General features: G+C 51.6%; 6 protein-coding genes and 2 long non-coding RNA genes across 9 annotated transcripts; 5 read left to right on the top strand and 3 right to left on the bottom strand.

Annotated features, from left to right (window-relative positions):
* The first annotated feature begins 12,232 nt into the window (after positions 1 to 12,232).
* LOC149992390 (left-right determination factor 2-like) lies at positions 12,233 to 16,126 on the top strand. The gene is made up of 4 exons (XM_090263254.1): positions 12,233 to 13,203; positions 13,601 to 13,847; positions 13,996 to 14,238; positions 14,985 to 16,126. Exons 1-4 carry the CDS (start codon positions 12,954 to 12,956, stop codon positions 15,346 to 15,348), a joined length of 1,104 nt encoding a protein of 367 aa, XP_090119380.1. The 5' UTR covers positions 12,233 to 12,953; the 3' UTR covers positions 15,349 to 16,126.
* Positions 16,127 to 16,296: 170 nt separating this feature from the next.
* Positions 16,297 to 20,197, top strand: PYCR2 (pyrroline-5-carboxylate reductase 2). Of its 2 annotated transcripts, XM_090263419.1 has the most exons (7): positions 16,299 to 16,559; positions 16,782 to 16,852; positions 17,837 to 18,016; positions 18,113 to 18,334; positions 18,550 to 18,642; positions 18,807 to 18,970; positions 19,518 to 20,197. In XM_090263419.1, exons 1-7 carry the CDS (start codon positions 16,493 to 16,495, stop codon positions 19,681 to 19,683), a joined length of 963 nt encoding a protein of 320 aa, XP_090119545.1. In that variant the 5' UTR covers positions 16,299 to 16,492; the 3' UTR covers positions 19,684 to 20,197. The 2 variants fall into 2 exon arrangements, with proteins under 2 accessions (XP_090119543.1, XP_090119545.1); XM_090263417.1 differs by having other exon boundaries at positions 16,297 to 16,559; positions 17,837 to 18,334.
* Positions 20,198 to 22,898: 2,701 nt separating this feature from the next.
* On the top strand, positions 22,899 to 33,624 carry LOC149992388 (uncharacterized). Its single transcript, XR_016508348.1, has 6 exons — positions 22,899 to 22,952; positions 23,912 to 24,041; positions 25,451 to 25,632; positions 26,475 to 26,570; positions 32,303 to 32,534; positions 33,084 to 33,624. It is a non-coding gene; the product is annotated as an uncharacterized LOC149992388 (long non-coding RNA).
* A 13-nt stretch (positions 33,625 to 33,637) lies between these two features.
* LOC149992386 (left-right determination factor 2-like) lies at positions 33,638 to 37,858 on the top strand. The gene is made up of 4 exons (XM_090263545.1): positions 33,638 to 34,673; positions 36,113 to 36,359; positions 36,504 to 36,746; positions 37,060 to 37,858. Exons 1-4 carry the CDS (start codon positions 34,424 to 34,426, stop codon positions 37,421 to 37,423), a joined length of 1,104 nt encoding a protein of 367 aa, XP_090119671.1. The 5' UTR covers positions 33,638 to 34,423; the 3' UTR covers positions 37,424 to 37,858.
* Positions 34,130 to 37,858, bottom strand: LOC149992387 (uncharacterized). Its single transcript, XR_016508346.1, has 2 exons — positions 37,677 to 37,858; positions 34,130 to 36,753 (listed from the first exon to the last, which is right to left on the bottom strand). It is a non-coding gene; the product is annotated as an uncharacterized LOC149992387 (long non-coding RNA).
* Positions 37,859 to 39,497: 1,639 nt separating this feature from the next.
* On the top strand, positions 39,498 to 65,060 carry TMEM63A (transmembrane protein 63A). Its single transcript, XM_090263543.1, has 24 exons — positions 39,498 to 39,896; positions 42,982 to 43,160; positions 44,677 to 44,876; positions 46,655 to 46,734; positions 47,694 to 47,760; positions 48,631 to 48,668; positions 51,267 to 51,409; positions 52,056 to 52,107; positions 52,457 to 52,565; positions 53,138 to 53,208; positions 53,512 to 53,592; positions 53,855 to 53,978; positions 54,072 to 54,205; positions 54,992 to 55,129; positions 55,606 to 55,759; positions 57,683 to 57,789; positions 57,897 to 57,983; positions 58,448 to 58,510; positions 60,480 to 60,642; positions 61,496 to 61,601; positions 61,850 to 62,017; positions 62,695 to 62,810; positions 63,145 to 63,207; positions 64,474 to 65,060. Exons 3-24 carry the CDS (start codon positions 44,679 to 44,681, stop codon positions 64,639 to 64,641), a joined length of 2,430 nt encoding a protein of 809 aa, XP_090119669.1. The 5' UTR covers positions 39,498 to 39,896; positions 42,982 to 43,160; positions 44,677 to 44,678; the 3' UTR covers positions 64,642 to 65,060.
* A 926-nt stretch (positions 65,061 to 65,986) lies between these two features.
* EPHX1 (epoxide hydrolase 1) lies at positions 65,987 to 96,407 on the bottom strand. The gene is made up of 9 exons (XM_090263544.1): positions 96,306 to 96,407; positions 76,739 to 76,926; positions 74,791 to 74,971; positions 71,665 to 71,892; positions 70,954 to 71,083; positions 70,252 to 70,460; positions 68,375 to 68,483; positions 66,895 to 67,020; positions 65,987 to 66,463 (listed from the first exon to the last, which is right to left on the bottom strand). The coding sequence occupies exons 2-9, from the start codon at positions 76,919 to 76,921 to the stop codon at positions 66,262 to 66,264; spliced, it is 1,368 nt and encodes a 455-aa protein (XP_090119670.1). The 5' UTR covers positions 76,922 to 76,926; positions 96,306 to 96,407; the 3' UTR covers positions 65,987 to 66,261.
* Positions 96,408 to 106,473: 10,066 nt separating this feature from the next.
* On the bottom strand, positions 106,474 to 111,813 carry SRP9 (signal recognition particle 9). Its single transcript, XM_090263271.1, has 3 exons — positions 111,606 to 111,813; positions 108,372 to 108,440; positions 106,474 to 106,811 (listed from the first exon to the last, which is right to left on the bottom strand). The coding sequence occupies exons 1-3, from the start codon at positions 111,675 to 111,677 to the stop codon at positions 106,692 to 106,694; spliced, it is 261 nt and encodes an 86-aa protein (XP_090119397.1). The 5' UTR covers positions 111,678 to 111,813; the 3' UTR covers positions 106,474 to 106,691.
* Positions 111,814 to 138,396: the final 26,583 nt, after the last annotated feature.

Raw genomic sequence — 138,396 nt, 5'->3', positions numbered from 1 at the left:
CGTCAGGTGGGATCGCGTCTACGTTTAGGGTTGTCAGGACCAAACCGGACGGCTTGTGTGAGGCACTTAGCATGGCGCTGTGCCGCTTGTCGTTGCTCAGCAAACGGAAGCTGTGGGAACACGAGAGAGGACCGCTGGCCAGCGGATGCAGTGTGAGCCACAGACGTGATCAGAAACTCTCTCATCGTCACACTGAACGCTCAAAGGAACAGGGGAAATCAATGCTCACAATACATTTTATTTAGCCCAATGTGACATGTCCAAAATATTTCAACCATGTCACCAATGTAAGAAAATTATTAAGAGGTAATTTACAGTTTGGGGGGATTGTTTTGTCCAAAGTCTTTGAAATCTAGTGTGAAGTACTATCACTTCTCCATTCAGACCAGCACGTTCAAGAGCTCAAGAGCCCCACGCGACTTGTGACTCTGCTGTGGGCCTTGTAGTTCTAGGACACACCTAAGGCCAGGCGGTGAGTGCAGCAGACAGTCCATCTCAATCCAAACCTGCCTGTCGGGAGCGGAGCTGAGGTGCAATCGGGCGGGGGCTCCTTGGGGCTCTCGGCATGCGCCTTGGGCAGTCAAAGCGAAACCCTTGTGAGCAGTCACGTGTCACACGCTTTAGGTGGACGGGTCTTCCCCTGCGGGGACACACGCATGCTGGTGTTGGCTCGGGCTGAGCCCAGTGGGAGAGCCGTAGTTTGTGACCCTGGTCTTGGGCTGGCTGGTGCAGGGCTGGGGGACCAGGCAAAGCGCTGGAAGTATCTGTCACGTCTGTGACTTGAGCTGTGAGGCATGATTTACGTTTGCGTGGGGTAATGATCAGGCTCGTTAAGGTGACAGCATCTTGAAATGAGAAAGTAGTGAGGAATTAGGAATGACAACATAGAGTGAAAATGGGCGTTCAGTACTGAGATGGACCCAGTGCCGGGACACGTCAGGGTGGCTTCCCATGAGAATGACAGTTTGTCTAGGAGGGCATGCCATGTCTGCCTGTAAAGCTCATTTTCAAGACAGCTCACGTGGCACCCCCTCCAGTGGGAAAGGAAACAGCGGGCTTGTGAGGGGCTTTATTCTGCAGACCTACAGTTCCCGAACTTGACGGACTGCATGTCTGTCTGTTCGGGGGTGTGCACCCCAGGTCATGTCATCACCTGTTTAGAGCTCTGTGTTTGGTTCCCATCTCCCTCTGAATAAAAGCCTGCAAGCCCAGCCACTCTCTGCCTCCCTCCACCTCAGCCACGATGGCGCCTCGGTGTTCCTGAGCAGACCGAACAGGCCCGGGGCCCTGTCCTAGGTCCCAGAGCTCTGTGCTGCCTGGCTGCACCCACCCGGGAACACCCTTGCTCCGGACAGTCACAGGAATGGCCGCCGCCTCACTGCTCCCTCTCATTTAAAATGGCAACTACCAGCCCCAGCTGGTGTGGCCAGCCTGTGAATCCAAGGGTTGCCGCTTCGATTCCCAGTCAGGGCACATGCCTGGGTTGCGGGCCAGGTCCCCGGCTGGGGGCACACAAGAGGCAACCACGCATTGATGTTTCTCTCCCTCTCTTTCTCCCTCCCTTCCCCTCTCTCTAAAAATATATAAATAAAATCTTTAAAAAATAAAAAATAAAATGGCAACTGCCCCTCCCCCATACACATACATCTGCAACTTGCTTTCCTGCCTATTCCCTTTCATACTGTTTATTTTATTTGCTTATTAAACGTGCTTCTCCGCACCTGGAGGATAATCTCCACCCAGGCAGAGATTTTTTCTTCTTTATTAGTGCCTGATACAAAAAATGTGCTCAAATATTTATTGAATGGAGGAACGGACTAGTGTACTAATATGACGTGTTTTATAGAACAAATAGAATTACAGGTATATTCACCATCAGTGGATCACACAGCATATCCCCTGGGATGCATAGACCTACTTAAAACCTGTGCTTGTAGACATGATGTGCCTTGGATGGTTGTAAGGGAAAATGGTTAGAACTGAGTATTTTACCAAAATAAAATCTGAGAGCCACTGAAGTGTGGGCTGGGATGGCAATTCTATAGAAAGGAATTCCTTTGCTCCCCACCTGCCAACCATCAAAAATGCTGCCAGTTTCTGGGAGGAAGAAAGACTCTGCCTGCGGCCAGTAGAGGGCGCTGGGCACTAACGAAGGTGCAGAAGCCAGGCTGGAGGGGCCCCTGCTCAGAGGTGGGAGGGGGTCACTGGGTCCCTAAGAGCTGAGTGACGCCCCCCCCACCTCCACCCCCCCCCCCCCCCCCCGCACGCACAGGGTAAGTGTCAGATAGTCGGTTAGGTGCAGCAGGTCTGAATTTGACCGGGTTCTGTGTTTTAATTCTTGCATCCTTATATTTCACCCCAGCTCTTGTCTACCAGACATGAGTAAATCATTCGTAGGCTTGCTGAATATCCCGTAAAACTAATACTTCTCAACTAACGACTCTTTTCTAATCATTGGCTGTTGTTTTTTGCTGGAGGGATTGGCGTGTCCTTGAGACAGGGGTCTGATGCTGGGTCCGTCCTGCAGCCTGACGCCTGGGCTTGGAGGCCTGCAGGGGCCTCACGTGTGGGTATTTCAATCTTGTTGCTGAAAAAATGATTGACGCCATTTTTAATACAAAAGTATTAAAGACAATTCTGAAAATTCAAAGGTATTAAGTACCAAGCTAGCCCACCTTTTGTTGGGATGCTTTCTAGTTACTCCATTTTGTATCCTGTTTTTGTCGCTTGTTATTAGGTCACAAACATGTTGACCTCTTCTTTGGCTTCCGGCTTCCGTTGTGTGTGTATGCCACATTCTGTGTATCTGTTAGGATTACCTTTTAAAATGCAAATCAGATCGTGTCTCTTTTTTGCTTATCACTCCTCAGAGCCCTTCCGTGGCCTAGGGCCCCTCCTCCGGCCCCTGCCCCTCCCCCTCTGTGCTTCACCTACAGGCACTGCTCCCTGGTCCGGAACACGCCCAGTCCTTCCTCAGCCCCCCACTCTGCTGCTCCCTCTGCCTGGAACGTCTTCCCCACTCCCTTTCAAGCTGCTCCGTTCTCACGCAGACTGCTGCCTCCTCCCTGGGGTCTCCCCATCCCTCTCTCTTTCATTGTCCTGTTTACTTCCTTCCGGTTATCTAGTTCCTTGATGGCTTGTTTATGGTCTGTCTCTTCTCACTGAAACAGGGTCTTCACAAGATACAGACCCTGGCTGTCTGGGTCCCTGCCATGAGGGGCTCAGTTACGACGTGTTGATGAGTGGGTGCTGTCAGGCTGTCTGGGGCTGTGGCCTGGCTCCTCACTTCCTCACTTGTCCTAAGGGCTCATGTAGAACAATACTCGTTTTAGAAGGTGGCACCTGGCCTCAGAAGGGCCTGACCTAGATCGTTAGGAATCTGGGTTCTCCCTTTCTTTCTGGTGTCCGCAGCCTCCTGACCGTTTACCTGGGCTGACGCGTCCCCCTTACACCCAGTTGCAGAAGGTGATGCTAACGGCATCCATCCCCCCTCACTTCCCAGCTGTTTTGTAAAATGTAGGGAGACAGAGACTCTTAAGGATGTTGGACCAAAATAAAGAGCTTTAGAAAGAAATACATCAAATCTTTTAACCACAGGAAAAAAGAAGCCAAGGGACAGGTAAATAAGTCATTTGAAAAAAAGGTCCAGAGAAATAGTAAAATTACACTCCTCTGCATTTAAAAAGTTTGTAATGGTGGAAAATGTATTTGGTAAATACAAAGAGTAATTTATTTCCAAATTACACATATCTATAGAAACACATACAAATACGTAGTTAGATGAAGAGACCCTAAAAAGAAGAGCTCTTACTTAATTTTGAGTGCAGGCAACAATCTAAGTGACATACTGGCATATTTTTTATGTTTTGCAAACATCTCCGCCTACCCTCGTCTTGCCTTTTCACTAGCGGTGTCTTAGAATAAACCTGTTACTATCACATGCATATAGAACAGTGACTATATCATGATGTACAATGTAGATTTTTTTGCAAATGAATTATGTAACCAGATCAAGGACAAGAACTCGGCCAGCCCCCCACGGGCTTGACTAGCACATGATACGGCCTAGGCACAGGCACTGGGGGGCCATGCAGAGAGAGAGGGGTCTCTGCTGTGCGCAGAAGCCCGCACCCCCGCTTGGGTCTCAGCCACTTTCTGATTCACCCCCTTATTTCTTTTTTTTAAAGTATATGTTATTGACTGTGCTATTACAGTTGTCCCAATATTTCCCCCTTTGCACCCCTCTGCCTGGTACCACCTTCCTTCCAACAATCACCACCCCCCGCCCCTTAGTTCATGTCCGTGGGTCGTGCGTGTAAGTTCTTTGGCTTCTCTATTTCCTATGCTATCCTTAACTTCCCCCTGTCTATTTTGTACCTACCAATTATGCTTCTAAATCCTTGCACCATTTCCCCATTTCTCCTCCTTCCCCCTCCCAGCTGATAACCTTCCAAAGATCTCCGTACCTATGACTCCATTCCTGTTCTGGTTGTTTGCTTCAGGTTTTTTTGTTTGTTTGTTTTTAGATTCAGTTGTTGATAGTTGTGAATTTGTTGCCTTTTTTTTGTCGTTGTTGCCTTTTTAATGTTCATGGTTTTAGTCTTTTTCTTAAGTAAGTCCCTTTGACATTTCATATAATAATGGCTTGGTGATGATGAACTCCTTTAGCTTTACCTTGTCTGGGAAGCACTGTATCTGCCCCTCCATTCCCAGTGATAGCTTTGCTGGATAGAGTTGTCTTGGTTGTAGGTCCTTGCTTTTCATCACCTTGAATACTTCTTGCCTACAAAGTGTCTTTTGAGAAGTCAGCTGATAGTCTTATAGGCACCCCTTTGTAGGTAACTCTCAGCTTTTCTCTTGCTGCTTTTAAGATTCTCTATCTTTAACCTTTGGCATTTTAATTATGATGTGTCTTGGTGTGGCCCTCCTTGGGTCCAACTCATTTGGGACTCTCTGTGCTTCCTGGACTTGTATGTCTATTTCCTTTGCCAAATTAGGGAAGTTTTCTTTCATTATTTTTTCAGATAACTCTTTAATTTCTTGCTCTTCCTCTTCTCCCTCTGGCACCGCTATGGTTTGGATGTTGGCATGTTTAAAGTTGTCCCGGAGGTTGCTAAGCCTCTCCTCATTTTTTAAAATTCTTGTTTCCTCATTCTGTTCTGGTTGAAAGGCTGAACAAGAAAATCATGATCCAAATATGAAGCAAATTAAAATGCCATATATTGGGAATAATCGATAGACTATATGAGAAAAGTGAATCTGTTTGTGTGTGGTACCAGAAACACTTTTCTTTGAGTTTATTTTGGATCCACAATTAAAACGAAGAGTCATCTTAGCATCCTTTTTGGCTCTCCCATAACCCATAAACAAGGGACGAGGCAGAATGTTAAGCTTTGACAACACAAAGGGCGGGGCGTAGGTGACAGAGAGTGGGAGACAGCGGGGAGAGCAGGGGGGGACCGCGGCAGCTCCATGGCCTTGCTGCGTGGGATGGGTACTAATTTCCCAAATGAGCACTGTCTATAGCTCGAGGAGCAAGCAATAGAGGTTTTAGTATGTTGTTTAATTTGCAAAAGTGACACAAAGAGCTAAAATTACCCATGTATTTATTAAAAATATGAGAGGAGGATGAAAGAAAAGTGACCTCAGCGTACAGCGTATGTTTGGGAGGTAAACCATCAGACGTGGTAGCTGAAGAGCCGAGAAGGATGGCAGGGGAGACCATCGCTTTTCTTTAGAAACTCCTCTTTGCTATGTGATTGTGTAAATAGATATGTCTTCTTTAAAGATTTTTTTTAAACTAAATTGATTGGGGTGACATTGGTTAATAAGATCAGATGTGTCTTTGAACACACAGGCTCTTTAGAAAACTCATCAGCTCCCACCAGGAACCTCTCAGAGAGCCTCCAGACCAAGAGGCTGGCCAAATGCTCCAGGGACACGTGGCCTTGCATTGCAGAGGAAGCAGAGTGTTTGCAGGAGGTGTAGGGGCTGCTTGGTGGCTGGAGTGTCGAGTTCCCTAATGAACTTGCAGGGAGGGGGGTAAATGAAACCGGGCTGTGGCTTGTCACCAGTGGTGGATGGCAAAAGCTCGTTTCCTTTCCTTTCTGGGGTAGCCGCTGCGCTGACCTATTGATAAAATGCTCACGTTTCTGTGAAGAGGACCCATCCCAGCAGGAGAGGGCTAATCCTTCTGATTTTCAAATGACTCCATGCTCATTATTGTGTATTTTGTTGACGAAGCCCGCCTTTCCAATTACCTCCCAGAATGTGCAAATCCTTCTTCCCAGCTTTAGCAGCTGGGCTCTGGAGATTAGAGAATAGGATAAAGACCCTCACTATCCGCCCCACACCCCTCCACTGAGGCTCTGTCCTGGACTGGGTGGAACTCTTGCTCCACACTGATGTGCTCTGTACCTTCAGCCTAGAAAACATGATACGACGTGGGCCTTGAAGAATTTTCCATCTAGAATAGGGTGACCCCAAAGGGAGGCTGAGGAGGTGATGCGAGGTGAGGAGTGCTGGGGGTCAGACTCCTGGCTGTCTCCCTGGGGTCAAGTGAAAACAGAAGAACCTGTTACCATATACCAGCGATTCCAACTGGTGCGTTGCAAGAATTTTAAAAACATGCAATATCTGACTGCTTAGTCAGGGGCACGGACCTCTTTTTCCCTTAGATTGTGAAATAAACAAATGCCAACAGCTAACACAATAATAGCCGCTTAGTGTCAATGAACCAAGATTATACCTTTTGTTTTTGTCAGATCGGTAAAAAGTATATTTTTAATGTGCCACAGAATTTTAGTAATCAGCTTAAGTGTGTTGTGAGATGAAAAAGGTGAAAATCGCTGCCTGTATTGATGTGATGATCATGTGGCTGGTCTTGGGTAGCTTCAGACTGTCCTGAAGTGCATACAAGATACAGCGTAGCTCTGGGGAAGCTGACCAGGGGTTAGGTAGCCGCGTAGGAGACACTTGTCACGGTCTGGCCATCTGCCAACTGCACATGGTTTTCAGCTTTAAAGTTGTATGCGTTTACTACTAGTTTTCTGAATGAATACTGGCCTTCACGTGGACTGTGATCTCATGTAACTTAATCCAAATTTCACAATTTTTAGCAAAAAGTGGCTCATTCATCCATCCCCCCCCCCCCAGCAAAGGTTGTGTGCGCACCATGTTAGGCATGACTACAGAATGAAACTAGAGGGTGTTCTGTTCATCCCTTGCTGAGCTGGAGCTCTGTTGGAAGATGGCACACACGCCCGTCTGTCCAGAAGGCCACAGGGAGTGGTATCCAGCTGTTAGCCCAGGGGACCATGAGCATCCAGAGCTCATAGTGATGCACTGGGCAGGGACAGATGGGGGTGGCCAGAATATTAGGGAAGGATTTTCATGAAGAAAGTGAAATTTATCGGAGACCTACCAGATGAGAACACGTCAAAGGTAAAGAAGAGTTGAAGGGCATTTAGGCCTAGGAGGAAGAAGGAGCCAATCTAGGGGCTGTTCCATGAGAGGCCAGGCTGCCAGGTGGAGGGGGCTGTGATGAATGAAGCGGGGGGTGGGGGTGAGGTGGGGGTCAGGCTGGGCCTGAGAAGAGCTTCCAGCCAGAGCCCTGGCTCTGTGTCACCTTGGAAGGGACAGGTTAGGGGCCACTCAGGCAGAGGCACTATTCAGAGTAAGCACCTTGGTCTCCTGCCTTCTATGTCAGGGTTCTTGAAAGTGAAAATATTCAGAAGTGTTGTCGCTCTCAGGAAAGACAAAATGGGTTTTTGCAGGAGAGGGTGGTAGAGAAGAAATAGAAATTTAGAGGAAAATTTTGTCCACTTAAGAGGGTTAGATAGTTAACTTAATTTGCATATAATCTGATTATATTCAGAGTATTCAGAGAGAGAAAAAGCCTTTCTGTTCACCTGTTCTTACTCTCAAATTTTCAGGGAAAGCCCAGAAAAGACCTCAGGAAAAATGTCTTTTCCATTTTTTTTTCCCCTGGTCATTTTCTTTCCTCCCCTCACAGCCACCCAGGAAGCTGAGGAAGCATGCGGCCTGGCCTGGCTCTTGCACCCCCTACCCTTCCTCATGCTCCTTCCCAAACCTGATGTGGGGAGAAGCTTCAACATCCAGATTCCTCTCAGTTCCTCCAGCAAAGCCCACTCAGGAGGCCTGGGCTGGGGGCCAGGATTCCTCAGTGGTTCCAGGAAGAAATCACCACCTCCAGGGACAGATCCAGACCTGGTGGCAGGTGGAAGGTGGAAAAGCTGTCCGGGGCTGGGGGGCGGGGTGAGGAATGGGGGCCTACCCCCCAAGCTCAGAGGCAGCTGGCAATGTGGCTCCGTGATGGCCAAACTGTGTGGAATGACCCCAGGTCAAGGGGCACCACTGCAGAACCACGGCATCCTGTCCAGAGGGGACAGAGCCGGACGGGAAGGCTGGGTGACCTCAGTCCTGGGCGTGCACGGAGGCGCGATGTATTTACATTCTCCTACAGCATGCGTACGGTTACACTTAAAACATCCGTACCATAATATCTCTGAGAAAAAGTCTGTAGGAAATTTAAAAATCCGTAACACTATAGGTCTGTAAACAGCATGGGCAGAGAAGGCCTCGGGAGAGAGAGGCTTTAGGCAGAGTCTTCCCTCCCCCACGTCAGAAGAGGCTGCTGGGCAGTTTTCCTGCTTTGCAAGCACCGCCTCACCCCGCAGCTGACCCACCAGACTCTCCACCCAGACCCACACTCACAGCCAGGCCCGGTTCCTCCACCGCAGGACAAAGGGCAGCCGCCCTCCTCCTGACCGCCCAGTCCCTTGTAAAAGGCTTCCCAATCCACAGTCCTGGTCTTCTTTCGGCCATTAGCTAATTGCCCAATTATTTTATTTCCCCTGAGCAGAACGTCAGGCTGGCTGGAATCCACATTCAGGACCAGGGACTTGTGCCCAGGAAGCCACAGGAGTCTGGAGACCCATCCTCTGTCTGCCTGCTTCTCATGCCTCCCAGCCCAGCCCCCACCGTGGAGTGACTGGGTCCCCCTCTCATGGGGGCTGATGGCTGCCTCCCACCAGCTTCAGTGGGTCAGGCAAGACTGCACTGGAAATAGCTCAAGGGTGTGCAAGAAACTTGGGACTGGGGATCAGAAGACATGACTTTATGCAGGCTTCCATCAACTGTGTAAGCTTGGGGACATCACCTCTCAGACCCTGGGTTTTCTTAGCTCTAAAAACTGGGGGCAGGACAATGGCCTGGAGAGGCCATTTCAGCTCTGATTCTATAAAGAATCAATCACTTGTACAGCAAGTCCTCAGAAACTGCGACCTTAAGGGAAATGACGTATAAGGAAACCAACGTTACAAAAGGCCAATTGATAGAAATGTTAAATTCCTAAGGTGTATTTCTGGTCACGAAAACACCACCACACTTAATAATAGAGCCAGAATACTTCTAATAGTAATCATTGGAATAACTGAGCTATACATATATTTAAGAAAGGTGAATAAAAACAGGTAAGATTATCGTTTTCCAAATCACTGATTCTAATTCAATGTCTCAGGAGGCCTGAGCTTCTCCTAGCAGTTCAGGACGCCAGGTGGGGCCCACCCTTCACAGGGCCCCTCGCACTCACACCCAAGTCGCTCAGACTGGGACAAGGCAGACATGCGGGTTCACCTCCCAAGCACATCCTTGGGAGGTGGGAGGGACCCAGAGTCCCTGGGGAAAACCCATGCAGACATGGGGAGACTGTGCAAACTCCATGCAGGTAGTGGCCCTGCCCAGGGAGTGACTTTTTTCTTTTCCTCATCAACGTTATAACAAAATGACCTTGAACCAAAATCACGTCATTCAGGGGCTTGTAGAATCATTTCCCTTTGATTCTCCAAAGTAATGGGGAGAAGGAGGAGGATATGCCACCTTGCTGGGCAAACCTCACCCTCCCCACCCCCCCTTAAGGGAGGTCCCCAAGATAGATAAGGGTTCTCAGTTCCCCAGCAGTGGACCACTTGCCCAGGCTCCCAGTGGCCCCTTGGAGCTCCTGAATCCCATCCCGGCTGGCAGGACTGGTCTTTGGTCAGCAATGCTGGTGTTGACTAGGCTGCCAGTCCCCACTGAGGACCCAGCCCTAGAGTGGTCTCTGTGCTGGGAGACCAGCTCAGGAGCACCTGAGAGACATCTGGGGGTGAGGGTGGCAGAGACTCCCGCAGAGGAGGGACCTTCTACTTGACTTTGTGCTCTGGAACACGAAGCTTCCATTTAACTGGTCAGTTACCCCAGGTGCAGAAGGGGCTCCTGACCACTGGGGGCTCCCATGGGTCCTCAGCCCAGAGGCAGCTGCTTGGTGGGAGGGTATGTGTTGGTCAGGGAGCAGCAGCACCAGGGGCCTGGCCTCTCTCACCCTTGTGACAGCAGGTCCCTGCTGGAACCAGTATGGGGTCTCCAAGGCTGCGAGCCCCAGGGAGCTCGCAGGGGTCTAGATGTTGGGGGTTAAGGGGCCCATGATGTGCAAGGGCGGCCTGGGTGTTATATCCTTGGCACCACCCTGACCGGTGATAAGCCACAGGGCTTCCTCTCACCCACTGCCCAGGGGGAGTGGACTTTGCATATTTATGGAACACCAACCCAGAGCAGAGCTTCAAGGGACAAGGGCCACAGGTCCCGGCTTCCCTGTAAATGTGATACTTCTGCACCTTTTGGCCTGACTTGAGGCCCAAATGTTTGCATCAAGTTCTTTCCCTGCTAATCATCACTTGCAAAGAAGAGCAACACAACTCTTTTGAAGAAGGCTACACTTGTCACAGAGAGATCAGGAGGGCCTGTTTGGGCCCAACACAGAGGTGGCATCTTATATTTCCGGAATGTTCAAACTCCTTGAGATATGAGCCCCAAGATGGGATTTGATTCCTCCTTGTGAATTACACGGATTCCGTGGGAACAGGGGAGGGAGAGGAAAGGAAAGGGGGGCACGGAAGTGGCAGAGGTCCTGATTCTGTCATCCCTTGAGATCCCCCTCTTGGGTTCAACTGTCAACATTTCTGTATTTCCTCTTACCTTGTCCTGTGTTCACCTTTGACAGAATCCTGAACTTGGGCACTTCCCAGCTGTATGACCTCGGGCAGTCAGGTAAGGTTTTATGCCTCAGTTTCTTCATCTGTGAAATGGAACAATAACGGCAACTTGTGAGGATAGAGTCCAAGCATGTAAAACGCTCAGAACGGTGCACAGCACGTAAGCACTGGTGCCCATTGTGACTATTACCAGTGTGATTATCATTCCGCTCCTTCCACACACTCTAAGCCCCCCACCCTGTTACTGAAACCCCTCTAAGTACATACACATGTGCATACGTGGCAGTTTGTGCTCAATGTCCCTGGCTCTCGTCTGGGGGAAATCCCACCCTTGAACACCAGAAGGTTCTCTCTTCCTCAGCCTGGGCCGTGGCAGGATACAGTGGCAGGAAGGTGGCACCAGTTACCTGCCAGGGACACAGCTCCCTACCCACTGGGCCCCGTGGCCCTCATGCACAGTCCTTGTCCTCCTTCACCATCACTGCTCACCTCCCACGTGACAGAACACAGGTTCTGGGAAGGATTTCCTCCTGCACATCCTTCAGTCTTCTGGGCCAGGAGGGGCCTCTGGGGACAGATGACCTCCCCAGCCCTCCACCTGCTGAGTGAGGCAGGCAGGTCCCTTTCACCGCGTACTGTTCTGACTTTGCTTCCGGAGGAGGATGGGCGGGTGCCGACACCTGCCTCCTAGGGCTGCTGTGAATCCATGTCCAGAGCTTAGAGCAGCGCCTGGCACACAGTGCTCTGTTGGGTGTTGCCACACCTAGAGAAGACAGTGACTGTGCAGATAATAATGACCTTTATATGGGCTTACTATTCACCAGGCACCATTAATTCATTTAATCTTCATACTAGTCCTATAGCAGACCCCATGACCACCACCCCCTCCTCCAGATGAGCAAACTAAAGCACTGAGTAGTTAAGGAACTTGCTGGCATGTCCAACAGCCAGCAAGCAGCATATCTGAACCCAGCCTGTCTACGATGTGTGTTTGAGGGGGCACAGAGGGCTCCCGCCCACCTCAGTGTGCACAGCACCCGTGGCTTTGGACAGGACAGCACTCTGGGCAGCCCTGGCCTCTGCCTTCCGGGTTCCCATCCCTGGAGCCCTGTCTGGCTATGACGTGGGCTTGGACTGGGTGCTGGTGGTGGGAGCCCGCAGCTGAGCTCACCACGCGGCGCACTCCCCAGAAGGATGCTGGGCCTGAGGGGTCTCTCAGTCTGTGGCAGTCTGAACGCAAAGACACTGCGGAAATCTCTTTCCCTTCCAAAAAGCCGAGCTGCCAGACTTCTGTCCCAGCAGCATCTAGCTTCCTTCTGTCACAAGGGAGGACAAGGTCCCCTGAGGGACTGTGGAGAGGGGGGCGGTTTGCAGGGACTGGAGTGAGAAGACTCAAGGGGCTTCTGTGAAACTGCATGGCCCAGCCCAGGACAGGCAGGAACGCAGACTACTTTCCCTGCTTCCTTCTCAGTGAACAAACCCAGACTGGCCTCCAGGAAAGGGACTTGGACAGCTGGCTCTGACTCTGGCTCATGCGACTCTCTTATTCACAGAACGGGCTTGCTTTTTCATAGACTACGACTGGGATAGGTCCAGGGAAATTCAATAGGCACTAAAATTATTACTGAGCTGCCAGACAGCAGCAGCCAGAGGCTTAAGCCTGTGTGGCATCCAGACAGCCTTTGTGCCCTTTCTAGACAGCCCCCTCCCCAGGCCTTGGGGACCTGTCAGGCCGCTGAGCTCCCGGGAGGGTGAGGGGTGTGACCTGCCCCCCCTCACCATCCAGGCCCAGCCCAGGGCTGGCTATAAAGCTGGCCCAGCCTGGCTCTCAGCACACCCAGCTGGGACCCTCCTGGACCCTCAGGGGACACATCCACTCTGCTCCTCCTCCTGAGTAGCACCATGAGGTCCCTGTGGCTCTGCTGGGCACTCTGGGCGCTGCCCCTGACCAGCCTGGGGGCGGACATGACCGAGGAGCAGATCCTGGGCAGCCTGCTGCAGCAGCTGCACCTCAGCGAGGTGCCCGTCCTGGACAAGAGTGACGTGGAGGCGCTGGTCACCCCTGCCCACGTGAGGGCCCAGTACGTGGCCCTGTTGAAGCGCAGCCATGGGGCCCCCACCCGGGGGAAGAGGTTCAGCCAGAACTTCCGAGGTGAGGCCACCTCCTGCTGCACCCTGGTCCCTTGGGGGAGGGGGACTAAGACTGGATGTGCCCATCTGGGAAGGCTGTCTGAGGCCTCTCTCTGGGACTGGGGCTCACCTCCTAGGTGCCCAGAGACAGACCCAAGTGCCCAAGGTGAGGATTCTGATCTTCAGCATCTCAGCTGACCCTGTTAGCTCAGGACCCAAGGGCTGCCCTTCCTGCCTGTGGTGGCTGTTATAAACGCTATGGGTCCTAGGGGGGTTTCTAGGTAACCAGGCTTGGTTGGCTCAGGGGGACACAACACGGGCTGTTCTCTCTCCACCTGGCCACCGCCTCAGTGGCCCTGCCACCCTCAGAGGGTCTCCTGGTGCCTGCAGAGGCCCCTTGACCCTGCTGTCGTCCTCAGAGGTGGCCGGCAGGTTCCTGATGTCCGAGGCCTCCACGCGCCTGCTGGTGTTCAGCATGGAGCGGCGGCTGCCCCCCAACAGCGAGCTGGTGCAGGCGGTGCTGCGCCTCTTCCAGGAGCCGGTGCCCGAGGCCGCGCTCCGCAGGCCTGAGCTGCTCTCCTCGCGCAGAGACCGGGCCCAGGTCACCGTGCAGTGGCTGCAGGTCCGGGGTGACGGCTCCAACCGCACGTTCCTCATCGACTCCAGGTGGGCTAGGGTGGGTGTGGGGGGAGGGCAGAGGAAGGGGGGCGGGGAGGGGGCGGGTCCATGCCCGGGATGGGGATAGGCGGGGTTGGATTCCCCCAATCTGCAGCCCTCAGCGCGGGCCTCTGTCTCCGCCTGGTGTCGTACGTAGGCTGGTGTCCATCCACGACAGCGGCTGGAAAGCCTTCGACGTGACCGAGGCCGTGAACTTCTGGCAGCAGCTGAGCCGGCCCCGGGAGCCGCTGCTGCTGCAGGTGTCAGTGCAGAGGGAGCACCTGGGCCCGCTGGCCTCCAGCGCCCACAAGCTGGTCCGCTTCGCCTCCCAGGGGCGATCGGGCACCCGGCAGGGCGAGCCCCAGCTGGAGCTGCACACCCTGGACCTCAGCGAGTTCGGGTAGGTCCCAGCGGGCAGGAGTGGACTAGATGGTCCAGGCGCTCGACCCCAGGACTGGCTGGGTGGGTGGGTGCAGACGGCTCAGGATGCAACCCATTCCCTACTACATGTCCGTTTCTAATGGTAGAAATTTGTATTATTCAAGCATTTTATTGAAAAATACCTTCAGATATTTTCAATGGGTTTTTGTGTTATCACTGACACATACATTTTTCTAATCATCTATTTTCATACTACCCTTTTCGATAATTAATTCTTTGAAAAATATTAGCATGAGCTGTAACTAAGTTGAACAGCTTTCTTCTGGCATCGGTGAATTCTCTCTTCACGGGACAAGTAACAGGCCTTTGGAATCCTACAGCCTGGGTTCCACGCAGATCTGCCTTCTACAGGCTGCAGGCCTCTGGTCATGTCTCTTCACACCTTTGGGTCTCAGTGTGTTCGTGTGTAACAGGGATAATGCTGGATCGTCACCAAGGCTCATGTCAGGGTAAATGCAGGTGCCATCTAAGATAACATGTGAAGTGCCTGCTTCAGTGCCTGGCATGTTAGGAGACCTTTAGTGAACAGCTGCTGATTGATGGTTTGGATGTTTATTCATTCACCATTTATGACACATATCCAGCTTTTTTAACATCAGACAGCTCCGTCCCAGATGCCTCCCCCCCCCCCCCAGGTCTGCCCTGGGTCCCCTGACCTCAGCTCTCCTAGCTGACCTCTGACTCCACATCTCCTTGCCCCCGCAGAGCTCAGGGCAATTGTGACTCCGAGGCACCAGTGACCGAGGACACCCGCTGCTGCCGCCAGGAGGTGTACATTGACCTGCAGGGGATGCAGTGGGCTGAGCACTGGGTCCTGGAGCCCCCGGGCTTCCTGACCTATGAGTGTGTGGGCATCTGCCAGCAGCCCTCGGAAGCCCTGACCTTCCAGTGGCCCTTCCTGGGACCTAGACAGTGCACTGCCTCAGAGACGACCTCGCTGCCCATGATTGTCAGCATGAAGGAAGGCGGCAGGCCCCGGCCCCAGGTGGTCAGCCTGCCCAACATGAGGGTGCAGAAGTGCAGCTGCGCCTCGGATGGGGCACCCGTGCCAAGGAAGCTGGAGCCGTAGGCGCCGGGCATACCAGTGAGGCCTCTGACTAAGCACGTGCACCAAAGCAGGTCTTAGTGTAGGTTTTAGTTTTCTGTTTAGCAAGGTACCCCTGCCCCAATTAGGGCCTGTATTTTACCTTTCTGAGTGTTTCTCCATTTCTTGTCCTTCTGTCCATCACCCTAAGCACTTACATGAGTGACTAATACCCCTAACCCTTGGGGTTGCTGAGCAGGAAATCCTGGCCTAGTTGTCAGCTGGTGCAGCTGAGCATGGACAGCTTGTCAGCTGGGAGCTTCTGTTCTCTTGCAATTTCTCAGCTGAGGAGGGGACGACACACCCTGTAGTAAGGACTGGGGAAATCAAACTCATTTACTCTATTACATAGTGAATTAAAACAAAACCCTAAAATCCCTGTTTCCTCTAGATAGGGAGGAGGCCCAGAAATGAGGCCGTGTCTCCCAAATGTTGATTCATTTTGAACCCTCAGGGGGTGCTCTGAGGGCGGATGGGGGGCTTCAGGCCAGGGACAGTGGACAGGGAATCGGGACAGCTGGTTTCTGAATCTAACAAACAAGGCCACAAGCTGCGACCTCAAGCAAATATAGAAGCCTTTGAGCCACACCCCTTGTTGCCCTGGGGATCAGACAGCCCTAACCTCACCTATGCAGTTACTTCTCCCTGTTTTAGAGAACCGATCACCAGTTAGTATCACATGTAGTTACTTTTTTATTATTACTTAGCAAAAAGAAACAATTGAATGTAGATCATCTGCTGGAATAAAAGTGGTCTCATTCTGTGTCTCTGTATTTAATTTCTAGTATTTAATAACGCCTGTATTTAATTACTTTTTATATAGGAGGCGGGCACACAGCCCCGACCCGGCCTCGGATTGGCCCGCTCCGAGCTCCCCGCCGCAGATTGGCTGCCTGGGCGGGGCGGGGCGGGGTCACGTGGGACGCTGGGGCGTGGTCTGCGGTCTGCGAGTGAGTGCGGAGGGGAAGGGGGAATCCGGGCCGGAAGCTGCAGGAAGCACCCGGATCCTGCTTCCGTGGCGCGCACGCAGCGCGCTGGGTCTTTCCACGTTCCGCCTTTCCCGTACGGTACCTCCGGGGCGCGACGACTGGATTTCTGCGGCCGCTGGGTGGACGCCGAGCCCAGGACCATGAGCGTGGGCTTCATTGGCGCGGGCCAGCTGGCCTCTGCCCTGGCGCGGGGCTTCACGGCCGCAGGTGAGCGCGTGGTGGCGGGAGCCAATGCGCAGATGGCCTCTTAGGCAGCAAGGGCGTCTTATGTTGGTGTAAGGGATCGGGGCGCGGGGGTGGCTGGGGGGGGGTGGGGGGGCAGGGAGGTCGGCACTCTTAGACCCTGGCGGGTTTTGATTCCACTTTCCTAGGGAAAGCAAGGGACGGGGTGGGTCACGATCCCCAGTTGAAAAGCTCTGTCTGCTGTAGGCATCCTGTCGGCTCACAAGATAATAGCCAGTTCCCCGGAAATGGACCTGCCCACCGTGTCCGCGCTTAGGGTAGGTGGGGCAGAGGGGTGTGGGGAAGAGGGTGGGGGTCCAGGAGGAAGGCTTGGGCCCCTGGGCTGGTCATCAGCCGGCTGACCCACCCCACCATCAGGAGCGTCAGGATCCCCCACCTTCCTTGGGACAGCTCAGTGCGGTGAGAGCACCCAGACAGACAGGGGTTCAAATCCAGGCACTGGGTGGTTAGAGTAATGGCGGTATTTATGTAGGGGAAGCACCTGGTGCACAGCAGGTACCCAGTAAATACTCCTTTGTTTTCATGGACTGTGTGTCCTTCAGGTGCTCTGAGCCTCAGTTTCCTCATTTATTAAATGCAGTCCAGAATAGCCTCTTTTGCTGTTATTCTGAGGCATGAATGAGTGTGTAGGGAAAGGGCCTGGCAGGTTAGTTGTTCCTCTCTCTATAAAAGAATCTCCGAAGTCTTCACCTGAACCCGGGCAGTGTGGCAGAGGACAAGTGTCTGTACCTAGCATGGCTGCTGTTCCCAGCACCGGAGGGCCCTGCTTCTCGGTTTGGAGTCCTACAGGGATGGGTGTCCTCCAGCCTGTCCCTGGGCCACATGGAGACCATATGGTGTGAAGAACAAGCGTCCGTGGCTGGGATAGGGCCTGGCCCAGCTCTGCTTCCGACCGTTGGGTGCTAGCATTTCACCTTCCGCTTTGTCACTTTGCAGCCAGGCAGACTTCTTACCAGGCAGAGGGGTGCCTTGGGTGCTAGAGGACGGGTGGGGACGTGGGACAGCCGTTTCTGGTTGCCATGGAGAAGCTTGTGCATGCTTTGCACTGGTGCTCACTTGCCCAGTAGCAACACTGGGAAACTTTGTGCTGGTGGCGGTGGGGGCAGACCCTGAGGGGACAAGGCAGGGAATTCCAGGCCGCAGCTGGCAGAGCAGGCTTGGCAGGGGTTCAGCTGCTCTGTGGGAGGCTCTGCGCAGCTGAGGCTTCCCCGCCCTGTGAGCTGGGCCGTTTCCTCCTGCAGAAGTTGGGGGTGAACCTGACCCGGAACAACAAGGAGGTGGTGAGGCACAGCGACGTCCTGTTCCTGGCTGTGAAGCCGCACATTATCCCCTTCATCCTGGACGAGATCGGGGCTGATGTCCAGGCCAGGCACATCGTGGTCTCCTGCGCAGCTGGCGTCACCATCAGCTCTGTGGAGAAGGTGCCGGTCTCAGCCCTGGTGCCCCTGTGTGTGGGGAGGGTGCGTGCTAGGGCGAACTGCGCCCTGGCAACTCACTTGCCCCCCTCCTTGCTCCAGAAGCTGCTGGCGTTCCAGCCGGCCCCCAAGGTGATCCGCTGCATGACCAACACGCCTGTGGTGGTGCGTGAGGGGGCCACGGTGTATGCCACAGGCACCCACGCCCTGGTGGAGGATGGGCAGCTCCTGGAGCAGCTCATGAGCAGTGTGGGCTTCTGCACCGAGGTGGAGGAGGACCTGATCGATGCCGTCACCGGGCTCAGCGGCAGCGGACCTGCCTACGTGAGGCCCTCGTATACTTCCTCAGCCTTCTGGCGACCCAGGGGAACAATATGGGATGGCAGGCAGGCTGGGCTGGGGGTGTCGCCCACCTCTTAAGTGCAGTTGGCTGGTGGAGGAACCTCATTCTTGGCACTAGCTCTAGTCATCAGAAATAGCAGACCCGCAGGATGCACTTGAGTGTCTGCTTCCCCAAGACCCACTGGGTGTCTCCGCAGGCATTCCTGGCCCTGGACGCGCTGGCTGATGGTGGGGTGAAGATGGGCCTGCCGCGGCGCCTGGCAGTCCGGTTGGGGGCCCAGGCCTTGCTGGTCAGTATCTTCTCTCTGCGTGTCTGGACCAGGGTATGGGCTGGGGGTCTGCGGGCCAATGCGCTGGGGACAGGCCTTAGTTAGAAAGCTGGGATGAAGATCAGGGGGGCCTTTCCCAAGATGTACTTACCGTATGTTTCTCTTATGTTCCCCTTTTGCTCTAGGGGGCTGCCAAGATGCTGCTGGACTCCGAGCAGCATCCAGGCCAGCTCAAGGACCATGTCTGCTCCCCTGGGGGGGCCACCATCCATGCCCTGCACTTCCTAGAGAGTGGGGGCTTCCGCTCCCTGCTCATCAATGCAGTCGAGGCCTCCTGCATCCGGACACGGTGGGTCTCTCTCCTCCGCCCCCAGTCCCCAATTCCCAGCTGACCCCTGCTCCGGGCTGGGCACTGTCTTGCCGAACCAACTGTCGTTGGTCCCATTAACAGTGTCGGCCTCTCTGCTCTGTTTATAATCACGACTTATTAGCTGATGGTTTGCAGGCTTTATTTCATTTAATTCTCACCACAGCACTGATAGTTTGGGTGAGTTTTGATTTCTAGGTGAGGATATTGAGACTCAGTTTCCCCAAGGTCAATAAGTGACGGAGGCAAGATTCAACTTGAAGTCCATGACTTTAAACCCTGTGACTTTCCACGCGCCTTCTCTCCCCGTGTGATCACAGATACCACATGGCGCTCTATATCTATGTAGTAACCCAAACTTAAAGAGCGCTCCTTAGGAGGCGGGGGGAGTGTTTGGTTTGGCCTGCTAATTTGGGGTGGTATCAAGTCAACAAGGGTTGGGGGTTATGTGGGCAGGAAAGCCTTGAGAAGCTCCGGCTCCAGGGTTTATTGTTTTCCTCCTTAAACCTGTCTTGGGTCCTGTCTCCAGAGAGCTGCAGTCCATGGCTGACCAAGAAAAGGTCTCCCCAGCTGCCCTCAAGAAGACCCTCCTGGACAGAGTGAAGCTGGAGTCCCCCACAGTGTCCACACTGACCCCCTGCAGCTCAGGGAAGCTCCTCACAAGAAATCCGGCCTTGGGAGGCAAGAAGGACTGAGGCAGCCCTGCCCTCCCAGCCGCCTGTCTGTGACTAGAGTCCTCACCTGCGGGGGCCGCGGAGGGCGAGGGCTGGCTCAGGTAGTCTCCAGATCTGTGTTATAAAGCCCCCTTAAATCTCCCGAGGCCACACAGTCCTCATTGCCCTTCCCGTCCCGTGTCAGAAGGTGCTTGGAAGGGGGGTGATGCTAGCAGCCAGATGGGACCCTGCCCACCTCCCATGGCAGAGCCCCAGCTCAGGTAGGAGGCCTGGGGAGGACCTTCAACTGTGGTTCCCCGACTGGAGCCCAAAGCAGGGTGCATTTGGTGCCACGTCAAGGACGTGAGAGGTACAAAGTGTGAAAGAAAGGGCATTTCCCTTTGCATCGAGAGCGAGCAACTTGTAATTGTCACAATCCGAAATACACGAAACGCGACTGCTGTACGTATACACTCATTGCACGGATACACCAGTGGGAAGGACTTAGTGAGTTTTGCCAAGTTTAGCTGCTTTAATAAAGTTTTATTTTTTATTACCCTGCTTTTCTGCTCTTCTTATGCGTAATCATAAGTTGTCATTCTAGAGAACTCGAGGCCCCGAGCAGGTGCGCCTGCTCCTATAGGGGAACCCTGTCTAAGGACACGAAGTAGGGGTGAGAGGATTAAGGGGCCAGGCCCTGAGAGCAGAAGTGACTGCTCCAGCCCGGCCCCCAGGGTCAGGGTCAGGAGACTGTGCTCTGGATGGGCCGGAGCTTGTGGCGGGGAAGAGCCAAGCAGCCTGCTGAGCCCTGGCTCCTCTCACTGGCCTCTGAGGGAGGAGCTGCTCCCTTGCTCACTTTATAGAAGATGCCAAGGCCTGGAGGGGAGGGGTAAGCGACAGCCCAGTTGTACTGCGGTCAGTGGCGAGTCTGTCTGTTCTTAGCTGCCATCGGCTGCCTCTCAGGAGCCCGAAGCCGGGTGCGCCAGCCCCACAGGCCGAGCCTGCGGTTTTCCCCACCAGGCCGGGGTGCCTGGCGCTTGTCCCAGGGGCTGGCCACCCGTGCCACTGCATCATCAGCTTTGAGTTCAGATCCTAGTTTCTTCCACTTCCAGAGAGGCCACCTTGGAGAGGTTACTGAATGTCTCCGACCTCAGGTTTCACCCCCTGTGAATATGGAGGCCATGCTTCACGAAAAGTTTCTGGTGGATGTGAAATGAGATCACGTGGAATTGCTCAACAGGACATCTAGAACATGGTAGGCCCCTTGTCCTTCACCCTCCCCCTGAGGAAGGAGCGGAACCTTCCCACCCCCCGCCAAGGTCCAGCCGCCCAGGCTCCCGGTCCTGAGAGCCCGCAGGGAAGGCTCCTTCCCATGGGGCCAAAGTGGCAATAGTATTAAAAGCTATAATTTAAAGCCCCTATTATATGGTGGGCCCTTGGCAAGTCCCTTATATAAAATATGGCCTTAGGAACTAGATTTGATGTAAGACTAAGGTAAAGCTCAAAGAGGTTAAATAAGTTTCCCAAAAAGATTCGAATGGCCGTTTCACCAAAGAAGATACACGAATGGCCAGTGAGCACATGAAAAGATGTCCGACATCATCAGTTTTTAGGGAAATGCAACCCAAAACCAAACAAGAGAGCATTTCACACCCACTCTTTTTAGTTGAAAAAAAAAAAAGATGATAAATGTTGGTGAGAATGGGGAGAAATTAGAACCCTCGCGTTGTGGGTGGGGATGTCAGAGGGTGCAGCCACTTTGGGAAACAGTCTGGCAATTCCTCAGAGGGTTAAGTTTAGTGCCATGTGACCCAGAAATGTCACTCCTAGGTATTTACCCAGGAGAAATAAACACATGTCCACACAAATCTTGCCCAGGAGTGTCCGGGGCAGCATTATTCACAAGAGTCAGGAAGTAGAAACAACCCATGAACTAGTGAACATACAAACAAAGCGTGTCCTACTGCTACAGTGGGATATCATTCAGCAGTAAAAAGGAAGGAAGTGCAGATACATGCTCCACGGTGACCCTCAGAAACGTTTAATGAAGGAAAGCCAGTCACCAAAAGCCGCAGAGTATATGATTCCATTTGTATGGAATATGCAGACAACCTTCAGGGACAGGTCATGAGTGCCTTGGGCTGGCCTGGGAAGGGGAAGGGCACGAGCTTTCTGTTTGGAGGGAAGGATATGATTTAAAATAAGATTGTGGTGATGCATTTTAATTTTTTTAAAAATTGATTTTAGAGAGAGAAACGTCGATTTGTTGTTCCAGTCATTTATGCACTCATTGGCTGATTGTTGTATGTGCTCTGACCGGGGATCAAACCCACAGCCCTGGCGTATCGGGACGATGTTCTAACCAACTGAGCCACCTGGCCAGGACAAGGCTGTGGTGATGGTTACACAACTCTTAACTGGACAGTCATTGAACTAGACACTTACAGTGGGTGAATTTTATGGTATGTAAATGACACTTCATAAAACTTAAAAAATGGAATAAGTCGCTCAGGTTTTCATGAGGAAGGGGTATCAGGATTTAAATCCATGTCTGATGCCAAATCCTGTCCTCTCTTCCCTAGGCCTGCTGGTGAGCTGTCCTGGGTGACAGGAGATGGTCCCCTCACCCTGTCTCCTCTGCCGTCTTATAATGCCGCCCCCTTTCCAGGCCTAAAACCACCAACGTACATTTCCTGAGATCGTACTCACCACCAAGCCTTGGCTTATGCTTGGGGCATGGGCCTGGCTCAGGTGAGCCCTGACCCGCCAAGGACTTACTGTCTTCGCCTCTGGGCTTCGACTAGGTAAGGTCAGGGCTAGACTTGGTGAAGGTGGTTGTCCTCCAGGGAGATGGAGAAAGGGTCCCCCTTGGAAAACAGGGCATCTTTCCCTCGGACCTTGGGCCTGCCCCCCAGCACTCCCCTTTCTCACTGGGCTGGCTGGCCCTGGGGCCGGAGCTGCAGGTAGTCCGAACCAGAGGCTGACGACTCCCTGCGGTGGGTGGTCCAGGCCCCCAGTGCGTCAGGCTGTGGACGGGGGTCTGGAGCTGTGCTTCTGTCTCAGCAGGTGGCTGAGCCACAGGAAAGCACCTGAATGGCCCGCTGTGAGCTTTTAGGGGTAAGAGCTGGCGTTCAAGGGTAGCGCAGCATTTCCAGTAAGCGTGTGTTGAACATCCCCTCTGTGCCAAGCGTCCCGCAAGGCCTTGGTGTGCCCTGATCAGCAGCTCTCTGTCCTTGTTCTGGGATGCACAGGGGCAGAGGACAGATGTGGACACAGGAGAGGCAGAGGGAAAGGCGGCTCGGAGGAGAGGGGTAAGAGAGGAAGCCCACCCACCCCTGACGCCTCTGCAGGCCCCTCCCCCTTCGGACCCCTGGGGCATCTGGGCCTAGAGGGAGCCTCAATCCCCATTTCATAACTGGCTTCTCTCAGGACCCCAAACCTCTGTCCTGATCGTGAACAATAGCTACTTTGGGGAAGCAGGAGTGTGACTGACTTCTCACTTGATTTTTTTCTTTCTTTTACTTTAAATTGCTGATTGCCATAAACAGGCACAATTTCCATAGTTAAAATATTAAAAATGTCACCACTGCTCCCCACTGGCTGTGTGGAACACAAACACACCATGCTTAGTAGGTGATCATTACTAAGCAACGCTCAGAGGGACACTGGAGAGCCTGACTCCACAGCCTGGTGGCCCCTTGGCAGGTGACAGTGTGACCCTGACACAGCCCCTCCTCTTTCTGCAATCCACACACTGCAGGGTTTCCTCTTTTCTTGGACAGGAAGCCCCCCCCCCCCATGTTCCTTGTCAAGCAGCTTCTCATGTGTAACTTAAAACGTGGAAACTTCCTCAGTAAACAAACACATATTTTCTTTCCAAGTGCTGGGCATCGTATTTTGTGTGCAAGGTACATAATCTCACTTCATCTTTAATTGAATAATTATAATGCACTTATTACTTCTGTGTTTTACTGATGGAAACACCGAGGCTTGGGCAAGTTAGGAGCACAGCCAGTGGGGGGAAGGGTCTGGGGACCTAAAACCGAGAACCCTCTTCTGGCACAGACTGTCCTGCCGCAGGCGGGCATTCAGATGAGGCTGGATGAGGAGCTGGAGATGTGGCAGGTGTCTGGGAAGGAGACCCAGAACCCGGCAGTGGGGCAGGACTGGCCTCCTCATCCCCTTCAGGGGGTGGGGACTTGTTTTGAGAGTTCCAAGTCACTGGGAATCCCACTCAAGAGAAGTTGACATTTATTTTTTTGTTTTACAGAGGCCAACAAAGCTGTCACTTCTCCCTGCCTTTTTTAATTAAGTGGAAGAACAAGAAATGTATTGTTTGGACTTCCTTTTCCAACAGCATTGCCCGCACCTGCTGGTCAGGCCCCCTTTGTCCTAAACAGGTGTGTCTGTACCTGCTGAAGCCCCTGCCTCCCATGATCTTGCCTTCCCCTCCTCACCCCTCTACCCCACTCCTGCCCCCACTCCTGGCCCTTCACTGGCCCTTAGCATCCTGGAACTTGTTCTGTTGCTTATTTTCTCATGAACACAATACCTTGCTCTTTAGTAGTGCTTTTGAACTGACAAGATGCTGTCACTGGTCACATCTAACAGGATTCTCACAGTGATCCTGGAAGGCAGGTGGGGGCGGGGGCCCGTGAACCCAGGGAACTTACCTAAGGCAACTTAGGGGAGCTGGAACCAGGATCCCAGCCTTCGGATTCCAAGTCCTCTTTCCGATTTTCCTCCCACTCGTCTCACAGATGAGCTCTCCAGGACAGCAGGTGGCTCCAAAAAATGTCCTTTACACAGTCGACCCCTAAGAAAAGCTAGTCCTGGAAGCCCAGCTCTGTCCCGGCCCCGCGGTCCAGCTGCGGAGGAAAGGCCCCCGCAGCCACTAGATGGCGCCAGACGCTAAGCAGTGAGCGCCCGGGCCTGCTGTGGCCGGGGACAAGAAACCCTGTCCTGCTTGCTGCCCCGCCTGCCAGCTGTGCCACGTGACTTCGTGTAGTCACAAAACAAGGCAGTTTAGTGTTTGTTAGAGAGGAGAGCGCTTGAATCTTCTTTCTTGGAATAGCCCTTGCCCCTGCGTCCCTTGGCCAGAGCGGTCAATCCCAGGTGGGAGGGGCAGGACAGTAGTCATCCAGGCTGCCCGCACACCTTGTCCCCTCCCCTGGGCGTCCAGGGCTGAGAAAGACGAGCCTTATCGACTTCCGACTTCCGGATGTGTTCAGGGTCTCTTAGGTCATGGGAATCAATACACACCAGCCTTGCTCAAGAGGCCTTGAGGGTCAGATCATTTACTAGTCATTTGACCGCCAGCTAGTTACTTACCCTCCAGGAACTTATCTGCAGTGTGAGGACAATAGCAGTCTCCACCTGGAAGGGTCGAGGAGAGGATGCAGTGAGATTAAGGGCTGGGCTGGTGTCTGGCAGGAGGCGAGCTCAGAAAACTGAGGCTGCTGTTGATTCGATGGTGATCCTTAAGGAACTGGAGGCTCAGAGGAGTTAACTAGGAGGACAGGCTCCAGCGTCAGGGCCTGGTGGGGCAGAGCTCTGGTCTGGGTGGGCACATGGCTCCTGTTTCCTGGGCATCATTGGCCCCACACCTGGGGCCCAGACTTGGTTCTCAAACCGATTGATCGCCTGTCTTCTTAAGTTAAGAGAAATGGAGAGGAAGCTAGCATTTATTGAGTTCCATTTCCGATCTTATTACCTTCAACTCTCCAAAATGCTCCCTCTGTCTGGACCCCAGACCTACCCTTCCCTGTGTGCCCCCCAACTGTTTTTGCTCACCCCATTTCCTCCCTAGGAGATGCCTTCTTGTCTCACCTCCCACCTGAATCTCAGAATCAGAGCTTCCGACCCTCAGCCAGCTTGGGAACCTCTGCCTGGCACTAAGCTGTGAGCTGGACAAATGCTTATTAAATTGAATGGAGCTGATCGTGGCCGGCAGCCAACATTCCCGGGTATCCAGGGAGATAGACCAGAAAGGTGAAAAGCCAAGAATACCTGCATGATTGCCAATCGATATGTATTTGTTTAGATCTTATTATGGGCACCTGAAATGCAGTTTATTCATGCGTTGGGACCCTCCATAGTGTGGTGTCAATATCCTAAGATATTCAGCGCCAGTTCTGGGAAATGGGGTCCCAGGTAAAAAGAAGCCCTAGTGGGTTGTGGGGGTCAGAGAGGCAGGGAAGTCAGAGAAGCTGCCCTTCCTATAACCTTGTACTTGTTCAGCCATGTGAGGATTAAATGAAATGAAGTGTGAGGAGCACCTGGCTCGGTCTGACTCACATGCATTCATTCATCCGCTCGTTCCGCAAACATGGAGCACCCCTGTGTGCCAGATGCGGGGGCCTCGAATAAAACCAGACCTGGTTCTCTTCCTCCCCTAACGCGGTTCCCGATCTTGTGGGGAGATTGATGTGAAAGCAGTTGCTGCAGTTACTACCAGCTGATAAGGGCTCTGGTGAGGCCGTCCTCCAGGGAGCGGGGAGGGGGTGTTCAGGAAGACTCGGTGAGGGAGGTGATGGTGAAGATAGGTCTTGAGTGTTCAGGTGAGTTTTCAAGATAGAAAGAAGTGGTCAAGGGGCAGGGTGGGCTCCGGAGTGACCCCCCGACCATGGTGGTGGGTCCTGATGCCCAGTGTTGGTAACGTCTTTCACCTGGCGAGAGTGAGGGGGAGCGTATGCTGGGGGGCAGGGGAGGAGAATGGGTAGCAGACAGGAAGGCCAGGTGAGGCTGGACCACGGAGGCACAGGACTGGGCCCATTGGAAAGCAGGTGCAGTCTTGGGAGGGTTTTTAAAATATATATGTTTATTGATTTTAGAGAGAGAGGAAGAGAGAGAAACACCGATGTGAGAGAGAAACACGGATTGGTTGCCTCCTTTACGTGCCCTGACCAGGGATTCAACTTGCAACCTAGGTATGTGCCCTGAATCTTGTTTGTAGCCATCTGGGTGCGAGAGGAGAGAGGCCAGCTGAGAAGGGTAATCCAAAAGGCTTAGGGACCCCCTCCCCCTAACACATCCCTTATATCGTATTTGATTGTGTAAAAACCAATTTGTTTACATTGATAAGCTGACGATAAGCTGAAGCTCCTCTGCCCACCAGCTCCCCACTTATGCGCTCAGCAGACGGCAGGTGCTCTGCTTAGGAAGTGCTTCTGGGGATTGCTGGGCTAATGAAGCAAACAGACCCCTGAGAGGGGGCCGGTGAGGGGAAGCAGGTGTGGAGGCCAGGCCAAGGTCCCGGCATGGTGACTCCACGAATGGGCCTGGGGTGTCCCAGAAGGGGACCAGCTCTGTGAGGAATCATAAAAGCAGCAGCTGCCACGTGCTGAGTGCTAAGGAGCAGTTGGACCCAGGGCTGGGCCCTCTGCACGCCCTCCCAGATCCGCGCGAACAACGCTGTCCAGTGCATGTTTCTAGCTCCACTTTTACAAACGAGGAAACTGAGGCTCAGGGCCCTGCCCAGGGCTGTGTGGAGCAACGGCAGTGGCCAGAGCCTAGGCTCAGCCCATTCCTCCAGCTGGAGTTCCACTTGGGGTGGAGTGAGGGTGAGGTGGAGACCCCCGAGGAGCAGGTGGGGGCCACCCGGGGCCATGACGGAGCTGAGCAGTAAGCTGGGTGGGCACGCGTGGGAAGAGCAGCTCCGGCCACTGAAGCAACAACTGTTTATTTTCTCACACTTCTGGCGGCCGGAGGCCTGAGATCAAGATCCAGGCATTGGCAGGGTCGCTTTCTCCCCAGGCCTCTCTCCTTGGCTTGCAGAGGGCCACCTTCTCACTGTGTCCCCACAGTCTTCCCTGTGTCTGCGGCCTGTTCTTCTCTTCTTACGAGGACACCAGTCATCCTGTGTTAGAGCCTCTCCATGAAGACCTATTTCCCCCTTAATGACCTCTGCAAAGTCCCTGTCTCCAGATGCAGCCACATTCTGGGGGAGTGGGGGTTAGGGCTTCAACACGTGAGTTTGGGAGCTCACTGTTCAGCCCATAACAAGCAGAGTCTGAGGATGTTGAGGATTTAAGAGCCCAGGGGAAGGGCCGGAGTCCACTAACAAGGGAGGCAGGGCTGGGAGCGCAGCGGGGAGCTCCGGGCAGACCCGCTTCAGAGGAAGGCCTGCGTGGCCGGCCAGGGGAGCTCTGGCCATTGTCAGCTGGGGCTGTGGTGTCTTCATCAGAGAGAGTGAGGCCACTCCCCAGAGCTCGAGGTCGGGGGCTCCTGCTGCAGGACCTCTTCCTGGCAGAGGTGACTGGTGGAAATCCAGGCCATGGGGAAGCAGTCTCCAGGTGTGTCCTCCCCCATTGGGGCGTAGGGTCTGCTTGAGGCTACATCCACAGGTGGCACAAAGGTGGCCCTGGGCACCGCTGACCACATGACCCCGAGCCCCAGCCCACAAGCGGGCACCACTGTGAACTCTTCTCCGCCTGCCCATCCCTGAAGGGGGCAGTTTTGTTACTTTCTTCCCCATGCCGTCCGCCTCTGGAATCTATAGCTGCTCCCTCCAGAGACAAAGGGACCCTGGCCTTTCAGATGGGAAAAGGCCAGGTCCTGTTACTGGACACATTCCTGGGGTGGTGGTAGACCGGGGGACCCATAGGAGGACCTGGCCTTCCCATCAAACCCCCACAACCATTTCCCGGGCACCACAGTGAGCCTGCTCTGTGGTCACGGTGCTGAGCCAGAGCCCTAGGTCCTCAGTGCTTCCCTGGCCGGCTCATGGTCAGGGAAGGAATCACACATACACTCGTACACCCATATGCACACTTGCTCATGTTCATGCACACTTGCATGCCCATGTACAAGTACACCCTCACGTGCACCCCAGACGAGGTTTTTGTTTCATTCAGCTGCTGCTGACACAGACCCAATACATCCCAGGATCTTCTTAAAGAGAACACCAACAGTAAACATGGTCACTCAGGCCAAATCCCTCATTGCCCAGAGAGGGTGCTGGGCTACCTGAGGTCACACAGCGCACTGGCCTGGGCCGTGTCCACTCCCCCTTGCAGGCTCCCTGAGCCTATGCTTCAGCTGTGAAGATCAGCCCCCCAGCTTCCCTTTGTCAACACAGACCCCCAAACAGGCCCTGGAGCAGCTCCCTCCTCCAGGCACAGCAGCCTGGTGCTTTGATTCAAGGTGGGACCTCCAACCTGCCCCCACCCCATCAGCTTCCAGGGGCCCCGGGCAGGGAAATGAGATGCTGGTCCCACTGCAGCCTTGGGGACCAGCTCCCTTTCTCACTTGACTTGTTATTCCACTTTTAATTACAGAGACAAGGCAGGAGAGACTCCCAGGCTGAGCCAGAAATAGCTTTTTAATTTGGTTTTTGTTCAGAAGGAAAGCCTCAGGGGCCCACTGCCTGGAACTTGAGGGGCATGAGGGGCTCAGTGGGCCTGGAACTAGAGGTGTGGGGGATCCTGTGACCTAGACACTTGATCCCAGCCTGGCTGGGATATCAGTAAGTAGGGCTACTTATTGCAGGCCTTGTTTTTCCCACCTGTGAAATGGTCTGGACCAAAACTTCCTGCCAGATCCTTCCTAGCACTAAAAATCGGTAAATCCTGACCAGCTCTTCACGGACACATGTGCAGCTTTGGGGGTTCCCTGCCTTCCCTTCCGTTTCCAGGCTCCCATCTTTTATTGTCATGATAAAGGTCTTCCCCTTACCTCCTGCCCAGGATCCTAGCACCAGCCTGCCGCTCTCTGGAAGGGTGGGGAGTCTCCTCCTGCTTCTCCGACAGTTTCTTTTCTGTCCTATCTGGTTTCCTGCTGCTTTTGCACCCATAAACCCCAGGTACTAGTCATTTCCCAGTTTGTCCTTGGCCCCTGGCTCAGCCCTTGTCCCTCCATACTTGTGCCTGGCCATCTGTCCTCTGCTGCTGCCAAGGGCCCTGCACCTGACCTCCAGCAGGTTCCTGATGTGGCCCCTGGATTTTTCAGGGCTCCTCAGACTGACCTGTCCCCTCTCTTCTCACCTGCACACCCACTACCTGCCGGTCCTCATTCCTTCCCTGCCTCAATGGTGCCACCACCTGCCTGGGTTCTGCCGTGGGGTCCAGGGGGTGCAGGGGGGTGAGGAAGCTCTCCCTGCAATAGCTCGATCCTTTCTGTGTGCATGCTGCAGCTTTCCTGCTCCTAAAGGGAGGGGACACTTGAAGTTGCAGCCATAATAGGGACGCCCACATGTCCAGGATCTGCAGGCAGCCTCTGGGAGTTGAGGGCAGCCAGGAGCCAGGGCCCTGCTACCTTGTGGTCCTACAACCAAGGACATGAATTCTGAAGGAGCTCAGGTGTGGCTCCTTCCCCAGTCCAACCTCCAGATGGGACCCCAGCCCTGGGTGCCACCTTGCCTATAGCCTGTGAGACCCGTGCAGAGAACCTAGTTAAGCTGTGCCTGGATCCTGACACATAGGATCTGTGATCTAATAAATGTGTGTGTGTTTTAGAGGATGGGAACAGATACTCATTTTGGGAATCGTAAGACCTCTGTCCCTCAGCCCAGTGTGCAGAAGTGTCTTCATTATGAGCTGGTGACTAAGCCAGGTCAAATGCAGGGCTCCAGACTCCTACCCCAGGGTTCTCTTAGGGCTGACTCTGCCTGCCCTGCCCTGTCTCCAGCCTCCCATCAGGGCCTGCCAGGTGCTCTCTGGGACTGGTTTCAGCGGGGACCTGCTGTACCAGGGCTGAGAAAGGCCAGGCACCCCCTGGTAGTGCCCCCCTCACCAGGGGAGGCCCCCATGTGGGATGGGAATCAACAGTGACCCCCTTGGTGTAGAGAGGCCTGCCTAGGCCAGCCATTTACTGAGACGGGAACAGGTGGGCAGGCGGCTGGATCTCTGGTTCTGGTGCCCAGTGGAGTGGTCAGACTGGGGTCATCCGTGAAATGCCACATGAAGCCGTGAGGCAGTTAGTTCTCTTAGGAGGAACAAGGAGCGGGTCCTTCCTGTGACCTCAGGCTGTTTGCACACCATTAATGCAGGAGATGGATTTAAGGAAGGGCGTCTGAGCAGGCAGACAGGGGGCAAATCCCCCAGACCTATTGTCCCTCTGCAATCACAGGCCCTTTCCTGAATGTGGATTCCTCCCTCCCCGGTGAAGGTTTGCTGGGCAAATAAACTAAGTGGGCAATCAGCCAGAAGAAGGCGAATGTGGATTGGGACTTTTACAGTGGCCTGACCAGCCAGGCAGGAGGGCGGGCAGCCCCCTCCCTTTGTCATGTGGAGCAAGGAGCTGGCCTTCCTGGCTGTGGATCTGGGGGACAGTCTGGCCTTCTGCGGGGTTGGATTGGGCCTGAACATCAGTGGTAGAGAAGTCATCCGGAAGCCAGATCTGCCGTCCTAGAGGGGGGCAACAGAATGAGGAGGAGGTGAAGGTCACTGCCCCTGACCGAGGGCCTAACCTAGGGCCTGGAGTTGAAGACATTGTGGGGAGATGAATTATAGGGGCTGCAACGGGGGGATGGAGATCTGACCCTATCGGCAAGGATTTGACCCTAACCAGAGTCCAGGCTGCCTGGAGAGGGCCATGAAGAATCGTGAGGTCACCCAGCTTCTGAAGAGGGCCAGGAAGGAGGCCTTTGCATCCAGATAGGAGTGATGTTGATTGGATGTTTACTCGGGGCTGGAACTGGCACTCTTTCAACCCTCACCCTGAGCTCTTGAGCTCGCTGTTAACACCCGGCCTCGCAAGATAAGGCACCTGCAGGTGATGCACTTGTCCAAGGTCACTGGCCAGGGTCGGCCTGCTCAGTGCTCTCATTATCGACCCACGACCTTGGGCAAGGGGCTGAACCGCCCTGAGCCTCCTTCATCCAATGTCAACATTGGCTTCCTCTGAGCGGGAGGGAAGGGTGACGGTGAACGATGAGGTGAGGAAGGCAAAGGCAGGCAGGGGGAGCAAGAGCGCGGTGGGACTCCCTGAGGCAGGGCAGTGCGGGCGCCCATGGGGTCTGAGCACAGCTCTGCAGGGTGCCCCCCTTTCCCCGGGTCCCCACAGTGCTCTTCGGCTTCCTTTTGTATCAGCAGCCTCTTTGCCTCCTCCGGTATGTCTTGGACACATAGAAGAGGGAAAGTCATCAGTAACTATTTGCTCAATTAATTGACGAGAAAGCGAGACAGGAAGTGCAGCTTGTGGAGAGTTGGAGAGAGACTGGTTTCCGTGTGTATGGGTAGGTGTCCGGGGTTACAGGCTTTGTGCATTTCCACGTTTATAAATGTTGCCAGACTGACCTCCACTTACACCTGCAACAAACGAAAGCGCAGCCTCGCCTGCACGATGTCATTAAAGACCAAACTTTAAATTAAAACGATAATTTTGAAAACAGAGTGTAGATCACGTTGCTAGATTAGTAAGGTCTGCAGGGGGGGGAAATACTTCCGCATTTCTTTGTAAAACGCAGACGGCTTCTGGGGAGGAAAACCAGGCAGTGAGGTTTTTCAAGTATTTACACCCTTTTGTACCTTTTGACTTTTGTATTAATTATACAAATAACTAAGAAACATTGTTCGCTTCAGTTTTTAAAAGTTAAACGTTGTAAAAGCTGCTAACAATGCAAAAGACTCCTATTAATTGAGCACCTGCGGTGTCAGAGGCCTCCAGCGTCCATTAATCCTGACAATTCCTTGAAAAAAGTAACATTTCCCACATTTCCTAGGAGGAACCTCACATTGCAGATGGTTGAAAAGTCGCCTGGGGCCACGCAGCTGGAGTGACGCGGCCAGGACGGGGCCCAGGACTCCCTCCTGCCAGGAAGGCACTGGATGAACTGAGACAGGGATCTCTGTCCCGCATCCTCGTTGACTCCAGGGGACCACAGACAAGTGCCGGCCTGTGGAAGTAGGACCAGGCACCTCCTAGAGGTGTGTCTGGAGACTCCAAGGAGCCAGGTGGGACCCCAGGTTTGGGGTCAGGGGGCTGATGGGTGCAGGGTTGGGGCAGCCCAGGGCTCCTCGGGCTGGGCCTCGGGAGCACCCACGGGAGTGTTCGTCCCTGGCTGTGAAGTGGGCATGTCACCCTAGAGAGCCCCACATGCTGGCCTCTAACCCGGACTGAACCTGCCCCTGGCCCCCAGCCTTCATCAACCTCATAGTTTCCTTCGGTTCTGAACCCAGGCTCTGACCCTATTTGTCCCCCAGCCTTGGAGGCTGCAGGATGACCTCTGACCCCGTTTCCGCAGGGTCCTCACCTGGCAGCCAGACTCTGGCTGGGGTCAAATCCTGGTCTGTTAGGAGCAGGAGGGTGAAAGTGGACCCATGGCTCACCCCCCACCTGCCCTCCTGCCTCAGCCCCCCACCACTTAACTCTCCAGGGCCGTGTGGGCACCAGGCTGGCCGGCCCACTGCCCTCCATGGTCCCCTTAGCTCTGGGTTCAGGTCCAGGTCCAAATAGGCCCTCAGTTAGGGGCCCCATTACTTTGCCTCCCTTTTCTCCCTCAGGATGGTTGATCTGACTCCGGCCCGGTTTACTACCTCCAGCCAACCAGGCCTGGTGGAGGTGGGCCAGACACAGGTGGGGGTGGGAGCCGGGAAGCCGGCTGCTTCTTCTGCATGACAAAGCGCGGGGGCTGCCCGCCCGCCGGACCACTAATCAGCCTATTGTGAAGGGTCTCCCAATCCACATTTGCTTTTTCTTGGGCCTCCCGCTAGGGTTGCCAGATTTAGCAAATAAAAATGTAGGACTCCCAAGGGAGATTAGAATTTCAAGATAAACAAGGAAAAACTTATTCATAGGAGGATTTCCCAAATGGTGTCCTGTGTTTTATTTGTCAGCCCTCCCCCTGGCTGACTGTCCAATTGTTTTATTTCCCCAGGAAAACTCTTCAACAGGCCTCAAATCCACATTCAGGCTGGGGAGGCCTCAGGGAGGTGGGGGATGTACACTTGGTCCCCACCCAGACCTCAGCGCCTGGGCCGAGTGCACTTGGCCAGCTTCAGGGGTCAGGCAGGACTCTGGCTGGGAAGAGCTTGAGGGTGTGGATGGACTTTGGGCTGGGAATCAGAAGACCTTGACTTTGTGCAGGCGTCCCTCATTAGCTGTGTGGTCTTGGGGATATTGTTGCCTCTCTGAGCCTTGGTTTTCTTGGGGTGGGCTGGATGATCCTTTCAGCTCTAATCTCTAGATCCATGATCGGCTGGGAAGAGGGCGAGGATCGGGCTCTTTACTGGACAAAACTCCATTGGCACTAAATGTTCCCAGGCTCCTTTAGGTGCCCTCCTTCCTATGCACCCCCCACCCCACAACACACACGATGGGAAACACCGGGTTTCCTAACCAGGGGCAGCCCCCAGGAGCCCTCTGAATACCAGGTCCAGATGCTTGTCCTGCTGGCCAGTGGGTTGGTTGGTTGGTCCTTAGCGCTGGTATTGAGAGGGCAGTTTAAATTGCAACAGGAAGCTGGACTCAAGGGCCACACACCAGAGTGCAGTCCACTTGCTCACTGAGGGACAGGGGATGTAGGAAAGAATGAGGTCCCTACCTCTCCTCCAGGAAAGAAGCTTTTTAATTTGACTCATCAGGCACCCAAGCCAAGGGACAGACAGCCTTTGTGCCCTTTCTAGACAGCCCCTCCTCAGGGGTCAGGGACCTGTCAGGCCACTGAGCTCCCAGGAGGGTGAGGGGTGTGACCTCCCCCCAACCCCCCACCTTTCACCACCCAGGCCCAGCCCAGGGCTGGCTATAAAGCTGGCCTAGCCTGGCTCTCAGCACACCCAGCTGGGACCCTCCTGGACCCTCCTCAGGGGACACATCCACTCTGCTCCTCCTCCTGAGTAGCATCATGAGGTCTCTGTGGCTCTGCTGGGCGCTCTGGGTGCTGCCCCTGACCAGCCTGGGGGTGGCCATGACCGAGGAGCAGATCCTGGGCAGCCTGCTGCAGCAGCTGCACCTCAGCGAGGTGCCCGTCCTGGACAAGAGCGACGTGGAGGCGCTGGTCACCCCTGCCCACGTGAGGGCCCAGTACGTGGCCCTGCTGAAGCGCAGCCATGGGGTCCGATCCCGGGGGAAGAGGTTCAGCCAGAACTTCCGAGGTGAGGCCGCCTCTTGCTTCACCCTGGTCTACCTGGGCGGTGGAGGGTAGGGGGCAAGACTGGATGTGTATTATCTGGGGGCCCAGGGCCCACAGTGCAGTGAGCAGGGACTATGAACTGTGAGGATGGCTGGTCTCCCCTTAGGCCAGGAGGAGCTGTGCCAGGTTGGACCCGTTGGCAAAGCCAAGGCAAGAACAGATATCCAAGGCCCTAACTGGGCATTTCAGTTGGTTAGAGTGTTGCCCTGATACACCAAGGTTGTGGGTTTAATCCCCGGTCAGGGCACATGCAAGAATCAGCTAATGAATGTATAAATAAGCGGAGCAACAAACTGATGTCTCTCTTTCAAAAGAAAGAAAGAGAAAAAGAAAGAAAAGAAAGAAAGAAAGAAAGGACGATAAGAAAAGGAGGAAAGATAGATATCCATGGGGTAGCAAAGTGGAAGGAGGGGAGAATAGAGAAGAGAAGATAGGTTGGCAAGGAACCTCCACAGAGAGGGTTGCCTTAGAGAGAAAGGAGCTCTGGCTTCAGTTCTCAGCTTCGACCTTTGCTGTTTAACCTCAGATGTGTCACCAAACCTCTCTGATCCTGTTCACTTCTTTGTAAGTGAGGTTAAATTAGCTCTGACAACTTCCTAGGTTGTGGGCATTACCTGGGATGTAAGGGGTGGTTTTATAATTTTAAAGATTGTTGTTTGAGAACAGTCTGTCAGGGATGTTCCAGGTCTTGATCCTACTGCAGCCTGTCACCTCCCTGGGGCTGGGACTCACCTCCTCCGTGCCCAGAGCCAGACCCACAAGCATCCCACTCCCCGGCCGGGCTGGGTGCTTGAGGCGATGAGGAGGCCGGTCAAAAATACCTAGGCTCATGCTACCAACCTGGAGTCTCAGGTGTCGGTACCTCTGACCAGGGTGGTGTACATGTCCCTGCCATTTACCTCTGGGCTCAGGAGCCCCGAAAAATGGTTTATTTATAGGCCACAAAGGGACATTTCACCAGAGGGGAAATGAGAGTAAACTCGGGGCTCTCTCTGCCCTTTAGGAAAAGCCAGGTTCAGCAGTGACCCCAGACTCCTGTTGGCTGGGGTCTGTCTCTGTCGCCCACTCTCCACTCCCATCCTAATGTTGCCGCCTCTGCCTAAAGAAGGCCACATGTCCCCTGCACACTCCACCCAGGGGCCCAAAGCTGCTCCCACGCACTGAGGGTGGGGGCCGATAGTAAACAAGCTCCAAGCGCAAATGACTGCTCTAGGAGACGGGCCTGTCTGGAAGTTTTTCGATTTGGGGGTGCTCTCTTTCTCTCCCGGCCTGCAAGTTCCCCGGCCCCAGATTCTCCTTGTGGATTGCTGGGGAAATCCTGTCCCCAGGCTCTGGGCCCTGTCACCCTCAGAGGGTCCCCTGGTGCCTGCAGAGACCCCCTGACCCTGCTGTCGTCCTCAGAGGTGGCCGGCAGGTTCCTGGTGTCCGAGGCCTCCACGCGCCTGCTGGTGTTCAGCATGGAGCGGCGGCTGCCCCCCAACAGCGAGCTGGTGCAGGCGGTGCTGCGCCTCTTTCAGGAGCCGGTGCCCGAGGCCGCGCTCCGCAGGCCTGAGCTGCTCTCCTCGCGCAGAGACCGGGCCCAGGTCACCGTGCAGTGGCTGCAGGTCCGGGGTGACGGCTCCAACCGCACGTTCCTCATCGACTCCAGGTGGGCTAGGGTGGGTGTGGGGGGAGGGCAGAGGAAGGGGGGCGGGGAGGGGGCGGGTCCATGCCCGGGATGGGGATAGGCGGGGTTGGATTCCCCGAATCTGCAGCCCTCAGCGCGGGCCTCTGTCTCCGCCTGGTGTCGCAGGCTGGTGTCCATCCACGACAGCGGCTGGAAAGCCTTCGACGTGACCGAGGCCGTGAACTTCTGGCAGCAGCTGAGCCGGCCCCGGGAGCCGCTGCTGCTGCAGGTGTCAGTGCAGAGGGAGCACCTGGGCCCGCTGGCCTCCAGCGCCCACAAGCTGGTCCGCTTCGCCTCCCAGGGGCGATCGGGCACCCGGCAGGGCGAGCCCCAGCTGGAGCTGCACACCCTGGACCTCAGCGAGTTCGGGTAGGTGCTGTGGGGCGAAGGGTGGACCTAATTAGGGAATTACACTTCAATTGAAATGGACATCTATTCTCAGGGTGCTATGGGAATGAATGAGAATATAAAAGTTCTCCTTTGACTCTTAGGAGTAATACCACATTATTGTTTATATTCTGGTTATTTCCGGTTATCTATGCTTATCACACATATCCAGCTTTTTTAACATCATGAAGATGGATAAGATATCTCCCTCCCAGATGCTCCCCAGGTCTGCCCTGGGTCCCCGACCTCAGCTCTCCCAGCTGACCTCTGACTCCGCCTCTCCTTGCCCCCACAGAGCTCAGGGCAATTGTGACCCCGAGGCGCCGGTGACCGAGGACACCCGCTGCTGCCGCCAGGAGGTGTACATTGACCTGCAGGGGATGCAGTGGGCTGAGCATTGGGTCCTGGAGCCCCCGGGCTTCCTGACCTATGAGTGTGTGGGCACCTGCCAGCAGCCCCCGGAGGCCCTGACCTTCCAGTGGCCCTTCCTGGGACCTAGACAGTGCATCGCCTCAGAGACGACCTCGCTGCCCATGATTGTCAGCATGAAGGAAGGCGGCAGGCTCTGGCCCCAGGTGGTCAGCCTGCCCAACATGAGGGTGCAGAAGTGCAGCTGCGCCTCGGATGGGGCACCCGTGCCAAGGAAGCTGGAGCCGTAGGCGCTGGGCCTAGCCACCGTGGGACTTGGCTTCTGTGAGCGTCAGAAGTGTTCTCAGTACCAGGAGAGATGGGGCTTGCTGGTGGGCAAATGCTCTGTGTTCTCTACTGAGCTCCAAATTTGCTTCCTCCCACTGGTCAGCTCACCTCCTAATATTTGCTTCCCAGGAACAAGACTCCCTGGTCACGGGGCAGCCCCTGCCCAGTCTTCTCCGTCCTTCATACTTTTCACTGCACTAGCTCCTAAGCACTTACCTGTGTAGATCTGGTCGTTGAAGAGCAGAAACTCCAAGTTGTCATTGTCTCCCTGTCCTATCACAACATCTGGGCTGAGCTCTGTGGCGTGGGTTAAGGACCCAGCCGCCTCTCTGGGCTTCAAACCTGGGCGTAAACATCGGTCGTGCGTTCCCATCTCAGATATTAAGGGCATTTTGCGAGAAACAAATAAAACACATTTATTCTGTATTTCTGTAGTTTACCCAGAAGCCTTCCAATTGTGAGGAAACAAAGTTGAGTTAGGTCAACCTGGTTAGAAAACCAAGGAAAGAGGAATAAAAAGACACGGTCAAGGTTTCAGCGAAGTAAAATGGGAAGCTAAGATGGAAATGTATTCTGATTCTCGTGTGCCTGTCCTCTTAGAAGTGAAGCAGAAAGCTTTTTGTCACTGTTGTTGACCTTTTTACTTTTCTGGGCACAGTGAGTGAGCTTTATTTTAATTCTACGTGCTATAAAGTAAGAAAATCTGATCAAAATAATCAGTACTACAATAATGTGAGGCAGACAAAGGGAGCAAGTGTAGAAACTATTAGATATAGCATTTTCGAATGCCAAGGTTACAAGGGCCTTTAAGCTGTGACTTTGATGTAGGATGCCAGCCTGGGGCATGAGGTCTTGGATTCCCTGCTAGTCTGCACAGCTCTAATTAGCCGTAAGTTCTATACCCTCTAAAGCTCCATTTCCTTCTCTATCAGGTAAGAGAATCCCTGACTCCCATACGTTTACTGGAGCTTTAAGAAAATAATGTTTTTACACGCACTCCACACCTGCATGATACATAACAGGGGTGAAAGTAATCTGAACCCACATTCTGATCCATTTGGGACTTCTATTGATTTTGAAATAAACTTTGCCCACTAAAAATCAGATTTAGAAATCCCTTCCCTCTCCAAAACCAAAGATCCTAATTTTTTCTCTTTGTCAGGGGCTTCATCCCTGGGGGAGGGGGGGCTGTGTGTGTGGCGGGGAGAGGTAGGGGGTGCACAGGCAGGAAGAGAGGGGACAGGTCAGTCTGAGGAGCCCTGGAAAATCCAGGGGCCACATCAGGAACCTGCTGGAGGTCAGGTGCAGGGCCCTTGGCAGCAACAGAGGACAGATGGCCAGGCACAAGTATGGAGGGACAAGGGCTGAGCCAGGGGCCAAGGACAAACTGGGAAATGACTAGTACCTGGGGTTTGTGGGTGCAAAAGCAGCAGGAAGCCAGATAGGACAGAAAAGAAACTGTCGGAGAAGCAGGAGACTCCCCACCCTTCCAGAGAGCGTCAGGCTGGTGCTAGGATCCTGGGCAGGAGGTAAGGGGAAGACCTTTATCATGACAAAAGATGAGAGCCTGAAACTAGAAAGGAGGGCAGAGAACCCCCAAAGCTGCACATGTGTCAGTGAAGAGCTGGCCAGGGTTCACCGATTTGCTAGGAAGGACCTGGGAGTCAGCTTTGGTGCAACCCCTAGGTGTTGCAGATGCGGAAACCAAGCTTGCGAAGGAGGACACTTTGCACACCAGGCAGGCTGGCGGGGCTCTTTGGCTTCCTCTCTGAGCCGGGTCTTGCGCTCCTGCCCAGTGCACATCCCGGCGCCCTCCGCCCACCTTCAGTCCAGTTCGGAGGAAGCACCCTGGTGCCCACCCGGGGAGGCAGGCCGCGCTCAGCGATTCCGTGCGGCTTCGGTTTGGGGCCACACGGAGGACTCTCACTCGGGCGGGCAGGGAAGCAGCGGCACCTGCTGCGCGCCGACTGCCGGAAGCCAGGTGGTGAGCCCAGCTGAGCTCTGCATCCTCCCACTTCCCGGGGCGGCCTAGCAGCCATCCAGGAAATAGAGCAAAACAGGGTCGACCACGAACGTTTGCGGATGCTCTCCCCGCACGCGCGTGGCCCAGGGTTCCCCGAGGTGCGCGGAATATGGGGACGTGCCGTGGGGCTCCTGAGGGGAATTAGCTCTCCTCGGCCCCTGGAAGGAGCTGGCGGGGCCAAGGGACGAGGCCCGCGAGGGCGCACGGCCCCGGAGGCGCGGGTGGTGGCCTCAGGTCCGACGCCAGCGCGGGCGGCTGCTGCAAATTGGGCAAACGGTGGCCGCCGCTCTGCGCATGTGCAGGAGGCGCCAGGGTTTCGCTTTGCAACTTTCAAGTTCTCGGGACGCCGCTCCGCCCGACCAGGTGGAACCAGACAACTTCCTCCGGCCGCGCCACTTGCTCCACCTCCGCAGGTAAAGTGGGGAGGGGTCGTTGGGCAGGGGCAATGTCACCCTTTGCCTTTCCCGGGCGCGCAGAACTTGGGCTCTGCGCCGGGGGGCCACGTCAAGGGTCAGGTTTCGGGGAGCAGACCTCCGGCCCCCGCAGTCCCCACTCCCTAGCAGGGTGGGCGGGTGGGTGAGAGCACAGGGCCAGTCCCCGGGCCGCGCAGCCCCGGTGCCCCCATTGTCCGCCCTCCCCCGCCTCCATGCTGCTCCGGACTTTCTCTCCGAGGCTCCAGCTTTTCGCCTTTTACGCCGATCCCTGTCTCAGCCCCTCCCCTGTCTTTGGGGATTTGCCAGCTGGAAGCCGACTTCCCAGTCCCGGTCCGCGCCGCCTTGGGCTCTTCCTTCTGGAACTCTACGCGAGGCAGGCCTTGGGAAAGGGCCAGGCGTCTGAGTGCCCTGCCGCGGGGGAGGTTGAAACCACATTGCGTCTGCCCCTCGGTGACCGCTTCCTACCCTGGTGGAGTCCCGAAGAGGAAGACTGGGAGTTGGGGGGCGGGGAGGGCGAGGAGAACTCTGTTAAGAAACCGAAGCCCCGGAGGTTCCAGGGCCCGATAAAGGCGGGCGGGCTACCCGAGACCCTGGGTGGCCTCCACAGTTCAGCCCCAGGCCGTGCCCTCAAGGCTAGGGGTCCGCATTGAGCCTGACCCGCTCACCTCGGAACTTCCTTCCACCCTGAACCTAGTTGCGTGGCTGTGTCCCAGCCCCAGCAGGGTTAGGGTCTGAAGTCAAGCCAGTGGGTTGTGCTCGCCAGACCCCCGGGGGGGGGGGTTGTGGGAGGCTTCCCTGGGGTTGTAGACACCCACCTGGGCTGAGGAAAGACTCCAGGTCACCCCTTACTGCTTATCCCTTCTCCCTCCGCAAGTCCCACTTGTCTTTCTCTCTTCTCCCCTCCTCGGACACCTGTTGGAGTCCTGAAGTCCGCTTCTGCCCTGAGGTCCATGTGAACACGTGAACGGAAGCAGGGGCTGTCTTTCCCCCTCAGGCATCCTCCCGTTTGTTTAGTGTTGGGACAAAGGTCTCTTGACTGTTCACTGGAATCTAAGAGGGAAAACATCAGATGGGGTCCTGCCATTTTCCCATTAGCTGGAGGGTGACTTAAAAGCAAATGGGACAACTGTAATAGAACAAGAAAAAAAAAAAACATAGCAGACAGGTCTTGAGTGTTTACAGGGATGGGCCCTGGGCTGAGTCCTTTATGGGTCCCCTCTCAGGTGTGTGCTTCCCAGCGGCCCTGTAAGAGAAACATTATTGACCCCCCTTTATGGAGAGGGAAGCCACTTGTCTAAGCAACATGGTGCCAGGACCCTCACTCCACAGCCTGTTCAGGTAAATGCCGGGCACACTGCCTCTCATCACGCCAGACGCTGTGCCATTTATTTGCCACTCCAGGGCTGACGTGTGTGGAGGTGAACAGGTGTCCAGGTTCCTGGGTCCTGTTTGGTGGCGCTTGAAGAAGTTTCTGTTTGCTTTGCAAGCTTCTTCTGCATCAAGAAGATTAGAGTTAGCTCCTGTGGCAGAAGGGCTAGGGCTGCTTGCAGTCCTGGGATCGTTGTAACAAAATCAGAAGATTTGGTGATGTTAAAAATACCTTGAATTTGTACAGAGCCTTCTTGTGAGAGCCAACAATGCTCACACACTTCCTGCCGTGTTCTGCTGGCAGTTCTGGAGGAAATAGAGATCTTCGAGTGTGCTACGGGGCCAGCCCTCGCCGCCAGCTCAGCTGGGCAGTGGGTTAGCATTGGTGGTTGACTTCTTGGGCAAGTTTGAGACTGGCTGTTGGGCTCAGCTGTCTGTCCCACTGGCCACAGTCAGATTCTGCAGTGCACGTGGGCTGAACTTGGAGTTGGGGGACTGAACCACCTGCTGCTCACCTGGCTCGGCAGGAATTCTTGGCTCTCCTACAGCTCAGGGGCTTGGCTAGGAATGAAACGATGAATATAGACCTCGCTGGAAGGCGTGGGTAAGTGCTAGGTATTTGCACATGCCTAACAAACAAATATCGGATGACTGGAGGTTGTGAAGGTAGTGGCCGGGCTGGGCTCCTGTGGCCACAGGGTCTACTTGCTGGTCTGGCCCCTGCCCAAAACCATCAGTTTTTCACCTGGTGAGCCAGCGCCCCTATCAGCTGAGCCCCTCCCTCCTCCATCGGGCAGAGCGGCCCTCTCAGCAGTGCCTGTTCCGGAGGATTAGAGACCATGGTGTTTCGGCAGAATCTCAACTTTGCAGATGTAACAGGCAGGGACAGGTGACAGCTGGGCTGAAAGGTGTGAGAGAGACCGTGGGCCTCCCGAGGTGGGCTCTCACCTGGGCCCCTCACCTGGAGTGCGCAGATGGGGACAGGCTCCATCCCAGGCTTGTGGTATTTGCTGGCTGAATTCTTTTTATCGAGCTCTCTGAAACTCGCCAAGGGGAAACTTGGCAAGAGGAAAGGGACTTAGAGGCATGATTGGGGCGAGAGGAGGAAGAGGAACTGCAGCGCGTTCCTCCGGGGGGCCTCCGCTTGCCTGTACTTCGGCATGAAGCAGCCTGAGTGAGGCTGTCCCGCCCCCTCTTTCCAGGGACAATGTTCCCTCTGTGAGCATTTTATGAGGATGTGTTTTTCTTACTATTTCATGTTTCAAGCCTCCCTTGTTTATTCTGCCCTGTCCCTGGCAGCAGCCACTCTTGCCATATGAGGTCCTCAACTCAGAGTCCCACCACCTCCAGTGCTCGGATGGGGGGGGGGGGGCAGGAACCACTGCCCTGGACCCTGCCCGGCCTAGAGCCACAGAAGAAGAGGGGAGAGACCGGAGCCCCAGGGGTGCTGGGCGAGGAGGGAGGGGCGGGGTGGCGCAGAGCAGCTTGGGCTTGGAACCAGTCCTGGGAGTTGGGGGAGAGACCAGGGCAGGAGGGTGGCAATCGGGAGGCCGCAAAGGGTCCATGTGAGCATTTAAGGAGTTCAGAGGCATCGGGGCAGGTGTGAGGTGGGGGAGTGGGCAGAGGGTCTCAAGTCAGATCTCCTCAAGGAGAAGAGGCAGCTTCCGCATGACGCGGGCTGTCTGTGCTCCCTCAGGGACATCTGTAAACACTGTGCTCCACGACCCTGTGGCCAGGAAAGCCCTGCAGGAAATGAGTGGCAGGCCCGAGGCAGCCTGGGAGGTGGCTGGGGCTGCCGCTGCTCTGCCCAGAGCCAGCCCCATCTGAGGACCTCTCCAAGGACTCGTCCACGGTCCTGACGTCCCCTGGTGTCTGGTAAGTGTGAGGACGGGAGGAGGGGGCGGGCACTGGCCTCCCAGCACCCAGCTAGGTTGTTCCATTGGGATGGTGCCACTGGGTGGGGCTTAAAGGAGAGGAGTCACCAACTCCATGGCTCTGGCACCACGCCCTCCAGCTCCTATGGGAGTGAGAAAGTGACTCGGTCTTCTGGGGAATCCTCGCATGACTTGGACCTGTCACCCTCCCTGTACACCTTGCCTGCACTTCTGCGTGTGGTAGCTTGTCCCCAGTCCAGCAGTGCCAAGGGTCGGAACTGGGACTCACCCCCCACCCAGCACACAACTCTCCCAGCACTACCCAGAGTCCCAGCTTCTGTCAGGGTTCCCTGTACCTTTTCTTCTGGTCCCTGTACAGGTAGAAAAACCAACCCTACCTGGCAGAAATCCCCCGGGGATCTGGTTGAAGCAGATTTGGGGCGGCGGAGCTGGAGGAAAGGGTGCTGAGCATTTCTCGGGCTCTTGGGCCACAGGCAGCATGAAAAGGAGCCAGAACTTGGGCACTAACTCTGGGGCCTTCAGTGTCAGGAGGCAAACACTGGAGCTTTTCATTAGCTTCACCCGGGGTACCAGGAACCGGGAAGGCGAGGTCGGCAGCCAGCCTGGAGCAATATTTGCTTTGGATGTTTCAGGCTTTCCATTTAGACCAAAGGGGCTCGGGACTGCAGGGGTCAGGGGCCGGAGCTGGGGGAGCTCAGTGGGGTACTCAGGGGTCCCTGTGAAGGCCCTGAGTCTCTACCCCTGTCTCCTGCTTGGAATACCTCCTTCTCTGTCTTCTCTGGTCCCATGTCTTCTCTCTGGCTGCCCCTTGCGAGGCCTTTAACCTGTCACGGAACTCACATGTCTGTCCACCAGCTGGAGAGGGAGCGTGGAGAGGTGAAATGGATCTCGTATCTGTGAGTCAGGAGTCTGGGACTGAGCCTCGATTCTGCCAGGAACAGCTCCTTAATTTTGGGGCAGGGTGTCCAGCCTCTGAACCTCAGCTTCCAAGTGTATCAAATGGGCCTGCCTGTGACATTGGGAACAGTGGGGGCAGGGGCTTGTTTGTCCGTGGCTCCCATGGATCAGCAGATGTGCATACTTAGATGTCCCTTCTTATCTGTCCGCCTCGCTAGCTCTCCCAGTGGCCCCCATGGGGATGACCTTGCTGGCCGTAGTCCTGGAGGCTGGAGGCCCTTGGGCACCTCCTAAGCATGCAGACACAGCAGCTCCTGTCCTTCCCTTTTTTCCTGTCCCCCCCACTCTGGGAGACTGCCAGCTGTGTCTTGCATGAGCCATTGCCCCATCCGCCTGACCCTTGGGACTGTCCCATAATGGAGCTATTTTCTGTAGACTCTGCCAGGCACACGGGGCCTGGTGTCTGTCTCTCCCCGACCCCTTGCCGCTGGCAGCTCCCTGTGCCCCTGGAGGAAACACCCAGCTGTGGCTCTGCCAGCGCTGGCGGGGGAAACTTCGGCAGCTTGAGCTCTGACCACCTGCCTGGTCCTGTTCTGCAGGGATGACAGGCACGATGATGGACTCCCCGTTCCTGGAGCTGTGGCAGTCCAGGGCGGTGTCCATCCGGGACCGACTGGGCATTGGGGACCAGCCCAATGACTCCTACTGCTACAACTCAGCCAAAAACAGCACCGTGCTCCAGGGCGTCACCTTCGGCGGCATCCCCACTGTTCTGCTCATAGACGTCAGCTGCTTCCTGGTAAGACCCTTGTGAATCACGGCCCTCACCCCCCCCCCCCACGCCCCGGAGTTATTTGTTTATTTAAGCCCCCACCGGGGCCTTCTGGGAAACTAGGTGAGGAGCCAGACGTACCTGGGTTCATGTCCCAACTCTGCTACTTACGGCTCTGGGACCTTGGATATATTACATAGTTTGGGCCTCAGGTTTCTGCTTTGTAAAATGGAGCTAATAATTCTTCCTTCAGAGAGTTTAGAGAAGACTAAATAGGGCAAGGTGTGGAAAGAACACGGGTCACGGTTCCTTTGATTATTACCGTCGTTACTGAGTTATCAGTCTGTTATCGTTCCCAAAGATCCCCCCAATGTGAACGACGCCGTTTTTCTTCCCTATACTACTCAGCAGTGGCTAGATGAAACTTCCTGGGGCTACGAGGGGCCCCTTCCTTTCACAAATGCCAAAAGGATGGTTGGTCCCTCTCCATGCCTTCCCCTAACACCCCATATGAGTAAATGTGGTTTTCTGGGGGCAGAGGGGGTGGACACCCTGGGATGACTCTGGGCCAGAGGTTAGGTGGGGGTTGAGGGAGGGGGAGTTAGGGTCGCATGAGCGTCCCAGGTCCCAAGGGAAAGAGGCAGATATCAAACAGGTGTGCTGGCACACAGAGTCCAACAGAGGGGCATGGGGGAGTTCTCCTGCCCTTCCTTTCCAGTTCAGTCCCCAGGATTCAGGTCTAAACGTGTGCATCCGAGTTTGGCTCCCCCGTTTGGTCCTTTATGAGCTGATGTGGGCACCCGTGTGCTACGCATGCTGTCACGGAAAAGGGCTCCTTAGAGCCGAAGCACCCATGTCTTGGAGCTAAAACCCGTTTGTCATAGAGACCGGTCTTGGTTGAGAGGGAAGAGCAGGCAGCAGTGTGGTGGCGGATTTGAGGGAGCTGGGTTCATGGAGGAGGGAGGCCCTGGAGCTATAACGCAACTTCTTCAGAGAGGGGAGAGTTGGGGCCAAGGTGAGAAGTCTGTGGGGGGGGAGCCCTAGGTGGGCTGGGTGGGGTACGCCTGGACAGGGTAGGATGAGCAGAGAGAGTTGCTCTCTAGGAGAGTGTGCTGGTGGGGGTGGATTTTTATTGCAGGAAGGTATGGGGGGGAGGGTCACAGAAGAGCCAGAGGTAGTAGGGGGCTGGAAAACCTGGACTCATGGGTCATGTTCGCAGCACATGGCTGAGAAAGCAGCCGTCGGGACAGAGCGGGCCGGCGCTGACCAAGCCGCCTTGTTATCCTCCACCGTGGCTCCCCTGCCTTTGAAAATACATCACCAACTTCCAGCTCTGCCTGCGTGCTCTGCTACTTTGGTTCTGTAACAAAAAGTGAAATTCTACATAATGTGCAGAAGTAAAGTAAGCTGCTCCCCAGGGCTGCTATGAGGCCAGACCTTCCTGCTCAGGGGCGGCTGAAGACTGATCAGGGCCGAGGAAGGTCAAGGCTGCTGATATTGCCTTGATAACAAAGGGCAGGGCCCATGTGCTTGACCAGGAGAGTGCCAGGCAAGCTCAGTGCCAGCGCCGACAGCCTTTGTGACTTGGGGACAAGTGACAGACCTTGGGAAGGGACTGAGCAAAGCATCAGGCCTTTGAGCTGTATGGCTTTGGGCAGCTCAGTGCCTTCTCTGGGCGTAGATAATCTCCAAGGCCCTTCTAGCCCCACGGAGTCTAGGCAGGTGGGCTTACCCCCGGAGACAGCGGTCTCGTCTCATTAGAAGCCATTCAGTATGCTTTCACTTGGTTTCTTTTCTACTTTTAGTTTTTAATATTGGTGTTTTCCTTCATAAGAAGAAGATTCTGGGATTATGGGCGCATTGCCCTGGTGTCAGAAGCAGGCAGGTAAAAAAAGCATTGACTCAAACGTGAGTTAAGTGTGTGTGTGTGTGTGTGTATGTGTGTGTGAGAGAGAGAGAGAGAGAGAGAGAGAGAGAGAGAGAGAGAGACTGGGGTGGGCCGGGGGCTTGTAAAGCTCACCAGACAGGAACCACACACGATGCTGGTGCTATATCATGCTCACTGGGTACATCTGCCAGGCCTGGACCAGACACTGTGTCTGTCTGCTCTGCAGACCCATGAGGACAGCCATGTGACCTTCACTGTGCCAACAAGAAAACCAAGGCCCACACGCTCAGCTCTCTATTGGGGCTTTGGCCTGGCCATGGCCGGGAACCTTGCTGGCTTCAGTCTGAGGAGGAAATCTTGTTCCTTTAGATAATTAGGGCTTTCATTATCAACTAAGGAGGATGGTGCCAGTGTTATCTGCTATATTGGGAAATAGCTTGTAAGCGCAACATTTAGAAGTCAGTTTAGGTAAATCAGTCATAGTGCTGAGGGTCAAGGCTGACCTGACCCCATGTTATAATCACATATAACAAAGTTTTATGTCTTACATACCTAGGAGATGGTCATTGTCCTTTGTCTGTACTTTTCACAGGGTGAGTTACATTTTTGTCCCAGCCATTGAGGGCTAGTAGCTTTGGTCCTGAGTTCTATGAGGCAGCAAGATACTGGACATAGTCCTTAGATTTTTTTAAAAAATCTTATTTATTTGTTTGTTTATTTATTTGTAGAGAGAGGGGAAAAGAGAAAGAGAGGGAGAGAAATGTCACTGTGTGGTTGCCTCACACTCGCGCCCCCAGCTGGGGACCTGATGTGCAACCTAGTCAGGTGCCCTGACTGGGAATCGAACCAGTGACACTTGGCTCGCAGGCCGACGCTCAATCCACTGAGCCACAGCAGCCAGGGGCCAGATATTTTTAAAAAGAATGATCTGAATTTTTTTCCTTTTGTGTTTCTAGTGAATCCAGCTTCCGGAGATTGTCATCGTCTTCCTCTCAAGGGCAGCAAGACTTTGAGAGCGAGCTGGTGGGTATCTAAGGGACAGCTGTGGTTGTGGCCGGTGGGGGAGGGGGCGGAGCGGGGGCCCGGCGGTAATGAGTCAGTGGGAGATAGCACTGGTGTTCCTGTTCGGGTGCTAACTTCGTGTCCTGGATCTTGAGTGGCAGGTGTGGGTGAGAGCTCTTCTCTGCATTCACAAAGCCACCTGGACTTGTAAATGCCACAGGGGAGATGGCAGCTGGATGACCCGGGATCGTGAGACTTGACTGACCCTCAGCCAGGGGGCTTTGGAATCCCCATGTGTGACAATTAATTATTGACTTGTCTGCTAGTTAGTGAGCCAGATGTGGGCAGGGACCATGTCTTACCCAGCACTGGCCCTATCACCTGACACCCAGTAGTAGGTACTTAGTAATTGTTAGGTGAATGATGAGCAAATATTTGTCTTCAAATAAAGACACACAAGGCTGGGTAATAGTTCAGCGTTAGGGAGTTCGCTGGACAGTAAGACCTACAGACACCCTCCTCCCTCTAAATCCCACTCCAGGGCTCTCTTGTCCCAGGCCTCATTCACTCCTGTTGAAACAAACAGAAACTCACACCACTTTCTCCAGAGCTTCCCCGAGTTTTCATCAACTATTGATTTATGTTTCATGATTTGACCCTGGAGTCTGTGTAACTCCACAGATTGTCAAATTTGAGAGGTTTCGCGAGCATTCCAGATATGGAGGGCATACTGGGAAGGACTGGGAGCATGTAGACTCTGTCATGTTTGGGGCAAAAGCACTGTTTTTATATAAGAGGAAGTTCGATGGCTGTTAGTGTCAAAGAAGATGATTATATCTGCTCCCAAGACAGGCATGCTTGGAAGCTAATCTCTGGTCTCTTTGTTTGCAGGGTTGCTGCCCCTGGCTGACTGCAATCTTTCGTCTGAAGTGAGTACAGCATGGAACTGCGTGTGCATGTGTGTATGCACGTATGTGCATGTGCATGTGTGTGCTCGAGTGATCAGTCCGGAGGAAAGAGCCAGGATTCGCGATCTTGAGATAGGATCTCTTAGGTACTTTTTTAGTTCAGGTTCAAAGCAGTATGGGGCAGCTGAGAAAAAAGGTGGTCCAGGCAACCTCTGCACAAGCTAATTAAATAAAACTCATGCTTTGCTTTAGGCAGGAATTATGCCTACTTTATATTTAACATGGGTATCTTTGAATGGAAGCTCCTCTAGACAATTTTCTGTGTGTTTGAACTAGTGAGAAGTGCAGAACTAACGATCGCTCGATATATTCAGCTCATTGCGCTATAAGTTCTCACTTGTTTCAAAACTTGGGGCCTGTGGAGAGAAATCCTAAAAGAGGTACTTGGTGATGTGAGCTGATTAGCCACCTCCAACCAAGGTGGTGGAAGGAGCCGAGATGCGAGTCTGGGCTCTGCCACCTGTTGCCTTGTGCCATCACGTCCAAGGGGCCCTCATTGTTAGATGCACATTACTTAACATAGCACTAAGAATGAGAAGCGCTGCCCATTAGCCGCAATCAGCTGTGCTCATTAAATTATGAAATCGACCCCTGGGAACTGATGAGGTGTGGTAGTTTCAGGACACTGGGCAAGTCCCTTTCTCTGGGCCTCCGTCTCCCCAACTATAAAGAGGTGCAGAGGATGACACCTGCTCTGCCTAATTCAAATGAATGAATACATGCTGTCTAAGTGGTTGACTTTGGGGGCCTTTTTTCCCAGGAGAACTGACAGGAGTCAGTGTTTCTATAGAAGCCAGTGAACGCTGGTCTGGAGCAGGAAGAAGCAGGAGAAGGCATTTCAGGGAGGCAGGGAGGGGACAGAGGTGGGAGAGATGGAGGTGCCCACCACAAAATCAGGTCCTTGGGACACATTTCCTCCTGCTTCTGGAAGTAACACATGCATTGTGCAAAAAGTCCAGCACACACAGAAGAGAATCACAGGAAGACATTTTAAGTCACCCATAACTCTACCTTGGGTCAGCCATGCTCCACAGCCGCTGCTGGTCGGGGCTCAGGACACTGTCCCCTCTCTGGGCTGTGGACCCCACTCTCGGCCCCCATAGGGCAAAAGCAGAAACTTTGACTCATCATTTCCATGGTAACTAGCAAAGGCTCAGCAAATGTGCACTGACGTCACTCCCCTCTCCATGCCCACTCTCTTCATCGTTCTGCGTCCCCAGCCGTCCTCTCCACGGACACTCACTCCTCATTGAGTGGGACTGTCACATGGGCGCAGCTATCTATTCTGCTTTGTCATTTTAACACTATATCAGATGTGTTTTTCTCTTCCATTCTAGCCCCAGAAAGGACTACCCTTTGGCTTTTCTAAAGTTGCAATTAAATTTTAACAGCTGCTCACAGCCAATATCACAAGGGACATTTAAAGAGGCCTCCCAGTTTCCTTCCGAATTGCCTTTCCCCAACAAGACAGGGCAGCCAGAAGAGTCTCAGGAAAAGCCGTATTGAACATGGCTCATTTGTTGGTTTTACTCTTCACCAATATTTGTTTAGTGAGCATGGGTTGTGGCAAAGTATGTGCATTTCGGCAGTTTATTTAGAAGGGAAAAGAGTTCATTGCAAAGCTTTATCCTCCAGGTAAATAGTAAAAAGGAGTCACCTCAGCAAGCAGACTTCTGAGTGTGCACCCAGCACCCAGTGCCCGATCCTCAGGGTCTCTTGCTGCCCCTGCTGAGTCACTGGGTCGCTAGCAGGTAGTCCCTTCCCTGCTTTGGGGGAGTCCAGTGACCCGATCCTGGAGGGGGCTGAGCTGGATTCCGCTGCCAAGCCCACGCTGCTTTCCGTTCTGCCTTTTTATGCCGCCCTGAGCCCTTCCCAGGACAGCGCTTTCCCGGCCATCTGGAAGCAGGACCCTCAGGATACCTCCCTATCAGGAGACACCCCTTGTCCCATGGAAGTCTGGCTGTCAGAACCAGAATTTTCTGCGTCCCCAAGTGACCCAGAACTGCCAAATATAGCAGCGAGGGCAGAGCAAGTCACCTGCTATCTCTGGGGCCCGGCGGGGGCACCGGGAGGAGCAGGGGCAGCAGGGTGAACTGAGCCTCCAATGCCTTTGCCTCTCTCTCCCAGCCGGGCTGGTGGGGGGACGGGGAAGGACCGGGCTGTGAGCTTCAGAAGGGGGTTCCCAGCAGCCCCCCGCCAGGGGCTTTGTTCATAGAAACAGAAAGGGGAGTGGGATCCTTGTGTTTACACCTCTCACCCCCGCACAGACGTGAGCATCAATGTTTCTAGAGACACAGACGTAGTGGGAGTAAGCTCCTCTGCCCAGGAGCAGCGTGTGGGGCGAAGAGCTCGGGCTCTGCAGTTCCCATCACGGCTCCTCCGTTACAAACTATGCGATTACAAAAGCTACGCAATTTTTCCATACCTCTGTGTACTCATCTGTCAAAAACCGGAGATAAAATTAGGTCATGAGGGTTCGCGGAGGCAGTTCATGCAAGGCCGCGAGGGCCCGGCCTGTGACTCCTCCTCATTGAGGTTCCGTGTGTGTGTCTTCACCAGCGATGACCAGATCCTGGAGTGGTGTGGGGAGGACGCCATCCACTATCTGTCCTTCCAGAGACACATCATCTTCCTGCTGGTGGTGGTCAGCTTCTTGTCTCTGTGCATCATCCTGCCTGTCAACCTCTCTGGCGACTTGCTCGGTAAATTATCCTTGTGGTCCTTGTTGCCGGCAGAGCAGCAGGCCAGGGAAGGGGCACACTCACTCTCAGATGTGACAGGGTCTCAGGGTGACCTTCTGGACTTTTCCACCTGATTAAAAATCCAGAGAAGAATCCACCCCACACCTGGGGCCCCTAATATCAATTTGTGGCTCTAAGGAGAAGGAACCCCCCTCCCAGATTTATAGAATCAGGGGCTTCCAAGAGTGTTTTATGTTTTCCTGCCTCCACCCAAACCAGGTGGCCAGAGTAAAAACCAGAGGCAAGAATTATTGCTTCTAAGCACCTGCAGGAATCTAGCTTCCAAAATGCCAGCATGATTCCACTTCTTACACCCAGTGGTTACCAGCCTTGGTTTTGGGAACAGCTTAGGATCTTTCCAGATTTCTCAAGAATGCCGCAAAAATCTCAAAGCAAGACGGATTCAGATTTTGACTTTACCCTCATGATGGGTTGAGAAGTTGTCAGGGAGCATTTTGGGGTAAAGCAGAGGCCTTGGTCGGGGCGTCACTGTCCTCTGACCAGTCCGGCCGGCCGTCTGTGCCCCTCCTGGTCAGGGGAGGCTGGTCATGCCCCTCCCCCATTCCCCACGGAGACCCTGGGACTAAGTATCTGTGCTTCTCTGCAGACAAAGACCCTTACAGTTTTGGGAGGACAACGATAGCAAATCTACCGACTGAGTGAGTAGGGGTAGGAGCGGGTAAGGGTGCTGGTGGGCGGGGCCAAGGAGAGGCGGGTGCTGGAGCCCAGGGTGGGCCAGCAGCAGCCCGCAGGGGGCGGGCTAATGTCTGAAAGCACCTTGGCAGCCAGTGTGTGGCTGAGGGTTCTAGGGAACGAGGAGGGCCCAGGTACCGGTGTGCATTTGTCAGGACAGGGCTCCCTCTAAGGGAGCACTGGCCACGCAGCCTCTTGGGATGAAGCCATTTGCCTTCAGCTCAGTGCAGTAACGGTAGCCAAGTCCCGGCCCTTGCACCCCTGCTCCCTGCCTGGGAGCCCACCCTGATGGCAGGTGGTATCTCCCCCCACCAGCAACAACCTGCTCTGGCTGCACACCATCTTCGCTGTCATTTACCTCTTCCTCACCGTGGGCTTCATGCGGCACCACACCCAGTCCATCAAGTACACAGAGGAGAACCTGGTGAGTGAGGCTGGGGGTGGGGGCAGAGAGGAATGGCATCCCCCGCCCCAGGTGCATGACAGCAGTGAGCTTCACGAGGGTCCCCTGTGTAACCTGGCTTGTGCATTCGCACTCAAACTTAAAAAAAATATATTTATGATAGATTATTTTAGGATTTAGATAGTTTTTTGTTCTGCCAACTAGCCCTTAGATTTGTGGGATATGGGCTGGTAGTTACTGGTTCTAAGTGGCTTCCAAGGTGTTCAGATTGAGAGCAGCCCCTCTCTCTTTGCAACCCACAGCTTGCTGGGTGGAGGAGGCGGGCTCTGTCTCCTGGTTCCAGGCCTGGGTCCTCCTCTGATCTGCTGTGTGACCCTGTTTGAGTCACTTCCCCTCTCTGAGTACTTTCTCAGTCGCTAGTCATGCAAAGGAGGCTCACAGAACTGCTTTGGAAATGTTCTTTGTGCAGCTGGGGAGAAGGCGCCGTCTAGATATGCTCCGGGGCTCTGCGCGAGGCCACGGGAGGGGAGCACCTGGACGCCTGAGACCGGTGTGTCCTGGTGACTTTGTTCTCTGGTGTGTTTCTCCGGCAGGTGAGGCGGACTCTGTTCATCACAGGACTCCCCAGATATACCACGAAGGAGGAAGTGGAGGGCCACTTCCGGTGAGCAGGGCCGGGACTAGAAGGGGAGCGAGCCCCTCCAGGTGCGACCACACAGGCCCATGGGGCAGGTGCCTTGGGAGAGTGCCTTACATCGTCCATGTGGGCACCTGGGTGAGATCTGAGGTCCTGCCCCACAAGCATCCAATGGCTGCTTTGCGCTGGTTCTGCCGGTGCCGAAAGAGAAAGAGGAAGGGTCTGCTGACGCAGGAACGAGCAGTGATTGCCCGGCTGCCCTTGGAGGTGTGGGGGTCTCACCCGCCTGGGGGTTCTCTTTCCTAACGCCGTCTTTTGCCCTGGGCACAGGGGCGCGTACCCCACGTGCGAGGTGTTGGAGGTCCAACTGTGCTACAACGTGGCCAAGCTGATGTACCTGTGCAAGGAGAGGTGAGGGCGGGCGGCGGTGGGCGGGCCGCAACTTTCTGACCCTTCTGCCCAGAGATGCCCACCCTGCTTCCCTGACCGCCTCGGGCCCCCCAGCTGGGAAGTGGGGGGGCGGGCGGGGGCTCTGCCCTTTTCTTGTTCAGAAAGCTGAACTCCCAGTCCCGGCAGTGACTGCGGGTTGGAATGGAGGATGTGGGGTTCGTGCCACAGGATTGTGAGTCTGAAGTTTGTCCCCTGTCCCCCCCTCCCCACCTGCCCAATGCAGAAAAAAGACAGAGAAGAGCCTGACCTATTACACAAACCAGCAGGTGAAGACAGGCCAGCGGACCCTCATCAACCCCAAGCCCTGCGGCCAGTTCTGCTGCTGCGAAGTGCGAGGCTGTGAGCGGGTGAGGGCCCCCACCCGGGCCAGCATGCGGGCGCCGGGGTCCCCCTGCCACCTGCCCCAGGCCGCCTCATCACAGGGATGTGCCCTCTGGTAGGAGGACGCCATCTCTTACTACACGAACATGAAGGACAGGCTGGTGGACAGGATCGCAGAGGAGGAGAGCAGGGTCCAGGACCAGCCCCTGGGGATGGCCTTCGTCACCTTCCAGGAGAAGTCCATGGCCACCTAGTGAGTGCCCCAGGCCCTTCCGTGGCAGACCCCTGTGCACTCCGGGGCACTCACTGCTGTGGGGAGCCCCAGGGGGTGGGGTCAGGAGAGGGACGTGGAAAGGAGGTGGCCAAGCAAAAGCTCTCTCCTTGTCTTCCCATCCTTGGGCATCGTGGACTCTGGGAAGGGTCTCCTGGGTGTGCCCTGCAGACTTGAAGGGAGGCTGGGCCAGGAGGAGGCCAGCGGAAAGAAGAAGAATGTTCTGAGACAGCAGCACAGAAGCTGCTGGGTGCTCTGTGGGGGACAAGGGGGGGAGAGTAGGACCCATGGGGCTGGCGAGGATTGAGGTGGGAGTTCTCAGAGGGAGATTTTGGATCAGAGTGGGAACACGCCTTATTGAACACTGGTGACAACTAGGGGGCCTGGGGAGTGAGTGAGAGAATTGGAGGGTGAAGCCGCTGGCAGCGGGACCCCAGCGGGTGGGCAGTGTGCGGGGCAGCGCAAGCAGCCTGGGAGCCAGAGCCAGGCAGATGGGGTGCAGAACCTGACTCGGGGAGCCTCAGTTTCCTTATCTGTAAAATAGGAACAATAATTCTTGGCTCGTAGGGTTAAAATCCTCCACCTAGTGTGCCAAGCATGTTGTTTCTATCATAGCCTTGATTATAGTAATAATAATAATAATAAAGCAAAGGTCCTGCACCATGAGGCTTCCAGGCTTTCTCGGTCCCGTGTGCTGTGCACGTACATGGCATCGGGGTCGGGGTGGGGGTTGGTATGAGCCCTGGCCCTTTCTGCTTTTCCCGGCAGCATCCTGAAAGACTTCAATGTCTGCAAGTGTCAGGGCCTTAGGTGCAAAGGTGAGCCCCAGCCATCCTCCTACAGCAGAGAGCTCTGCATCTCCAAGTGGACAGTCACCTTTGCCTCGTACCCCGAGGACATCTGCTGGTGAGCCCTCAGGCCTGGAAGGGTCTTGTTTCAATGCTCGGTACCCCATGGGTCTCATGACTAGGCTAATATGTCAGACAGTGCAGCCTTAGATCAGGTGTTACCTGCCTTGTTAGCCTGGGGGACACATGAAAAGAGTAAAAAAAAGAAATAATAATTGAAAATAATTTTAAATAGTATTACCTCTCCCTATAGATCTAAAATATTATCAGTTCAACAGTTAGCAGTGAATAACTTGTTTTCCCTCTGAGCTCATAGGGCCCCGAGATTTGACCTTCCGTTAGCTGAAGGTCAGTGCAGAGAACTTACCTGTACTCACCTAGGCTGAAATGAGCCCTCAGCCAGAGCCTTCAGGAGAGTCGCTTGCCTTGTCTCAGTGGGACCTCTAACCCTAGTCAGCCATGGGCACTCCTGGTCTGGCGGGTGGCCAGATCCTGGGAGGTTAGGACCCAGAACCCGTGTCCCCTCCTCTGCAGGAAGAACCTCTCTATCCAGGGCCTCCGCTGGTGGGTCCAGTGTCTGGGCATCAACTTTACTCTCTTCGTGGTGCTTTTTTTTCTGACCACACCCTCCATCATCATCTCCACCATGGACAAGTTCAATGTCACCAAACCCATCCATGCACTGAATGTGAGTGACCGTTCTGCAAGGCCCATCCCAGGAGGCCTGGTGCACTAGGGCATCATGGGTGGGGGAGGGATGGGGACCCAGGGATGTGGGGGGCAATGGAGCAGGATGTCACATTGTTCAGCTCATGTCTGTGCTATTTTCCAAATAAATAAATAAATAAATAAATAAATTTCATTGAGGTGTAACTGACATATAATCCATGTTTTTGTTTTTAAGCCCTAAGCAGACATGGCCACATTTAGTACAATGTCTTCTAGTGATTTAGACATTATACGTATAGAAATACACACACACACACAAACACATACATTCATTGTATATAAAGCATATAATAAATATATAATTACATTTCATATATTCATATATATATGTAATACATATATAATTATATATGTGGAATTAATCTAAATGCTCATCAGTGGGTGTCATTTGAGTTGAATGAAGTATATTTGGTCTGATAGCATGTCACGCATCCATTAAAAAAATTTTGTAGACTTTGTGGTAGACATTGGGGGCTTATGATAAAAGCGGAAGGTAAACCGTCTCTGAGAAATGGTTACAGCCAGTGAGGCGGGCGTACGCTGGGTGCTCCGGGGAGTGGGCGGGAAAGAATGGAAGAGCTTCTTGGATTGGGGTGGCAGACCCATGAATTAATTGTTTCTTTTACATTTCAGTTTTTGATAATTGTGTTATAATGTCATTGATTCTAGATAGGTAGCGAATGGTTTTTAATCGATGAGATAAAAGCTAAACACTCCCTAAATTTGCATCTACTTTAAAAGATGTTGGCTTTGCTGAAATATCAGCCGAAATATTTTTTTTTTCTATGATTCCGCTTGGCATTTGGTTAAGCACCGTCTGGGAAAGTACCCTGGGCTGGAGGCCTGAGGCCCTGGTCCTCTGTCTGCCGTTTCCTAGCGGATGCATTCTGAGCCTTGGTTTTTCCTCTAAAAACGAGTCGAAACATTTGCCATATTATACTCATGGGTCTGTTGTGATGGTGATTCAGTGATATAATGTATGGTTGAAGCTCTCTCATCTGACTCAATTTATAATAAAAAATACATAGTGTACACTAAGCAGTTTGGTCTAGATTGAAAGCATATAAGCGTTCATTTCTTTGCCAGTCTCTTGAGGTATGGTCAAGGCCTGTCTTTTTGAGGATGGATCTACTGATTGGAGTTCCCCTTTATCAATTTTACATAAACTGTGTCCTTAGTTCATTGTTGGTGATTCCAATTTTGGTTTCTTAGGGGAAAACAAGAATTTAAAGATACTTGCAAAGCCATTCTAGGTATAGAAGAACCCTCCTCGATTTCATTTCCCCCAGTCTTTTACAGTTAACTTATTCTCATCTAATTCAACAGCATTTTAAAGAAATTGGCCTTTATCAAGTCTTTCCAAAGTATCTGACTTAGTTTTCAAATAATTTTTCCCTCTATTTTTACGCACACTTAATCAGGGAAAGTAGTAAGTTTATCAGATCATGTCATGAGAATAACAAGTACAGGGTTGGGAAAAAACAGGAAGCAGTCCTGGTAAGTTCCAACTGGGCCTTTGGGAGCTGAGTGGGCAGGCCAATGGGGGAGGGAACCTGGCCTTCAGTGTTCCTTCTTCCCTTGGCATTATCATTGGTTTTCTACAGGGAACAGAAAAGGTTATGTATCTGGTGAGTAGGACAAGGGGACTTCAATTATATGTGAAATTGTTGCCTTCACTCTAGAGAGCTGTCGTACAAACGAAAGGTGCTGTTATTGTCTGTTCAGCCAATGATATGGAGCACCTACCCTGAACCAGGCACAGCGTTGGTTCTGGGGGGTCAAGAGGACCAAACCCCAACTCTAGGAGTTCACTGAGCCGCCACGTCAGTAGGTCATGGTCTCAAAGCCCCCAACACTCTCTCCTGTGGACCTTGTTTTCCAGGACCCGATCATCAGCCAGTTCTTCCCCACCCTTCTCCTGTGGTCCTTCTCGGCCCTGCTCCCGACCCTGGTCTACTACTCCACGCTCCTCGAGTCTCACTGGACCAAGTGAGTGCTGGGAGCGCTGACCCCCGTGCCCTAGGGCAACGGGCACACAGCTTACTGGGGACGCATGGGACACGGGCCCGTGAGTGCTCACCTCTGACTTCCTGCAGGTCAGGGGAAAACCGGATCATGATGACCAAGGTCTACATATTCTTGATCTTCATGGTGCTGATTCTGCCCTCCCTCGGCCTCACCAGGTACATGTCGCCACGTCCTGCTCTAGATTCAAAAGCAGGGTCACCTCTGGAGAGCACTGTCCCCAGGAGGATAGAAACGGTTTTTCAGTGAATGCAGATCCCTGACAGCATTTAAGCCTGTCGTACCCTCTTGGACTGGAGTGCAGTTGTGCTGGTCCATGGATTCTCTTGGAGATACGATCTCTTTCTTTAAAAATAAGCTATTTTTTAAAAAGCTCAAGAGCAAAATTTATCATGACCTTCCCCTTAGGGGGAGGACCTGATCTTGGCTTTGTTTATCCCCAGGAAGGAAGTTTCTGTTTAAGTAGGCCCCGGTGTGTTACACTGTAGTGAGCGACATTTTAAAGGGTAAATGTAGATCTTGAGAGTCGGCCTGTTTTTAGAGCTGAAAAAAAGAGAAAATGTGTGTAGTGATCACATGGACTGTTGGAAGTCAATTTTTACGAGCTTCGCTTGTCTTTCAGTCTAGATTTTTTCTTCCGGTGGCTCTTTGACAAAACTTCCTCGGAGGCCTCCATCCGGTTGGAGTAAGTATCAGCCACGTTGAGTTTTGGAGCCATGGACCCGGGTAATGTCCTGCAGGGGCTTGAGCTGCGTTGTGGGAAGGCAGTCCATGCGTCAGAGCAGACATCTTCCTCCCTGAGACCACAGGGCCTGGGTCTTCCTCACCTCTCCTGCCAGGTTCCTGGCTGGGCTGGAGCCAGGCAGAGCCTTCAGGCACACTGTGGAAACTGGCCCAATTTTGTGCTACACATGCAAAAATGTGGTTCATCTCTTAGGCCAAGGCTCTCAATTAGTCTCAGTCTCATTCAAAACTTATTTACTGAGAACAGAGCCACTGGGGAGAAGGAACTGCTGGTTCTCAGCGGTGCCGGGAAGCAGGAGTGGAGAATAATTAACATCGCAACCAGAAGCGTGGCCTGGACTGCAGAGTCTTTCTGCCAGAGGAATGGAGTTAAACTTATTTCTGATATGTGCTCTTGTTAGTATTCTTAGCTTGTACCATGCCCACTTAACAGTAATACTATTTAAGAAGGCACTATGCTAAATTCTTTGTTCTTTTTCTCATTTCACCTTTACAGTGACTTATGAGGTAAACAGCATCATCTGCATTTTACAGATGAGGAGGCTGAGGCCCAGAGAGGTTGAATCACTTGCCCTAGGTGACCCAGCTAGTGAAGAGACAGCTGGAATGCAATCTCTGCCCCCACTGCACTAAAGTTTAGCCCCTGAAATAGGCTCTCAGACTCATGAGAGATTTTCCCAAAGAGCTGTTTATAGGGAAGGCTGGCTGTGATTCTTTGGAAGGACAGGGTGACTTGTTTTTCATGGGTTCTTGCTGGGTGCAGTGGTGACTCAGGAGCTGGCAGCCTCAGACAGACACACTTACAGCCAACCATCTCTTGTCTAGGTTGACAGTGACTTCCAGGTTGCCAGGTGCGATGGTCACCTCTCAGGCCTCGTCTTAGGTGACCTGTCAGCACCATCTGAGACATTGCCCGTGCCGTCTCCTTGAAACGCTGTCTTCGCTGGCTTCTGCTCTCCCCTCTCCGGTTCTCCCACCTCACCCTCCTGGGTGGGTTCTTGTGCATCTCCCCGAGCTCTAAATATCTCTGTCCGAGGGCCCAGCCCTCGGTCCACACTCCTTCTCTGGGTGACCTGAGCTGGACCCATGACTCTCATGCCACCCGACTACTGAATTAGAGTACCTGGATGATGTGCACTTTTATAACCAGGTCTGCACCCCCGGACTTTGTATTCACTGCCTGCCTCAGCCTCGCTTGGGTTCTGCTGGGCCCCTCCGACTCTGCCAGACCCCTGACTTTTAACCCCAAATATGCCGACCCCACAATTTTCCCCACCCATGATTCTGTTTCTCTGGTTGCTCTGGCCAAAAACCTTTGAGTTCTGCTTGTCTCCCCTCTTTCCGTCTCATGGCACACCCTGACATCAGTAAATCTTGACAATCTAGGTAGGTCTAGAATGCTACCATTTTCATCACCTCCACGCCACTGCCATTGTGCCACACAGGTGGCAGGAGGGACCCTGCCCACAGTCAGACGCTCTTCTGCGCCAGGCTAGCCCTCCATGCCCTTTGGCCTCGTGCCTTCCCACTGCCCCTGCTTCTTGTCCCATGGCCATTATCCCGAGAGCCATTGTGTGTTCTTTCCTCCACGGCTCCCAGATGACCTCAGTCTTTACCTTTCTGCACAGAATCACCGTATCAGAAAGGCGTCTCGGGCTGCTGTGCGTGACACAGTCAGCACTGCCCGTCCTGCTTCCTTTTCCTCACACCTGGTGCTCATGTTTGCTGTGTCCCCGCAGCTGGGTGTAAACTCCACGAGAAGAGGGTCAGGGGCTCAGTTTCTCTCGCAGTGTGTGCTGCACACGCACGTGCGGAACGGAGGGCCGCGTGCAAAGCTTCGGGGGGCCTAGCAGTAGGCCTAGCAGGAGACTCTTCGGGGTCTCAGCTCACACCCCTTCCCCGGTTCCCAGGTGCGTCTTCCTGCCTGACCAGGGCGCCTTCTTTGTGAACTATGTCATTGCCTCGGCCTTCATCGGCAATGGCATGGAGCTGCTGCGGCTGCCTGGGCTCATCCTCTACACCTTCCGCATGATCATGGCCAAGACCGCCGCTGACCGCAGGAACGTCAAGCAGGTGGGGGTTGGTGGGACGGCACAACGCTGACTCCCCTCTGAGCTTCCCCACCTGGGCCCTTCCCAGCCGCCCTGCTTGTGCCAGGCACTTTGTGAAGTGCTCACCGTGGGGGTGGGGCCCCCTCTGGGGGGGAGGGGGAGCGGAGGATTGAGAACCCTGCATGGAGGAGTGTGGACAGTGGATTTTTGCATTTTAACCAGTCTGATCTCACAAACACATACACACACACACCATCAACACGTTCCTCATTTGGGGGCATCCTTTGCGTAAACCCTTAAGGTTATAACAGATGTCAAAGGCATTTGGGGCTGGTGGCATTTGTTCCCTAGGTCGGGGGCCGTGGTTTCTCTCATTCTCCTTTGCTGAGTGGGTACCGTGAGAGGAAAGTCAGAGACGTGCTGCATTCTTTCATTTGATCGTCAGAATGCCCCACGAGACGGGCACTCCCGGTTCCTTACTTGGCAGACGCTCAGGCTAAGCCGCAGGGAGGTTAATTAAGTGTGTAGCCCAGGACACGTGCCAGAACAGGCAGCGCTGGTGTTGGGTCTAATGCCAGAGTCTGTAGGGGGTCACTGTCTTCTGGGGGCTCATGGTCCTGCTGGGTAGACATGATTCAGACAAAGGAAACTCTAAGAAAACATGAATCGCTGCGCCTTGGGAGGTCTGGATGAGCTGAGTGAAGCTGGAGGAGGCTTGTGGAGGGAGAGGAAGGACTGCAAGAGGCCAGGCGAGCTGCGAGTTTCCCGTTTCCAAAGTCCTTCTCACGCGGCTTTCCTCTTGCGACATGGAACCATCAGAAGGGGTTTGGGGCAGAACAGGCCTGCAAGCATCTCGCCCTCTTCTCCTCCCCCAGAACCAGGCCTTTGAGTACGAGTTCGGAGCCATGTATGCGTGGATGCTGTGTGTCTTCACCGTCATCATGGCCTACAGCATCACCTGCCCCATCATTGTGCCGTTCGGTGAGTGGCCCTGGGGCCGGTCCGGGGTAGGTGGGTGGCGGATTCCACCAGACACCCAAGAGAGCCATCATGGGCCATTATGGGGCTCTGCAAACAGGGGACCTCTGGGAGCCACAAGAGCCACACGCTGTCAAAGAGCCATAGGTGACACCCAGTTCATGCGGTCAAACAGCAGCTGCCGCCCCAGTTCCACGCACAAAGAGCCACCCCAGTGGGAGGGCACAGAGCTCACAGCCCCATCTCTGCAGGCCTCATCTACATCCTGCTCAAGCACATGGTGGACCGGCACAACCTCTACTTTGCCTACCTCCCGGCCAAGCTGGAGAAGAGGATCCATTTTGCAGCTGTGAACCAGGCCCTGGCTGCTCCCATCCTGTGCCTCTTCTGGCTCTACTTCTTCTCCTTCCTGCGCCTGGGTGAGGGGCCCTTCTGACCCAAGCAAGGGTAGGCAGGCAGCCCTCGGCCTCACATTCCCATGTCCATACCAGCCAGTCAAATCCCTCACTGCTTGAACAGCATCCTCTCAGTGTCCAATCAGAATGTGGCATCCTGGGGAGGGCTGGTTGGGTGCAGTCTTGACAACCTAAGCTAGCCCAAGCTCAAGTGTAACTGGTGAAAGCCAGGTGGCCTGGACTGCCTGAGAGAGAAGACGGTCACTTTATCAGCTTTGGGGGGGCATTGAACCTGAGCAGCTGGGGAAGCTGGTCTGGAGGACTCTTTGGCAGTGGTGGGGGGTTCCAGGTCCTCACACCTCACTGTGGGGACATGCAGGAGGGAAATCTGATGCTCTTGGGAAAAAGGAAAGGCAGGAGAGGTGTGTGACGGCCCTGGGGCAGCCTTCACCCTACCTAACCCAGAATGTGGGAGACCCAACAAGGAAGCTGGCAAGTGGCCATTGGTATCCCAGTGGCTGCAATTGGAGCAGAGATGATGCCCGCTGTTCGGTGGTCCCTGTGCTCCTGGCTGTGAAGGGGTGTGTGTGTGTGTATTATCTCTTATTGCCTGCCCGAGGGAGCAGTTACCCACCAGCGTGAGGGTGAGCGGCAGCCCCTGTCCCCCTCTTTCTCAAAGGCTGGCAACCCTTTGTCCCCAGGTCTGACGGCCCCTGCCACCCTGTTTACCTTCCTGGTCATGCTGCTCACCATCCTGGTCTGCCTGGCCTACACCTGCTTTGGGTGCTTCAAGCACCTCAGCCCTCTGAACTACAAGGTAAAGGGCCCCTCTCCCATCACCACCCAGCTGGGGTGTGGGAGGAGATGTGGGTTTTCTCTCCACCCCTCCTCCACCCAGCCACAGATCAACAGCCTTCTCCAGGTTTTATTTGTCCACGGGAAAGGCGTGGGTAGCCGGGTGTAATGTGTGGCTTCCCTCCCCACCCCCTCCCCCCTCCCTGCACCGCCCCCATCCCCTCTTGGGCTGCCACTGGGAGCTCGGTGCCAGCTGGTGCTATTATTCTGGGCGTTAATAGTCTGCTTGTTTAGAGGGTGTTAGTTCAGGAACATCAGTTTTGTTTATCATTGGAAGTTTCTGCTGTTTTCTGCAGACAGAAGACTGGGCAAGTGACAACGGAAGTGAGGCCCAGGCCCAGGTGCCCCCACCGTACACAGTAAGTTACGGTTCTGCCCCAGCCCCGAGCATGGGCAGCCGTCCCAGCCAGGTGGGCCCTGCCACCATGCTGTGGTCTTCTCTTGTTAAGATGGAAGTCCCTTGGTTGGTCACACGTCAGGCAGGTTGCTGAATCAGTGTCACCCTCAGTCCCTCTGGGTGCTTTAATTTGCATGTGCGAAGCCACAGCCCTCCCTGAGAAGAGAATCAGTTTTGCCAGCATGTAGCCCATCCCCCTCGGTTTCAGTTCCCCGCTCACCTTGCTGCCCTGCATATTTAATACCTGGTGAGCTTGCGCCTTTTGTGAGGCAATACCCCCAGGCCCCGTGGTTCGGTGACTCTTGTTGCAAGCGTCTCAGCAGTGAGGTCCTCCGCAGTGTCAAAACCAACTCCCTTTTGAATTTAACAAATGAACGTGGCACCTGCTTCAGAGCAGGCGCTGTTAGAAAGACACCAGGTCTCCTTTCCTTCCTGGCTTTCCCTGCTTGTGGCCTTCAGCGTCCTGCTCCTAGGGTGGGGCTGAGAAAGGAAAAGAGAGCCACAGCACCCCAAGACCGAGACCACCAGCCACCTGGCAGGGCGGGGGCTGGGTAGTGACCCTTTCATTAGCAGTGTTCCTTCCAGTGGCTACCTCCCAGGTGTCAGGTCCCCTTATCAGTGTCTGTCTTTGGACCAGCCCCAGAGAGGGTGCTCAGGAAGACTCATTACCCAGGGGCACACCCGTGGCTGTGCTTGCCAGACAAGGGAAGAAGCAGGGCAGGTGGGTGATGGAAATCCCTTATTCTCAGCCTGGGTCTGGGGAGGGGCCGAGCAGGGCTGAGCCGCTGGGGTCAGCAGCTGGAGCCTGGCGCTGGAAAGAGAAACAACCTCCACTCATTGGCTCAGCTTCCCAGCAGCCCCACTGACAGCGTCCCAAGCCTGTCTTGCGTAGATAGACTTGTTTCCTATAGAAAATGAGGACTTCTCCGAGGATCTAGTGCCACGAAAAGCTGTCTCTTCTGAGAAACGGGTGTCTGTGCGTCTTTCTCTATGGGCGTGAGAACGGGATAATTGATGGCGTTTTCTGTTTTGCTCTGGCTGCTAGGAAGTTCTGCAGTTGGCATATTTTGGTTCCTGACGTCCTTAGCTGAGGTTATTTCTTTGTGTGTCCTTCCTGAGCATTGTGTGCCTCCTGGAAGGAGGGGGACAGTGGAGGAGGAGCAGGGTAAACGGGGTACAGCCTCTCATGCCCACCCCGCCGAGCACTAACACTCTCATTTGCTGGCAGCCCTACATGCCCCGGATTCTGAGCAGCGTGGCCTCAGAGAGAACCGCCCTGTCCCCACAGCAGCAGCAGACCTACGGAGCCGTCCGCAACATCAGTGGGACCGTCCCTGGGCAGTGCCTGGCCCAGAGCCCTGCGGACAGTGTGGCGGCTGCCTACCAGGAGGCCTGAGGGCCGGCACGCTGCCGGGCTGGGCCACGCTCAGGGAGCCCAGAGGTGAGAAGACACAGGTGCAGAAGTAGCTTGACATTGACCCCAACCAAGTTCAGGACTTCTGTCCACCTTTTTAAAGCGCCGCTGCTCTGAAAAGATGGAACCAACCAGGAAGAGACTCTGACCCTTGGTTTGGGGCAGAACTGCCATCGGGTGGTGCTTTCTGGTCACAGCAGTGGTGAGGGGACCCGGTGCAGCTCCCGACCCTTGGGCTCTGCTCGTTCCCCATCCCTCTTCTGCGGTGTCCTACTCTGTAGCTGAATGATGTCCCTGTGATTTTTACCATGATCACGTGTTGGAATGGTGCCCCTCCAGGCCCAGGGGCTGTGGCAACTCTCTCAGGTGGAAGACCTCCCCGCTGAGCACGCAGACACCCCCCCCCCCAACTGATAACCAAAGAGCTGCGGCAGGCCCAGGTCTGAGATGGGGTCCAGAAGACGGTCAGGGTCATTCCGGCCCCTTCCCTACCCCGGTGTATTGAGCCATACACCCCAGAAGTGGGCTGTGGGGAGCAGGATGGAAATGGCCAGTGCAGGCTCTGCCGGGCACACACACCTCCGCACACCGCTGTGGTTCCCTGTTTTTGTATCATGTTGCCAGTGACACTGTGGTTGGTTGGGCCAGGGTCACCCTGCAGCAGTCAGGGACAGTGCTAATGACTAATAAAGTGCCCTTCCGCCAGACTGGTGGGATCCAATCCTTCCTGCCTCTTCAGGGCCCGTGTGTGGGGCTCCGTCTCCAGCCCTTGGCTCCATCTGTCTGCTCACTCCAAAGTGGGGTGATGGGGGAGAGAATGCCCAGGGCCTCTGTGGAGCTGAGGGAGGACTGTGGCAGGGGAGAGGAGGAGGGGGTGCCTGGGCTGGGTGCAGGGCTGTGTACCGCCCTTGAGCTGTGACCCCTGTTGGGTGGACGGGCAGTCCCTTGTCTTCTCTCCTGGTGTGATCCCGGGGCTGAGACAACTGACCAGAGACACTGCCTTCCTACTGCTTCCCGGAGCACCAGGGTCGCAGGTGGGCTTGGGTGGTAGGGCAGAGCTGGGAGGCTGCCTCAGTCCCCAGAGGTGGGCGAGGTGGGATGGGATCTGAGGCGTCACTTAGAACCCTGGGTTCTGCTCTCTGCTGCCCTGGGCACCAGAAGGGGATAGGTGGGTGTCCTGGTGCTCCCAGCGGGCCTGCCCTGCCCTCTCCTGCCAGGATGGAATGGGATTCTCTCCCCATCCCAGGCTGCAGACCTGCCAGCTCTGCTGAAAGGGGAACCCCAATTGGGGTCAGGGCACAGGCATGTCACTTGGTTCCAGCCACTCTTAGAAGTAAAATCATTTATCATCAAAGCCATATTGCTTAACGTATGTGGGGGTGTGCGCATGGAGGTGGTGAGCGTGGGGGTCCCGGGATAGGTGGGGGACAGAAGCAAACCCATTCCTCACATAAGGGGCTCTTTGCCAAGAGATGATGGAGGTCACCTCCCTGCCAGCCCTACTCCTGAGGGTAGCTGGCGCTGGGAGACCGGGGACTTCCAGGAACGAGGGCGGGTGTCAGTGAGGAGCCGCCGCAAAGGGCAGGGGCTTCCCCTGACGCATCACTGCTGCTCCACCAGCCCCACAAACTTGCGAATGTCATGGGCGAGCAGCTCCGGCTCCTCAAAGGCAGCAAAGTGGCCCCCACGGGCCATGTAGGAGTAGGAGATGAGTTTCGGGTACTTGAACTTCATCCACTTTTCTGGGACGTGCAATAACTCACAAGGGAAGGCAGCAAAGCCTGTGGGCACATGGACCTTCATCCTGGAAGGGACAGAGATACCGCTGAGGGGGTAGGCTGTGGCCTGGCAGCCTGTCCCCCACAGCGGGGTGTCCTGGGGACTGGGGGGAGGGTCAGCCTCACTCCTCACCTCGGTTCCCCTTTCCCTTTGCTGTCCCGAGGGTCTTCATGTGAGTTTAGGAAAGGGGGACGGGGAAGTCCCAGGACCCTCAGTGCCACACCAGGCCAGCATCCTGGCCCCGGGGAGCCCCGGGGTTCCTTCCAGGAGCTACTTCTAAAGGCAGAGGGATTTCTCCGGACACCCCTGACCTTCAGCTTGTGCTCTCGTCCTGCACACCTGTGCACCCCGCAGGTCAGGCTGTGCTTTTTGGCCATAGAATGTCCTCCCTGAGCTCAAGACCAGCCCTCTCCTGGCTCCCTGCCTTGGGGGGCCCCTCCACAGAGACAGACTCACTGATGGTGCTTGTGAGCCAAAAAGTTGTTTCCCATGTTCTCCTTGTAGAAGCGCTGGGAGGAGGTGATGGTGCCCGTTGTCCAGTAGATCATGACGGTGGTCAGCAGGTCATCCAGGGAGAACTTCCTGCGGAAGCAGAAGGCCACTCCCAGCGCCAGGTGCAGTTGTACGATGACCAAGAGCCACCATTTTAGGCTGTGAGCATTTGCCAGGCCCCGTGCCCCTGGGGCTTCCTTCCCCAGACCTCACTGTGAGGGCAAGGGTGTTGTCCCCATGCCACAGGCAGGGCAGGCTGGGCCCAGCGTCACCATCTACCATGATGACAGGTAATGAAGGCAGAGTGCCGGCCATGTAGGTTCTCACTGTCATCCTGGGTGGAGTCAGCCCCCCTTCCCCCATCACCTGCAGAGGTTCTACCCAGCTGGGGAGGAGCAGGCGAGGTCAGCCAAGCCCAGGGGCCTTGAGCTGGTCACTGCAGGGATCCAGAGGCCTGTGAGCAGGATTCTGTACCCCTCTGCTCAGAGGCAGTGTCCTGTGTCCTCAGGACAGACTGTCCCTGGACCGTCCCAGAGGGGACAGCCCCTGCCAGGTCCTGCGCAGATGGTGGTCTCCCGGCACCTTCCGAGCCCCTGGACCTGCCCCAGTCTGGCCCCAGGAGCAGCAATTCCTGGGGTGGTTTTATTCACCATCCCCCAGCTTGCTCACGTGCCTCCTGCCAAACTTGGGTCATCCCGGGAGGGAGCCATGGGGCCCTGCAGAGATCCTCCACTCAGCATGAGACACCCATTTTTTCTCCAGCCTGGGGCTGCTGAGCTGGCAGACACTGCCCAGGCCGCAGGGCCACACACTCAAAGCGGCAGCTGTCACTTGGCGCTCGCTGTTGGCACACGTGGTCTGTGGACTCTGGAAAGCCCCTCATTCTCCCGGTGCTGGGGTCCCTCACCCCACTCTATGTCCAGAGACCCCCAGGGCCGTTCATGGCCTCCCCTCTGTCCACTGGTGCCCACTGGCTGTACCTCCTGGGCCCCCACTTTTCCCCACTACTCTCCCCCACCCCATTGTCCACCCCACCAGCTTGCACCCTTCACCCTGGAATAACTGCCCACTGTACCCACATCCTCTAGTTTCCATGACACTCACCCCTTCCGTGTCCTTTCCTGTGGCCTTCTGCCACCTGGCCCCACCTGACAGCCCATGGACCTGAGGGGACTCCAGCCCTGCTGATGGGTCTGTTATAAATCCGTGCTCTCGGACTTCAGCTGCCACCTCCTCGGAGGGTCCCAGCCCTCTGTGCCCACCCACAGCCTCCTGCCTTCCCTGCCTTTGTCTTTGAGGAGATCCAAGTCCACGGAGCGGCTACTCGCCGAGGCCCTCTCGGCTGGATTCCAACTTGGGGGCTTGGCGCCCCCACCCAGTGAGGATGGAGAGGAGGGTGATGGGTGAGGAAGCTGCTGGGGGCGAGAGGTGCACAGGGCCTCACCTCAGCAGGCCGCCGTCCTCCAGGTCTCGGAACTCCGAATTGGTCCACGTGGAAAACTTCTCTAGCAGGTAGGCAGCTAGTCCCACGGGAGAGTCATTCAGGGCACAGCCTGGTGTGGAAAGAAGCCAGAGTGACTCAGGCCCAGGACCAGGGTGCGGGCCATGAGAACTGGGGTGGTGCAAGCCCCACAGGGCGGTGCGACAGCCAGGGTGCCCGTGGTGGGCACAGCTCGGCCCTGATGTGGGCGTGCTCCTGCACCTCACTTCTTTCACCCTTGCCTCGGGATCTTTGTGTCTGATAAAGGGGTTGTGCCTCCCCAGGGCCTCCTGGGGATCCACACACTGTGGGCAGCTTCCATCAAACAGAAGGGTCCACAACTCTGGGTTTTGTGAGATCCAGAGGAGAAATAGATACGAATGCTGCTTTTTCAACGGTGGGGCTTTGGGTTTTTTTATGCTATGATTAGTGGAAAAATGAGAAACAACCTAAAAGTCCAAAATTAGGGATCAGTTACAAATAGATATTGATCCACCCACAAGCTAAAATATTGGGCAGGCATTAAAAATGCCTGGGACACAGCATGGGTGAGTTTCCCAAACATAATATCAAACAGAAGAAGCCAGACTCAAAAGAGGTACCTACTCTGGAATTCCGCTACCTATCTGTCCCAAGTCAGGAGGCTTGGGAAAAGCCACGTCTGGCAGAGGACGGGGCTTCTGGGCGGGTAGGTCATGTTCTGTTTCTGGTTATACGGACAGGTTCCCCTTGTGAAAATTCATCAACCAACATGTCAGCAAGTTTGTTTGAAGTCTGGGGACAAGGAAGGCAGGGCAGGATGGGAGGTGACAGGTGACGGTTATTTCTGTTTTGTGCTTTTCCCATCAATTCTTTGAAAGTGAGCGTGGATTACTTTTATACTCAGAGGGAAAACACTGGTTTGACGAAGCGCTGTTTTTATCATGAGTTGCCTAAAGTGTGCGGAGCAGGGGCCTGGCCTGAAAACTGTGAAAGGCTTTGAAATGGGCAAAACTATTCCTGGGTGCTTTCTGAGTGGGATTCAGGGAGTTCTCTAGTGGACCCACCCAGGCTAATGTGACTCTCTTCCTCTCTTCCTCTCTTCCCTTGACTCAGAGCTGTTTTATAGCTCTGGAAACTGTAGAAAACAGATAGTTATGCGAGTGATTCTTGTTCGTAGAGAAGCAAATGGAGATTTAATTGATTGTTGCAGTGGATTTGACGATTTGCATCTATTAGCCCATTAATTTTAGTGTTCCTAATTGCCTTCAAACTATTCTATTTTACATTCTACTGGTTTCTTTATTAATTAATGAGTTAAGGAAACCCTTTGACATGTGTTGATTTTACATTTGTATGGTTTTGTTTTGTATTTTACATGTTTTTTTAAAAAAATATCTTTTAACGGGGCCCTGGTGGTAGAAGGAGTTGCTGGGCTCTCCCTTGCTGTCATGGGGAGTCCCCCCAGGCCCTGGGGCACCCCATTCTCTGCCCCCACAATCCAAGAGGGACCAAACCCATCCCCCCCAACCCCCCCCCCCCGCTTCCTCCTCCCCCTCCCTCTCTCCATTCCTCAGGTGTGGAAGGATCAGGGGTCAAAGCCGCTAGGAATGTCAAATCTGCCAAATGGAATTGTTTGGGAGTTTGATGAGCATGCATTGACTCAGTTCTATGGAAAAATGCATTTAAGGGTCCAAAGAGCTCTGAGGTCCTTGAAAGAGGGGGCGACCCTGTGAGCAGTGTCCCTGGGGGTCGGTGAGGCCTCCCCTGGTTTGGAGACTTCTTGAATGGAAAGGGTGTAACCGCCTCCCTTGCGCCTGGTGGAGACGGCCACTGAGCTGGGCCCGGGCCCGGTCACTCACCCACGGTGTCCGGCTTGGTGCTCTGGATATGCATGTAACCGCTCTCCCTCAGTATGCTGTATAAAATCTTCTCCTTCAAGGGGTACATCAGCTCTATATCCCTCTCAGTGTAGCCAAAAAGCTTCCGGAAACGTGGTCCCAGGAAAAGGGTCAGGGTGTAGAAATTTCTTGAAATGAAGGCCATGTTCAAGTGCAGGCCTTTCACGTGGCTGAGGGCAGAGAGGGGCCAGGTGAGGCTGGGCTGGTCGGTGTCGAGGGAAGTGGGGAGGGAAGAAACGCAGGAGGAAAAGGCCACCAGGGCCAGCCCCTTCGGCATCTGCCCCTCTTGCGTGGCCATGTGAGGTGAAGGGGCAGGGCAGGTTGGTGAAAAAACACAAAGTTTCTAGAAAGTTCTAATCAAGTCGCTCCCAGGGTTTGGTCCATCAGAAAGGTTTATTCCCTGACCTTCCCCTCCTCTAACTGTCATTCTGCGTGACACCAAATGGAGGGGGATCCATGTCAAAGTGCCCCAGGCAGAGCTGAATGCCAGTGAGCAGTCCTGCCTCTCCCTTGGGCTCAAAGCATCCTAGCCGGAGGAGGCTCCAAGGCTCAGACACTGTCCAGGCAGGGCCCTGCATGAGTAACCCTGCCACGCTGCACAGATGTCCTCCTTGTGGATGCTGTGCACACACCTGCACGCACACACCTGGAAGGGACCCTCACCTGGGCACCAGCTGGGCCATGTTGGTGCAGATCAGGGACCCCCAGTCCCCACCTTGAATATAGAATTCCTGGAAGCCCAGCCGCAGCATCAGCTTATAGAAGATCCTGGCAGTGGCCACTGAGTTGAGGCCTGGTTGTCAGAGGGGAAAAGAGAACAGGGTCAGGTAAGGCCACTCCTTGGGTCCTCCATGTCCTATGAAAATTTTCACGCCCCCTTGTCCCAGGCTAGGCAAGAGCAGCTCAGGAGGAAAGAAGGAATCCTGGGGCCCAAAGGTGGGGTGCCCAATGCCTGCCTTGGTGGACAGGGAGTGAGCTTCTGCGGGCCCACATGCTGTGTGGGGCTTGGTCAGCTTGCTGGCCTAGAACAGTCCTGGGCCCAGGTGTGGACCTCCTTCCTAGTGGGGAGTTCCTCAGGACATTATAGTCCAGGTCCCTGAGTCAGCACTGAACAGTCGTGACCTTGACTGTGGGAGTCAGGGCCCCGCCCAGTCCCTGGCCCACCACAGCCCTCAGATTCTGAGAGGATGCCGGGCCCTCAGCGTGGTGACACGCCCTCCTGGCTTCGCTGCCCTCCTTCCCCCACCTCCACAGGCTCTGAAGGAAGCTGTCCCAGATGAGTCCCTGCCTCATTCTCCCAGGAGAGCCCGGAGGGCAAACCTGGCACCCCCAGGTGAGGCGGGGGCGGGTCCCGGCCTCCAGCAGCCTCCCTACCCTTCTTGGAGGCTGCCTCTGAGAAGCCGTAGCCAGGAATGGAAGGGCAGATGACTTCAAACACGTGCTCCTCGCTCAGGCCATGAGTCTTGGGGTCAGTCAGGAGCGGGATGATTTTATAAAACTCATAGAAGGAGCCGGGCCAGCCGTGCACCATCAGCAGGGGCTTTGCGGTGCGGCCGGGGGGCAGCTGCGGGGGCTTCACGTGGATGAAGTGGATGTCCAGCCCTGGGGAGACAGAACATAGTCAGGGTGGGGGAGAGGGGGACAGCGCCCTGCAGCCGGGAAAGCGGCAGTCATGGCCCTCAGGGTCCCCAGTGAGGCTCTGCACCCTCCGGAGCGCAGACAGTGGGGGCCGCCACCTCGTCCGCGCCGCCAACACTGGCCGAGCGCTTACTCCGCACTCCAGCTGCGTGGGTGCCCTTGCCCAGCCTTCACGGCCATCCTGCCAGGGAGGCGCTTTCCTACGGCCCATTCACGTGAGAGCTTGAGCTCTGGGAGGCCAAGGCCACAGCCGTGCGTGCACCATGGTGCTCCTAGGCGCAGAACGGTTCCTGGCACACAGCAGGGCTCAGGAAACACCTGCTTAATAATTTAAAAATAGCAGGGGGTGGGGGGAAGGGAAAGACCCATATATATAGCAACAGAGAATTAAATAGATTATAGTTTAACAGTATCCTGGAATATAATACAATTTGTAAACAGTCATATATATATGCACATATTTATATTGTGTGTATATGAATTTTAAAGGATAAATTACAAAAAATGTAAAAAAAATAATTTCTCTCTGAGCAGGAGAATTTCAAGTGCTTTCATTTTCTTTTTTGTGTTACGTGCACTTTCTACTTTTTCTACCATGGACATATATTAAACACATAACTTTTCTGTAAGTGGAGAAAATATGTTCAAGGTAGAGTGCTGGACATGTGCAGCAGCATCCTGGCCGGGCAGGTGAGCGGGTCCCAGGCTCCTCTGGAGACTCTTGGTGAGCAGCACTGTCCCGGGCCCGGGGCCCGGGTAGCAGCTGGGACGTCATGGCAGACAAGAGCAGGGCAGCTGTCCCACCTGGAACCCTCCACCACGAGGGCCGCAGTTGACAGCCCAGCCTAGCTAATTCTGGTCTGTTGTTGATTCATTATAGCAATAATACATATTTATGGCAGGAAACAGAAACCAGACAAATCAAAACGTGAAAAAAATCACATGTAATTCTACTATCTGAAGAGAACATTGCGTTGCCTGTCAAAACTTTTTAAAAAATAAATTTAACATTTTGGAACAATTTTAGATTTCTAGAAAAATATAAAGATAGCACAGGAACTTCCCATATACCTCTACCCGGTTTTCCTACTATTTGTTACAATGAATGAACCAGAACTGATATGTGAATAACTAAAGTCCATACTTAAGTTTTTATTTTTAAAATTTGATGGGGTAAAGAACATGTAACATAAGACCGACCCTCTGCACACATTTTTAAGTGTGTAATATTGTTATCTATAGTTTCAGTGTACAGCGGGTCTCTGGAACTACGCATTTTGCATAACTGACTCTTTATATCTATTAACTAGCAAGTCCTCATTTCCCCTCTCCCAGCCTGACACTTTGAGATTCCTCCTATCAATGGGATCATGCAGTATTTTTCCTTCTATGGCTGGTTTAATATCTTCAAGGTTCATCTACGTTGTCATGCGGCGGCGGCTTCCTTCTTTCTAAGGCTGAGCAATATCGGCATATACATGCAATGGACTCTCATTCAGATTCCTCAGTCTTTCCCTAATGGCCTTTTTTCTGTTCCAGGACACATTACATTCACTTGTCATGTCTCCTTAGGCTCCTCTTGGCTGTGACAGTTCAGACTTTTCAAAAATGCTTAGAGAATACAGCTTCCTTTTAACAAAAATAGAATCTTACATACATTCTATTTTGGAACCTTATTTTTTTCACTTAACAATATATCCTGGGCATCCTTCTCTGTTGCTAAATTTACTCCCATTCTACAGTTTATTTTAGTAGATAATCTTACCTCCTTTTGAGCATGCCGCATGATATGCAATGATTTTTATTCACGTTCTATCACATGATTAGGGCATAAAATTAGAAAAAACTCAAAACCCATCTATACATACATGGTTGCGTGTACATGGACTGTCCCTGGGGAGGAAGCTGGGGGCAGGGGGAAGGGCTGAGAGGGAGACTCCTTTTCACTGTGTATCCTTCTGTACTCTTTGAATTTTAAATATATGAATTTTTAAAATGAAGAAGAAGTGCTAAAAGCCCATGCCTCATCATTCGCCCTTGGAAGAAGAAATGTTCTCTTGGCTTCTCTATAGATCTGTGGTGCCCACAGGATGCTCTATGCCTGGCTGCTGGGTTAGGAGCCAAGGCGGGCTCAGAGGCAGTGCTGGGCCTGGTTGGGGGTGAGGGGAGTCTGGGGAGTGAGGTCATGGCCTAGGGCCCAGCTGGGATGGGTGGGAAGTCTGGAGAGATGGGACCTAGCCCTGAACCTCCACCTCCCTGGGACTCTCTCCATCCCTCTGAGGGGACGGGGCGGGCACCCCTGGAGGCCACTGCAGAGACTGATGTGCGGTGGGAGTCCCAGGACCGGGGCTGGAGCCAGAAGCCCACTGCAGACCAGGCAGGATGAATGATGAGGCCAGTGAGGACGGTGACAGAATATTGGGGTGGGATCAGAGGTTGAACCTTGAGCAGCCCAGAGCACAGGGGTCAGGGCGGGGGCTGGGAGGACCTCAAAAAGGTCCAAACATGAGAGAGGAGGACAGCAGCATTCAGAGGGTGAGGAGGGAGGCCTTGTGGACCAACCCCAGGCTGGGGAGCCAGGAAGAGAGCTGTGTTGAAGGCTGGCTGGGCCCGGGAATGGGAGGCAGCCAGCTTAGCACTGTGGGGCTGGGCAGACAGCATGAGAACCTGGGCTCCAACTGTTGCATTTTCTGGGATTTCTCATTCTTTTGGCATTCTGGTGAGGTTTTACCTTCTAAATACATCTCAATGACCAATAACTGGAGTCTGGGTCTTCCCAGCTTTGTCTGAGTCACGTCTAGTGTCTAAAAAAGCTGTTCCTATGACATCCGTCCCCCTCCAGCTGGTGTTTTGGAAACATACCTTCAATCTTAGTCTTGAAGTGAGGGTATCTGTTGAGAACCTCCACCTGCTTCTTCCAGTCAAATTCGTTCTGCCAGTGGGACAGGATTTTCTTCAGATAATTGGAGTTGAAACCGTAGTGGAAGCGGCTGTCCTCCAGTGGTGGGCTTAAACGAGCCTTCTTGATCCTTTGGTGTAAATCCTGGAGCAAAATGCAGGACCCCAAGGAGAGAGGGGTGGGAGGGGCAGAGCACAGAGAGTCTGAGCAAACCCTGCAGCCACCAGACACAGCGCCCCAGCAGAGGCGGAGCTGGAGGAGGCCGTTGGTCTGCAGGCTTAGCTCTGGGCTGTCAGGTTCATCCCAGAAGAAACCTGTTGTTTTCCACAACAGTGGCTGTTTGGAAAGCATGTGTTCTTTACTTTTGACTTCTGGTTTACTTCTCATGTTTCCGTTTTAAATGTATGAACAATACACATCTTTAATTTATCCACGCTTCTATGTACAGGAGATGACAAACCTTTTTGGAAAAGGGCCAGAGAGCCAGTATTTTATTTAGGTTTTTTGAGCTGAAGCTGCTGGGCTCTGTCCCTGGGGTTTGGAAGCTGCCGCAGGACAGACAGCATGTGGTGATGGCTGTGTTCCAGCCAAGCTTCACTCATGGACACTGACTCTGAATGTCATAGAATTTGCACATGTCATGAATACCCTTCTTCTTTTGATTTTTTTCCAACCATTTAAAACTATTCTTAGCATGGGACCTATATAAAAACAGGTGGCAGGATGGATTTGTCCCATGAGGTGTGTTTTGCCAACTCTGATATACAGCATTGGATAATGGTTATAACTCACTCAGGATAAAAATTACAGACCAGACTGAGGCACAAGTCTAAGGGGCATCCATCGGACCAAGAGACCAGCCCTAGCTGGAGAAAGTTGAAGTCAGCTCATGGATCCTTCCCAGAGTGCCTTCCCCAAGCATGTCAGTCACCCCCCAAACATATGTTGGAAATCAGGCTCTGAGTCTAAGAACTCACTAAAGTATTGTCAGGGCTCAGCCTCTGTCCTGAATAGCGAATCCTTAGTAAGTCCTACCCAGGGAGCTGAACCCGCTTTCTCTTGGATGCAGCCTGGCTTCTGCTTTTCAATAATCCCTTCTTTCCAGAACTCTCATGATGTTTTTCTGGGCTCTTCTTATGGCATTTATCCTAATAAATCTGTTAGTTAACTTTTCTCTGTGCACTTTTCTTTTCTCAGCTACTGAACTATAGGCTCCGTGAGGGAAGAACCTCTCTGTCTTCCAAGCACCTACAGTGTGCAGGCACTACAGACACCCACAGAAGGAAAGCCAGGTTGGGTGGGACCTTGGATGTCAAGCCTGCATCTCAGGGCAGCCCACTGCCAGGTCCCGCCTGTGCGGAGAAAGACGCAGGCTTTGTGGAGAAAGACGCAGGCTTTGGAGTTTGACAGATCTGAAGCCAAATCCAGCTTACGATCTGTGCCACCTTGGGTAAATTGCGCTACCTCTCTGATCTTCAGTTTCTGAGATGAGAACTATGGACCTTACCCTACAGGGTTACTGCAGGGACTGAACAGGACCACGAATGGCCGGCCAACAGTAGGTGCTTAACCAATGCGGCCCGCAGCAGGTTCTCTGTGCTCCAGCATTTTCTGTCACCACGGTCTGCTATTGGCTAAGATCTCTGCCCAGGACCTGACGAAAGCCTGCTAACCTTCTCTTACACACTCAGGCCCCAGGTTTCAGATGGGACACGAAGGAGGAGAAACAGCTGCTTTCTGTGACCTTTGATGCATGAAACTGGGTGCAGCTGGCACCACCACCCCCGGGCACTTTCCCAAGCTCTGTCCCCTCCCTGGTCCCAGCCTAAGGCCTACTCCCAATCTCAGGGAAGCCACAGAAGGGGCTTCCTTCCCCCTCTGCTCAGTCCTGCTGGGAACGAGGGGCCTTACATTGATCTCCTCGTCAGATGTTTCCACCTTGAAAGGGCGAATGCTCTCATCCTCCTGGGCTGTAGGCCTCGGCCCAGGCCCCCACCATCCGTCTCCAAGTGGCAGCGTTTCCTCTTTGTCGCGGGAGACGAACCAGTAGATGATGAAGCCCAGCACTGCGGCAAGGAGGATTTCCAGCCACATGGCTCCTGCAGGAGGGGTGAGCAAGTCCATCAGCCACAGAACCACCAAGCCAGGCCCTGGCCCAACCCCTGATTTTATGTACTTTCGACCCCCCCCAAAAAAAAAAAGTATAGAAAAATAGGCAAAACAATAGAAAAAGAGACAAGAATCACCCATAATCCTTCTGAGCTATGAAATCCATTCATCAGATTGAGACAATATGAACCTGAGTTGGCTCCTACACAGCCCCGGGTGTGGGGGCTGCCTTTCTGAGGCTCATGTTTCTCGGAGGGTGGGCCTTTCTGCTCTAGAAGCTCCTCTCCACCCTGTGATGCCCTCCCCCATGGGAGGAGCAGCAACTTCTCTGAGTGGTGGGCTCAAGAGAGGGAATGGAGCCAGGCTCAGCCCCTTGCTGTGTCTGTCTGAGAGGGTCCTGTCCTTGGGATGTGTGTAAAGGGCAAAGGGGGAGGTCTGAAGTGCTGGAAGGTTAAGTTCAGTTCAAACGACACAATCCACCCATTTAAAGTGTACAATCCAATGCTTTTTAGTCTGTTTACAGGTTTGTAAAACCAAACCACAATTTCCGAACATTTTCATCACCACAGAGAGAGACCTTATACCCTTTAGCTATCACCTCCTTAATGCCGCCCACCCAGGTCATTAACTTACTTTCTGTCTATAGATTTGCCTATGACATTTCTTCTTCCTTTTTAAAAAAATTCTCAGCTGAGGATATTTTAAAATTGGATTTAGAGAGAAAGGAAGGGAGAGAGAAAGAGAGAAACATTGATGTGAGAGAGAAACATTGATTGGTTGCCTTTTGTATGCACCCTGACTGGGAACCGAACCCTCAATCTAGGTATGTGCCTTGACAGGGAATTAAATGAACCTGCAACCTTTTAGTGTTCAGGGCGATGCTCCAATCAAGTCACCCAGCCAGGCTACATCTCATATGAATGTGTTTAATCCCATTTGTCTGACTCCCATGTCTTTTCTTCTCAGAAGGGAAGAAAGAAGAGCTTAGTTCCTGTGCATCAGTACCAGGAAGACACTGGCCATCATTGCTATCTCCTAGCTCCTCATCTTCCACAGTCCCAGGGAAGTAACCCACAGAAGGTTCATGTTCAGAAAAATGTGTATGAATGTGGGCACAGTTCCCCTGCCAGAGCCAGAGGAGGTTCTGCTGGACAATCCAAGGAGAAAGCATCCTGTCAAGGCCTCAGCACAGCCACCCCCAGCTCCACCGACTGTCCTGGAAACCCGAGGCAGGGAGGATCTTGCTAGGAAACCCACCCTAGTGTGCCCTCAATTCCCCACAGGGCCCTGGTGGGGGCTTGCTGAGGCCCTGAAGTTTGCTCCTGCCAAGAGCTGACCCTCAAAACTGAGCATTGGGCCACCAGAGGCTGTTTCTTGAAATAATCATCTATAGTGGTAGAGAAATGGAACTTCTTGACAGGGAAACATTGGGGTTGGCTCCCTCCTCCTCCCTGCACCACAGTGGAAATCTAATGCCCTGTCTCTTTCCGTGACCCCGTTGGTCTCCCAGATCCCACACTCAGTCCCTGGAGCCACTTCTGATTCTTTTCTCACCCCTCCCCCCCATCACCAAGTCCTGATGCCACTCAGATCCAGCCCCTCCACGCCCAGCTCCCTTCTCTGAACCAGAGTCCTTGTTACCCCCATTTAGATGACTGTGACAGCTTTCCAAGCTTTCCAAGCACATCTCTCAGGCCACTGGCATATTTCTTAGAATCCACAGCAGCATTCTCATTAGGAGCCATATCCAGTGTGTCCACCATTAAACTTCCATCTCCCCTTTTCAAGTACCACTTGGCTCAAGGATGATGCTTTAGAGCCACAGATCTCAGATTACAAACCAGGCTTTAATACAGTGTGCTAATGTGGCACCTCGTAACCTCTCTTTATTTAATGGCGGGTATTAAATCCACACCAAGTAAGGTGTTCTGGTTAGCCCATTGTAACAGGCGTCGACTGTCTGCCAGTGGGTTTTCAAGAGATGTGATAAGTCACGGTCCGTGCAAGGAGCTAAATTCATCAAAATTGACTTTCCTTTTCATGTATGTAAGGCAAGGATCAGGGCAGGCAAGGATTTTGCCCCAAATCCCACCGCAATTGTGAGGATTAGAATTTGTAGCCAAAGCATTCCCTGTCACTAGGCATGTTGCACCCCGCCCCCCACCTCCGCCATTCCTGCCTCTCCTCCACATCTGTTTCTAGCCTCAAACCCCAGAGACAGGTGAGCCACGACTGCACGGGTCCCGCGGCCCTCTGCCCCAGCGTTCCTCCCAGGCCTGCATAGCTTTTCCAAAAACTGAAATAGTGATAAACGAGACCCTCCCCTACCTGGCCCATTGGAGCAGAGGTCCAATGGGGAACGAGGTGGCGAGTCAGCGAGCCCTTAAGAGGCGGGGCCTCGGAATATGACCAATCGGAGCTTGGCCGCTCGGCTTAACTCCGCCCCCGCGCTCGCCGGGCTAGGATGAGAACCGGGCCCCCCCAACGCCGGGGGTGCGGAGGGTCCAGGGCGCTGCGGCTGCGCTTAGGCCCCTGAAACTCCCCGCCAGGGCGCTGCTTTACTTAGAGTACGACAAGCGAAGGTTTGAGGCTCAGGAGAGAGGGTGCCGCTCTGCCCGCCCACTCCCTGCGCAAAGCAGGTGAATGTGCGAGACCAGCTCGTGGCTTCCTACCCAGGTTGGGCCGGTAGAAGCAACATCGCCCACAATGGGCACCAGGGACTGCTCCCCGGGAAGCCCAAGGCCAGCTGGACTCTGGCAGCAGCAGACTGGTTTCGGGGGGGCGGGGTACTAGGCAGGTAGGTAGGTGACAGCCTCGCCTCTCAGCCACTTCGCACCTGAGGAAGAAGAAGGCTGAGTCAGCCCAGCCTCCATGGGGCAGACCAGGCGCTCGGCAGCCTTGAGTCCAACCCCGTTTCATGGCTGGGAAACGGGCTGGGTTGGGGGAAGCGCCTCGCTCCAGGTTGCCGCACATCTGGAATAAAGGGAGGAGAGTCACTGCGCTCCCTGCCCTCTATCTTCTCCAGGGCAGGGTTTCTCAGCCTCAGCACAACTGGTATTTTGGATGAGATAATTCTTTGCTCTGAGGGCTGTCCTGTGCATTGTACGGTGTTTAACAGCATCCCAACCTCTACCCACTAGAAGCCAATAGTACTCCTTTCCCTGAGTTGTGACAACCAAACATGTCTCCAGACGCTGCCAAATGTTCTCCGGGGTGTGGGGGTGGGGGGCTGCCCTCAGGTGAGGACCCATGCTGTAGATCCGTGGTTCTACTTTAGAATGTGTTAGAATCACCTGGGGAGCTTGTTAAATTGAGTTTCTGATTCAAGGGATCTGGGGTAGGGGTGGAGAATTTGCATTTCTAACGAGTTTCCAGGTGATGCTGTTCTGGTGACCATACTTGGAGAACTGGATTGTAAACTCTAAGAAGGCTTGTCTATCTGTCTTGCTGTCCAAGGTATCCCATCGAGCACCAAGCCCAGTTCTGGCAGATGCAGGGAGCCCACCAACAGTTGTCGAAAGAGCACTTGGGCCTGAGGTGGGAGGAACCCTGGCTCTTCTACAGGATCAAGAAGAAAGGCAAAGAGAAAACGCCATCGCCAAGGTAACAGGTGGACAGAGAACTCCAGAATCTCTCCCTGCCCGCAAACTGGTGAGTTGGTCCCATGTGGGAGGCTGGATACCCCAAACTGCCCTCCTAGTTATGATCCTCTGCATCCATGGTGTCTTCAGATATATACCCAGAAATGGAATCGCTGGGCCATAAGGCAGTTCCACTTTTAATTTTTTGAGAAATGTTCATACTGTTTTCCACAGTGGCTGCACCAATCTTCATTTCCACCAAGAGTGCATAAGAGTTCAGTTTTCTCCGCCTCCTCGCCACCACTTGTTTGTGGATTTATTGATCATAGCCATTCTGACAGGTGTGAGGTGATCTCCCATTGTGATTTTAATTTGCATTTCTCTGATGATTAGTGATATCAAGCATCTTTTTATATGTCTATTGGCCATCTGTATGTTCTCTTTGAAGAAGTGTCCATTCAGGTACTCTGTCCATTTTTAATTGGATTTTTTTGGTTTTGACTTGTATGAGTTCTTTATAAATTTTAAATATTAACCTCTTATCGATGTATCATTGGTGAATATCTTCTTCCATTCAGTAGGTTGTCTTCTCATTTTGTTGATGGTTTCCTTTGCTGTGCAAAAACATTTTAGGTTTGCCCTGGCTGGTGTGGCTTGGTGGATTGAGCACCAGCCTGTGAACCAAAGGGTTGCCAGTTTGATTCCCAGTCAGGGCACATGCCTGGGTTGCAGGCCAGGTCCCCAGTTGGGGGTGTGGGAGTTGCAACCGCACATTGATGTTTCTCTCGCTCTCTTTCTCTCTCCCTTCCCCTCTCTCTAAAAATAAGTAAATGAAATCCTAAAAATATATTTAAAAAATTTTTAGGATTATGGAGTTCCATTTATTTATTTTTTCTTTTGTTTTCCTTGCCCAAGGAGATATATCAGAAAAAATATTGCTAAGATAAATGTCAAAGGTTTTACTGCCTGTTTTCTTATAGTAGTTTAATGGTTTCAAGTCTTATGTTTAAGTCCTTAATCCATTTTGAGTTTATTCTTGCATGTGGTATAAGAAGGTGTTCTAGTTTCTTTTTTTTACATGTATCTGTCCAATTTTCCCAACACCATTTATTGAATGTCTTTCCTCCATGATATGTTCTAGCCCCTTTGTCATAGATTAAGTGACCATATAGGTGTGGGTTTATTTCTGGGCTCTCCATTCTGTTCCTTTGATCTATGTGTCTGTTTTTCAAAAACAGCTTATTTCTATTGTATTTTTTCCATTACCATTTATCCCCCTTAGACCCTCTTCCACCCCAACCCACTCCTGTCCCCCCTGTAGTCACTGCACTGTTGCCTGTATCTATGTATCTGTTTTTATGTCAGTACCATGCTGTTTTGATTACTATGGTCTTGTAGTATAGTTTGCTATCAGGTTGTTCTTCTTTCTCAAGATTGTTGTGGCTATTCGAGATCTTTTGTGGTTCCATATAAATTTTTGGGTTCTTTGTACTAGTTCTGTGAAAAAAAAATGCCCTTGGTATTTTGATAGGAATTGCATTCAGTCTATAAATTGCTTTGGGGAGTATGGTCATTTTAATGATGTTAATTCTTCCTATCCATGAACATGGTATATGCTTCCATTTATTTGTATCATCTTCAATTTCTTTCTTAGTGTGTTATAATTTTCCAAGTACAGGTCCTTTACCTCCTTGGCTAAATTTATTCCTGGATATTTTATCATTTTGGGGGGAACAATTATAAATGGGATGTTTCTCAGTTTCCCTTTCTGATAGTCCATTATTGGTGTATAAAAGTATAACCAATTTCTGAATGTTTATTTTGTTTCCTGCTACTTTACTGAATTCATTTATCAGTTCTAATAGTTTCTTGGTGGAATCTTTAGGGTTCTCTATGTACAGTATCAAGTCATCTGTAAATAATCGCAGTTTTACTTCTTCCTTTCCAATTTCTTCTTCTTGTCTCATTGCTGTGGCTAGGACTTCCACTACTATGTTGAATAAGAGTGGTGAAAGTGGACATCACTCTCTTGTTCCTGACCCCTCCCATGCATACCCAGGCCCCAGCAGAGGCAACCACAAACTATGGATTGCTTTGTAGCTCCTAACAGGTAGCCCAGGGCTGGTCACAGTCAGTATCTGACATTGATCTGCACTGGAGTCCCTCCCAAAAGGCCACAGAACCAACACACCTGGTGGTGGGCACCAGACTCTGTGGGGGCTGATTCTGCTTTGCATGGTCAGCGTCCACAGAGCAGCTTATACACTGTGGTCAGGGTAAATCTAATCAGCCAGCCTGCAGGTCAACCCCACCCACCCACTGATGGGCCAACAGCAGTCAAGACTCAACTACAATAGGAAGGTTCACAAAACCCACACAAGGGACATTACTGGAGCACTTAGCTCAGGTGATCAAGGCGACTGTGCCATTGAGCCCCACAGGACACCTACTACATAAGGCTACTCCAAGACTGGTAGACATAGCAGATCTACCTAATACACAGAAACAAATACTGAGAGGCAGCCAAAATGGGGAGACCAAGAAACATGCCCCAAATGAAAGAACAGGGAAAATCCCCAGAAAAAGAACTAAATGAAATGGAGGCAAGCAATCTACCAGATACAGAGTTCAAAACAATGGTTATAAGGACGCTCAAGGAACTTAGGGGAAGAATGGACGAACTCAGTGAGAACTTCACCCAAGAGATCGTAAGCATAAAAAAGGATGTAGAAACCATATGAAAGAACCAATCAGAAGTGAAGAATACAATATCTGAAATTAAAACTACACTAGAAGAAATCAACATCAGATTAGATAAAGCAGAGGATCAAACCAGCTATTGGGAAGACAAGGTAGAAAAAAACACCCGATCAAAGCAGCAACAAGAAAAAATAATTTTTAAAATGATGATGGTTTAAAGGACCTCTAAAACAATATGAAATGTAACAACATCTGCATCAGAGGGATACTAGAAGGAGGGGAGAGAGAGCGAAAGCGCGCGTGAGAGAGGGACTGAGAACCTATTTGAAGAAATAATGACTGAAAGTTCCCTCGTGATTACAATGTGGAGAAAGGGGACAGAGAGGTCTGTATGTGGCCTAGAAAAGAGAGCCCTGAAGAGTAAGACCTGGGCAGGTGCATTGACACAGCTCAGGGGTGCACTGAGCAGTCACTGCAGGGATGCTCTGTTATGAGCCTGGGTGGCCCAGGTTAACAGACCTCCCCATTGCCTGAATGCTGCCCCTCAAGTGTGGCAACCCACCCGGGCTCTGATCCCTTACTCAGTGAGGTCTACTGATTCAGAAGTCAGCCACAAGCAGATGTAATCCCATTAGGTTACTGAAAACATGTTATCTATCTCCCAGTCCACTGTATATCGAGTATTAGGCAAATACCTTGTGAGTTCTGGGAAGCAGGGTGGTCCACCTGGGTGTTATCTTCTGAGGAGCCAGCCTGGCTTACGTGTAAAACCCCCATTCCATGGGATACTTCCTCCCCAAACAGCAAGTCTGACTACCTTTGACTTTAAAACTGGAACACCTTGGAGTTTACAATAAGGGAGCATCTAGGGTTCAAGTAGTTCAAATCCCAGCTCTACCATTTACTAGTTGAGAGGCTTTGGGCAAGTCACCAAATCACTGAGCATTTATGACCTTGTCTGTAAAATGGAGATAATAACGCTGACCTTCAAAGCCTGGCTCAAAGCAGGTGCTCCGCCCAATCCCTTATTGCTGTGCGGGATGTCTGTGCTGGAAGACACCCCAGAGGGACTCTGTCCCTATTAGATTATGTAGCCCATGCCCCACAGCCCCATCACAGTTTTTGTGTATTGGTAGGCTGGAATTAAGACAGTGCACGGTGTGGGCACCTGTGGTCCGGGGCACCTGCTGTCCTTCACGTGTGTCCTCCTCGAGGACTGACTTGGGAGGATGAAGAACAGCACAGGCCCTGTCCATCTCTAGCTGTCAGCCTTTTCCCAGACATGTCCCTGGGGGTAGGCTCAGCTCTTTGTTTTCTATCTGCCCAGAGAACTTATATTCTCCGCATCAGGGGGCAGAATTTTGTTTGCTAAGACTCCATGTTTCCAGGGAGAGAGCTATATTTATCTCTTCCATGTGGTCAGCTCCTGCTGGTTTAGAAAATATTCTAATCACTTCGAAATAACACCACTCAGGAGACGCTATGAAAAATCCACAAGCATTGATAATACAACTTGGGAGTGCCTGCTTTGTTATGCTTGCGCCTGAAATTAGAGCTTAATTCGTCCACCCCAAAAGTTCCAGAAATACATTTTATCCGATTAGATTGTTGCTTTGTTTTTGAGTGCACTTTTCCAGAATAGTGACAAAATACTTTGCTGAGGAGGATGGGGGAAGGGAAGCCTTTCTGAATAAAGGCATTTTTTCCCTTATAGCCACAATACCCTTCCTAAAAAAAATGATTAGCTTGCTGAGTAAGGAAAGTGTAGTTTTTGTTGTAAAACAGCCTATTTTGTTTAAACACACTAACTGGAGGACAATGGTCATTTACTTATAAGAGGCTGTGCTTATAGGGAAACCTGATGAGCAATAATTGACTACTCAGATGAGAAATGAGATTATGTACAGTTTAATTTTCCCAGTTCTATAGTGAGGTCAAGTTCTGGGCATGCATTTATGAAAGGTGGGAAAAAAGTCAGGAATGAGTTCAAGCTGAAGAGGCTAGCTGAGCAATGCAATGACCATTACCCTTAAAAGACTAAGTGTAAACTATTTAAAAGTGACAAATGATGCAAGTGAAGCAATTTATTAGTTTACTTTTGCCTTTCTGGGTTTGACTTACAAAGGACAGTTTTAAATATAGGAGGCCAAATAAAGGAGGTGCTTTGTTCTCTGGCACTGTTAAAAGGCACATCAGTTTCATAATTGAACATATTTGTTATGCTTGGGGCAAAACTACAAGTTTTAAAACACAGGATTCATTTAAGCTCCAGCAAACTCTTTTTCTGTAATTTGAATTTGGTCTTTAAAGTATCAAAGAGTCATTTGTTTTTTAAAGTAAATAAGAGATTTGGATCTGGGCCTTGGAAAAGTAAGTATAAATTTGGTTTGGGACCAGAGGGTGGTTCAGCAAACAGTGTGCGTGCCTGTGATCCGGGGGCCTTGCAGACACAGGGAATAAGGCACCGCCCTGTACCTGCAGGAGTTCATGCTCTAGCAGGACAGCCAGATGAGCAGATAATACCCTTCTCGTGACCAATGCAATATATGTAGTTATGTGCCGCATAAAGACATTTTGGTCAGTGACGGGCCACATAAAGGACAGTGACCACTGAGATTACAATGTAGCTGAAAATTTTCTATCACCTAGTGTCCTCGCAGCGCAATGCATGGCTCACGTGTTTGTGGTGACACTGGTGTAAGCAGTCCCACTGCTCTGCCCATAGTATAAAAATACCGTACATACAATTATGTATGGTACGTAATACTTGATAATGATAATACATGACCATGCCACTAGTTTATGTACTTCCTATACTGCAATTAAAAAAAAAAAGGTTTTATTTATTTACTTTTAGAGAGAGGGGAAGGGAGGGAGAAAGAGGCGGAAACATCAGTGTGTGGTTGCCTCTTGCACACCCCCAACTGGGGACCTGGCCAGCAACCCAGGCATGTGCCCTGACTGGGAATCGAACTGGCAACCCTTTGGTGTGCAGGCCAGCGCTCAGTCCACTGAGCCACACCAGCCAAGGCTATACTGCACTTTTTATTGTTATTTTTGAGTGTACTCTTTATGGGAAAAAAGTTTGCCGTAACAGCATGCTGTGCCGTGCCAGCTGCAGCCTCACACACCCCATGATGTCACCTCATGTTTGCTGCACCTCCTGATTGCATAATTCCTTGTGCTTGATTTAATACCTTGCTGTTTTGTACAGTCACATGCATGTAGCCTTGGAGCAATAGGCTGTACCATGTAGCCTCGGTGTGTGGTAGCTACACCATCTAGGTTTGTGTAAGTGTGTTCTGTGATGTTCATACAGTGATGCAATTGCCTAACAGCTCATTTCTCAGAATGTACCTCTGTCATTCCTTAGAACGTATCTCTGTTGTTAAGTGGCACATGACAGTACAGAGACAGAAGTGGGCCACCACGGTTTCCCGGAGGAGAGGGTCACTGAGCAGGGTTTTTAAGAATGAATAGCAGTTCACCAGGCAGAATTTAATGGTGGAATGGGGGCAAATCCAGGGAGCACCGAGAGCATGTGCGAAGAAGGCGTGGGAGAAAGAAGGTGAGCGCGTGGCATAGGCGAAGGACCGCAGGCTCTGTGCCCGTGTCCAGGGTAAGAGTTGACAATCATGCGGAAGAGTGGGCCTGGACAGCGGATTGCACAAGTCTACCCCAGCTGCCCTTACAAAGCTCGGCCTCCGGCGCACATTCCCACAGGCTGGGCCAGCAGGGCTGGCTGACGGCTCTGACCTCTGCTGTCTTAGCAATGGGGTTTTTCAGCCGGACGAGCCCAGCCGCACGCTGCATCCCTCTGCCTTCCCTGCAGCGCAGTGTGGCAGAGTGATGAGTGACGGCAAAAAGCTGCAAGCGTATTTGGGGCAGAGCCCAGACGTTCTCTTGGTGTGAATTAAGAAAAGCAGCCATCTCTCAATGTACAATCCAAAAATTAACCTAATATTCTGCTTGTGTTACAAGATACCTCCCTGCCAGCTGCTAGAAGCTAGTTGTAAATAAAAATATAAATCCATGGTGTTAACGATGGGAATGGTGATAACGGAGAAAATAAAGTGCAATAAGCATTGCTGAGGGAGTCCCTTCAAGTGGAGTCAGGAGGTCGCTGAGGAAATGGGGCCTGTGCGGGTCTCATGTCCCAGTTCCTGGAACTATTGTTAAGTTACTGACTGATGGCTAAACTCAGCTCAGAGCTGAACGGCACTCATCCGGGGTCCATGACTGCTCCTTGGACATATGTGGACTTTACTTCCTCCTCATCATGGTCACAGACCATCTGCATTCTTCACCTGGAAAGGAACCAATCCATTCTGACAACCAGCACCCTCATTTACATAACGGGCCTAACCAATCCCAGCGTCCTTCGTTTACATGGAGGATGGAGATGAGAATAGCTCTTAGGCTTTTGCCCTTCATAAACCCTTTCTTTATTTCCTTTGGAGCACAATTTAGGTGGTTACATAAATCTGCGCCCTGGATTTCAATTCCCCTTTTGCTCAGATAAACACCATTATCCTTCATCACAGCCTGTGCTTTTATTTTTTAAGTTGGCAATGGCAACCCCTAAGATTTCCCAGCGCACAACCTGCACCAAAGTATGTGGGTCCCGCTTGTGTGCGGAAGGCTGTGGAAAGAACCCTGACTCAGCTGGGGAGCAGGCACCTGCCCCTTCGTCTTCATGCTTTCTGGGACGTAGACATGATGGTTGGACTCTGGTAGCCACTTTGGATCATGAAGTGACCTTGAGGATAGAGGTCACTGCTAGATGGTGATGGAGAAAGACAGAAGGAGCTTGGGTTCACCACGGAGCCACCAGCCCAGCCCTGGACTATTTCCTTCTAAACTCCCCTTGGATGACAGGAAAATAAACTTCTATATTGTTCCAGCTGCTATTATTTTGAGTTTTCTATTCTATAAAGCCTAACATAATCCTAGTTAATTGAGAAACTCAAGGGGGAAAGAAAATATATCAAGTCCCCCAGAAGACTAACTCTCAAGAATAAATGCTTGGCCTTTAAATTTTCAATGCCATATAAATGTTCCATCTCTTAAACACTTTATGATAAATAAACACTTCCTTGCTGAGGACAGAAAAGAGTGTTGTACCACTTGGCTCCAAGTAGTCACACCTGGGTGAAAAGCAATTTTGTAGTACCCATCAAAATGTAAAATACAGATGGCCTACGATGCAATTCTAGTCCTAGGAATTTCTCTCCCTAAAATACTGAATTTACATTTACATAAAATACTACAGGGATAAGAATATTCATCACTTTTTTTTTTCTTTCGTAAAAGCAGAAGATTCAAAACCATCTGAATGCTCACTAACTGAGGACTGGTAGAATAAGCAGTGAATGCTATGCAGAAGGTGGAAAAAAAGGGGTCCATCTATAGGCTGATGTGGACAAATCTCTATGACACACAGTTAAGTGGAAAAAGCAGGGTACAGAAAAATGTGCAGAATTAGTGGGCGCCAGAGCACACACATCCTGTTGAAGACTATCCCTGGAGTTTACCCAGACACTCAAACAGTGCCTGCCTGCAAGGAGGGAATAAACTTTCATGGAATAAGCTTTCACACTTAAAAAAAAATGACTTTCATCAAATACATGTACTATCCACTCAAAAACAGAAGAAGTGTATTTTTTTTTTTTAATATGAAAAACCGTAATGGTGACAGACCCCAGGTCTATGTCAACAGTGAATCAGCCACCCTCCCAGCACCTGAGCTGCACAAAACACCCTCAAGCAGCTGCAGCTGGGACGCCTGCTGCATGACTTTCCAGTGGCCAAGAAGCACTTGGGACAAAGGTTAATGCGGAAATGTGCGGGCATCGGAGGGCCAGAGGCCCGGTGACAGTGAGAAAACGGGGAAACGAAGCTGGCCAGGCTGACAGAGGAACAGGAGCTGCCAGAGAACCTGTGTCCAAGTGAGGCCATCCTTTCTGTCAAAGTGGCTCCCACTGCTACCTCTGCACAGGTGACAGAACATGTGTGTCTCTCACCTAGACCCCCTCTGAGCTTCAGACCGTACATCCATCTGCCACCTGACGGTTCCTGCATGTCCTGCTGAGAGAGGCCCAGCTCTGTCAGGCTGGGGAGGGTTCCCCTCTCTGCCCTGCGGACGGTTGTGTTCCTGATCGTGAGTCAGACTCACATGAGCGTGAGAACCTCCAGCTCCTTCGGGGGCGGGGGTGGGGAGCCTGCCTGGGCAGAACACTGTGGGGCAGAGGGAAGAAGGGGAGACGAGGGTACCATGTGCCTCTGGGATGCCAGGCCAGAGAGAAAGGTGGGCTCAGGGGCTCTGTGTGCTTCCTCGGGCCTGGGTCCCTCCTCGCCCTCCCCGGGGAAGGCAAAATGAACACACAGCAAAGGGAAAAACAGATGGCTTCCATCCATCCCAGGGCCAGCCTGCCAAGGCAGCGCAGAATGGGGTGTTTCCGCCACCAGTGCCAAAACACTGTTGACAGCTACTCAGGCCCTGAGGCTCCCAGAAGCTTCCCAGAAGCGAGTCCCCAAACTCCCAGGCTCGTTCACTGGAGCAGAGACCACTTTCGGTGGCAGGCTGGCCCACCACGGGTGGGGGAACCCTGGCGGGGGGCACTCCCTGCCCTGCACAGCTCAGCATTCTGCCAGCCTCCCCACCCACAGCCACCTCCCCTGAACCTCAGTGGCCGACCCAGGACTCAGGACGGGTGAGGCCGAGTGCCGGCGGGCTGGGCTGAGCAGAGCGTGCTGCACCGACAAGGGCCTTGTTTACCTCCCCGCAAGACCTGGAGCCCAGCCCTGGGAGCACAGACTGGCGCCAGCCCCAGGGGAAAGGGAAAATGTGGTTTCACGCAAAAGGCAGGGGAGTAAAAGAAGCAAAAACAGTGGGACGGGGTTGGGGGGTAGCCTTCCTAGGGGAGCCCTGTTCTGGGGCCTGAGTGAAGGGACATCACCACCTGCCTTGGAGGGACTCCGCCCTGTCCCCCTGGCTCTCTCTATGCCCGTGTTGACAGAAAGGAGAGCGTTGGTGACTGGTGGTCTGAGGAAAACATTCAGGGAGTCAGGAGCCAGCCCTCCAGGGGGTCAGGCACTAACTGGCCACTTAGAATCCTGGCGCAGCCACTTGTCAGCCATGTAACCTTAGGCCAGCGACTCACCCCACTTCTCCAGGCCTCAGTCTCCCCACCTGTGAGAGGGGGAGAATAAAGTGCCTCCCTTAGCGAGCGGGGAGGATTTGATGAGTTAACTCAGGGCAAGTGGCCAGGACACGGTGCACTAAAGCGGGAGAGGGGCCCAGTCTGAGGCCGATGGAAGCTTCCCAGAGGAGGTGCCCCACGAACCATGATGGGGCCTTATACAGCGATCCTTGCAGAGCGGAGGGCCCCAGTAGGGCTGGAAGGTAGAGTGTAGGGAAGGAAGAATGGCCTGGGATAAGGAGAGGGCCACGTGGGTGGGCTGGTCGGTCGGCCCTAAGCAGAGGATATGGCGACCTCCACAGATTTTACACGCCCCTGAGCTGGGCCCCCCACAAACTCATTTGTACAACCTTCCAGCTTTAAGTTATATAACGCAAGGAGGGCCCACACTCTTCCCACACAGAAGGGGTCAAGTGCTCATGCTCGGGGAGTTTCATGTGAAGCCCTGTTCCAGCCTACGTTCTGCCAATTAAAATAAGAGTGGTCAAGTTTTCCATTGGTTCTAAGTTACCGGAGGGGAAAACCTAAGTGGAACACAGTTCACTGCCTACGAGGGAAAAGCATTACCTCTGCGGAATTTCAGTACTTAGCGATCCTCTATTGGAGTAGAGAAAGACTCCTATTTCAGGGGATAATAGGAGTGGGCCACATAATATGCCTATTTGATTCCTTTCCCACCGTTCACCACACTACCCCTCCCTCCTCTGCCCAGGTGGCTCGTCCTCCACAATGTACTCCCCGTCTGGAAGCTTCCTCAATTGTGTGTATGTAACAGGATCGCACTGTGAGGCAGGCCCTGGCTCCGTAACCTGAGCCCCTTTCTCCCTGGGATGGAGTGACAGGGGGGTGAGAGGGCCGGTGCTTCATGAGGAACAGCCCTGAAGACTAGGGTCAGGGTTCCGAGGGGTTGTGGGTATCTCGGGGGGGTTGGTTGCTTGCGGCAATGTCTAGGTTGCAAAAAGGCATAAGAAGTCACAAAAGGCTAAAATACTTCTGGAGTTCCATCAGAGGTCCTGGGGCAACTCTGGAATGAACATGTGCCCTCTTGACAGAGTATCACCGTGACCTTGGGAGGAGGCACAGAACCAGGCTAGGGTGGGGGGAGGGGGAAAGCTTCCCCCACTTGTTGGCAGAGCCTGCCTCCCCTGCCTCCTCCCAGGGACAACTGGGAGGCAGATAAACCAGGAAGCAGGAAAGTATATCCGCGTTGGCAAGAGACTTCCTAAGCTGCCCTTGTCACTACAGGGGTTAAATGTGAGGCCTGGCACTGGAACCAAATGGCTTCTCTTACTTTCCAAAAGGTCCACATGTCTCCAGGTCTGACAGAAGAGGAATACACCAGAAAGTCACCACTCAACGCAGTAAAGGTCCCTCATTCCACAGGGGAAGGCAAGTCCCAGGCTGAGCTGCAGGGGGACACCCTGAGGTGGTGGCCCTTGGGGCAGGGCGGAGAGCCCGCTGCCTGGTCTCGCTGAGGAGCACTGCATGGCTCTTTGACTCCACAGAGACACTTAGACCTTCCGCTCCAGTCATTGGCTACCTGCCACCCTCACAGGCTCACAATGGGACACAACCAGGCTCAAGCCAGCCAGATGGGCCCAGGGCAGGGACACTCAAAACCTTCCAGGACATCAGTATGTGTCTGGCACCACAGCCTCCCGTGAAGGAGCCCAGAGAAGTTTTGGACTGTGACTCGAGGCTGGGGACACTGAACATGTCATCTCATGTGCTGCAATAACCCTGAGAAGGAAGGGGTATTTTTCCCATTTGAAAGAGATTTAAAAATGCTGCTCAGGCCCTGGCTGGTGTGGCTCAGTGGACTGAGCGGCGGCCTGTGAACCAAAAGGTCACAGGTTCGATTCCCAGTCAGGGCACATGCCTGGGTTGCCGGCCAGGTCCCAAGTTGGGGGTGCGCCAGTGGCAACCAATCGGTGTATCTCTCCCTTCCTTCTCCTCTCTCTAAAAAATAAATAAATAAAATCTTTTAAAAAAAATTCAGCTCAGAGAGGCTAAGTAGTTTGCTTGAGTTAGCCCTGCTAGTCAGTGCCAAGAAGACATCTGAATTCAGTCAGTCTGTGTATTCGTCTTCCCAAAAGCTAAAGGCTGCAAGAGTTTCTGTTCCCGACTGGGGACGAGGCCCGTGGCCCTTCTCTCTGGGTTCGCTAGAGACCTTCTGGGAAGTCTCTGAAGTCCTCAGAGAGAAGAACAGCCCCCCTCCCCCATGCGACCACGTGCACTTAGGCCTTGGAGGGCCTACCAGGCGTGGCTTTGCTGCGCCCGGACGGTGTACTAAGTTGGCGCTCATGAGAGCCGTGCCCACCCACCGGGCAACAGAAGCCAAAGGCGGAGAGCCAGGACCCATGGGCATGAAGCCGCCCCGCCAGGTCTTTGAGCCCATCCGCAGGAATGCTGTAGGCTGGGCTGCAGAGGGTGAAAACGGGGCGTCAGGGTGAGAAACGATGGACTGTGACCCCCCTCAGAAGTATAAACAGACCTTGATGGTAGAAGAGGCTGCTTCCCTTTGAACTTGGTTTGCACAATTGTGTGTTTAGTTATACAGCTGACCCTTGGACAATGTGGGGGGGAGGGGAGGGCGCCAGCACCCCAGGCAGTTGAAAATCCACATATACCTTTTGACCCCCCCAAAACTTCTAATAACTTACTGTTGAGGGATAACATAAACAGTCGATGAACACATATTTTGTGTTATAATGTTATATACTGTGTTCCCACACTAAAGAAAGCTAGAGAAGAGAAAATGTTATTAAGAAACTCTAAAGGTTCGTCTGTGAGTTTTGCCAAACTGCCGCCAAGTCTCGGAGAATTTTTCCAGTGTATTTATTGGCAAAGATTCATGTACAAGTGGACCTGCCCAGTTCAAGACCGTCTTGTTCAAGGGTCAACGGTATAACCAAGGAGAGGACTGTACTGTCCTATCCTGGTGGCAGGGAGCTGTTCCCGGTGCCCACCACTCCTCCCTCCTCAGGCAAAGGGGTGGCGGGATCCTTGGCAAACCTTTAGTTCCCTCTTGGGGGAACTACTCGGGTGCCTTCTGCACCTTACCCTAAAGCACCAGGCCTCAGCCAAGAACACCCATGGGCAGCCCACCCTAGGTGATCCCGGGAGGCCAGCTGGGCTGGGCAGTGACTTCTAAGCCTCAATCTGGGCCCTTGCTCTCTGTCTGAGGTTAGCCCCCTGCACGTCGGGCCCAGGGCCTTCACTCTATTTCAGCTGCCCGCAGAGGGCTTGGTATAGGCTGCAGAACCCATCCAGGCCCCATCAAAACTGACCTCTCCCCACCTACATAATTCCCTTCCTGAAGATGCCTTTGGACTTCTGACCCACAGAATCATCACATATCAGAGCTGCAGAGTCTTGCAGATTGGATAGTCCAAGCTCATCACCTTATGGATGAGGCCCTGGGAGGGTGATGTTAGTGGCAGAGCTAGGACATGAGCTAGGTCCTCCTTCCCTGCCAGTTGTCTTTCCACATCATTGTATCGCCTCTCAAAGGAATGAATCACTAATGATGGAATCTAGGCCCTGTCAGAGGTGGGCTTTGAGCATGACATCCCGGAAGCTCCACAAGTTACCACGTGCCTGCTCTGTGCCCACTCCAGCCCTGGGTGGGTATGCTCTGGGCTATTTCTTCAACAGTGGTGACCAGCTCACATTTAGCCTTTCTGTATATTGTAAGCCAAGCTATGTTCCATGTCTTCGAGTATTGAAGAAATGGAGTCTGGGTAGCTCCTGCCCTCCCATGTCTGGGCCTGGCCAGGTGCTGGAAGGGAAGAGTCAAGGTGTCAGTTGAACACCACTAAGCCTGGGCATGTGGATGGGAGGGACACTGGGTATTGGTCATACTGGGGCTCCCTGTGAGCTCTGGTTCATGCTGGGTTTAGATGTCAGACAGACCAGGACGCCACAGAAGGAGACTGGGGGAAGCACTCTCCACTTCCTCCAGTGGCCTGATGTCCTTTCTCTAAAAGTCCTTGTGCCCAAGGACAGTCACTTCCCATAAGTGACATCCACTCCCCTAAGTCTGTACAACCAGGATGCCTAAGGCCCAGCTGAGAGCCAGGTGGGATCACGCAGACAGGCGGGACTGGAGCAGATGGCTTTGAGGTTCACCCTGGCTGCCTTGCTGAGTAGCCATTTTCCATGGGTGTCTTTCCTTTCCCAGAACCGTGCTGGAGGCAGCAGAAAGTTTGGAGTCCTCTCACTCTCAGGGTGGGTGAGAAACGAGAAACCATGAACTATGACCTCCTTCGCTTTCCCAAAGGAGGTCATAGTTCATCCTTTCTCACCTGGTTCCAGTAGGTCACTCACACTAGTGAACACTGCTGGCAAGTTGGTTCACACTCAGCCTACACAGACATGTAGGGCACACACCTGCCACAGGGCCTTTGCACTTACTCTTCCCGCCACCTGGCACTGTCATCCCAGATAGCAGGATTATTCAAATGTCACCTCTCAGTGAGGCCTTCTCCTTTCACCTTCCCTCTTCAATGCTTATGGTTCTTCATGGCACACATTTTCCAACATTCTTCATATTTTACAAATTTATTTTGTTTGTTGCCCATCTTTTCCCCACATTACTGCAGGCCCTACGAGGGCATGTTCCCTGCCTAGCCCCCTGCCCAGGGCAGAGAGCAGTCCTTAAGCACCGTCCTCACTTCCCTGGGGGAACAGGAGGAAGCTATCCCATGGCCCTCCTAGGAGTGGAAATTTGGGAAAGAAAAACTGTTTGCTGATCACCCCAGAGTTTTTGGCTAAATCAGACCCAGTGGGGCCAGTGAAAGTTCCCCACAGCATCCCCCACGGCCAGAGTCACTGAAGGAAGTAAGCAGGGCACCAGAAAATAATGGTGCTTCTGGAGCAGCAGCAGCGGGGTTTCCGGAAAATATTTACTTTAAACCACACTGAATTCAGAGGGGGCTGCAGCCGCCCAGAAACAGGCATAGATCCCAGTGTCCTCAGCAATTTCCACAGCAGCTGACAAATCTGGGCAAAGGCGCTACCCTCGGAGCTGAGAGGCCAAATGGCTAGGTTCCCTTACGCCCACCCTACCCCAGAGCTGCCGGGGTCAGGGAAGGCAGAGGATGTCTGTCCATCCCGGCGCCAGGGGCAGCTAGCGGTTTTGGGGAGCCTGAAGTTTATGCGCTGGAGGGGAGCGGAGGGAAGTGGAAGGGGGGGGCGCAGCTTTCAGAAAAAAGTGGTCGAAATTAGGATTACAGCACTGCGTGCCCCCCCACCTCTCACCCCCAAGGGTGCGTCGGAAGAGGCGGGGCAAACGAGGGGCCCGAAGCCAAGTCCCACAGCTTCTGCTGCGATGCTCCCCTGGCAGGGCCGGAGGCTGGGCTGGGCTGGGCGGGCTGGTCTGCACCCCGAGGGAGGAGCACGAGGCAGGAGAGGGAAAAAGGGGGGCAGTGGGCAGAGATGGCCGGAAAGCTCATTGCAGCTAAGAGACATGAGAGAGGACTTCGGGGGCGGGCACGTGCATGGCGCCGTGGGGCTAGATGCAACCCTGGCATCACCGCTCTCGAGGGCAGCTAGACAAGGGGCCGTGTCCGGCGGGTCGCCGCCCTGCCGGCCGAGGGCTTGCTCGGGCCTCTTCCCGCCTGCGCGCCCGCGGAGCCAGAAGGGCGGCGGGGAGCCAGGCGCGGGCACGCGAGGCTCCAGCGTCTAAGACGCAGCCACGGGTGGGGAGGGGAGGCGGCGCACGACACCAGTGGGTGCGGAGGCCCGCCTGCCAGACGGCGGGGCCCCACAGAGTCCCCAGCCCGCGGCCTCATGCACCATCCGGCCCCGCCTGAGCTCCCTAGCTGCTGCACCCCACCCCACCCCAACCCGAAGCTGCGCGCCCCGCGCCCCGGGGGGGCTTACGGTCGGTCGTTGGTTCCCCGGCTCCCAAGCTCCTGCGGGGACCTGCACACTGTCCCTCCGGCTCCCGGTTCCCCCGACTTCCGTGGCTGGCCTCCGGGGCCCCAGCGCTGACCCCGCCCAGGCTCGTCCCCCTCCATGGGGCGGTCCTAGCTGAGCCCTGGGCTGCAGGGACTTCCTGGGCTCTGTCATAACCTGAGGGACCCCGGACAGTCCGCACCTCTCCAAGGCTCCGCGTCTGCTCTGGAGCAGGGCTACTCAAAGTGCAGCGTGGACCCGCGCCTGGAACTCTTCCAGCGATCTGATGCAGTGACTAACGTCCTCAACTTCGCGATGATGGTCATGGTTGCATCCCAACTCCGAATATGCAAACGAACTACCGAACTGCACACTTCAAAAGGGGGACTTTGGTAGGATGTGAATTATATCTCAATAACGCTGTTGTTATGTAGAATAACAGCGGCGAGATTGTAACCTCACTCCTTAGAATATGAAATCTAAGACACTGTAAGATGTTTCAAAGTACAATCTGCACATATGCAGTCGATAAATAAATAAGTTACAGAGTCCAAGTCAGCAGGGCAAAAGTTAAGAGTGCTGTTTTTGGTCAAAAGCTGTTGCTATAGAGCGAAAGAATGGCTATAATGTGCTCTCTAGAGTACCTTGTATTTTAAAAATCAGAACAAAAGCTGTTCCTCTGTACAGACTTCTGGGGCGTTTTCAGGAACATGAGTTAGAATGAAAAATAATGAGTGAGGGGGGCAACTTTGGGTTAAAAACTAGATTAATTCCTGATTCACTGGGAAGGGAACATTCTTTATGCCAAAAATGAACAATACAAATCAACCACAAGGAAACATCAGACAAATCCCAAATTAAATAATATTCTGAAAAATAACTGGCCTGTACTCTTCAAAAATGTCAAGGTCAAAACAAAAAAGGTCAGTGTCAAGAAAGACAAGACGCGAACCATGAAAATGAATTGCCATGCTCTGTTCTAGACTGATGCTGGATCAGCAAGTTTCTGTGAAGAATGTTATTGGGACTATTGGAGACATTTGAAGGTCTGTAGGTTAAATAATTGTATTATATTAATGTTTAATATCTTGATTTTGAGAATTGAATTTTTCTACATGAATATCCTTTATCTTAAAAACTATACATTGAAGTATTTAATATGTAATTCTCTCTGTCTCTATATGCTCCCCACTTCAAGCTTCTCCTTCATTATTATTCACCATGGGGCTGCTCCCAGGCACTCTCTGCTCTTTGGATGCTTAGCAATAAATTGCCAATGGAAAGATCATTGATGGCACCAGACCCTGTATGTATTTTATTACAGTTAACTTCTCAAAAGGGCATATCACTCATCACTCAATACAAAAGTATTATCTGTTTCAAGATTAACAGATTATAAACCCACTTGACATTAAAGGAGTGGGGGTGGGATACCAAATGGCTAAGTTATAAAATGTCCTAAAGACAGAACATTTTGTAAGAATACCAATTGCATAGAATTGCTTTATATCTGTCTTTTCACATCAGTTTTATAATCAAGTAGATTTACCAATCATCAATTAGCATCTGGTGCTCCCAACGAACCAATAAAAAAGAAGCAGAATCCCCAATTTCTAGAAACTTGCCTATGTACAATGGACAAGACAGTTTACAAAGACGTATTTTATACAGAGTCACTGCAAATAGAAATAACTTAAGATTTTATATAGACTTCATATTTCATAAAAAGATACGTTAAAAGAGACAACAGGCCAAAATGGAGTCACTTGCGCTAGGGCCCACTTCAGCAAACCAGAGGTAACTGACCTAACTGAACTGCTGTTGCGGCCTCTCCCAGGAATGTAGTGTTAACCAGTCACTCTGGAATGACCTGGTCAGCACCAGTGAGCTCCCCTTCCTGGTAGACCCCTGCCGTCCCCCAGAGGACGGTGACCTCTCCTGAAACAATCTTTTCTTTTGCTGTGAACTCCTTGTGCCACCCCCTCCTTCTGCCTTTAGCTGATTCCATTTTGTACAGCTCTGTATGGCATGCCTTCCTCTTTGCTAGTGGGGGTGCTGCCCTGTTCATGAATAAAGCCAAGAAGATATTTAAAATTCACTCAGTTGCATTTTTTAACAGATGTAAATGAAGAGGAAAGCTGTCAAATGTTGGATTTTTAAGCACTTTTCCTATGTCCACCAAAAGGACTCATTGATCCTGAAAATTCTTTTCAATAACTTCCCATTGACTCCCCAAACCACGTTATCCCAGATTTCTAGAGATCTCTGCCTATACTATATTCCCAGAACTTCAAGGGCAACAGTCAACAACACAGTCTTGTGAAGATCAAAGTCAATAGAAGCATTTCCGTAAATAAGCTAGTCTGTAAACACAAAGTTCAAAAGTAAAGGCCCTTTTGGGCCCTCTACGGGCCTGCGCTGGACACTGCATTGTGACGTACTGACGTACGAGAATCATTTTGGGCCTGTTTTGTAGGGGATGGGAGGGCTGATTTAGCTCCGAATTATGATCAATTGTTTGAAGCATCCACTGGCTCTACAAGGTTTTGAAGCCAATGGCAGTTTCTCCTCCCCACCCCCACCCCAATCTTCTTGAAGAGCAAAAACCAGGTTTAACCCTTGTAGCCAAACCTTTTTATATTTGTATGTTCATATTTAAGTTTCTTAAACCTCATTTTAGGCACTTTCTGTTGAAAACCTTAACTGATACGGAAATTAGCTGTTTTTTTCAACTGACCTCACTACCTGGACTTCCCATCCTCCACTGTTTCCCCTGATAAGTTCAGTTATATCACTATTCAGTGTTTTCATTATTATGAAGGCAATTCGGGGCTGATCTATAGTAACTAGGATTCATTTTCTTTTCCCGTTTAACATGGTGTTTTCCCTAGACTTAATATTTGTAAATTTGCCTATTTATGAACCATCACTACTTCAATACTAACTTCTGTTATCTAAATCCCTTCATAATCAGTTTGCGCGCAATAGATTTTCTTTAAAATTTTTTGATTTATTGATTTTAGAGAGAGAGAAACATTGATTTGTTGTACCACTTATTCATGCATTTATTGATTCTTGAATGTGCCCTGACCGGGGATCGAACCTGCAACCTTGGCTTATCGGGATGACACTCTAACCAACGGAGCTACCCAGCTAAAGCACATCAGATTTTCTTCAATTTTATTTTCTTCAAGTGCCTAACGAGCCTTCTGACCTGCGTCCAGCCTGGTCTGGTTGCTCCGTCCTTGGTGCACAGCTGTCACCTGAGTTCCCCCTTCACCACCGTCCTGGGGAGTCCTCCCCACCTGCTCCTGTGTTAAGTGTGTGCTTCCTTTATCCCCAGTCTTCCTCTTCATTGGTTCACTCCTTCATTTTAGAGGAACACATCCTTCAGTGGCTTTTTTAAAAAAAAAGATTTTATTTTTAGAGAGAGAAGAGAGGGAGAAAAGGAGGGAGCGAAACATCGATTGATTGCCTCTCATACACGCCCAACTGGGGACTGACCCTGGCACCCAGGTATGTGCCCTGACCAGGAATCAAACCGGTAACCTTTTCTTTGTGGAATAATGCCCAACCAACTGAGCCACACAGGTCAGGGCTTAAGTGGCTTCTCAGAAAAGGGAATGTGGGAGGTAAAATCTCAAGGCATTGAGTGGATAACTGTTCCCAGGGATTTCATGCTCATGTATTCCTGCCTTTAGCTACGTGACTTCCAGTGCCTCCCTGAGGATGCATATAATCCCCATGTCACTGACATCGGGCTTGGACATGTCACTTGCTTTGATCAACAGCATATGAGAAGCTTTAATAGTGGTTGGGAGGTTCTGCTCCTTCATCCTGGGACCTGGAATGGGAGACATTGGAGCAGGAGCAGAGCTGTGGAGCCACAGCTGCCTGTCATTTGAGTAAAAAAATGTTTTTTCCTCCCCCCAAAGTACTGAGATTGTTACCTTAGTACAACGTAATTTCAATGTATCTGGAAATATTTTTATTCAATGTCTCCCCATGAATGGATAGTTTTGGCTGAATACAAATAGAAAATTCCAGGGTGGGATTTTGAAAGCATTGCTCCATGATCTTCTATTTTTCCAGTATTGTCACTGAGAAGTCCAAGCCATTCTGATGTTTGAGCCTTTTAAGGAAACTTTCCCCCCTTCCCCATTCCCCCTCCACTTTTGGAAACTTATAGAAAATTTCTTATCCCCATTCTGAGGTTCGGAGATCACTGGTCTTGACATTTGGTCCACTTTCACCCTTTGAGCAAGGTACTAGGAGGGCCCTTCCAGTCCAGAAATTCATGCCCTTTAATTTTGCAAAACTTTCTTAAATAATATAACTGATTCCTTCCACTCCATTTTTTTTTTTTCTGGAATTCCTCTTTTCCAAATCTTGAACTGTTTTTATCCTTCCTGTTTTTTTTCTACTTTTTGGATCTATTTTCTGAGAGATCTCTAATTTTCCCCCACACGTTTCACTTCAGTTACCATGTTAATTTCCAAGAACTCCTTTTTTTGTTCTTTTGATCAGGGTTCCATATAAGTACCTTTGGGAAGTCATCCTGGGAACAGGAGTAAGGGCTGGAGAGGTGGAAAGTTAAAGGAGGAAAAATAATACAAGGATGTTTTCAGACTGGCTACTGGGCAACTGGTGCTTGATTCTATGGAACCTTCTGAGCTTTACGAAATGAGAATTGTCCACCCACGGGACAAAAAGTGGGAGTACTAGCTCCGGTCCCCGAATGGTCAAGGGTGACCTCACAGGCTGACTTCCCTGCATGTCTGGGTTGCATGGGCACGAATGTTAAGAAGACGGATGTTGGACCACAACCACAGAGGAACGGACTAAAAGAACAAGAGCCTAGTCTCAGAATCTGAAAGGTCTGTATGACAAAAGGTATTTGTTGCAGGCTGAATGACAGATACTGCCTCCACTCAAGTCCTCCAGAAAGTGTGCACCAAGACGGAGTAAGTGTAGGGATTTCCTGGAGGGACAAATGCCCGTGAAGGAAGGGGGATTGGGTAGGAAGCCCCCCACTGCAGTGCAGCTCTGGATCTCAGCCAGACCACATGGGGCAACTGGCCTTGGCTAGTGCCCCTTCCTGGCTGGGGACAGCCCGGAGTGCAGCACAGTTCACAGGTGTGGCGACTGGGAGCTGTCAGCTAACTGCCATTTTCACAGCAGGTTCTTTTTTCCTTTTTGGAACACCTTACTGAGGTCTGGTTGGCATGCAATAAACCACATATTTAGAACATACAGTTTCCTAAGTTTTGGCATGTATGTATACACACATGAAACCATCACCAGTGAATGTACCCATCGCCACCCGCCCCAATGATTCCCCAGATTCCACTGTAATCCTTTCCGCCGCCATCTCTCCTTCCCCAAGAAAATGTCTGCAGTCACCTCGGCAACTTTGCATTTTCTATTTTATGTAAATGAAGTCATTAGTATGCATTTTTATGTCTGGCTTCTTTCACTCAGCCTAATTAAGATTCACCTATCTTGTCATGTGTTATCAATAGTTCCTTTCATTGATGAGTAGTATTGCTATGTATGGACATCCACAAACCTTTTATCCAAAAACCTTTAACGGACTTCTGGGTTGTTTCTGGTTTTTTGACTATTCATGAGAAAAGCTATTATGAACAGCATGTACAGGTCTTTGTATGGATGGTAGATATACGCCAAACTTTAAAAAACATTGTCAAGTTTTCTGAAGTGGTTAATTTAATTTCTACCAGCAGTGTGAGAGTGCTGGCTGCTCCATGTCCTTGTCAGCACTTGGGATACTCAGTCTTTTTAGTTTTAGCTATTCTATGTGTGTAGTGGTATCTTGTGACTTTAATTTGCATTCTTTTAATGACTGATGATGTTACACATCTTTTTATGTGCTTATTTGCTATCTGTATGTACCAGTGAAGCATCTGTTCAAATCTTTGTGGGTGTTTTTTGGGAGGGGGTTGTTTGCGCGAGTTTTCTTTATGTTATGGTACAAGTCGTTAGTCTATGACTAAGAAATTTTACATTTTTAAGACAAAAAGTTCACAGGCTAGGTACCCTGAAAGGGGAAAGCCAATCTTCCAGCAGAGAATGTGTGTAGCCTAACAGCAATGTTTGTTGGCCTCTGTGATCCAAGGAGAGTAGATCTTAGAAGAGAGTAACAAAATGAAATTGAGCTGCTAACTGTAGCTAGAATCTCAATTACTAGTGACTTCATGTGGATTACTTTATAAAGTCAGCAGCATTTGATCAAGTATATCACAAAAGTTTGCTAAAATTTAATTCAGAAAAGCATGATTAAGAGTCCAGAAATACTTCCTAATTTAAAGATTCGAAGTATACAGCACCGTGATTTTTAGAATATATTATGATTTGGTGTTTTATTATTTATATGGTCTTGAAGAGATTCAATACTTTTACCACTTACCACCAACTAGTTCTTTCAACAATTGTATTTTTTACAGACACAAATAGAAGTTTTAGATTTAAGGATTTCAGTAAGGCCCCCCCCCCCCAATACACACACATAAGAACTCTGAGGGCAATCTCATTTTATTTCCCAGCTGCAAAAAATGGCATTTAATAATAGACATAGCTTGGCAGAAAAGGCAGACATTACCAATAAATAATTGTTCAATTAAAATTATGAGAAAACTTAAGACCTGGCTATTTATACCCTTTCCCCTAGAAAACAACAATCATAACAATTACAGTAATAATAATAGCTACCATTTGTTGAGCTTACTATGTTCTAGGCACTGTGTGTGCTAAAGGCTTAACATGGGTTATGCCCCTTAACCCTTAGCAAGCCCTGTGAGTACTACTATGAACCCAACTTCCAGGTGAAAACGGAGGCTTACAGAAGTATCTTGTATAAGACCACAGAGGCAGTCTGCCTCAGAACCTCTCTGCTCTCGGCTACAAAGGACTCAAAAGAACCCAAATACTAGTCCCTTTGTCCCTGGTTACCTTTATAAAGTAGTGTTAAAAAGCAGATGTAAAAGTGGAAGAAAAAAGGCTCAAAAAACTCATGATCCCACTAACTGGGGATGACCCACAAGCTCAAAAAAAACCTATACTGCTTGACTACCTTCCTTAACTAAGAAAGAAGCCTGCCATCGACATAGAGCTCAGAGAAATGTCATGAAAAGTACCAAGAAACAAAACAAACAGAATCTACTTACGTATCATTAGGCTTACTTTACGCTCTTATGAGTACAGTATATCCCAGTGAAGATATCAGCAATTCTTGTGAAGTTAAAAACTTCATAAGAAACAATATATATTCACGTAGTATTTTATTTACTGTCTTCTCTGAAACATGTCAAAATTCATGTGGCTAATGGAACTTTCCACATTAAAACATTACTCAACACGACAAATTCCTAACAAAAAAAAAATATATATATATACACACACACACACACACATACACATACATATTTTTATCACTGTGTGGTTGCCTCTCACTTGCACCCCCAACTGGGGACCTGATGTGCAACCTAGTAATGTGCCCTGACTGGGAATCGAACCAGCGACACTTGGTTCGCAGGCCGACACTCAATCCACTGAGCCACACCAGCCAGGGTCCTAACAAAATATATTTTAATGTAGGAATCAACATGTGAACATTACATTTAGGTGGCAAAATTCAGGTTACAAATATAAGATAAATATCAAATCATATACTTCTGGTTTAATGGAAAACATAACAGTTGTGAAGTCACGCTTAACACCTTGGTTAAGTAGAGAGAGAAAGGGGCAGGTATGCAAAGATTTAACAGTTCACATGATCTTTAGCCCTTCTGATAACTATATGGGGGAAATATGTGACAAACATTCTGTAATATGGTGCCTCCAGTCCATCCGGGATCATTGTGTTCATGTGTTCTGAGCACTGAACACTAGATTCAAAGTCTGCTCAACAAGCTAATAATACTATGAACTCCTTATATTCAAAAATATAGTTTAAATGTGGAAAGTTCAAGATAAAGCATATTTGTTCTCATAATTACTTTTAGATACAGTTGAGACTACACTACTGTGCATAGTTAATTCTAGTTATATTTTATATCTGTTGGTCATCAACTGCACAAATTCTGTGCCCCAAAAGGAATCTATCCATCCAGCAAAATGGTTATATTTAACTTCTTTTAAAGATGAAGAAACTAAACTTCAGGAAGAATAGGCTTTTCTTGATATCTCATTTTCAAATTATTGGTACAAACTTATTAAAAGAAATAATAGTTTGTCCAGCATCAAATAATCTGCAGAAAGTTTCTATGAGAGCTGCTGTTCTTGTTCCATTTCCAAAAATAAAGGCTTCCTAATGGAAAGCATTTCCATTCCTGGCTCTCTAACGTAAACGTTAAAGAACAAAGTACACTTCCGGCCAAGGCGGAGGCCTAGACAGACACGCTGTGTCTCCTTCCTCAACTAAGAAGAAATACAACTACCTCAAAACTAGGGACAACCAGAAGTTCCAGGAAATTGAGCTGCATGGAAGTCCAACAAAGGTATAAAGAAGAAATACTCATCCGGACAGGTAGGAGGGGCAGAGCCGGGGCGGAGAGGTCAAGCTGTGCTGGCGGCAGCAGCGGCCATGGCGGCAGGACAGCGGTAAGCACAGACACCGGTATTTAGGGGGAGGCGAGAAGTGCCTGGGGAGCACCCTCGGCTTCAGACCAGGCCCATCAGCATGCGATTCCAACGCCGGGGAAGGCAGACCTCTATTGCCTTGGACTGTGAGGCCCGGAGGGGGCGGGGACAGAGGAGGTGGCTCCGGGTCTCTCAGCGGAGAGTAAACGGCAGGAACCCATCTTGGACCCCCAACCCCGCAGAAAACGCCATAGCGTGGTGAGAAGGGTCACCCGATTGTGACGTGTGCACAGGGCTCCACCCCCTGTAGCGTAGGAGGAGTGACAGCCCTGCCCAGGAAGCAAAGGTAAACACAAAACTGTCAGGATGACACAGATCATGATAGAGATCCCGGTGATGCAGCTGACCAGCCAGCAAATACCTGATTTAACAGATCAGCAGATAGAAAATCATTCTGAGGCTCAGTTCAGAGCTTTGGTTACAAAAAATGTTTACAGACCTAACAGCAGGTCTTAAACAAGACTAGTTTAAGAATGAAGGCTAGTCCTGCTGAAATGAACAAAAACACGTATGAAACTAGTGGTGAGGAAAGGAAAACCAGGGGTCAAATCAACACAACGGAACATAGGGAAGGAACAAACAGTCAACCAGTGCAGAAAGAGGAAACGAGAAGTGAGGAAAACGAGGAGAGGCTCAGAAACCTATGGGACAGCTGTAAGCGGGCCAACATCCGAATCATAGGGTTGCCGGAAGGTGAAGAAGTAGAACAAGAAAAAGAAATATTACGTGAAAAAATAATGAAGCAGAACTTCCCTAACTTGGGGAAGGAAATAGACTTACAGGTCCAGGAAGCACAGAGAGTTCCAAAAAAAATGGACCCAGGGAGAACTATACCAAGACACATTATAATCAAAATGTCAAAAATTAAGGACAGAGAGAGAATCTTAAAAGCAGCAAGATAGAAGAAGAGAATTACGTACAAAAGGGTCCCAATAAGACTATCAGCTGATTTCTCAAAAGAAACTCTGCAGGCAAGAAGGGACTGGCAAGAAATATTCAAAGTAATGAAAAGCAAAAACCTACAACCACGATTACTCTATCCAGTGAAGCTGTCATTCAGAATAGAAGGGCAGAGAAAGTGCTTCCAGGACAAAGTAAAACGGAAGGAGTTCATCAGATCCAAACCACTGTCATATGAAATGTTAAAGGGACTTTTTTAGGATAAAGAGGATCAAAACTATGAACATTAAAATGAAAACTGTATCACAACAACCAACAACAGAAGCTAGGGAATTGAAACAAAGGCAGACTAAGTAGGCAACGAGAATGGGAAAAGAATTATAGGTATGGGGAACATTATGGGGGGAGGTCAGCAGGAGGGGGAGGGGGGGAAAGGGAGGGAGATGGTACAGGAATTAAGAAGCATAGTAGGAGGGAGTGGGGTACATAGGAAGATGTTGAGAAGAACTATATGCACAACCAATGGGCATGGACTAAAGTGGGGGGACAACTGGGGGGAAGGTCACTGGGTGGAGGGTAATAAAGGGAAAAGAAATTGGGACAAAAAAAATTTCTTTTAATAAGGGTTTTCTAATGGAATAAAAAAAAATTTTTTTGCGTAAAGAAAAAAAAAGAACAAAGTACAAAAAATGATCTCTCAGCTCCTGAATAGTCCACTAAGTTACATAAAATATTTTCTGTCCCAACACTTTCTCAAATTCAAAAGATATTTACTTCCTAGGAGCATGGCGAAGAGTCTTCTTTTCAAACCATTCAGTCCGTTTCCATGGCAACACTGCGGGATTCCTTGGCTACCATGAGTCGCATCAGTTGACTGTGGAATTTCTCAATCTTCTTTACATCTTGAGCTTGGTCTGTTCTATACACCAAACACTGTCAGAAGATGTAAAAGCACACATTAACCATGTAGAAGTATATTAACAATGCCAACTGTGTGAGTAAAAATTGAAGTCTTTGCTACCACTAGTTTGCTCTGTTGTCGCTGAAGGTCATACTAAGAAAATTACATTTAAATTTCCAAGCCTCCAGCAATTACAGTTCTTAAATTTGTCACTGCTGTGGATTAAAAAACACTTAATGAACTCTTATCAGAAGCTTATCAAAAATAACCAGTTAAGCAATATGCTGAATCCTGCTGTGGTCTGATGAGAAGAACTCAATCTTGAGCTTTTAAGTAACACAGAAAAGGCAGAGGTTACAGCGGAGGTGAGGGTGGAGCTCACACTGAGTGGTGAGGAGCCCCTGACGGTTTTTAAGGGGCGTCGTACAGTCAGACTTGCAGTTTTAGAAGTCAGTCCAGCAGCAGCCTAGGCTGGCTGAAGGGTGAACTGGAAGCAGGGACACAGTCAGGAGGCTGGCTATTCTAACAGTCCAGGCAAGTGACGATGACACCCTAAACTTGGGTAACAGGAAATGAATGAGGGGGCTTGAGTCAACAATCCCCAAACGCCTAAGAAGGGGCACAGCACGTATCAGAGGATCAAATACAAGTTTTTCACATGAAGGAAGAATGGACATGAGAACGAGGGAGCGGAAGGGACCACACGATCCACAAACATGAGCAACTAGAACTAGGAAGCAGGAAAAGCAGCCGGTTTGAGAAGAGGTGACAAGTTCCGTTCTAGACAGGTTAATTTTGGGGAGTAGTGAGGTTAGGATGCTCAGTTAGAGCCAGTCAGGAAGTCAGAAAAAAACATGAGCTAAATGTACGAGTTTGGAAACAAAGATACAGGCAGTATTGAACGTAACGACCCCACAGACGACTCCGCAGAAGCGGAGTGACAAAGACAGCCAAGGACAGAATCCCAGAGAAACCGCTCTTTCTGCGGCACATCAGTGAAGCAATCAGCAAAGAACAAAAGGGAAACAGAAAAAGAAAAGAAGATGAAACGGAGCCACAGATTCCAAAATACTGTTTTCCACGAGAGCGTGGTTTTGTGTGTCAAAAGCAGCAAGAAGTCAAGAAAGGCAAGAACCGACGAGACCACTGGGGACACTGCGTGTGGAAGGTGCTGGCCGGCGGCTCAGCGGCAAAGGGCACGCCAGGGAGTGACAAGAGCGAGCAGGCAGGGAGGGGGAGAGATGGAACTATCCCGCCACAACCCTGGGTTCGAACACCACCACTTCCTTCTCACCCGCCTGTAAGGAAGCCTGCGGCCCCTTTTATTCAGCTTTGGCCTCCACTTTCTTCTTAAGGTCTGAAGAGAACACTTATTAAAACTACAGCTAATGTACTGTCTTAATGAAGCAAGTTCAATGATTTCCCCAAGAGCCTACACAGGTAGCTTCTAGAATGTGGTTCTTGACTTTGGAATGAAATGCAAAATAAGAGTCGGAGCAGGTAATCTGCATAAATTCTATGTAAATCACTTCAAACCAATGATTAACTCAAACAAATTTGAAAGTATGCAATGAATAAAAATGTATACTTACCACTAAATCATCTGTTACTTTAATACACAAATTCCCATCAGAATGTCTATATTTGAGAACCACACGTACCTGAAACAAAAATATATATTTAGAAACAGTGAAGTCAGAAGATATTTCTCATAAATAATTTAGTCTTCATGTTAGCTAAAACAATCCTTTTAGAATAGCCAAAATATCCAGTTTTCTTTAAACTTATCACTATTGAAATGATGTAGAATACAGCATTTTAGTCCATTCCTGTTGCTACAATTTATTTTTTTAAAGACTTGCAGTGGTATGCATTTCTAGCCAGTAAAGCATGCCACCTCCAAATAAGCCACTTTGGCATAAGGACTGTTTTGAGCTGAAGGCAATCAGGACTCTGCCCTTGCTGGCTCACAGCAGGACATAAATTAACCTGTAGAGGTTACTAAATGTTCCCCTCTCCCTTACCAAGAAGGGTACGGATCTGCTTAAGGAACTGTACTAAATGACGATTATTTACCGAATGATTATTTACCATAAGTTTCCTGGTCACCTTCCCACAAGCTACACTGCCTCCCAGAAGCCCAAACTCCCTCTTCTTTTCCCAGCCTCTGTTCCACACTTTGTCACCCTTTGTTAAGATGGCTCCAAATTTTAACTGCCTCCTTGTATTTCTTTATTAACTCCAGTTCATAGTAATAGTTTCCCCATGTTAGGTCTGTCTTTTGTCAGGTTATTTGCAGGGCCCCAGCAATTAACCTACGGGAATCGAGCGGAAAGTTTTTCCCCTCCTACAACACCAGCTCTTTCCTCCGAAGAGGGATGATGGGAAACGAAGGGAAGGGAGCAGGGATGGCTCTTGGTCCAGATCCACCTCCCAGGAAATCCCAGCTCACACCCACCCTTTCCCTCGGCTCTCAGGAGGTGGACCGAGGCTCAAGTGTTCAGCAAAATCACGTCTTGATCGTGATGGTACATGATGCATTATTACATAAAAGCAGAAATCTGCCCTGGAAAGAAGTCTCCCTCAACAATTTCCCCAAATCTAGAACAGCTCCTATACTGAGTGCTATGCTACACAATACTTTGTTAGAAATTTTCAGTTCTCCAGAAACAAAGAGAAACTGAAACTTTAAAATGTACTAAGCATGGCAACTATGTAAAGTTTTAACTCTTAGTTAAAAGAATACTTCTTGCCTTCATTAGGAGAAATGAGAGTTAAAGGTCAATAGTATTATTATAAGAGAACCATTTTTATAACTTGGCACCTAAGTTACCATGTCAGGTGCCTTGCAGAGAGGAAAAGAATTCTAGATTCTTGCTCTGATCTCAGGAACCTTGAATTCCACCAACCAAAAATGACCGAAACACAAAAGAGCATGGATTAAGTCCTGTAAAGGCATATACAGGCGAAATGTTGAGAGAAAACAAGCAATGTAGATTGGGGCAAGAGGACGTGTAGAAGGGTTTCGTGGAGGTGGCTTTGCAAATCACTTTTTCTTTTCAGGAAGGAGGTAGGATAAAGGCGGAAGCAGGGACTTCTGTGGCTGCAGGAGGCCAGAGCGGAGGCCGGTGGCAACGGTGGCAGACGCAGCCAGCGAGGCAGGCCAGCAGTCTGTCCTCGATCCAGCCAGCAACGCCGCCGCGCTTCTTCCGCAGAAAACAGAGAATTCGATGTGTGTGATGTAGCCCGTTGTGGTGTGAGAGCCGGGGAGGGGCACAAAGGCCGACAGACCGGCTCCGAGGTTATTAGATGACCCAGCGGTAACGCCACCTTCAATTACAGCAACGTCAGAGAGCCGGGCAGGGGCGACATGGTCGGGAGAGAGGACGAGGGCTTTGTAAAGCAGATTCAGAGAGCTCTGGCCACATGTATTTACTTCTTTAGTTCCGGCAGGCAGCAGCAGTATGGACTCGGGGTTTAGAGTCCTGATTTCAAATTTTAACTTAGTCTCTTAGACGATGCTCGTCATTTAAAGTATCTCCGATTGTTTATTCAGCTATCTCAAGGGGCAGTCTCAATTGTTCACATCAATTCTACATATAAATAGATGTAAAGTGCCTGTCACACCGAAGACACTCAATAAAAAAGTGCGTCGAGCCCCCTCTCCCCACTCACCCCCTCTCCTCCCTGTAAGAAGACGCGTATCAAACCCAGCAGGCTACCATGGAAACGCCCTTTTGGGGCCGCTGGTATTTTGGGGGGCAAAGAGCTGGAAGTTTTCCCTCCTGCTTCAGTCACAGGAGCACTCGGTGATTTCCGTTTTATGTTCATCTTCCCCAGCACCGCCGCCACATTTAAACACTCTGGTTACCCTTGATGTGAACTTGTACATTCTCTACTTTCTTTTAAAACGGCCTCAGCAGACGGAAATCCCGCAGTGTTCAACAAACGGCCCCGCAAACAAGCGGGCATCCGAACAGGGCGGCCAGAGATCGCGTCATGACCAAAGTACTCCATTAGAAAAATATCCAATTCACTTAATCATTTATTATCATGTTATTGTAAAGAACGGAACAATGTTCTACAGCTTCTTGTTACCCGTCAAGACTTAAAAAGCTAACAGGATTTTTGGTTAACGAGGTGGTATTTCAAACACTTTTAGACGTGACAATAAAATACATCCTTAGCTTTTTAATAACAAGCTAACCTCTGGCGTCCGCTTATAGAATAACCTCCGCGGGGCCCTCCAATGGACTGAGTCACAAGTCCCCTAAAACTGTTCCTTCTGCTGGGGAAGGGTGCCAGCGTTCTGACGTCCTCAAAGGGGCACTCGCCTCTAAAAGATGAGGCACCGCCATACAAGGAGTCCGGATGCCTCCAAATTAGGGTTTTTCAAGACTGTCTCCGCGGCGGCAGAAAAAAACTACCGTTTTATTTCCCACGAGGCGCCCTAACGCCCCGGCGGTCCAGGAGAAGGGCAGCGATGAACAAGGACAGGAAGGCAGAGCCGCGGCTCGGGGAGGAGCCCTGCCCGTGGACACGTAAACCCGCTGAAGCCTCCAGGAAACTCAGGGACGGGCGCAGGAAAGGCCGACGGCAGAGCTGCGTGGGGCCCCGAAACGATCCTGCGTTTGCCCATTTCGGGGCTGCGTCGGGCCGTGAATTAGAGAGGAGACAGAAGGAACGACCGGACTCGGAGGGGTCTGTCTCTGCTCAACCCCAGTACCGCCCAGGGGACCGAAGCAGCTCCGGGGCCGAGCGGACGGCAGTGAAGACATCCTGACCCGGGGCTGGGGACGGAGGCGTCGGCCCCGCCAGCGACTTACCTTCATGGGGTCGGAAAGGTAGAGTTTCTCGGCCGCACGACTGAACTCCTCCCAGGTCTGGTACTGCGGCATCGTGGGCCAGTGGCGGAGCGAGAGACGGAGGCAAGGCCGGGGCCGTAGGTGGCGTGACTCGGCTCACCTACCCACTCTCCGCCGCCACCACCGATACCGGGGCTCAGGCGACCAAGGACCGTAGCGCCTCCTCGCACCAACGCCTCGTTTCATTGGACAACAGGGACGGTCCCTGACCAATGAGAAGTAGAGATGTTTTCAGAAAGGGGGCGGAGCCCCGAGCGGGTGGCTCTGGGAGCTGGCCCAGAGAGGGGCAGAGCGGGGAGACAGTTGGCGGTCTCCACAGCGCCCCCTGGAGGAGTGGAGGAGCGTCTGTCTCGCCGCCGTGTAAGCAGGATTTCTTCACTGGTAAAGCCAGATTGAGCTGTTAAGAACGGTAGGGATTATGCTGGTCAAGTGCCTCTTCTTACAGATAATAGTTACTATTTATGGAATGTTACTATGTTCCGGACTCTATTTTAAAGTCTTCACACATGTTAACTCAGTTAATACTCATAAAAGCTCTGTGAAGTAGATAGGTACTATTATTATTTCCATTTTATAGATGAAGAAACTGAGCCCATTGAAATGAAATCGTTTACCCGGTTGTGTAGCTTAATAGGTCTAGAGTCCAAATCTCTTATCCTTTTATCTAATACTCTTTTCACTAAGACACTGCCACTTGAGCCCTTATTGGAAGCAAAAATTACGACAGTATTTTGTCTTTTCTTCCCAGTGCTAATTTGCTAAATCAAACTCTCAGTAAAGCTTGGCACATTCCAGTCGACTTCGGAGAAACGCTGGCGAATGTGGCGTTCAGACCATGCCCGCCTGGGCAGTCTGGGAGACTGTCTGTATTCACGCGTCTCCTCCTTGCACTCGGGGCTCTGCGATCCTGCCGTTTAGCCAAGTGTCTGCTTTCCTGTGCACGTGTTGGATTGGCCAAAAATTCTGTATGGTTTTTGTTTTTACTGTAAAATAAAAGGCACCTTTTTTATTTTCACCAATAACTTTGTTGATTGGGGTATTTTGAGTATGTTGACTTTAAGCTTATTGAAGCACATTTTACATACAATAATGTTTTGGTTTTAAATGCACAGTTTGATACATTTGACAAATGTAGCCGTTGGGTATATACCCATACGCCCAGTACCACAATCAAAATACAGAATATTTCTTCATTTCCAAAACATTCCCTGATATTTCGTTATATTCGATCTCCCCGCTCCCACCCCTGGCTCCAGACCATCACTAATCTGCTTTCTGCTACTATAGATTAGTTTTTCCTGTGACTTGAAGGACTTTGAGCAGATTAGCATGTTATAAGGCTCCAGCTGCAAACCCAGCCTGGCAGCAGGGAGACCTCTAAAGAAGGTCTTGCAGTGAAACTGGCATAAGAGACCATGGATCTGAAATCAGGCTCTAGCTTAGAAATGGAGAGGAGGGTACCGGTTTGAGATTTACGTGGTGAATGATTGGATGTTGGGAATGCAGGAGGAGAGTGGAGAAGGACTCTCAGGCCAGTGGAGGTGGCAGTCATTGGCTGATACAGTGGAAAAGGAAGAAGAACAGGTTTTGGGGGAGAAAGGGGAAGGCAATTCCAAAAACCCGAAAAGCTCTGAAAAACCCAAGTATTGTGGTGGCTTCTTTGGTGGGAACTTGACCTGACCTCTGGTGAGGCTGCTTCTAGTCTTGATTTGCCCGATTCGCTGTGTTTGGTTACAGGATGGAGCGTGATCTCTGTAATATGTGCACCACGTTACCTTTCTGGAATTCCAACAAGCTTCGGCCCCAGGGATTTCGAATAAGGGAGTATGGACCTGTGCCCCTTTCCTTTACAGGTGATGAAGAAACCAAGCCTGAGAAATGAATTATACTAAACCGATTGGCTCTCCATTGCCCATCAAGCGGCAAGCCAGCGCGTTAGTCACAACAGGAAGCATAGGATTCATTTTGGTTTTTAGAAAATGTAACTAATGGCCGTAGGGAAGCAGGATTAGTGGACAGAGCTTGGGTGTAAAGTCAAAACCAAAGGCCGTTGTTTCTTTCCCTACACCTGGTGCCTCTGTACTTGTTTTCAAGTCCTTGCCATCCAGTCCCTTCCCACCACAGTGTTTTCCACCCTGTCCGCCCCCAGCCTCCCACGGCAGCTGCTTCCACTGAGGTCGCCAACTTGACACCGGTGACCTTCATATTGCTCAATCCAGCAGTCAGCTCGCAAGCCTTTCTTGACTAGGTTATTCAGCTGCACTTGAGGGCACTGGCCAACCCTTTGTCCTTAGAACTTTCCAGGCCCTTGACTCTTGTGATCCCATTCTCTTCTCCTCCTTTACCGTTCTGGCATTTCCTGCTCTGGCTCTGTCCTGACCTCTTCTGCAGCCCCTGGTCCTTCCGGATTGGGTCCTGAGGGCCCAGACTCTAATTCCATGCTCTGTAGTCCTTCCTGGGTTCTCCACCTCCACCTCCACACTGTGTGATTCCTGGGTTTCTGCTTAGTCCAGAATTTCTCCCAGAGCTTCACATTCAAAATCCAAATACCTGCCCGGCCCTGGGCTAACGTCAGGGTTCAATTTTGGGAGTTGAAAACAATTTCTCAGCAAATGGAAGCAATTTATAAGCAGTAAGTGTGGTGCCTCCATTTTTTAAACTTATTTTACTATTGCTGCTGGCAAAGGATTAGCCACTGATATGCTCTATTTGATTGCCAGGAATTCAATAACTGTATTGCAGACCTTTTGTGGGCCACTCATTGTGCTGGGTGAAGTGCTTACAAGCGAACGAGGTCAGGGCAGAGATAGTAGGCAAAGTCACAAATGCCTATAATTAGAGACAGAAAATGTGACACAGTGAGGGAGAGCGTGGTCTCATCCGCAAGGCTGGGCGATGCTTGTGTTTCCTTTCCTTCTCCGTATCTTTTCCCAAAGGAGGAAGGTTTTGTTGTTGTTAAGACGGAGAGAATTGACTTACTGTTTTTGAATTCCTCTGCTGGAAGTTCTTTGTTGTCCTCCGTTGCCTGCTAAAAACAGTCCATGCCATAGCTGTTCTAGGCTCAGAACAAGTATAGATTCTTCCATGGATGCTTATATTCATGATCGTAAGAACAGTCCACAGTGCTGCTGGCATGCCAGGAATGTTTGCGTGCGTTAAGTATTGAGGGGACCCAGCATGTGCTGGGAGTCAGAGACACCCTGTTCCTTCTTTCCCTTCCTGGGTTTCATGGAGCCAATGCAGAGCAGTCAGGGTGAAACAGACCTGGTAAGAGCAGCCAGCCCAGAAACCGGTTTGCCCAGTCGTGTGTCCAGCGTGGAGAGGAAAGGAAACCTGAAGGCATTCTGACACGGAGCTGGACTCCAGGCAGCTTTGGCCCAGTGTCCAGCGGAGGGCAGTGGTGTGCAGACTGTCACCCAGAGACCTGTCCCTGCAGGCGAAGGCGGGTGTCAGCCTCTCCTGAAACAAATGGTCCCCCATGGAGCACATATGCAGCTGCTGGGTTTGGTCACCTTTTGCTCAGCCTCTTTCTTTTCGGACAGAGCCTTGGCTCTTATTTGATTGCCAGAAACTCCCCAACCCGTTTAATTCATTGCTTACATAGCAAGCACCCAGTCACGTGTCCAGGTGTGCTGTAGTGAAAACAAAGGGGTGCCCTAGAGGCTCCCATGCTACTGAGAGCAGAGGAGGGTGCAGGGGTAAGGCAAGTTCACAAATACTGAACTGGAGGCAGAAGTAGGCATTTATGGAGCACCTAACCCAACAGGGCGCAGTACTCTGGGATTCAAGCAAGTCCGAACACTTCCGCCTTCCCAGGGGTTCGGGGGTGGGGCGCAGGGGGTGACAGGATGCCACAAACAGCACCCCATGGTGTGTCTGTGGGGGCACCCCAGAGCTGACACTCAGCTCTCGCAGATTCTGTGATCAGAAGTCCTGGAGTTGCGTAGGGACCCTAAGGAAAAGGAATCCCTTGAGGCTGGGGGTGGGCGGGAAAGGGTGTTGAAAGTCACCCTAAGAAACAAAGCCCCTTCCCAGCGCCACGCTGAGGAGGCTGGGAGATCAAAGCTGGTGTCTGCATCCTCGTGCCACCCGCACCTACGAAAGCCACCCGCAGGTGCCTCTCAGTGCTGTCTCTCTCTGTCCCAGTTACTCCCCACTCCAGGAATGCTGACATTTCCATACTGCGGGCAGGTCATGATTCCTTTAAGGTGAAACACACTGAAGCTGAATGAATACATCTCAAAAAACAAGGGGAAAAAAAGCCTTGTTTTTTCCAAAGGTGTTGAGAAAGAACAGGCTCTGACTGAGCCTTTGGGATTGGAAAGGCCACCCATAGTGCTGCCTCCTCTGGGGAAAGGTGGGTCAGGCCAGGTCACACGCTGCCCAACCCTGGTGCTCAGTGCTTGGGCCAAAGGCCAGGACACTGAGATTCCAGAGGCTCCTGGCTTGTCAGTTTCATCTGAAACTGATTAAAATGAAATGCAAACCCAAGTAGCTGGGAAGAAAAGGTCAGATTTTTACCCCCACCTGCTCCCCTCCTTCCTCCTCAGCACACTGCGCTCTGGCCTGGGTCCCATCAGCGCTCAGATTTCCCACATGCCCATAAACCCCGGAGAATGGCCCCATTGTGGACCCGGCAAACCGAAATAGCAGCATCTTCTGTTCTCTGCCTTAGGGACATTCACTTCAAACCCCAAAGTCCCAGATGTGGACGACAATGGCCGTTGTTGTTGCAAATTAGTGATCCTGGAACAGATGAGGGGCAGGTAGTCGGAAAGCAGCCAGTGTGCTGGGTTGGGCTGTGGGGAGAGAACAATTAGGCAGTCACTTCATTAACCCAATTAGCCCTCACTGGCAGGACTTGTGGGGAAGGTGGGGAAAGGGGGCGAGCAACTGGTGGGGGCTGATGGGGGCGGGAAGGTGGGGAAGTGGGGATCGATGCTGGGACCAAAGCAATAGGACTGACACTTCAGCTATTTCTAGACTGGTCAATGCTATTTTTATCATTTTTTAAATGCTCTGGATTTTTTTTGAAACTATGCCCTGGAGCATTTGGATGAATGGTGTTTGCATTAATTAATAAATCAGATGACATCTCTACTCAGCAGCGGGCTCTGCCGTAGCAACTCTCCAGGTGGCCTGAGAAATGGTGACTGTGGACTCGTGACTGATCCCAACTGCCATGTCCTCTGTCATTTGGTCCAGCATGTCAATCAACATGTCCTGAGCCCTTGCCTGGTACTCACTTGGGTTTTGTGAGGGGTGGGGAGGGGAGGGGACACAGCACGACAAAGGCAATGTGTGTACGCACGGCTAGTTGTGATAAAGTGTCCACAGTCAAGTCACAAAGTTCTGCTGAGCAGAGAAGGGACAAGTTAACTGAGGGCGGGCATCTGACAAAGCTACACAGGGACCTGGATGTTGACGATAAGAGTGAGATTATGGTAGACGGAACGGTTAGGCTTTTGGATATAGAGAGGGTGTGACCAAAGGCACAGAGACGAGCTTTTAGGGAGCAGGTTCAGCCCTTCCCTAGTAGGAGGTTGGGGTCCCCAGAATATGGTGGGCTTAGTGGCAGAGATGCCTAGAATGACCAGTTGGGAAGGAGGGCACAGGAGTGAGCAGCAGCACCTGGAAACGTGGTGAGCAAGGTCTTCCCGCTGTCCTGTCTTGACTTTCTGTTCCAGAGGCCACGGGTAAGGGACTGGCCTGGGAGCTTAGTGTGGCCACCTGGGGCTGCAGGAACCAGGACACTGATAACCACAGCCTTCATGGCAGTAAGTAAAGGGAGACAGGGAATCCTACCAAGCTCAGTGCACTGGCTGACTGGGATGACAGATAGGGAAGATAAGCCCAGTCCCGGGGGAAATCATGGCGGGGGTAGGTGCCTGTCCCGTCTCCTTCCCCCCTCAGACCTGGGAGCCATTGTCCCCCTGCTCCCCCAGCCTCTCACTCCGTTATCACTTTCCCCACACGTCATTAGATGCGCACCCAATTTCCCTCCTCGGCTTTATTCCCTTCTCACCTTAGCCAGCCTTCCAGCCACAGTGGGAGAGAAAAATAGTAAAACATGCGAAGCTTTTGTCTTCGGGACAAAGACGAGGTGTCTCGTGTCCCTTGTGTTTGACCAGCTGCAAGCTGGTGTGTCTGGTTGGTAGAGCTTCTGCTAAACTTTGCTCCTCTTTATGGTGTATCTTCGGGGGTGCAGGGCCAGGAGGGCAGACACTGACCTTTGTGACCAAGTACCCCAGACGGGACCATACAGATAGTCCTACAGGGTGCATATTTGCTGATGACCAGCATGGGACAGGCGTGTGGAGAAACTACCTCCCACCACTTTTCAGGGGACCATTCTTCTTCAGTCACTGACCAGTGGAATTTCTGTATCTCTAGAGATGTCTCAGGCATGTACGCTGAAATCGATGGAACTGTCATATGCATACGTGTGGTCTGGGAAGCACGTCCACCTAGGTTTCTGGACCTCCTTTCTTCTGGCTGCGGGTCACCAACAACATGAAGGAGACAACCTTCCTGCTTCCGTTTCTGATCTGAAGCTTCCCAGGCTCCTAGAAGGCCCGTCTTCCCTCCCGTCCTCCCTCCACACATGTCCAGGGTTGTGTCTGCGCGATGGGTGTGTACGCTCTACTATCGTTGCAGCCAACCACACAGTACCCGCCTGTTCTCAAAGCACCAGCCCAAAGTGACTCCAGCTTCTTCTCAGGTCTCATAGCTGCCCAGAAACCACACCTGGTCCTTCTTGAACTGGGGCTGCAAGGATGGAGGCCAAGGAGACGCCTTCCTGGCTGGTTGGCCCCACTCCCTGCTCAGGCAAGTCCAGACCCCCGAGGCGCCTGGGGTTTTGGGGGCTGAGTCACTACTGTGCAGTCAGGGAGAGCCTCGAGCTGGGGCAGCCTTCAGGCGTGAGCTGCCCCTCCTCCAGCCAGGAAGGCACAACAGGTCTCAGGCCAGGGAAACTGATTAGGAAGGGCAGGGAAGAGCAAATCAGCAGTGGCGTGGTGCCTGGAGAGCTCCCCAGAGTCCCCCTCAAAGGCCCTGGCCCATCTCCCAGCTCTGCTCAGCTGGGAGGCCCAGGCTCAGCTCTGAGCAAGCCCGGACAGACGTGGGCATGGTGCTCACCCTGGCTTTGGAGCTCCCACAACCAGCACAAACAGGCCTTCGGGAAGCCTCCTAACTTCCTGGGGTGGGGGCCCAATTAGGGCAAGTGTCTCTCGATTGCTGTGTCATTTTCTGGTGCAGTTCCAGATGCCAATGCCACCACCTCTCCTCCATCCAGAGGCAGGAGCCAAGGGGGGTCCAGGGAGATGGCCGCTTTGAAGCTCCTGGCGTTGAACCCCCGTGCCCTGTCCCGGGGTCAGGAGCCTCACTGCTGCTCTGGACCAGCGGCCGCGGGGCTTTTTGCATCCGGGGGTTGGTGAAACAAAGTGTTGGCAAGAGCCCTGGCAGCTGCTGCCGGGAGGAGGCTGGAGGGAGATAGTTAGACCTGGCGATTGGTTTGCTTTTGACTTTTCCAGGCAGCTGTGCTTGTGGCTGAGCGAAGACACAGAAGCAAGTTGGTCTCCAGGACCAAGGCGACACTGCCCACAGGTAGGCCAGCACTTCCTGTCACGCCCTGTCTCGCATAGTATCTGGCTGTTGGATGATTCTCTCCTGCCCGTTTTGCCCCTAACCCAGCAATGGAGGTTTACTGCACGCAGGTCCGTGCTCACGAGGTCCACGTTCACCAGGTCCACACTCACCAGGCCCACACCCACCCAGGCCCACGCTCACCCAGGCCCACACTCAGCCTGGTCCACGCTCACCCAGGTCCACGCTCACCCAGGCCCACACTCACCGTGGTGCACACTCGGCCTGGTCCATGCTAACCCTAGCCATCTTCGAACTGAGATCCCAAAGGTGATCTTTAGGTGGTGTTACCCAGCTCTGATTCCACGTATAAACCCCACTAATGTGGGGGATCTGTTGCAAAGTATTTCATTAATGTTTTTTGTTTCCGCGTAGAGCTGACTCATCATTTCCCCCAGAGAAATTTGGGCTCTGGGTGGTTTCCAGACCCCCATCCCTCCAACCAGCTATTTCTCCCGACCAGATGGCTCATATTAGATCTCAATTTGCAATGTGCCACCGTTTGTGGTCACGAGATCTGGATTTGTCCCAGCCTGAACAGCTGATTCACTTGGACATTCTGGGAAGTCCTCACCGTGTAATTTCACCTCTTCACACCAGCATGGAAGCTTTGGGGCAGAATTCCCATGTTTGTGGGGAGCCTGCTGATTCTAAGCACAGACCCAGAAGTGTGGTCCTGGGAGGATGAAGTTGGACCCCAGGCCGAGTCCCCAGCAGCTCTGCATCGGGCCCTTCAGAGCTGGTACTGCTTTGGGGAGGGCTGGTTACTCCCAGCGCAATCAAGGATGGACGAGGTAGCAATCAGTGACCTGTCCTTATGACTGTTTAATATCTTGGGTCAAGGCAGATGGAAGAACTCATGATCAGTCTGAGTTCTGAGAATTTAGGTTTACAGAGGATGGCTTTCCTCTGCTTCCCTCTTTCCGGGTACCTGAAGATTTATCCACTAGATAATTCCTGAGCACTTACTACATGCCATACATTGTGCTGGGGGCTTGGGAATAAAGATAACAGGCAGTTCCTGTCTTCAGGGACTTGCTGACTAATGTCTGGGATAGGCAGGCACCTACAACAAACTGAACGGGAGAAAGGAAGAGAAACCAAGATTTGAACCTACTGTACGTATACCAGATGTAGTTTTATCCTGAGCATTGAGAGAAATGACATAGTAAAATGTGTTATATTGAGAAAATACAGTGTGAACTGTAAAGTACACCACCCAAGTGCACTGTGATTTTTCTCTCGACTTTCTCCCACCCTCCTGGCCAATAGCACGGATGGCCGAGAGGAAGGCACTTGGGTCCTCCTTTAATAATAGCACATACTGCTGTGTACTGTTTCGCCTCTACGTGACTCCTCATTTCTGTGCGGTTTTGTTCCTGATGACTAAAGCTTTGTGACCCCACAGGAGGCCAGGGATCTGGGAGCACCATGAAGCAGGGGGAGACATGCTGAGCTTCTTAGAGGAAGAGTTTCATGGCTGAGGCCATCAGGCAGGTGAGCACAAAGCTCCCCCAAGGCAGACCCAGGTTCCTCCAGGTCCTGGGGGAGCTGAGCTCCCAGCTCCTACAAGCTTGTCTCTTCTGCGCCCCAGGGCTTCTAAACATGAGTTTGTCAACGGAAGTGGGTGAGGAGGTTGCCCTCCTTTGTCGGAGGGGAGAGGCCAGGCTGGGGGGTAGGGGTTGAGGGGACCTGTCGGTCTTGCTGGTGGCTCACTATCTATCACAAGGGGCCCTTACATGTCCTAGAGAGACTTCTGGGCCAGGTTTCAGAGCTCAGCACCGAGATTACAGCAGGCAGGCTGGCTTGGCAGCAGTGTGGGGGAGGGGTCTGCCGCAGAGTTAGCAGCTGTCAGACCTGTGTGGGAGGCAGGCCAGCGCTAACGGGATTACTATCTGCTGCCCTGATATCTGCCAGGAAGTTGTGAAATGACATTTCAAGGACCCTACCACAGGGAGTTCAGGGAGTGTGTGGGATGACTTGCCTGGAGCAAGAATCTTTGGGGAAATGGGTTCGTTTCTATAGCGCTGTTAGTCTCGTTGAAGAACAGGAGCTCTTCCACGGAGACCAGCCCTGGGCAGCTGGGCAGCTCTCTGAAGCCTGCAGCCTTGGGTGGGGACAAGAGATGGACCCCTGTCAGGGGGAAGGCACAGTGACATGAAGGAACACGTGGGCTGAATGCCAGGGACCCGAAAGCAATTCCCTGGCTCCCTTCCCAGGCCTCTCCCAGGCCTCTCCCAGCCCTAGACTGTAAGGTCAAGAAGGGACAACCTAGGAACCTTTGTCCATCCCTTTCAATGGCCGGAGGAACACAACCCTGAGCTCGTGGTCCCCATTCCTGGCTGGAGGCCCTGCCCGATCACGTACCCAATCTGAACCTCACTCTCATCTGCTTACCTTGCAAACTTCTTGTGAGGACCAATGGATACAAGGCCTGTGGATATTCTTTGTACTTTGTCAATAAATGGGAGAAATCGCTCCAGACACAGCATCAGAGGCCCAGAGCTTCAGAGGAGCTGAGTGGAGCCTTTGGGGCCTGATTCTGTGGCGATACCAGGCTGGCCCTTCTCCCAAAGATAGAGGAGACCTGTCGGTGGACCTTCTCTCTACCTTCCTCTGTTCTGAGCACCCATTGGTGGTCTGGGGAACAAAGAAAAGGCATGTGCAAATATCACAGAGCTGACCAGTTTTCTTGTCTGCGTGGGTTTACTGGTGACCCTATAGCCCCTGGTCTTCAGACAGTGTGGAGGCTCCGCAGTCCAGGGACCAAAGGAGCCCCATTTCCAGCAGGCTTTGTGTCTCTCACGTGACAGGGTCTTTACCTTTTATCTAGCAAGGGTGAGTAATCTATTTAGGATATTTAACCAAAACCAGACATTACCTCACTGGTGTCTTATCTAAAGCTGCTCCAGTCTCCCCATTAATTCCAGTGATTTGGGGTCTCTTACCACGTTAAGTGGCAGAGGGAGAAATCCATCGGCTCTTTTCCTCTGAGTCAGGGGATTCGCAGAACACATATCTGAGAAGCCCTGTTCTGGTGTCTGTGGTCAAGGCCTTTCTTCTCCCTAGTAGATGTCTGTTGTCTGCATTCTGAGAACATAGCAAAGGAACTGACCCCAGCCCATCCCCCCAAGCCATCCTGACTTGAATCAGGTTTAGCCTCCTGTCTAAGGGTTACATAGAGTTGTGTGTGTGAACTCACACCAGCCTCCCGGGGAATCACTGGGAAATACTAGCAGCAGGCAGGCCACCGTCTCTGAGGACAGTTGCTGTTTCCTAACAGCACAGAAAGGGTGACTCAAGTGGCCACAGGCTTTGTGAGCAGCTGCCAGAGGTACAGACTGATGCAGGCATTGCACATCCTCCCCCAGGTGTAGACAGGCCTTCAGGCTTCCTGGAAGAGGCCCCGCTGATGGGTCAGATGGGGACTTGCCCACAGGTCAGCTTCGCATAGAAAGGTCAGGTCTCCTAATCCCAGGCTGGGCCATGGTATCTCTGTGTTTTGCAGTAGAAAAAACGGGGTCCCATCAAAGACAACCCTGTATCCACAATCACTATGTCTTAGGTGACACGAAGGGAATAATTGTTTATTTTGATAGGTGTCCTCGTGGCATGATGATTACGTAAGAAACGTCCACAGTTGCATAGATGTTTACTGAAGTGTATAGGAGTGAAATGACATTTAGTCTGGGATTTGCTTGAAAATACGATAGCAAAAATAAACAAAGAAGAAAGGGATCGATAAATCAAGTGAGACAAAATGGTGTTAATAGTCAGGTCTGGGAAATGGATAATATGGTTTCATTATACTGTTCTTTAAACTTTTGTGGTTGACTGAACATTTTTTATAATAAAAAAATTAAAGACACTATGGATAGTGTTAAGGGACCAGCCATAGATTGGGAGAGGATACTTAGACCACATCCAACTGACAAGGATTCCTACCAAAATACATGAATCAGTCAAAACAAAACAAAACAACCCCCCCCCCGCACCCCATCAATGTCATAGGAGAAAAGGGCATAGATTAGAACAAGCAATTCCATTCCTGGAAGGAAAAACTTGAATGACCAATGTCTACACTCACTGGGAAAATGCAGATTAGGAAATAAGACACCAATTTATGCCCATAAGATTAGCAAAAATTTGAAAGTCTGGCAATATCAAGTATTGGTGGAGATGTAGAGTTTAAAACATATACTTAGAAAACAGTTTGACAATACATTAGAAACATGTACTGTATATCCTACAATCCAGGATCCTACTTCTGAATATGTACCCCTCAGAAAGTCTGGGTCAAGGGCCCAACATATATTTGGAACACGTACTTGGGTGTCCATTACTGCGTTGCTTATAATAGCTGACACTGGAAAACATGGACAAGTAATTTGTGACATAGTCATATAATGGCATACTATTTAGAAGTTAAAATGGATGTATTTCATATGCGTGAATATATATTTATATATAAAATTATGCATGAATTTCCAAAAGATAATATGAATATTGAGTGAGACAAAAGAAAGTTGCAAAATGGTCTGTATGCTATTATATCACGTATACGAACGATTTAAAACACCTACTGCAATACTTTCGTCTTTCTCTCTCTATGCCATTAGAGTACAAAAATAATTCCAAGGGCCACAGAGCAAGAGCAGTCAATGGGAGGATAGTGTTTATCTCCAGGAAGGAGACAGTATTTGTCTTTTTCTTTAGGAAAAAATGTAGAAAAGGAGTCTGAAGCAAATACATCAAAAGTGTGACATTTGACAGTCGGTGTAGGTACAGGGTGTTTAGTATATTGTTGTTCTCTATACTACTCAGCGTATGGCAAACCCTGGGTTGGCCAAAAAGTTCACTTGTTTTTTTTTCCCCCGTAAGATGGCTCTACTAGCACTTGGTTGTCTTTAACTTCATTCGAAACAATTCTGCTGGATTGTCTTGTGACAGCTGTCATATCAGTGTGCACTTAAAAAAACATCAAAATTGGTGAATTTTTGTGTAGCCATTTTAATATTGAAGATGGAAGAAAATATGCAACATTTCAGCATATTTTGCCTTATTATTTCAAGAAAGGTAAAAACCTAACTGAAACACAGAAAGTGATTTGTGCAGTGTATGGCGAAGGCGCTGTGACTGATCAAACCTGTCAGAAGTGTTTGTGAAGTTTTGTGCAGGAGATTTCTCGTTGGACAATGCTCCACAGTTGGGTGGACAAGTTGAAGTTGATATCAATCAAATTGAGACATTAATTGAGAATAATCAATGTTATACTATATGGGAGATAGCCAACATACTCAAAATATCCAAATCAATAAAGTTATTGGTGAAAATAAAAAATGTGTCTTTATTTTATGGAAAAAAAAAACCATACAGACGTTTTGGTCAACCCAATATTTTATAATTTAAAAAACAATTTCTTAATTGAAGTCTTAAGGCGCTTCCTGTCTCAATTCTATCTTCCCCCGTGACTTCAGACCCCTGACTGACCTTTCACCTCTATGAAAATGATTCCCAAATCTGATTTTCCATCCTTTCTCTCCTCGGCATCATTTCTGTCTTCATCCACTTAATGGCTAATTCTTCTAATGATCTCAAATTCATCATCCAATTCAATTACCTGGACCACTGCTGCCCCAGAACAGCTTTCTTTTAATTTCCTGTTTTCTGTCATTAGTGTTCCCAATACATGTTAGTTTTTATTTTCAATAGTCCTTTTGACTTTTGTCTCCTCCCACTGAGTTTACCATACACAGAACTGCCAGTTTGTCTTCCTGTAATTTTGGTTTTGTTCCTGAAATGCTGTCTACCCCCCTCCCCCCACCCGCCGAAATGTTGTTTGCATCAATTATGCCAAAGCTCAGAAACCTGAGGGTGGCCAATACCAGCCTCAGAAGGCCCCAAATCCTGAGCCACTCTGTGCGACCTCGAGGTCCGTGGCCTACCTGCTTCTCCAGCTTTGCTGCCCATGGTTTGCTATTACAAGGAGGCAGCACCACTGCGCAGTCATGCCGCCTGTCTGCCCCGACTTCCTGCATTTTCAGCCCCGAGATGCTTTAACCTTCCAGCTCTGATAAACGCCTTCTCCACAAAGCCTCCCTGCCGCTCTCCTGTAGCCCGGCCCATGCGCTCGCGGCCCCAGGTCCCGGCCGAGCTCTTTCCGTACAAAACAGGTCAAGGTGGCACCTCCCTTCCCCTCCCCAGGCCCCTTCCCATTGACACTGAGCTCAATTACTTGGCAGACCCAGCCAGCAGAAGCGGGATGCGTAGTCACGCTTATCCATACGATATCTCATCCATGTAAACACGGAATCTGTCTGCCTGCTTCCTCTTCTCTCTCCTGGTTTTTCTGCGGTGACAGCAACTCTTAGACAGGCTGGCTTCATCAGACTTACAGAGAGGGTAAGTGCTGTTCTCTGACTTTTGGCAAAAAAAAAAAGGATGAAAATGAGATTCCTGTAAGTGTAATATTGTATCAGTTCTAAGATGCACATTCTTTTCACGTTTGAATATTTGAAATCAGGATGCTTTTTACAGTCAATGGAATTTTTTTCTTTCTTGGCAATATACAAAAATGGAAAGGCATCTTATATGGATGGGATCTATAATAGGATGAAAAAGCATACACAGGAAGGTATTTGAAATACATATAAAATGAAAATAAACAGCATTTACTATTTGATAGGAATATTAACCATCCATGTGAAAAATGAGATTTTGGAGCATTGTTCCAGGCGTGCATACTTCTGAGAAAATGGCTCCAGAGCAGCGTTCCAGCACATTCCCACAGGAGGGGCACGGTGTGCGTGTCCTATCTATTCTGCCATGTTTTGTAAACTATTAGAGGGCAGAGACCCTGAGGAAGATATATCTGGGTCTTCCCTATGTAAAGAGCAACAAAGAACAGAACAAAGCCCTGCAAGCAGAAATTCTGAGCAGAAGGTTTGTATGAAGAAAGCGCCTGGCCAGTGGCCCCCTAGATTACGTGCAGGTGGCAATAACTGAACCCCCGGGGCTGGTGGCCCCCTGCTACACTCTCAGCTCTTGTGGGTACTTCTCACCAGGACCGGCTGGGTTATCAAGTAGGCACTCGGGCATGTGATGTGACACAGAGGTGGCCTGGCAGCTTGGTCAGGCGGCCACCGCTGTCACTTCTCTCCTTTCCTGATCCACTTCACACCTGCTCCCAGGTCACTGCCACCCACCAGGGAGGTCGGAAGACTGGTGTCCTCTGTCACCTCCTCATACCACTTCTCCCAACCCTTGGTGAGGCCCTTAACTTGGGTCACTGTCCCTTACTGGTCACCTTCCGTCCCGATGACTTAGGCAGTAAACTCCCTGGGGTGGTGACCCTCTGGTGGTCTGGGAGACGCGACACTGAATGCAGTATGGTACTCCATAAATTATTAACTTTTGTAATTGCACAGGCAGGGTGCTCTGAGAAACCGGGGAGGGGGGCAGTGTGTGAGTGTGTGTGTGTCAGAAAATCACGCGCGCGCGCACACACACGCACATACAATGAGGTTTCCCAGTGCCTTTGTCACGTGGTTTTCTCTCCTGCCTTCCTCTCAACTTGACTGCTTTTGCAATCATAAGAGGGACAGTTGCCAACTCGGTCCTGGGTTCTCGGGCAGGGACTGGCTGCGGCGAACTTTTCCTGTTTATGGAAGTAGCGAGGGTGCTGTGGGTCCTTCTGAGGAACTGGTGTGGCCGTCCTGATGGCGGAAACCGCCGAGGCGCGAGAAGGCCGTGCTGACGCGGGAAGGTCTGAGGTCAGGGGGCCCCTTTGTGCACCCAAGCGTGGCGTCCCCCGCTGCCCCTCTCACGGGCCCTGCCTGCTGAACGGAGGTCAGGGAACACTATTTTGAGTGCTTAGGGAAGGACAGGAGGCTGCCGGAGCGCTCAGCCTGCCCGTGGGAGGACGGAGGAACAAAGGCATCAGCAAGGCTGTGCTAAACGCAGATGCTGTTCTCTGACCTTCACTCCCGCGGCTGCATCCCTCCTGGGCGTTTTATCTTTGCCAAAACCACGTCGGGAGGAAGCCAACGGGACAAAGGGTGATGGGGGAGCCGATTTCTATTTCTAGCCTGTGGTTGACCCTGGCAAGTGACCTCGAGCAGGTCATGCGCCCCTCCCCGGGGTGATTATCCTGGATTCCAACCTATGTCAAGGAACTCCTGCAAAAATTGATAAGTGGAGATTTTTTAAGTGCTCCGAGATCTTAGAAGAGATACACAAACAATGCCCCTGTGTTTTGGCCAGCGCCATGGGCTACCCTTGAGCTCTGGCTCTCCGAGCAAGCACTGTGCTCCCTCCTGGTTAGCGAGCATAGAGCATACTTAAGATTAGTAACAAAAACAGCAAACAGCGATTAAGAGCTGAAGAAAAGGAAGCCCAGAGAGGCTAGGTAACTTTCCCAAGGTCACACAGTCAGCGGGCCAAAGCCAGTCTGAATCCAGAGTCTGCCCTCATCCATGACGTTGGAGCACATTTAACAACCAGGCGATTCATTGTTAGTGAGCCCTTACTGTTCGTTCTGCACGAGCCAGGGGGTGTGAGGTATGGAAGGAACTGTGTGAACAGAGCGGGACAGACAAAGCTGGGGTGCCGAGCTGGTGATAACCTAGCGCTTTCGGAGATCCGAGGAAGGGGGGATCAGTATGCGCTGGACTTTTGGGAAAACTTCAGGGAGAGCATGAGGCTTGAGCATCCATGGGTATTGGTTGTGGGAAACTGGGCATGAAGAAAGGATGATTTCAAGGTCAAATCTGGCACCTGCTGCAGACACTGTCGTGAACTGATCAGTACGCACGTTGGCTCTTGAAGTCTCTGTGATACTCTGTGCACGTTGTGTCCCTTAAATCGTCACAATGCTATATGTCTATTTTATCTCAACTTTGGAAAGAAACCTACCCAAATGCGTTTGGCCACAGGACACTTTTTTTAGAACTTGTGTCAATAATTCACAGACTTCCAATTCTGGAACCACTGACGTACAGGAAAGCACCTCACTGACAACCGAAGTAGCTCACAGCTGTAAAGCAACTTACAATCAAATCTGCTGAGCATTCAATGTAACTCTTGCTCTTACAGAGCCCGCGTTCAGCATCAGCGCTCTTTTGACATTTGATTTCCGCCCCCCCCCCCCCCGCGATGTGTACCATCTTACCACACTAGCCACACTGCAAGTATCTCAAATGTAAACCCTTGGTTGGTATATCTTTAAAAAATGCTTTTAAATTTATTGATTTGAGAGAGAGAGAGAAACATTGACTTGTTGTTTCACTTATTTATGCATCCATTGGTTGATTCTTGTATGATCCCTGACCAGGGATCGAACCTACAACCTTGGCTCATCAGCGTGATGCTTTAACCAGCTGAGCCACCTGGCCAGGGTGGTTGGTTTATCTTTTTATACCCCATGGCTCTTAGCCCATCTCTTGTCTAATGAGGGTCAGTAAATACGAGTACATGTTGGTTTGAAAACAGAGAGCAGAGAGAAGACAATGAAGAAGAAAAGCACCACACTTGAAATGATAGTAATTGTCGCCAAGTTGCAACTGCTTATTTAGTTCTTCATTGCTGCTCAGCAATCGGTGCTCTTTGAGAGGCCAGTACATTGTTTACAATGCGACAAAATGCACCTTTTTGTCATGGCCTTGATTGGAGCAGGAGCCATAGTTCGAAGGAGCAGCTTCGGGGCCTGATCCCTATCATGCGTCTTCTTTGATTAGCTTTGGCTGAACTGGGAGTGACTGGGATGGCGTCAGCCACGGACCTAGAGTCCGATGAAGCCTGAATACCCCTGGGTCAGCCCAGTGCCCCTGCTTGCTAAGCAACTAGCCCAAGGGGGGTGGGAGCCTGCAGTTGAAAGGGACACTTCCAGCCTCAGGTGTGGCACCCTGGCTGACCTTGCTGCCCTCCCTGTCTCTTTGGCCCTAGCACCCAGGGTTGGAGGGAGTGCCATTTGAGAGGTTGGGGACTTTAACGCTCTCTCAAGGCCTGTTAGTCTTAAATTTAGGTTCTTCCCACCCTAACCCCCTCTGGGAGAAGCGTTTCCTAAACCTCTTGGTGCTGATGCTTCAGAGGTGAGGCGGTTCAATGCAAATGGGCAGGGACTTCACTCCTTTTTCAGGAGAAGGGGGGAGGGGTGGGGTAGAGACCTTACACAGGATAAAGATATCTCTCACCACTAGTTTTGGCTACCATAACTTCTGGCTCTCGTGGGCGGAAAATTGATCTTGTTTCTTCTTTTGTTCCTCTTGGTCGACTTCCCAGCGTGGGTCTTGCAGTGTTGAGCCCTGGGTTCAGAACCACAGAGGCTCAGTCCTCCCTGGGCCTGGAGATCCCTCTGCCCTCCTCCACCCTGACCCCCAGACCCTCTGACCCCCTCCCCCCACCTCCCGCCCCTGCCGGGAAAGCCAAGGCTGCTCCCTGGCACAGACAGCAGGAGATGGGTGGGAGGCTCAGAGAGATTCCTGCAGAGCCCTGCTGGGTACCTGTGAGCACCTCCCCTCTGAGGGGCTCCAGTTCAGGCAGCTATTTAGAAAAGACTGGAAGGAAGAGGTAGAGAGAGACTCAAAGCCTTGAAATTGGATCTGTGGTTGTTTTCGTGCTAAAACCGAATGCATCCCCGCCCACCACTGGGCCTGGGAGGCAGCGCCTCAGTGACCCTGAGGAACGTTTGCACAGATGGGGCTGGGTGGGCACATCAAGGCTCCATCCTCTGCTCGCCAAGCACTCGGGGACCAGCACTGTCCTCGCGCTGGCTTGTGCTGTGGATCCTTGTGGCCAGTGCTGCCCACTGACTTCCATAGGGCTTTGCACACAGTGGGACCCCAGTGAATGCTGCTGAAAGCCAGGGCAGAAGTTGGGGGGCAGGAGGCTGTTTTTAAATCCAGTGTTGAGGAGCAAGTGTCAGAATCCTCACCTCTATCCTTAATTTCTCCGATGCCTGCTATGGAGTCAGGGTGGGCGTAGCTGTCCTTCTGTGCACCTAGCCTTGTTGCCACCTGTCACACCCACTGGAGCAAGGAAAAGCTGCCCTCAGCAGGGGGAGTGCACAGGGCTTGGCCTGGGAAACTTGGGCCCCACCCATCTAGCCACAGGCTAGCTTTGTTGGGACTCCCCTTCCACCTGCTCATCCTGACCATCTGGTCACCCTACTGTTATCCTGCCTGCAGGGGAAACACTATCTGGTGGGTGGCAGCCTCTCCCTTGAATTAAATCTTGAGGCCCAGCGTCAGGGGAAGCAGGGGGCCGAATTGGCAGGGTACAAACAGCACAGTCAGGTAGCTCGGGGCTGGAGAGGGCGGAGCCTGGCTTCCCACCCAGGACAACTTGCAATCAGCTCTCGTAGCTCATATATTTCTGGAGACTTTCTAGGCTGAGCAAAAATGTCTGACCACTGCCTCAGCTTCGAGCTCCAATGGTTTCAACCTTGATAGTGCTGTTAACTGGATGTTTTTTTTAAGAATTCCCTTATTCCTAACACATCTAGAGGCCAGCATTTGCTGTGGTCTTCCTGTGTGCCCACCATATGCCAGGGCTGTTCCTGTATGATCTCCTTTAGCCCTCACGACCACTCTCCAAGGAAGATTTGATCGCAGTTGTATGGATGAGCTAACGGCGAGTAGAGAGGGTCAATACCTTGTCTTAACATGATACAGCCCCTCAGTGGGAGAGCTGAGAGTCTGACTGAGGGGCCGGTCTTAACCGCCACACTCTGGTCTCATGTATATGACTTTCCTTTGTCCTGGGTTATAGCCTTTGCATCTTCCCAAACCCAGGTCATATGTAGAATGCTCTAGCACAGGGGGCAAGCAGACCGTGGCGTGTGGGCCAAATCTAGCCATCACCTGCTTTTCTAAGGCCTGCATGTCCGGCTTCTGCCCAAGCCTCACACCAGGGGGACACACAGGGGCCCCTCAAAGGCCTCTGAGCTCCAAAAGCTCTCAGTTGTGCTTGAGGTCGAGCCTCGGGAAGAGATAACCACCCAGCCCAGCCTGCAGAGGAGAGTCAGGTGTCACCATCTTCTTGACGAGTTTCACCTGCTCATCCAGGAAGTGGTTCTCCAGGAAGTCAGAGCTGAGGGTCTGTGCAGGCAGGACCCGGGGCCTGCAGGTCCACAAGGGCCTGGTTCAGGCTCTTCTCCGGGCCCACGGTGGCTTCCTTGGCGTCGTGAGTGTCACCCCACTCATCGCGGGGAGGCCTCCGCCTGTCCTGGAAGAGGGCGCGGCCACCGCGCTGGTTTTGCATCTTCAAGAGATGCCGGGCAACCCCCTGGAGCTTCTCTTCTGCCAACCCTCGGAAGAAGGGGCCCCCACCCTCCAGGCCACATCGTGGTGGTGGAAAAAGAAGCCCAGAGAGAGGTAGGTGAGGGAGGCCCGGTGAGAGACACCGTTTTACCGGGGGGCGGGCGGGCCCTCCACCTGCGTGGAATAGTTCTGACGAATTTGGGAGCTCATGGCTGCTCCGCAATAAGGAGCTGGCTGGTCTTAGAGGCTGAGGATGACCGAGAGGGTTCCGAAGGTGGTGCCTGGAGAAGAGGCTGGAGGGTGGTTGGAAATTGGAAGAAGGGGCATCCCTGGGTTTGTTCTACCCGAACACTATTGAAGCAGGAGACAGATTCGGCGGACTGGGCCGAGCAATGCTGTAGCTTGGCCATTTTTAACTGTAGAGTTCAGTAGTGTTAAGTATCTTCCCGTTGTTGTGAAACAGATCTTGGGAACTGTTTTGTCTTGCAAAACTGAAACTCTGTACCCATTAAACAACATCTCTCCATTTCTTTCCTCCCCCTGCCCACTGCAGTCACCATTATATTTTCTGTTTCTATGAATTTGACTACTTATTGTTTTTTTAAATTTTATTTATTTATTTTTAGAGAGAGGGGAGGGGAGGGAGAAAGAGAGGGAGAGAAATACCAATGTGTGGTTGCCTTTCCCATGCCCCCAGCTGGGGACCTGGGTATGTGCCCTGACTGGGAGTCGAACCGGCGACCGTTTGGTTCACAGGCCAGTGGTCAATCCACTGAGCCACACCAGCCAGGCAATTTGACTACTTTAAATACCTCATATAAGTAGAATCTACAGTATTTGTCTTTTTGTGACTGGCGTATTTCATGTTGCATAATGTCCTCACGTTTCATGTTGTAGGACTTCGTTCCTTTTTAAGACTGAATATTATTCCATTGCATCAATATAGCACATTTTGTCTATTTATCTATCGATATATATTTGGGTTGCTTCCACCTCTTGGCAACTGTGAATAGTGCTGCTGTGAACAGGGGTGTGCAAAAGTTTTTTGAGACCTTGCTTCAATTATTTTGGCTATATACCCAGAAATGGAATTGCTGAATCTATTCTTAATTTTTGTGGACCCGCTATACTGTTTTCCACTGTAGTCGTACCCATTTTATAATCCTACCAACAGTGCCACATGTTTTCAGTTTCTCCCCATCCTCACCAGCACTTGTTACTTTCAGTGCCTCTCTGTGTGTGTGTGTATGTGTGATTTGATAGTGACCATTCTACTAGGTGTGGTTTTGATTTCTGTTTCTCTGATAATTAGTGATGTTGAACATCTTTTCATATGCTTGTTGGCCATTTGAATATCATCTTTGGAGACATGCCTCTTCAAGTCCTATGCCTACTTTTCAATTTTTTTTTTTTTTTTGTGGATTTTGTTGTTGAGTTATAGACGTTCTCTGTATATTCTGGATATTAACCTTGTATCAGATATGTGACTTCCAAGTTTTTTCTCCCATTTCATAGGTTGCCTGTTTAACCTGTTGATTGTGTCCTTTGATGAACAAACATTTTAAGGTGGCTGTAGTCTCATTTGTCTGTCTTTGCTTTTGTCACTTGTGCCTTTGGTGCTCTAGCAAAGAGATCCGATTGCAAACCCAATGTCACAAAGCTTTTCCAGATGTTTTCCTCTGGGAGTTTTATAGTCGTGGGTATTATGTTGAGGTTTTTAAACAATTTTGAGTTACTTTTTGTATGTGGTATAAGGTGAAGGTCCATTTTATCCTTTTGCACGTGGATATCCAGTTTTCCCAACACTGCTTTTTGAAGAGACTGTTTTTTCCCTATTGAGAAGATGGTAAATTTTATGTTATATGTATTTTAACACATTATATATATATAGTCTTTTTAAAATTCTCACCTAGGGATATGTTTTATTTATTTATTTTTTTAAATTGATTTTAGTGGGGCGGGGAGAGAGAAACATTCATGTGAGAGAGAAACATCTATCGGTTGCTTCTGGTATGTGGCCCGGCTGGGAAGTGAACTCACAACCTAGATATGTGCCCTGACTGGGAATTGAACCTGTAACCTTTCAGTGCATGGAATGATGCTCCAACCAACTGAGCCCCCTGGCTAGAACTTAACACAATTTTTTAAAGCAAAATAAAGAAGAAGAAGAAGAAGCAACAGAGATAGTATTTGGCTTGCAAAGCTTAAAATATCTACACAGAAAGCTCTTTACAGAAAAGTCTGTTGACACCTGAACATTCACGCCAGTGTCCTCTTGCACCGACATTGTCTGGACTGACAGGAAGCCCTAGCATGACTGATGTCTGCCATGTTCTAGTTCTCCGATTCTCTTGGAACTAGGCCTCTTCCAAGAGGGCACTTAATAATTCAAAACTCAATGTATTCATTCAGTGCATGAAGATGGAGGAGCGAGTGGGGATTTCAAATCTTTGGCGGCCGCACCTTCAAGTCTGTGTAAAGCTCGGACCAGTTGCCTGGCAGACGGGCCCGCGGTCTGTTTCCTGACTCCTGGTTGTGAAATGAGCATGAGAAATGTTGGCCTTAGGATGGAGGGAAATGAAGGCGGGGCCTCTGACCAAGGCTCGCTGAGCACTGGCAGGAGCCCTGCCTTCTTAGAAGGCAGAATAAGCAGGATGAGTCGCCACACCATCCTCCCAGCAAGTCTTCGAGCTCCTGGTCTACCTGTGTGAGATCAGCTTCTCTTTTCACGCTGGATGTATCAGCGCCTGACCCACAGAGGCTGTCTAACTTAATGGTTTTTCATGTCTACCCTCTCTACCCAGGTGGCGGACTCCCTGGGCCTAGGCTGGGTCTCACAGTTTACTTGTGCCTTCTCTGAGCACTTGGTACTAGACTTAGGGAAGAGGATCTTAGTATTTGTTTACTGCCTGACTCCCGTGTTATTGAAAAGACCCTGAATGGAAACAGGCCTTCAGGAAGAGTGTCTAGGAGTGCCTAGTGAAACGAGGAGGGCCACCTCTCTGCCCCCGCCCCCGAACAATCTCGGGTCCCAGGGAGCCTGGGCGAGCTCCCTGGAAGGCCCCCCGACTCCGTCCCGCCCCAGGCAAGGGTGCCAGTAGCCCCGGCCTGGCCGCCCAGGTATTCCTTCCCCTCTGACTTCGGAAGCCAAATGCTTCAGCACTCACTGTATTTTCAGCGTTCAGCCCTCTTTAGAGCCCCAGGAAACATAAGGAGGACTCATTATTTCTCGGGGCTGACGCAGACAGCATTTTTCTGCCAAAGAATTCTGTCAGCCAAGCACAGTCCTGCTGTTCCCCCCGTAAGGGAGCCGTTGTAAGCCTAGTTGGGGAGGCCCAGAGCCCCGGAGCTTGGGGTGGGGTCCAGACCTGACCCCCAGGGTGGGGCCGGTTGCCGGGCAGGAGGCTGTTGCTGGGCGAGTGGGGGGAGCTGCGTGTGAGAAGCCAGCTCCAGAACATTCTCACCACCAGGCTGCCTTTCAGCCAGTCCCTGTGGGGCCAGGGCTCGCCTTTCATTTTGTTGATTGGAGATTGTGTCCCTGAATAGCGCTAAATGTCCTTTTGAAATTATCTGTTCTTTTTCCCCCCTTTTAAAAATTTCTCCTGCTTTCTCCATTTCGTGTAGATTATCACAGTGTCCCTAACTGCTGAAGGCAGATAATGGGACATCTGGAACACAGGGATGGTCCTCAGACACAAACATCTGCCCTGAGAGCCCAAACGGGGCGAGCTGTAGGGAGGGACAGAGGGTCAGTGTGAAGGGGTGGGGGAGTGGGGGCAGGGCATTGAAACCAAAGCAGAAGAGGCTTTGGAATCAGGGGAGCTGGGAATGGGGGTCTGAAAGGAATCTGAGGGATTGGGTGGCCGGGGGTCGGGGACAGCGATTCGAAGGCTGAGCTGTGCTTGAGAAACCTGGGACCCGAAGCCAGGTGGGGAAAAGGCGGAGTGAACAAGTCCAAGGGCCCACTCCATGTCACGGTTAGCTTCAGCCTGCCCTCAGACCGCGCCGTGCGTGCACGCGGTGCAGCGCAGACTCATCCCGAATCTCCTCTCACTGTAGAATCAGACTTTCTGGTCCATGTGCGTTTTCCTCCTTGCTCTAGGCTCTCAGAGGGAGCAAGGATGTTGGTAAAAAGAAAAGAAGGAAGATGACGAACTACCTTCTAAACTGTGGTTATAGGATTGGAGTGGCGTCCGTACCCATTGATCAGGGCAAGATCACAGCGAGCTCAGCAAGAATCAGCTGCTGGGTCACGGCCGTTTGGGAAGACAGTTTGGTCTATTACAAGGGTTTGTGTATCTGCCACAGAAAGCTCCTCACTTGACTCCTTTACACCCGACTGGCTCCCACTTACCCTGCAGGCTCCAGCTTTTCCTGAGAAGCCCGTTCCTCAAGGTTGGGTTAGTGAATTTCTCTGTTACAGCGCCTCCTTACAATGCACATCTGTCTCTATTTAAATTGCCTATAAACTTCCTAGGAGTCCATGCGTCTAGCTTAGCACCTGGCACATGGTAGATTTTTAATATCTATTTATTCAGCGAAGGACTTAATTCAGGCATTAATTTAGTTAATTAATTGTACCTAAAAAATCTCCATAGCTAAACCACGACAGATGTTCATATGCCTTGTGCTGCGTCACACTATCAGGTGGTCTTAGGTATGTGTGTTTAGGGGGCAGAAAGAACAGATAGGGTTCAGGTGCCCTCAAGTAGCTAGAAGTTCTAGGACTTTTTTATCAAATAGGATTAAGTTAGACTTTATACAACAGAAAGCAAGAGTTTATTTTCCCAGAGGAATTCAGTCTGGGGCAGGAATGGTAGCTTCATGCAGTTATTAGGATTCCCCAAGCTTCTCTGGCTTTCTCCTTAGCACTGGCTTTCATCCCAAGGTCACCTCGTGGTCCAAAAGGGCTGTGGCATGTCAGCCATCACACCTATGTTCCAGACAGCAGGACAGAGGGGGAAAGGCAAGTAGGGAACCAAAGCAGACTTCTTGAACATCGCACATAAATATCCTCTTAAGGCTTATTGGCCAGGAAAGATTGGGAGTGTAGGCTTTTGCTACACTGCTGCCCCAAATAAACTTGGAGTTTTATAATTAAGGGGGAGGAGAACAGATAAAATGCGATAGATCTCCAGGCAGCTCCATTTGGCTCTACATGTCAGTTCCCTTTGATAGAGGGGCTAGCAATCAATACTTTGGTCTCTACCTCGAAAAACGAAGGGACATGCAAAGGGTCACTTCCCGTGCTCTGTTTCCGGTTTGCACTGGTCACTTGCACTTTCTACAAGATGGGACCCTGTGAAGAGTTCACAGTAAACAAGCTGCATCTCTCACAGGTTGGGGCGGTGTCACCAAGATGGGTGTGGATAATAGGGTTGGAACACGGTCTGTGAGGGGCCCCGCCGTAGGACATGCGTCCGAGCCGCAGCCCGCAGGAAGTGCTCTGACAGCACCCAGACCTGTGCACGACTAGAAGGAACGACCCCTTTTCCATCGCCCTCACTCCCCAAGGCAGATGGTCTCCAGGAGCCACACTTACAGCACCTTCCCGTGCAGAGGCCGCCATTTCCGTGGGCTTTCTACTTAGTCCTTGTTCAAACTGAAGCTTGATTTCCTCTTAAAATGGAAATGTCTCAATGTAGGACAACTATGACAAAGGAAACGTGGTGGTGGTGGTGGGGTAATAACGAGCTCTGGGGTGGAATCCTGGCCCTGCCCTGGGTTGTCCGTGTTGCGTGGCTAACCTGTTTAATTTCCCCCAAGTGTCCATTTGCTCAGGTAAAGTAGGACTGGTAATGACACCTGCCTCACAGAGCTGCTCAGAGGATCGAACACGATAATGCTGGTGACTGCGTTTAGCATAGTGCCTGGAGTACAATAGGCACTCAGTTTGCATCTGAGAAAACAGAATGGAGATAGGTGGCCAGAGCCATTGTGAGGACTCAACCCCTACACAAAGCTTCCTCTGAAATTCGAGAAATTTGCAACCCTGGCATCTTGGCTGGAATTCCAGGAAGGGATGGGCACATCCAGGCAAAGCCAGCCCCAGCCTGAGACACCAGGCCCCAGAGGGCAGGGCCACTCCCCATCCAAGGGCAGGACTGACTCAGGGAACGGATTTCCATCTTGTCTCAGGAACACGGTGCTTGGAAAAACAATATCGATTCTGTGGTTTCACTTGCAAAGGGAGGAAGACTGAATTTCATTACACAAAGCATTATGCCTGCTGTACTTTTTATCTAGAGAAGCACTTGGCAATCCTTTTCATTGTTGTCTCTTCTTTAAACAATCTCAGAGATAGCTCATCCCCATTTTATTAAGGCAGGAGCAACTGACTGGAGAGCATGTGGCCAAGCAGCAAAGTTTGAGCTCATGACTCCCAGATTGTCAGCACGTTGCTTAACTCAGTGAGCGCAGGCATGGGCTCCATAGATGTCTGGCGGGGGCCACTTCTTACTTCCTGCTCAGATCAGTTGCTCTTAATCACCAGAGAAATGCGGACGCTTAAATCTAGAGTACATGACTGCTGTCCCTCACAGCTGAAGACAAGAGGTGAAAAGTGACTTTTCCAATGAAATCACAAGTGGGTCTGAGGGCCAGCAAGCCTAGGAGCAGGGCTGTTGGAACTCTTCCAGGACAAACGTCACACTGTAGAGCCTAGACGTGGGGGGAGGGGTTGCAGGCTCAGTAAAATAGGCACCCCATGTTTCAGCACCTGAAAAAAAATTGTCACTGGGCTGTGGCCCCAGTGAGGCTAAAGCTCAGAACTGAGGCAAATGCAGGGGTTAAGATAAAGTCAGCACACGCTTGCGTTGTACCTACAGTGTGCCAGATCCTATTCTAAGACT

The sequence above is a fragment of the Furipterus horrens genome, unplaced genomic scaffold, assembly GCF_987537825.1.
Source record: "Furipterus horrens unplaced genomic scaffold, mFurHor1.1.pri manual_scaffold_15, whole genome shotgun sequence".
Classification (NCBI taxonomy): domain Eukaryota; kingdom Metazoa; phylum Chordata; class Mammalia; order Chiroptera; family Furipteridae; genus Furipterus; species Furipterus horrens.
This window is presented reverse-complemented; position numbering and strand designations above follow the sequence as displayed.

What these genes read in the sequence shown, in the direction of transcription:
- LOC149992386 (XM_090263545.1), top strand. Translation starts at nt 34,424, where the DNA reads ATGAGGTCTCTGTGGCTCTGCTGGGCGCTCTGGGTGCTGCCCCTGACC. An exon ending in GTTCAGCCAGAACTTCCGAG is followed by an intron (nt 34,674 to 36,112) that starts GTGAGGCCGCCT and finishes TGTCGTCCTCAG; the next exon opens with AGGTGGCCGGCAGGTTCCTG. An exon ending in CTGGACCTCAGCGAGTTCGG is followed by an intron (nt 36,747 to 37,059) that starts GTAGGTGCTGTG and finishes TTGCCCCCACAG; the next exon opens with AGCTCAGGGCAATTGTGACC.
- SRP9 (XM_090263271.1), bottom strand. Translation starts at nt 111,677, where the DNA reads ATGCCGCAGTACCAGACCTGGGAGGAGTTCAGTCGTGCGGCCGAGAAA. An exon ending in ACCTTTCCGACCCCATGAAG is followed by an intron (nt 108,441 to 111,605) that starts GTAAGTCGCTGG and finishes TTTTTGTTTCAG; the next exon opens with GTACGTGTGGTTCTCAAATA. An exon ending in AAGTAACAGATGATTTAGTG is followed by an intron (nt 106,812 to 108,371) that starts GTAAGTATACAT and finishes ATCTTCTGACAG; the next exon opens with TGTTTGGTGTATAGAACAGA.
- EPHX1 (XM_090263544.1), bottom strand. Translation starts at nt 76,921, where the DNA reads ATGTGGCTGGAAATCCTCCTTGCCGCAGTGCTGGGCTTCATCATCTAC. An exon ending in CATCTGACGAGGAGATCAAT is followed by an intron (nt 74,972 to 76,738) that starts GTAAGGCCCCTC and finishes ATTTTGCTCCAG; the next exon opens with GATTTACACCAAAGGATCAA. An exon ending in GAGGACGGCGGCCTGCTGAG is followed by an intron (nt 67,021 to 68,374) that starts GTGAGGCCCTGT and finishes CTGCTTCCGCAG; the next exon opens with GAAGTTCTCCCTGGATGACC.
- PYCR2 (XM_090263417.1), top strand. Translation starts at nt 16,493, where the DNA reads ATGAGCGTGGGCTTCATTGGCGCGGGCCAGCTGGCCTCTGCCCTGGCG. An exon ending in GCGGGGCTTCACGGCCGCAG is followed by an intron (nt 16,560 to 16,781) that starts GTGAGCGCGTGG and finishes TGTCTGCTGTAG; the next exon opens with GCATCCTGTCGGCTCACAAG. An exon ending in GCCTCCTGCATCCGGACACG is followed by an intron (nt 18,971 to 19,517) that starts GTGGGTCTCTCT and finishes TCCTGTCTCCAG; the next exon opens with AGAGCTGCAGTCCATGGCTG.
- LOC149992390 (XM_090263254.1), top strand. Translation starts at nt 12,954, where the DNA reads ATGAGGTCCCTGTGGCTCTGCTGGGCACTCTGGGCGCTGCCCCTGACC. An exon ending in ACGTTCCTCATCGACTCCAG is followed by an intron (nt 13,848 to 13,995) that starts GTGGGCTAGGGT and finishes TGTCGTACGTAG; the next exon opens with GCTGGTGTCCATCCACGACA. An exon ending in CTGGACCTCAGCGAGTTCGG is followed by an intron (nt 14,239 to 14,984) that starts GTAGGTCCCAGC and finishes TTGCCCCCGCAG; the next exon opens with AGCTCAGGGCAATTGTGACT.
- TMEM63A (XM_090263543.1), top strand. Translation starts at nt 44,679, where the DNA reads ATGACAGGCACGATGATGGACTCCCCGTTCCTGGAGCTGTGGCAGTCC. An exon ending in ATAGCAAATCTACCGACTGA is followed by an intron (nt 52,108 to 52,456) that starts GTGAGTAGGGGT and finishes TCCCCCCACCAG; the next exon opens with CAACAACCTGCTCTGGCTGC. An exon ending in AAGTGCGAGGCTGTGAGCGG is followed by an intron (nt 53,979 to 54,071) that starts GTGAGGGCCCCC and finishes GCCCTCTGGTAG; the next exon opens with GAGGACGCCATCTCTTACTA.